The sequence below is a fragment of the Chiloscyllium plagiosum genome, chromosome 16 (genome assembly GCF_004010195.1).
Source record: "Chiloscyllium plagiosum isolate BGI_BamShark_2017 chromosome 16, ASM401019v2, whole genome shotgun sequence".
Classification (NCBI taxonomy): Eukaryota; Metazoa; Chordata; class Chondrichthyes; order Orectolobiformes; family Hemiscylliidae; genus Chiloscyllium; species Chiloscyllium plagiosum.
This window is the reverse complement of record NC_057725.1, coordinates 50,804,280-50,931,172: the sequence shown is the minus strand read 5'-3', so window position 1 is coordinate 50,931,172 and position 126,893 is coordinate 50,804,280. Positions and strand designations below refer to the sequence as shown.

Sequence of the window (126,893 nt, the reverse complement as noted above, 5' to 3'; positions counted from 1 at the left end):
GGGGGGGTGGGCGGGCGTGGACCTGACGAGGGAGTTGCGGAGGGAATGTTGTATACATCGCATCATCCTTCGCCACTTCCACCATCTCCAAACTGACCTCACCACCAGCGTTCCGGAGAGACCATTCTCTCTGCAAAACCCTTGTCAGGTCCAACCCCACCCACCAGCCCACACCCACTCCTGGCACCTTTCCCTGCCACTGCAGGAAGTGCAAAACCACGTCAACACCACTCCCCTCACCTCCATCCAAGGCCCCAAGTGATCCTTCCACATCCAACAGAAATTTACCTGTACCTCTACCAATATTATCTACTGCACCCATTGCACCCGATGTCGTCTCCTCTACATTGAGGAGACAGGATGTCTTCTTGCGGATCGTTTCAGAGAACATCTCTGGGACTCCCACACCCACCAACCCCACCACGCCGTGCCTGAACACTTCAACTCCCGCTCCCACTCCATCAAGGACATACAGGTCCTGGGTCTCCTCCACCCCAAACCATTACCACTCGTTGCCTCGAGGAAGAACGCCTCATATTCTGCCTTGTGACCCTGCAACCACATGGGATAAATGTGGATTTCAATGGCTTCCTCATTTCCCCTCCCCCCACATTATCCCAGTTCCAAGCTTCCAACTTGGTACTGCCCTGCTGACCTGTCCATCACTCTCCCCTCTGACCTATCACCTTCTCCCTCACCTTCATCTACCTATCGCTTTCTCAGCTACCTTCCCACCAACTTCATTCCCCCCTCCCATTTATCTCTCAGTCCTCGGCCCACAAGCCTCATTCCTGATGAAGGGCTTATGCCCGAAACGTCGATTCTCCTGCTCCTCGGTTGCTGCCTGACCTGCTGTGCTTTTCCAGCACCAAACTCTCGACTCTGATCTCCAGCATCTGCAGTCCTCACTTTCTCTTATCATTTAAAAGGCATCTGGATGGTTATATGAATAGGAAGGGTTTGGAGGGATAGGGGCCAAATGCTGGCAAATTGGACTAGATTCATTTACTCAGCATGGATGACTTGGACCAAACGTTCTGATTCTATGCTTTACATACCAAAGACACTATAACCTGAGCTTCTTTGTCAGAAAATAATTGAAATTTTCCCATAGAGCCAAATTTCACAAAATTTTAGACATGCCCATGGCACAAATACCAATATGTAAACAAAAATTCAACCAACTAAAGAGTTGAGGGTGAAGCGTCTAAAGGGAAGATGGTGCCACAGTAGACTAGTAAAACAACTGAAGGCTAATGTTCTGTGGACACTGGTTTAAATCCCACCATGGCAGATGATTAAGTAATTCAAATTCAGTTAGTGATTAGGGACAACAGGGTGTGATTGTAAGTGAGGCAGATAGGGGGATCCTGAATTCAAGAATGCAGGAGCCTTAGCTTTTGACCTTAACTAACAAGTTGTATGGATGAGGAAAAGGGCTGCAGGGAGGATTAACAATGGTACCATGGTGCAGAAGGCCATTCAGGAGGGGGGAACACAAAGCCAAGTGGGTAGTTATAGCTGGATTCTATAATTAAGGGATAGATAGTACCATTTGCAAGCCGGATCAGGAGTCCTGCATGGTGTATTGCCTGCCTGGTGCCAAGGTGCAGGATATCTCTAACTGGCTTGAAAGGATATTGGAGCGGTTGGAGAAGGATATCATTGTTGTGGTCCACATTGGGACAAACAACATAGGCAAGGCTAGGATGGGGACTATCAAGCACTAGGAATGAAATTAAGGGACAGTTCTTCAAGAGTTATAAAATCTCCGGATTACTGCCCGACAAATTGGGTTTGGGATAAGAAAATAAGAAAACATGTGCCTCAGGGACTGGTATTGGAGGGGAGGGGGGAGGCGGGTTCCATTTCATGGGGCATTGGCATCAGTTTTGGAACTGGGGGGAATCTGTACCAATGGGATGGTCTCCACCTGAACCGATTTGGAACCAGTGTTCTAGCGAAAAGGATAAATAGGCTGATCACTAGGACTTTAAACTAGTGATTTGAGGATAAGGGAGAGGGAAAACAACAGGAAGTACGATGGTAAATAAAAAGGTAAGCATGTGTGCAGCAGGGTTTAAGTTCAAGGCAGACTATGACAGAAGTAAAAAGGAAGAATAACTCAGGAGATATTATTAGAGATGTTGGAAATCATGTGTAAGAAAGTTAGCTGAATGCTTGTAGCATTTGTAACAAGGTCGATAAGTTAACGGCACAAATTATTGCGAATGAATATGATTTAGCAGCCATTACGAAGACATGGTTACAGGATGGTCATGACTGGGAGTTACATGTCCAGGGGTATCAGACTATTCAGAAGGACAGACTGGAAGGTAAGGGAGGTGGTGTAGCTCTGATATTCAAGGATGACATCAGGGTAGTGCTAAGAAATGATATCGGTTCTGTGGAGAATAAGCTTGAATCCGTCTGGGTGGAAATTAGAAATTCTAAGAAGAAAATGTCACTGATAGGCATAGTCTATAGGCCACCAAATAAAATTGGGGTGAGCAATAAACAAAGAAATAACTAATTCCTGTAAAAATGGTATGGCAATTATCATGGGGGATTTTAATCCACGTGTCGATTGGTTGAACCAGCTTGGTCAGGGTAGCCTTGAGGAGGTGTTCGTTGAGTGTATCCACGATAGTTTTCTTGAACAGTATGTAATAGAACTGATGAGGGAGCATGCTATCCTAGATCTGGTCCTGTGTAATGAGACTCAAATAATTAATAACCTCATAGTCAGGGATCCTCTTGGAAGGAGCGATCACAGTTTGGTTGAATTTAGAATACAAATAGAGAGTGTGAAGATAAAATCTAATTCCAGGGTCCAGTGCTTAAACAAGAGAGACCAAAATAGAATGGTTGAGGACTTGGCTAAAGCACACTGGAAACAAAGATTTTATGATGGGACAATTGATGAGGACTTTCAAAGCCATTTTTCAAAGTACTCAGCAAAATTATATTCCAGTGAAAAGAAAGGACTGTAGGAAAAGGAGTAATCTGCCATGCGTGTCTAAGGAAATAAGGGAGGCTATCAAATTGAAAGAGAAGGCATACAAAGTGGCCAAAAACAGCATGAAACTAGAAGATTGGGAAAACCTCAAAGGTCAACACAAAGCCACAAAAAGAACTATAAAGAAAAGTAAGATAGAACATGAGAAAAAAACAAGCACAGAATATAAAGACAGATAGCAAAAGTTTCTATAAATATATAAAATGAAAAAGAGTGGCTAAAGTAAACATTGGTCCTTTCAAGGATGAGAAAGGGCATTTATGGGATATGATGAAATGGCCGAGGCATTGAACAGGTGTTTTGTGTTGGTCTTCACAGTGGAGGACACTAATAACATGCCAGTAATTGTCCAAAGAGACAAAGGTAGGTGAGGACCTGGAAACAATCATTATTATGGAAGAGGTAGTGTTGGGCAAACTAATGGAACTAAGGATAGACAAGTCTCCTGGCCCTGATGGAATGCATCCTAGGGTACTAAAAGAGATGGCAGGAGAAGTAGCAAGTGCACTGGTGATAATTTTCCAAAATTCGCTGGACTCTGGGGCAGTCCCAACAGATTTGAAAACAGCAAATGTGACGCCACTGTTTAAAAAGTGAGGTAGACAAACGAAGGGGAATTATAGACAGGTTAGCTTAATCTCTGTAGTGGGGAAATACTTGAGTTTATTATCATGAAAGAAATAGCAAGGCATCCCGATAGATATTGTCCCATTGGGCAGACGCGTCATGGGTTCATGAAGGACAGGTCATGCTTAACAAATCTTTTGGAATTCCACGAAGACATTATGAGCAAGGTGGACAACAGGGACCCATTGGATGTGGTGTACCTAGATTTCCAAAAGGCCTTTGACAAGGTGCTGCACGAGAGGCTGCTACATAAGATAAGGATGCATGGCGTTACGGACAAAGTATTAGCATGGATAGAAGATTGGTTGACTAACAGGAAGCAAAGAGTGGGGATAAATGAGTGCTATTCTGGCTGGTAATTGTGGACTAGTTGAAAGTGAGGACTGCAGACGCTGGAGATTAGAGTCGAGAGTGTGATGCTGGAAAAGCACTGCAAATCAGGCCGCATCCGAGGAGCAGGAGAATTGACATTTTGGGCAAAAACCCGATTCTTGATGAAGGGCTTTTGCCTGAAATGTCAATCAGTGACTAGTGGTGTGCCTCAGGATTGGTGTTGGGACCGCAATTATTCCCAATTTATATAGATGATTTGGAGTTGGGGACCATGAATTGTGTGTCAAAGTTTGCAGATGACACTAAGATGAGTGGCAGAGCAAAGTGTGCCAGAGGACTGTGAAACTTTGCAGAGGAACATAGACACTTGAGTGAGTGGGCAAAAGGTCTGACAGATGGAATACAATGTTAATAAATGTGAAGTCATCCATATTGGTAGGAGTAACAGTAAAAAGGATTATTACTTGAATGGTAAAGAAATTGCAGCATTCTGCTATGCAGAGGGACCTGGATGTCCTTGTGCATGAATCACAGAGGGTTGGTCTGCAGGTACAACAGGTAATTAAGAAGGCAAATGGAATTTTGTCCTTCATTGCTAAAGGGATTGAGTTTAAAAGCAGGGAGGTTATGTTGCAGCTGTACAGGATGCTGGTGAGGCCACAACTGGAATACTGCGTGTAGTTTTGGTCTCCTTATTTGAAAAGGAGGTGGGGGGGGGGGTTCAAAGGAGTTTGACTAGGTTGATTCCAGAATTGAGGGGGTTGGCTTATGAAGAGAGACTGAGATTATATTCATTGGAATTCAGCAGAATGAGGGAGGATCTTATAGAAACATATAAAATTATGAAGCGAATAGATAAGATAGACGTTGAGAGGATGTTTCCACTGGCAGGTGAAACCAGGGCAAGAGGGCATAGCCTCAAAATTAGAGGGAGCAGATTTAGGACTGAATTGAGGAGGAACTTCTTCACCCAGAGGGTTGTAATTCTATGGAATTCCTTACCCAGTGAAGTAGTTGACGCTACTTCAGTAAAAGTTTTAAAAGCTAAGGTAGATTTTTTTTGAACAATAATGGAATTAAAGGATATGCTGAGAGTGCGTGTAAGTGGATCTGAGACAATGAAAAGATCAGCCATGATCTTATTGATTGGCGGAGCAGGCTCAAAGAGTCAGTCGGCCTACTCCTGCTCCTAGTTCTTATGGTGTAATCTGAAATCAGTTAAAAAAAAACTAGCCTAATGATAACCATGTCATAAAATCTCATCTGGTTCACTTAAAGGAGGGAAATCTGCTATCCTTACCTGGTCTGATTAAGATGTGACTGCAGACCCACAGTAAAGTGGTCAATTTTAATTGGCCTCTGGCACTCTCACCTATGACACCCACATCACACAAACGAATTAAAAAAGAAACCTCCCCATTAAAGAAGCTTCCAGCACTTACCCCACATTAGTGTGGCTTTTATCACCAAATCATATTTTTCTACATTCTTCTGACACCCTTCCTCTCAGAATCTTGTTCTATTCATTTTGCCTTTCACCTACAACCCTAATTGCCTACTATAAATGTACCATGCTAACTTTCTTAGCGAGAGATCTCTGTGCTTTTCTCAGCTTCTGCTTGTGTAACTGGCTTTTCATACTTGGTTAACGTCAACCTCCATCTTAACTTATCACACTCTTTACACTTTTGAGTTCACTACGTTCCTCAATCCTTTGTGTGCGACGTATTGTCACATCGGTGAAACGCCTTTAGACATTTTACTGTGTTAAAAGCATTTTGTAAATGCAGGTTGCTGTTGAGTAAGTGGTGAAGTGCATTGGCAAAAAGTGAAAAGTTTGGAACGCTACTGATGATTTGATCCGCGGTAAAAACAATGACTGCAGATGCTGGAAACCAGATTCTGGATTAATGGTGCTGGAAGAGCACAGCAGTTCAGGCAGCATCTGAGGAGCAGTAAAATCGACATTTCGGGCAAAAGCCCTGCCTTTCTTCCTGATGAAGGGCTTTTGCCCAAAACGTCGATTTTCCTCAGATGCTGCCTGAACTGCTGTGCTCTTCCAGCACCACTAATCCAGATGATGATTTGATCCGTTTCAAAGTATATCTGAAGAAAAGCATGTCCATAAGATATCCAACTTCATTAATTTTCTATCAGGAACTCATCTGCCTAGTACTTAGCAAGTTATATCTGTTCGAGAATTACGCAGATGAATGTGAATGGGTTGCGACACCACACTTCTCATTCACAATTCAATTAGACGTGCATCCAGCATAAGGGTGAGCATCTGTAATGGTTTCCAGGAAGGTTCATCATGACCACGCGATAACATATACATTCACTTTCCCCCAAGAATCCTCGACTGTGACCACTTGCTCGCTTGATAGTACGTGCATGCAGACACGATCCAATATCTTGTCAATCATTGTCTGGTCTGACCCGCCTTCGCAGCATCATATGTAGATGAGCACGTGACGCATTATGACGCAGCCTATAAATAGAGGCTGTCAGGCGTAGGCGTGGCCTACTGCAGATCTTGGTCAGAGGAGACATTAACGAAGTGGTAAGTTGTAGCGAGACATGTAGCAATTTAGAATTACAGCCACTGAGCAATAATATTTGATCAACCACTATGTTTGCGACATAGTAAATTTTGCATCCCTATTTAATACAAAACGTTATACTTGCATCACATTTAATGTTATACATTAAGTGCTGTATCACGTCATGTATAAAATTGAATGTAAGTGTGTATTGGTATCGTGATACAAAGGGATACATTTTACTCTGTTGCATTACTGCTAAAGTGATTGTGTCACTCTTTTAGCAGCATTCTAAGTCTTATCCAATTGCATTTATCTATCGGTAGTGCAGCTTTTTAAAATGCTAAATTGATGTAATTATTGTGTAGTGTGTTGTTCTTGGTGAGATGGCGGAGCCGGGGCTGTCCTTTCCTGTAAATCGAAACAGCGCTGATAATCTCCACCACAATTTGGAAGTCGCGTTGGGAGGAAGGGTTCAGAAACAGATGCGATTGAGTCCTCTCCGTGATCTTGCTGCTGACAGGCGATGGTCGCGTTTTTCTCTCGCCTCGGGTCCTGCCTTTCTTGCGCCTGGCACCATCTGCGGAATGCGAACGCTGCCCTCTGCTGTGTAGCGCGGTACACGTGCATGTTGTAAGATGCTGCGGCAAATGCAGCGGAGGTGGCTTTCTTGCCTGGGTTGGATACCCACCTACCTACTGTAGTCCGAAATCATACAGTTGATGGTAAATTCCCATGTTTGAGCTCTGACGAAGAGTCATGTAGACTCGAAACATTAGGCTGCTGTCTCTCCATGCTTGTTGCCTGACCCGCTGTGATGTAGATTCATACAGCACGAAAATAGATCCTTCTGTCCAACCAGTCCATGCAGAGCATAAATCTCAAACTGAACTAGTCCCACCTGCCTGCTTCTGGCCCATATCTCTCCAAGCTTTTCCTATTCATGTACTTATCAAATGTTACTTGTCCAAATGTTTTTTAAACATTATATTTGTATCAACATCCACCACTTCCTTAGGAAGTTCATTCCACGTGCAAACCACCCTGTTTTAAAAAAAACCCCTCATGTCTTTTTAAAATTTTTTGCCTCTTGCCTTTAAAAATATGCCCTCTTGTCTCAAAATCTCCCATCAGGGGAAAAAACATCTACCATTAACTCTACGTATACCCCTTGTTACTTTATAAACTTCTATAAGGTCTCCTCTCAACCTCCTACGCTTCAGTGGAAAAAAAGTCCTAGTCTTTCTTTAAAACTCAAGTCTTCTGAGCCCAATGACATCCTTTTTGTTTTCAGTGCAGATTCTAGCATCTGCAGTAGTTTGCTCTTCCAGTGCTCGAATTTGTTTCAAAAACTGTGAATTAGCAAGTTTTGAGAAGATTTGTAGCTCAAGTTGAGGTTCTGTATGTAGGTTTTGCTCACTGAGCTGGAAGGTTTGTTTTCAAATGTTTCGTCACCATACTAGGTAGCATCATCAGTAAGCCTTTGGATGAAGCACTGGTTTTATGGCTTGCTTTCTATTTGTGTTTAGGTTTCCTTGGGTTGGTGACATCATTTCCTGTTTTCTCTGAGGGGATGGGAAATGGGATCCAAGTCAATGTGTGTGTTGACCTGATCAATGCCCAAAGAGCCCCACTCCTAATGAATTACGCTGGCACTCATTTTGTAAGATTCCACAAACACAAGTGAGATGAATAATCAGCTGTGCTTTATTTGGTGACACAAAACAAAATCAACAAACACATTGACTTGGATCCCATTTGCCACCCCCTAAGAAAAAACAGGAAATGACACCACCAACTCAAGGAAACCTAAACACATAAATAGAAAGCAGGCCATACCACCAGTGCTTCATCCGGAGGCACCCTGCTGATGTTACCTAGTATGGTGACGAAATGTCTGAAAATGAACCGTCCAGCTCAGTGAGCAAACCTACATCCAGAACTCTGTGAAGTAATTTGATATTATCCCAGGAGAGACAATGAAATGAGGAAAATGGTTTTGTGCAGTTTTGACCATTTTGAGGCAACTAACGAGGACTACAGAGATCTGTCTAGATTGAATATGAGTGACTAAACATTATTTTTTTAAAAGCTAAGCATAACTAGCATTTACTGCTGTATCCTTATTTTCATCAGGAATTCAAGATAACTGAACTGATAGAAATCAGAAGTGTATTACTTTGAGGAATTTAGTAGAATTTTTTGGTTTTTAACTTCCAAGGCATTCGCCTTGGTGGTGATCAAGGCAACAATTAACACAGATAGTAAATTTTTATTTCTACACAATAGTGATGGTGGATTTATATTTCTGAAAACTCCGGATTAATGCAAAGTTTCCCTCAAGTGAAATGATTATGGAATGGATTTTTGAGACAAAAGCTTGAAGCAAAAAGTGAACTTAGTTAACTACTATTATGGCTTCTTTATGAATGCAAACACTGCTGTCTATTGGATATTTTTTTAACTGCCCTGTGAATTACTGACTATTGAAAATTTTCCATTGTCAAATCTTGGGATTCTTCCTGCTTCTGCTTGCTGTCTCACTGGGCCTGGTTTTCAAAGTAAAAGTTTGAATCGACAATTTTATTGTATGTTTGTACTCCTAATTAGATAGAGCCAAGGTTTCTGTGATTTTCTTTTGAATAAATGAAAGCCTGCTGAGTCAAGATCTTTGGTTAGAGTTGCCCAATGGGGTCAGGTAACTCTTATGGCAAGAAAATTATATCACAGAAAGGAACTGGTTGGCCCACTGAAGGTATTCATGCTGTAAATCTTAGTTGCTTTCATTTGCATGAATTCTTTTTATGTAGGCTTTGTCTTCAAATATTCATGCAATCGCATTATTAAAAAAAAATTAAAAATACAATAGATGTCCAGAAGAAATTTAATCCAGCATTTTTAAATTACATTTTCTTTTTCAATCTCATTCATTTGTCATGCTGCATGGAGCATTCTACAAAAGCAGGGTATACAAGAAAATTTAAAATATGATCAAAATTGCCTCCCTGTTTAGTAACATCAAACTGCCCTTTTTAAGTCTTGTTGTACACTTAAGTAAGCAAAATGTTGCAGAATCTGGAAACCTGCAATAAGTCAGTGCTGGTAATACACAATGGATCTGCCTGCATCTGTGGGACAAGAAACAATTATTTCCAGTTGTGTATATCCAGTTTTTAAAACCCTTCTGTCACCTGTTAGTTTAGTGAAGCTGTTAATTACAGCAGGATGCAAGGCTGCATTTTGAGCCCTAATCATTTGCTGACAAAATAAAATTCAGGATTCTGTTGATGTGCAATTCACCCTTTTAAAGTTAAGATTAGTGATAATATCAATGTAAAACTATCACAAGATTTATTACAAGGTGTTGATGAGTCACCTTCCACTGTTCTTTACAGCTTTCCCTGCCAATGTGCCAATGACAATGGCAGAATGTTAATTATTTTAAGTATAACAGTTAGATTTTAACTGGCAGTTAGTGTTACAGTGCTTAACTTCATGTATTGCTGTCTTGGGAACAGGAAAATCGCAGAATGGACATTTAAATGAAATCTTTGATTATTCCTGGACATCTGGTTCACTGCTTATTTCAGAAGACTGTAGGTGACACCTCAGCCAATTTATCTGTTAACTGTGTTTGCAAAAGCAATTTAGTTGAGCGAAATGGTGTTTACGCAATAATGACTGTGCTTTTTCTGGTCTTGTGTAACTGCCTGTTGAAATTTCTTCTTCCTTTCTCATTGGACTGATGTCAACTGTGCAATGTTACCAAATTATGTAGATTCCATAACCACCACCCTCCAGAAATGATTCAGTTTAGCTTGCTTACATTTTTTTCTCACATTTCCTTCCTATTTTATCTCTCCACTCCCTCCCTTCCCTGCCATGCAAGTACAACTAACCTGGAGTTAGACATGCATAATTAAAATTTGCACTTTGCTACTGCTTATCCCATAGTTATTTTTTGTGAAGATAATAAAGGAGTTTTCATGAAAGTTATTGTTCATTGTATTTTTTATCTTACGGTATTTCCAACAGTTTAATGGAGGTGGGCATTAACTACAGAGTCACTGTTTCTTATTGAATAATTTATATAAATCATGAGATTCCAGAGTTTCTGAACAGCCACAACTTGTCTCCGTGTTGCAAAGTGGTTGGTTAGTTTAGTTGAATGGATGGCTGATTGACAACGTAGGGAAAAGATGAGAAGAACTAGACACCAGGTCTGGGTTGGAAGATCCGTGTGCTTGTAAAATGGTGATTGGGTGGTTTCTTGGAGACCTAACAGTGAAGGATATGTAGGGTAGGCTGAAGATTTTTAAAACCGAGTGGAGGGTTACACGATCCAAAATGGATGATGGATAAAAGGAACTAAAGTGCCAGTTATATAATTTAAACATTAGCATTTATCAATGAAACATTAGGGAAGTTGTACCTGGAAATGGTTAAGGCATAATCATGGGGTATGGGATTCCCAGGGATAGAGATGAGAGATGGAATTGGACAGTCTTGGAAATCTGTTAATTCTTAAATTTGAAATCCAATTTGGAACAAAATACCATTTCCACTGAGTATTGCTAAGCAGTTGGGAAGAACAATGTCACTATGGTTGGGGTGTGGAAATGTTGGAGTGGGGAAGTAGTTTGAAGTGGTTGGCATAGTGGAAAATAATTTGACTATTGAGCTGGAGAAAGCTTTGCATCAATGAATTGATATTATTTAACGTTGCAAACCACTGAATTCAGTGTGGTGATAGAAGTACAGCTGAATATCGGCTGACATATGAAACCTGATTTTCATCCAGTGGATGGTATGTGCAAAAGCAGCATAAAGAGGAGGACTGTTTTGAATTGGACTAAATATTGTAGGGCAACCAAGCTGTAGTTGTATGCTGGTTATGTTGGGTTATGAGAATAGAATTGTTACAGTGAGGGGTTGGTGCATAAATGACAAGGCTCGAGTGGTCTCCCTAACAGATCCTTCAGGCATCTGGAATGTTCTATTCCAAGCTGCACTTTCCCCACTGTAACCTTCATACGTTCTCCGGTTCTGGAGTCTGTGGCAATTGAACAGTAATTAGAGCACAGATTTAAGATCATTGACAAAAATTTGGAGAGGAGCTAAGGAAAGAAAATGTAACTATTGCTCCCAAATAAATACAATCTACCCCATGAAGTCTCAGACACCTGGAAATGATGAATTGTGATCAGCCTTCAATTCGCTAAATCCATACATAACATAAAACACTGGAGATGTAAGCACGTGCAGGGTGGCTGCCAGGAACATAAAGCATTCTACCCATAATAACAGGTTTAGGCTTTGGATAGGCTGAGGTGAATGTCTGGAGTTTCAGAATGTGATGTGAGAAGCCAAAAATAAAATGGATCTAAATAGATTGGGAAAATAGTTGCAAATAATAATCAATGTGGACAAATGCAATTTAATGAGATGAGGTAAGTGGAATGAGCAGTATGATATAAATTACATTACCCTAACCTGCAGAATATCAGGGATTGAATGCTGTTGACGGAAAGCTTATTGAAACCAGCAGTACTGTGTGGCAGTAGCAGTGAAGGTGAGTCAGATTTTGGAATGCATTACCAGCCTGAGATAAAATGAATTTTAAGTGGCCAGTCTATAGGAAAAAAAAGCTTGTACTGCCACACCTGAACTCTGCAAATAATTTTGGTCAGTGATTGTAAAAATATCCAGGTACTGAATAAATATCTGATTTAAGAGATCAGAGTTAAAGTATAGATAAGCTAAGAGTTATTTACTGTGAAGAAGGTTCAGAAAATATTATTCAAGAAGTGAACAGATGGCTGGAACGCTAGTGCTTGTAGAAGCGATTGAAACCCTCCTCATAGAAATTCAAGGACAACCACCTTTGCCAAACTTTGTTCATTTTGGGAGCCCCTTTTCCTATTTTGGGAGCAAATAGCTTTTGACATACTTTCAGCAAGGCTTTGAAATTATTATCGTTGAGGAATGCTGGAAAGATGAAGTGCAATTTGAGCTTGGTATTCTTTCTAAAAGCAATTTCTAAGGCAACCATATCATGATATATACAAATCAAATGGAGTAAATTAATTAATTGGATCATTCAGACTGTGATGTTTCATCAAGCCAATCTGGACAGACGTACCAAAGAATGTATCTTTTAAATTGAAGTTTGCAGCTTGTTACAAACTTGTTTTATCTAATTTGTTGTATAATTAAATAAAATAATGATGTATTCATACACATTGCAGAGATCGTTGGACTTCAATATTTAACAATTCTACTTCCTGATTTGTAATAGTGTGCTTCTTGGAATGTTTATAAGGTGTATGTTAGACTGATGTGAATATCTTTTCTCCTTTAGCAGCAAAAATGGCATCCCTCAAGGAGAAGCTGATTGGGCATTTGGCGACAACACAGTCCAGTCAGTCACACAACAAAATAACAATAGTTGGTGTGGGTGCAGTAGGAATGGCATGTGCTATAAGCATCTTGTTAAAGGTAAGATGGAATTTGGATGTGGTAGATCATTTGGAGTTGCTAGTTTTTCATATTTAGATGGATTTCTGCAGTTCTGAGATCCTCCAAGGATGGATGATCTTGTGTGCCATGGAGTGTTATCACATAGTCATAGGCAGGACCTTGGTGTAACATCTCCTATACAAGAATGAATCTCTAACAGTGAAATACTGAGGTAGAATATGGGCCCAGACCTCTGTACTCCATTCTGTACAATAAAACTTAAATCTGCAATCTTCTGAGTTTGAGACATGGGTGTAACCTGACAGACAGCTTAAACCCCAACTTTCTACAAGAGTACTAGTTGGCTAGGATTCACCTACTTGAGATCTAATCTGCCATTTGTTTCAAGAATATTAAACTTTGCAGTTTATGGAATTAGGTATTGCCTTCATGATAGCTGTAACCAATATTGTTGTTTGCTTCAGGACCTAGCAGATGAGGTGGCTCTGGTGGATGTAATGGAGGACAAATTAAAGGGTGAGATGATGGATTTGCAACATGGTAGCCTCTTCCTTCGCACCCACAAGATTGTGTCTGGCAAGGGTGAGTACAAGATCAGTGGGAAGACAAAGCACATAATTATTGAGTGCACACGGAAGTAATGTGTTAACATGTAATCAGGCTTTGAGTTGTGCCAACAACAAATAGCAGTGCATGCACAAACATCCGGGGTGGGAAGGTGGAGAAATGGGTTAGAGGAAGGAGTAATGATGCTCATTTGAAGAGCGTGTGCAGGCATGAAGGGCTGAGTGGCTACCTCTTGAGTCTTCACAATTATGATTGAGTGGTAGAAGACTCCAAATGTGAAGCATAGACTGGTCTGTTTCTGTTCTGTGGTTTGTGTAAAGGCTTTGAAGTCTGTCAGCCTTCTAATGATGAAATAGAAACTTTGTTTATGGGCCTAAGGCCTGGGGTTTAGGGCCAGAATGTTAATGCATGTGCAAATATTGTGTAATAGGGAACTAAAATATGGGGCTGTTGTTTACCTTGATAGTTTGCAACAATGAGGTGTGTAACACCACTAAATGTTAATGTAACTGTTATTAATTTGGCAGATTACAGCGTGTCCGCTGGATCCAAGCTGGTTGTGGTCACAGCTGGTGCTCGGCAGCAGGAGGGTGAGAGCCGCTTGAATCTTGTTCAACGTAATGTGAATATCTTCAAACATATAATTCCTGACATCGTCAAGAACAGCCCAGATTGCATCATACTGGTTGTATCCAATCCAGGTGAGCATTTTGTAACAGTACACAAAGTTTGACCATAATTGTGCTTGCTCAGAGTTGGAGAAAATGCAATCCTTTTTCTATCTTGTTGGGGTTGGATAATTGTTTAAGTTCTACTTTGCTGTGATATAATTTCCTTTCTGAAGTTGTCTCCTACATCTTAAGGACAAATTACTTTTATGATCTACTATGAAATAGTTTGCATAAAATTGAATTATTAAAGTTAATAACTAGAGGGCATTAACAGCTTCAGTTGGAGCCATCCTTGACCCAGTAATCCTCACTATTCCACATTTAATCTCTTTGGTTTGTTAATATTTCACTGCCAGTTAATTTCACGTTTACTTTCATTGGTTTTAAAATCCTTGAGTCAGCTTTGGCTTGGTTTACATCATTGACATACTTTGTGACAAAACTACACCACTGTCTTTATTTGTCTTCCTTTATTTGTTATGACAGCCCAACTCTACTTTGACATGCCTCTAGTAGTTTTTGGTTTAAGTTTCACTCCTCCATGTTTTAATGGCTTTTTCTTGCATGGTAACTCAAAGCTTCACCCTATTAGTAATGGCATCAATTAGTAAAGTTATTATTTTTCAAGCCCAATCTAATTGGCCATCTCTACACCCTTGCCATTGTTACATATGCTACTATTTGTTCTGATATGTAAAAAGTCCTGCCTGTCCACAATTTTGCAAGTTAGTATCGACAGACAAAGCTACCTTCGTCAAAACACAAGTGTTCTATCTTCCCTTCCCTGACTACTTTGTTAGATTGAATCAGATGATTTTTGGACACTGCCTGAGTTTGAAGAGTTTCATTTCTGTCTGTAGTGTACTTGATTCAAGATTTTGTCTATAGGTGCTGCCTTGCATGTACACCTTCAGGTCTACTTGCTACAGGTGCTGCTTCAATTTTGGCCTTTCAATTTTACTTACACTTTGACTTCAGTAGCAGTCTCTTCAGCCTGCACTATGTATTATAGCCCAACATGGACAGTACAGGGATGTCAAGCTGCTGGTTGGCAATTTGGAGACTAAGTAAATAGGGTGGCTCAATCTGGATGTGGGTATTTACTTTCATTTTTAAATGGGCTCTCACTGAGGAATCTGAATGAAGAGATTGTGAGTAAAAATGAGCTGGTGAGGTACAGGAGAAGACTGAAAAATAACTTCCCTGATGGAATGTGCAGAGCCAGCTTTTCACAGTAAAGAGCACTACCACTGGAAACTGCAAACTATTCATGGTAAAGCTGCCTCCACAACAAAAACTACTCCAGGTTCAGCTTACTGTTCAGTCATGTGCTAAAATGAGATTAAAGGGATAAATCTCTAATGGAGGCAAATGAGCCTTTTCAGTAATCCCATGAAATAGTTCAGATGTTAACTGTTTATGTGCTGGAATTAACAGGAAGTTTAGTGGCAGTGAGAAATGGGAGTAGTAGACCATTGGCCTTTTGAGTTGCACCATTATTCAGTCATTCAGAGTGATCGTATCTTGTATTTCTCCTTCAGACAATCGAGGTGAAACGAATGAAAGAATTTATCCCAATGTCATCTGCTAGCATTGTTTAATCAAAGTTATCCATTTTCTAGAGAAATGCAGACTGCTTATTTAGCTACAGACTGAGTACATGTTTCTCTGTATGGTTTGGGTAAGAAGTTGCTTTTGAGGGTTATTCTATGTAATTACATGTTTCTTTCTTTTCCACTAGTGGACATTCTGACCTATGTGGCGTGGAAGCTGAGTGGTCTTCCCATGCATCGTGTTATTGGCAGTGGCTGTAACCTGGACTCAGCTCGGTTCCGATACCTAATGGGAGAGAGATTAGGAATCCACAGCTCCAGCTGTCATGGCTGGGTTATTGGTGAACATGGAGACTCGAGTGGTATGTGTGTAAGAGGCAGTCCAATTTATACTTAAGGTTACAGATGAAATTGAAGTAGGTCAAATGTCATTTGGCTGTTTAACATGGAAACAAATAGCTCTATCACTGATTCACTTAGTTTGTTTCCAAAAATGTCTGCAGCCTGATATTTGGTCACTTTGAATAATACCAGCAAACATTTTTGGCAGCTTTCGCTAATGAGCATAACTTGTGAACAACATTTATTTGGCTGACAAACTACTTGGCTATACTCTCAGGACAAGGGGTTGCTCTGTCCCATCCCATGAACCAGTGGACAATTCTATTGTAAATTTTTTTCAACTGCAATAAGTGGAAAGGTTGAAGCAATATAATCTCGTTGTTTTATCTGGAATTTAAACTAGGATCTCTCAGCCAAGATAAAATTAGAAATCCGGTGGAGGATAATCTTTAGAAGTAGAGGATTGATTGCAGTCAGTTTAAAAAAAACATATATACAAGTTCTACTTTAGAATAATGTTTGTAGTTTCATATTGCTGAGGGTCATCTGTTTTAGACCGCATTGTTAAATTACTTCAGGAGCAGAAGGTTATTTTGCAGAGCTCTGTAAACCATATAACAAAAAGACCAGATCGTCTGTCAAGTCAGTTCTGTTTGGTTATGTTTGTGAAGCATCATGACTCCTAGTGCTTCTCTCCTACCAGTTATGTAATCTCAAAAGTAAATGCTACAAATACTCAGTTGCTCTGGTACCATGTTGAGATAGAAAAACTCAGTTTCAGGTCAATGATGTTTCATCAGACTCCCACAGATCCTACCAATCTGCACTTTTTTTTTGAGGTGGGGGGGGGAGAGGGTGTTTTTCATTGAAAATAAATTAGTATCTAAGCCAATTCAAAAGGATATATTTCTGGGTAATTTCTTGTTGAAAGTGAACCAAATTGAATTTCAGGTAATGATGGGGATCATGAGTATAGTACTCCAACAACTCGTCTGTCCTTTCCATGCAGTAATATTTTTTATATGCCCTTGGGAACCACCTTGAAAAGACTTTGGATAATGATGTAATCCAAGAAGGAGCAGGCATGTTTGGTCATTTTGTCCTTTCCTGTAATCCTTTCAAATGAGTTGCAAAGTGTAAATTCCATTCCATCTCAAAAGAACAGTTTTCCAAACTTCATTTAGACTTGTCAAGAGTACTTTTTGTTGCATAACAGAATATGATGACTGGTGGATTATATTGGTGTTGTTACTTATTCACCTTGTTTTGTTTTATCATAGTGCCTGTGTGGAGTGGTATGAATGTTGCAGGTGTGAACTTGAAGGAACTCCATCCTGAGCTAGGAACTGACAAAGACAAAGAGAATTGGAAGAAAGTGCACAGGGATGTGGTGGACAGGTAAGAGTTGGAGAGATCTGACAAACTTGTATTGTGGCCATTAACTGGAATGTTAATGAAGTCTCCAAATAGCATGGGCACACAACTTCTTAGTGCAACTTTTTGACAGGTTCCACTTCTGCCCTGTACAGGACATTGTTGGAGAGGTTATCTGGGTAAAAAGGGGGTTTAGGGTACACTCCAGGGAAAGAGTGAGAGGGGGCAGAGAGAGCCCGGGAGGTCAGTCATTTGGAGATGGTACCTGGGCTCCATCAGTCCAGGACTGTTCTTGGCAGCGTTTCAGGAAGTAGAGTTCACTTTTAATCACTAAACAAAAGATGCGATCAGTGTTGGAAACACATCATTGATGTAATGTTTCTATCGGGACCGCGAGACCACCTTCGGATAATCTATATTCCTCACCAATATCACAAACAAAGCTCACATCCTAAGAGAGGGTGAGAGGAGGATGATCTTCCAAAAGTGAATTAGTTGGAATACAATTGAACTGAACTGCAATATTGCTCAATGATTGGAAATTTACATCTCAGCAGGAAACTGCACAAACAAGCTTCATCTTTGATAGTGTACAAATAAAAACAGTCCATTTTTCATGTACTTCAGCTTGATAAATACACTTTACAAAGGGTATTCCTCCATCTTGGCAAATGGCAAGTCATCTTAGTTAAAGCATCCAGCTCTGAGATTATTGATTATACACAGTATATGCATATTTAAATATACAATGTTAGTTGGGTCTGAAGCAGTACCTGTTGGATACAGGAGGAAGGGGTGGGGTGTGGGAAGAAAACTCTCTCCTGTTACTTCCAGCTATTAATGAAAACCACTGAACTGTTGATTGGGGAGTTCACTTTTTATTGCTTTTTCCACAGTGCTTATGAGGTGATAAAATTGAAAGGATACACTTCCTGGGCTATTGGGATGTCTGTGGCAGACATGGTAGGGACTATTATGAAAAATCTGAATAAAGTGCACCCTGTATCCACAATGGTTAAGGTAAGAAGCATGTTTTGAATTTGGTAAGCAATATGACTATCAACTGAACTGTTTGTGTCATTGTGCCTGCCTTTGTAGGAAGGCATGAGATCCTGGAAGAGGAAAGTTGAAATAACTGAGTAGCAGCAATATTCTGATCATCCTATTCTTTCTCTAGGATTTACATGGTATTAAAAACGAAGTTTTCCTGAGCCTTCCATGTATTCTGGGTAACCATGGAATTTCTAATATTGTGAAGATGGTGCTGAAACCAGATGAAGAAGCACAGCTGCAAAAGAGTGCTACAACCTTGTGGGATATTCAGAAAGATCTGAAATTCTGAACCTCTCCCCTCTAGCCTTCCTCGACAGCAGTAACGAAAGCAAACTTGCTGCATGTAGCCCCTTGTAGGAAATGGGCAGTATCCTTGTTTACTGTCTTTTTTGTGATCACTTCTGACCATGAATTGCCAGACTTGCAGAGAACCTTTCATGTAATGACTGTCTTCCTCACTTCACTGCTGTTAATGTCTTAAGTATTTATGTAGAGCAGGCAGCTATGTATTGAATAAAACCATCAGATTAAAAAAAAGTTTGATCAACTATCTGTGTCATGTGTTTAAGTTTGCAGTATTAAACTCAAGTTCTAGTTTGAAGGGAACAGGGAGGATTATTATGTAGGTGACAAGAATTTTATAGATGTATGGAAGACTTTGACAATAGTTAGGTGTATATAAAGGCTGGTGCAGAGTGTAAGTAGTTCTGAATTGTTCTTTAACTCAAGATTGTGCTATGAAACACTGTGGATCCAAGATTTAGAGTAACTAGGAAAGTGGACATATGAAATTATTTTGCTTAAAATGCAACTGGAAGACATTTCAACTTTTCTACAACAATGGGGCCTGCCTCTGTGACTGTAGATCATACAGAAAATCTAGAGGGATGTTGCCAATGCAGGACATAGCAACGTGAAATTGAAGTTCAAGCATGTATCTTGTCCTGGAACTGTAGAAAACCAGAAGGTCCCTTCAGGTTTTTATTGTCTTGGATAAGCAGTTTAGTTTAAAAAAATGTTATTGAATCAGTTAAGTAAAGTCGACCACCATTTCTCCAACCCATCTGTCAATAAGTTTGGAATTTAAAGCTTTATTCCAATTTAAGGTTACAGGTAAATACAAACTAAATAATTTAGTGGAATATGTTCTATGAAACTGGTTAATTGCAGACAAACTAAGTTGTTAGATCTGATGAGTCAAAGAAAGAATTACTTAGTACAAGTCACTAAGACCTGCTGTTTTCCTTGCTTTCTGCATCAATGCTCGAAGCTGGAACTGTTTACGAGACAACAGTCTTACATGCTGCAGAGAGAGAACAAAACATTAACTTTTGCAGTGACCACAAAATACAAATTTACAAGTAGTACTGTTTCAAAAGCAGGGTTTTTGATTTTTAAAATTCCCAGAATAGTAACAACTCAAATGACACTTGTACCTGAGATGAACATTTATCCTAGTTGCAATGAAGGATCTTAATCTTGAGTAACAAAGCATAGCCTCCAAACACTGGCAGTGAAATATTAATAAGAATTCGCAATAGACTACTATAGGCCACTCCTTCACAACATTCCCTCTTAAGACAACCCCTGAAATCAATCTAGTTACCTTCTCTAAATGGTTTTCAATGCAAGCATATCCCTACTGAAGGCAGCAAAACAGCATACAGTATTGTGGTGCACTCACATCAATGCCCTATATGGTTTACCAATTCCCAACAGTACATATCATTTGCTTTACAATAAAGACAAACAAACATTCTCTGCCTTCCTTGCATCAGACCTGGAAAAATTACAGAGGGAGTTTGAGTTAGGTACAAAAGGAAAATGGCAAAGAGAAGATTGTCCCCATTTTGCTTAGTGCTGTCATCTTCTGTTACAAAGAAACAAAAGAATGGTCATCACCAACATCTGCTGTACAACAGTATAACTCAATGTGGAGACTAGAAGTTTGTAAAGTAACCAATGAAAAATGAGATGTGGCTCCTCAAGCTAATATTGGGTTTCATTGATGGAAACCAAAGAGAGATCAGAGGGGGAACAGCAGAGAATTAGAACAGGTAGCCTGAGCTCTGGGTCATGCTTGCAGAATGAATGGATATGTTTAACAAAACGATCATCCAATCCAATTTTGACTTCCTCCATATGTCCACCTCTCTCTCTTCTGTGCTTGCTTAAGTTACAGCTCTAACTTGATTTCAAGTTCTGACATGTCAGCATTTTCTGTTTCATATTTCTGACTTGTTTTGGTTGCATATAAATGATGAGAGTATGTAAGAAGCTCCAATTTCAACCTCCCCCTGAGAACCAGAGAAGCAGCATACAATTAAGCAATCCCACAACCAACACACCAGAGTTCTGCAGTCCTGCCACACAGCTGAGATTGGTGAAGGTCAGTTTAACAACTAACCAGAGGTGAAAAATCACCATCGTCCCAGAGGACTATAAGGCTCCACTCTCATTAGTGAGGGTCACCATGCTTCAGATAGGGGTAAGAGTTTGGACCTTCATGGTAACTTCATCTTGTGTGGAAATTGAACGTGCATTGCTGGCATTGCTCCATAATCAAACCAGCCAATTAAGCTAATTGACCTTCAAAGCAGCTCCTCAAATGATGGGGGAACCCAACATATCAGTGCAAGGACAAGACTGGAGCATTGGTAACTATCCTTAGCCAGAGTGTCAAGTTAACTATCCACCTTGACCCCTCTGAGGTACCCATCACTACAGGACAGTCTTCAGCCAATCTGGTTCACTTCATGTGATATCAAGAAATGTCTGAAGACATTGCATATTGCAAAAGGTTTGGACCCTGACAACAGTAGTACTGAAGACCTCTGTTCCAGAAGCCTCTGTGCACCTAACTAAACTGTTCCACTGCATCTGGCATCTTTGTAACAATGTGGAAAGTTGCTCAAAAATGTCCTGAATTTTTTAAAAAGGACAAATTCACTCCGGCTAGTAACAGCCCCAGGCTACTCTCAAATCATCAGCAAAGCAATGGAAAGTATAGTTGACAGTACCATTAAACAACATTTACACAGCAATAAACTACTCACTGATGCTCAGCGAAGGTTCCACTGGGTATTTCAACTCCAAACCTCAACAATCTTGGACCAAGAAAGGTTAAACTTTAAAACAGAGGTGAGAATGATTGCCTTTGACATCAAGACAGCATTTAGCTAAATGTGGCATCAGGCCACTCTGGCAAAGCTGAAACCAATGGGAATCAGGAGAGGAGGAGCAGCTCCTTGCTGTTTGGAGTCATGATAACCACATTTGGTGTTGTAACGTGATGTTTGTGGTGGTTGGAGGTCAATCAAGCCAGACCCAGGACATTCCTCCGAGGAGCTTCTGCAGCAATGTCCTCAGCCAAAGCAACTTCACCAGTTCAATGGCTCTCCTTCACTCAAGATTAGAAGTGGGAACATTTGCAAATGATTTCACACTGTTTCGTGCCTTCAGCAGCTCCTCAGATATGAACATACTCTACATCCATATGCAGAAAGATTGTACAAAATTTTTGGAGGAAGAGGGTGTTGATGAGTGGCAAATAACACGTACATTGCACAAGTGCCAGACAATGACCATCTCAAACAAGACAGAATCAAGCTATTGTTCCTTGATGTTCAATGGCATTATTATTCCTGACTTCCCTACCAACATCCTCGGGGCTTATCATTGACCAGAAGTTGAATTGGGCCAGCTGTTTCATCAGTTGCTGACACTCTTAATTCAAAACAGAATTTAATTATTTCAATAGGAAAATTGCAAAGATGTGGAGAAAGAGCAAAGTGTAGGACAAATTGAATAATTCAACTAAACTGTCAATGCAGACACAATAGGCCAAATGTTACCTGCGATGAGTCGATTCAGCCAATATCATTTGCCATTCCATTTGCTTTGGAACAAATATAACTTAATAACAACTTCAATCAAATGTAGTTATATAGTTTCCCCTAATGTAATTTAAAGAAAACCTACAAAAGCTTGGTTAAAAATACAGCCAGACAGGCAGAGGTATTTTGGGATGGAATTATAAAGCTTAGACAAGAGCAGGTAAAGGTACAGCAACCAGTGGTGATCCCAAATGGGTGCTCATAGGGACAATATTAGATTTGTTGAATTAAAAGAGGTTGCAGTAATGGGGAGTGACCAGGCTATGAAGTGATTTGAAAACAAAAATAGGTATTTTAACAATTGCGTGGCATTGCTTAACCAAAATCTAAATATAGATCAGTAATGTCAGGTAAGTCATCCGTCAATTTGAAAAGTAAAAGGACAAGAGAGGTGTTGGTGAGGTAAAGCTCGATGCCAGAGTGCATGCAGAAACGGATATCATATTTAGCAGGTACTGTTGTGAGGCAGTATGCACCTGCTCTGTAATTTCAGATTCAAGCTAAATTTATTGAGAACAACAACAACCACATCATTTTAACAATCATTGTCAGGACTCCTCTGCATAATTTTCTTATGTTAAACACGGTCAGATGCAGTAGTTAAAGAAAGAAATAATTCCCAAGTCAGTTTGGTTTTAATTACCTTCAAAAAGACCTCCAGATCAATGACATCACGTCGCAGTGCTTCACCTAGGTAGAAAATGGTGTCCTCAATGGCATTCTCCTCAGCATAAAGATTAAGGATCTGTTTGTAGAGGGGAGCTGTTGGTATCACCACCTCATCAATGTCGTTATTTTCAGACTGGCTTTCCATTTTCTCCAGTGCAATGCTCAGCTCATCATCCTTTTTCCTCAGTACTTCAATATTCTTCTCTACATCAGCCTAGGAACGTGACAGTTTTGAGTCACTGAAACCTCAAACGGTATAAACAGTTACAGCAATCAGACTTTTATAAAATATTGCAGAGTTGACATGATAAAAACCAGGAATATAACTGAATCCAGGTGGCAATTTACAAGACTGATTTCAAAAATATGTGAATATAAGTCAGAACTGCGCTTGGACACTGTTCATGTTAGTCCAACTGAAAAAAAAACTTAAGACCATGTATGTCGAATGAAGAAAAGGTCATCAGACTGCCTTACACCTCTGGAAAAGGAATGAAAAGGGAAAGAAATTTGCTGGTCTCTGTCGCCAAGATATTTTGCTGGTGCCAGCATCAGCAAATATGTATGCAAATTAGCTGAGATAATTGATATATGCTAAATTGTAGGTCATATTGCAGCCATTAAGTATTGTACATGCTAAATCCAAGATCTATGTGGCGTCTCTGTTCAAAGGAGAAGGTTCATCATTCACATTCACTGATAAAACCCAAATATTGAACTGGGCTATGTTTTACTGTGCTAGTGTGAGACCTACCATGTTAAATTACTGGTTTGGAAAAACAGTAATCCTCTTCTGGACTCACCATTTCTTGGTCCAAGTTACTGACCATCATCTCCAGCTTCTGATGGCCTTTTTTCAAGTCTTCTTCTGTTCGTTTAAGTGCATCAAGTTCAGCCTGAGCACGATCCATTTCTTCTTTCATCCTCCAGCGCAGTTTATCACTAACTGCAGAGATCAATGATGCACGAATCATGTCTTCAGTGATGGTTCCATCTCTGGCAGGACCTGTAACAACGACATGTGGTTCCAAATACCATAGTTCCTTGAATAATTTTCAGATGCTATCTATAAAAACAGACATTACTGCAAACTTAAGGATTCTGGGTAATCTTAGATGGAGGATGGGAAAATGTTGTGGCTGTAGAAGCTATTCCTTTTTTGAGGTATTATCAGTGTTGGAGCTGATTTCCTCATATTCTAGAATCCCAAATTACGGTTTTATAAGCCATTGCATTATTTTGGAACTTTGGGGGAAAAAGGATCAAAACAACAGCACTTGAAAAAGGAGAGACACAAAGGCAGTGATCACATGGGAAGTGAATCAAACAGAAATAAACCTGCACTACTGTCTGACCCAGCAAAGAATTTGCACAGCTGACTGTTCTGTTTGATTTCAAGTATCTCTGGACATCAGAGCTTGTTCTAAGAAAAATTAACAAACAGACACATTCACAGCTGACCTCGGAAAAACCTATGTGGGAGAACTGACAACACGGGGCAACTAAGTGGCTTTTTAAAGTGCAATCTTATTGTTTTTATAAATCTACAATCGTGAGTAGAGTGGGTTTTATTGAGATCTGTCTCTTGATTAAACTTCAAAACCATATAAAATAGGTACTAAGTTAGCCTGGAGCAGTTTTTTTTTAAAAGAGCATAGTCATAGAAATGTACAGCATGGAAACAGACCCTTCGGGTCCAACCCATCCATGCCAACCAGATATCCCAACCCAATCTAGTCCCACCTGCCAGCACCCAGCCCATATCCCTCCAAACCCTTCCTATTCATATACCCATCCAAATGCCTCTTAAATGTTGCAATTGTACCAGCCTCCACCACTTCCTCTGGCAGCTCACTCTATACACTTACCACCCTCTGCTTGAAAAAGTTGCCCCTTAGGTCTCTTTTATATCTTTCCCTCTCACCCTAAGCCTATGCCCTCTAGTTCTGGATTCCTCAACCCAGGGAAAAGACTTTGCCTATTTACCCTATCCATGCCCCTCAATTTTGTAAACCTCTATAAGGTCACCCCTCAGCCTCTGACACTCTAGGGAACAGCACCAGCCTGTTCAGCCTCACTCTATAGCTCAAATCCTCTAACCCTAGCATCATCCTTGTAAATCTTTTCTGAACCCTTTCAAGTTTCACAACATCTTTCCGATAGGAAGGAGACCAGAACTGCTGCAATATTCCAACAGTGGCCTAACCAATGTCCTGTACAGTTGCAACATGACCTCCCAACTCCTGTACTCAATACTCTGACCAATAAAGGAAAGCATACCAAACACCTTCCTCACTATCCTATCTATCTGCGACTCCACTTTCAAGGAGCTATGAACCTGGACTCCAAGGTCTCTTTGTTCAGCAACACTTCCTAGGACTTGTCATTAAGTTTATAAGTCCTGCTAAGATTTGCTTTCCCAAAATGCAGCACCTTGCATTTATCTGAATTAAACCCCATCTCGTCAAGATCCTGTTGTAATTGGAGGAAACCCTCTTTGCTGTCCACTACACATCCAATTTTGGTGTCATCTGCAAACTTACTAACTGTACCTCTTATGCTCATATTCAAATCATTTATGTAAATGACAAAAAGTAGAGGACCCAGTGCCGATCCTTGTGACACTCCACTTGTCACAGGTCTCCAGTTTGAAAAACAACCCTCCACCACCACCCTCTGTCTTCTACCTTTGAGCCAGTTCTGTATCCAAATGGCTAGTTCTCCCTGTGTTCCGTGAGATCTAACCTTGCTAATCAGTGTCCCATGGGGAACCTTGTCGAATGCCTTACTGAAGTCCATATAGATCACATCTACCACGCTGCCTTCATCAATCCTCTTTGTTACTTGTTCAAAAAACTCAATCAAGTTTGAGAGACATGATTTCCCATGCATAAAGCCATGTTGACTATCCCTAATCAGTCCTTGCCTTTGCAAAGAGAGAAAGTGAGGGCTGCAGATGCTGGAGATCAGAGCTGAAAATGTGTTGCTGGACAAGCGCAGCAGGTCAGGCAGCATCCAAGGAACAGGAGAATCGACGTTTCGGGCATAAGCCCTTCTTGCAAAAACATGTACATCCAGTCCCTCAGGATTCCCTCCAACAACTTGCCCACCATCGACATCAGGCTCACTGGTCTTTAGTTCCCTGGCTTGTCCTTACCGCCCTTCTTAAACAGTGGCATCACGTTTGCAAACCTCCAGTCTTCCAGCACCTCACCTGTGACTATCGATGATACAAATATCTCAGCAAGAGCAGTAAGACAGTGTTATTTTCTGGATCCGCGGAATGTTAAGGAGCAAAGATGGCCTTGAGTAGAGCGATGTGCTCTTCTTGTAGGATGTGGGAGGTAGGGAGTTTCCATGTTACTGACTATTTCTGCAGGAAGTGCATTTGGTTATGAATCCTATCGGATCGCATGGATCAGTTGGAGTGGCAATTAGAGGCAATGAGTAATTTACAGGAGCTGGGAGTGCAATGGATAGTAGTTGCAGAAAGGGAGATAAACTTAAGATACAGTTTCAGGTAGATGGGTTACCTCCAGGAAAGGTAGGAGGGTGAGGCAGGTCGTGCAAAATCTCTTGCGGCTATCCTCATCTCAAACAATATACTACTTTGGGAAATGTAGGGAGTGATGGTTTCTCAGGGGAATGTAGCCATGGTTTCTGGTACCGAAACTAGCTCTAAATGTAATGAAGGGTCTGTCAGGTTCCAAGCGATGGATTGGGATAGGGGACTCTCTTGTCGGAGGCAGAGACAGACAGACATTTCTGCAGCCAACGAGACATAAGAAAAGTGTGTGTTCTCCCTGGTGCCAGGATCAAGGTTATCTCTGAGAGGGTGTAGAATATTCTCAAAGGGGAATGGGTCCAGGAGGACATTATACACATTGAAACTATTGACATAGGACAAGGAAACGATGAGATTCTGCAGAGAGAATATAGGGAGTTGGACAGGAATTTAAAACCGAGATCCTCGAGGGTAGTCATATCAGGAGGAGGAGGTGGTGTAGGAGGTGGAGGATGAGGTGGTGTGTGCGCGCGCACGCAAGAGAGGAGGGTAGTGGCATGTTTGGTTAGGAATAACATTATGACTACTTAGGGAGAATATTCCTGAGGATAGTCAGGGAAATTTGGTGGAACCGAGATATAGACAAAAGATTATCACCTTATTGGGATTGTACTATAGACCCATGCCAATAGTCAGTGGGAAATTGAGAAACAAATTTGTAAGGAGATGTCAGTCATCTGTAAGAATAATAGGGTGGTTATAGCAGAAGATTTTAACTTTACAAACACAGACTGGGACTGCCAGTATTAAGGGCTTAGATGGAGAGGGATTTGTAAAGTGCGTACAAGAAAATTTTCTGATTCAATATGTGGATGTACCTACTAGAGAAGGTGCAAAACCTGACCTGCGCTTGGGAAATAAGGCAGGGTAGGTAACTGAGGTGTTAATGGGGGCACACTTTAAGGCCAGTGACCGTAATTCTAATAGTTTTAAAATAATGATGGAAAAGGATAGACCGGGTTTAAAATTTAAAGTTATAAATTGGAGTAAGGCCAACTTTATAAATGGTTTTAGACAAAAACTTTCAAATGTTGATTGGAGCAGATGTTTGCAGGAAAAGGGACAGCTGGAAAATGGGAAGTCTTCAAACATGAAATAACGAGAGTCCAGAGACAGTATGCTCTTGTTTGGATGAAGGGCAAGGCTGATAAGGGTAGGGAATGCTGGATGACTGGAGAGTTGGGTTTTGGTCAAGAAAAAGGAGGAAGCGTATGTCAGATAGAGAGAGCAGAGATCGAGTGAAACCCTAGAACAGTATAAAGGCAGTAGGCATATACTTAAAGAGGAAATTCAGAAGGGCAAAAAGGGAACATGAGATAACTTTGGCAAATTGGGTTAAAGAGAATCCAAAGGAATTCTACAAATACATTAAGGACACAAGACAGAATAGGGCCCCTTAAAGATCAACAAGACTGCCTGTGTGTGGAACCACAGGAGATGGGGAGAGATACTAAATGAATATTTTGCATCAGTGTTTACTGTGGAGAAGGACATGGAAGATATAGAAGATGGGAAAATAAATAGCGACATCTTGAAAAATGTCCATATTAGAGGTGGTGGTGCTGGACAGCTTAAGATGCACAAAGATGGATAAATCCCCAGAACTTGATCAAGCGTACCCTGAATTCTGTGGGAAACTAGGGAAGAGACTGCTGGGCCCCTTGCTGAGATATCTGTATCAATGATAGCCACAGGTGAGGGGCCAGAAGATTGACTAAGGAAAAGCCAGGGAGCGAAAGATCAGTGAGCCTGACATTGGTGGTGGGCAAGTTATTGGAGGGAATCCTGAGAGACAGGATTGACATGTAGTTGGAAAGACAAGGACTGATTAGGGATAGTCAACATGACTATGTACTTGGGAAATCGTGTCTCATTAACGTGATTAAATTTTTTTTTTGAAGTAACAGAGGATTGATGAGGGCAGATGGACCTCAGTAAGTCATTCAAAAGGTTCCTCGTGGTAGACTTGTCAGCAAGATTAGATCAGCTGGAATACAGGGAGAACCAGTGATTTGGATACAAAACTGGCTTGAAGGTAGAAAACAGAGGGTGGTTGTTCAGACTAGAGGCCAGTGACCAGTGTGCCACAAAGCTTGATGCTCGGTCCAGTGCTTTTTATCATTTATATAAATATTTTGGATGTGAACATAAAGTGGTATGGTTAATAAGTTTGCAGATGACACGAGAATTGGAGGTATAGTGGACAGCGAGGGAAGTTGCATCAGAGTACAACAGGATCTTGATCAGATGGGCCCATGGGCCGAGGAGTGGCAGATGGAGTTCGATTTAGATAAACATGAGGTGCTGCATTTTGGAAAGGCAAATTAGGGCAGGAATTATATACTTAATGGTAAGAACCTCAGGAGCGTTGCTCAACAAAGAGACCTTGGAGTGTAGGTTCATGCTTCTTGAAAGTAGAATCGCAGGTAGATAGGATAGTGAAGGTTGTGTTTGGTGTGCTTGCCTTTATTGGTCAATGCATTGAGTATAGGAGTTGAGAGATCATGTTGCAGCTGTACAGGACATTTGTTAGGTGACTTTTGGAATACCGCAAGCAATTTTGGTCTCCCTGATATCAGAAGGACGTTGTGAAGCTTGAAAGGGTTCAGAAAAGATTTACAAGCATGTTGCCAAGCTTGAAGGGTTTGAGCTACAGGGAAAGGCTAAATAGGCTGGGGCTATTTTCTCTGGAGAATTAGAGGCTGAGGGGTGACCTTATAAAAACCATGAGGGGCATGGATAGGATAAATAGATATTTTCCCTGAGGTGGGGAGAGACAATAGTCCAGAACTAGACGGCATAGGTTTAAGGTGAGAGGGGAAAGGTTTAAAAAGGACCTCAGGGTCAACTTTTCCATGCAGAGGGTGGTGTGTACAATTGCAACATTTAAAAGGCACCTGGATGGGTATATGAATAGGAAGGGTTTAGAGGGATACGGGCCAAATACTGGCAAATGGGACTTGATTTAGAGTCAGAGATGTACAGCATGGAAACAGACCCTTCGGTCCAACTTATCCATGCTGACCAGATACCCCAACCAATCTAGTCCCACCTGCCAGCACCTGGCCCATATCCCTCCAAACCCTTCCTATTAATTTATTTAGAATATCTGGTTGGCATGGATGAGGGTCTGTTTTCATGCTGTACATATCAACGATTCTGTGACTCTATTGTCTGTTAGAATCTGCTCCAATTCTCAAATGATCATTTGGACACCTTTTCCCTGGTCATTTCAAGAGTGAAGAGACAGGTAGATATAAAGCTCATTATTTATTCCAAATTACATTCATTTTCAATAACCACTTCATAGAAGCAAAGAATCAAACATTTTAAGGCAGGGACTCTACAAAAAGCAATGCAGTCACTTTGAAAGACCACCTGCTGTTAAAAACAGCACAGCGCAGGAACTTACAACTTGGACAAATATCAATACACAGGAAAATACACATTGACCAGGTTCAAGTTACAGGATAAAAATTAAAATTAAATTTAATAATAAAATTCACACTTCTCACCTTATGACTGAGGCAAGGTCATTGATAAAGCAGCTGAAGGTGGTTTGGCTGAGGACACTACCCCAAAGGAACATGTGCAGAAACGTCCTGGAGCTGAAATGACTGACCTCTAACCACCAAAATCAATTTTTCCTAGTCAGGTATGACTGCAATCAGTGGAGAGCTCCTCTGCCGCTCAGATTTTCATTGACCCCAGTTTGGCTGGGCTCATTGATGCCACTCTGTCAAATGCAGCTTTGCACACCAAGGGCTGTTATTCACACCACACCTCCTGAATTCAGTTCTTTTGTCTATTTTTGAACGGAGGCTGTAATGAGGTCTAGAGCTGAGTGGCCATGGCAGAACCCAAACTGGCCATCAATAAGCAGGCTAATGCTAAGCAAATGCTGGTAAATAGCATTGTTAATAACCCCTTCTACCACTTAGAGTCATAGCCATAGAGATGTAAAGCACAGAAACAGACCCTTTGGTCCAACTTGTCCATGCCAACCAGATATCCCAACCTAATCTAGTCTTATTTGCCAGCACTTGGCCCAGATTCCTCTAAACCCTTCCTATTCATATACCCATCCAGATGTCTTTTAAATAATGTAATTTACCAGCCTCCACCATATTCTCTGCCAGCTCATTCCATACACACACCACCCTCTGCATGAAAACATTGCCCCTTAGGTGTCTTTTATATCTTTCCCCTCTCACCTAAATCTACGCCCTCTAGCTCTGGACTCCCCCACCTCAAGGAAAAGAGCTTGTCTATTTGTCCTATCCAAGCCCCTCATGATTTTATAAACCTTTATAAGGTCACCTCCCCTCAGCCTCTGACACTCCAGGGAAAACAGCCCCAGCCTGAAGCCATGGGCGGCACTGTCTTGTCCTCCAAGTAGACCCAGTTGTGATCTATTACTATAAATTTACATTGTAAGATGTATTGGTGGAACTTTCTGACTCCAAATTTGACTGCTAAACCTTCCTAGTGTATCTGGGCATATTTACACTCCACATTAGCCAATGTCCTGAACGCATACACTACTGGGTATTTCTCTCTATTGGGCCTCCTATGAACCAATTCTACCCAGATGCCATATGGGGAGGCATCGCATGTCAATACGTGATCTCGCTTGGGATCATAGTGTGCCAACACCTTAGAACACGATAGCTGTTTCTTCACTTTTCTGAAAGCTACGGCTTGGCTATGAAAGCATTTCCAAGGCTGACCACTTTTTAAAAAAAAATTGATGCAAAAGGTGCCAGGATGGAGGCCAGGGCACCTTCGACTGCCCTTGCTTTATCTCCCAATGAGTGTAACCTGGTCTTGTCAGTTCTGTAGCCCAAGCAGGTCATTTGAGGTGCCTGGAACAAACGTTTTTCCCTATAGGTGTACACTGTCTGAGAGAAACATCTATGTCCAAATTCTCTAAGCGCTCCTTATTGGTCTTCCCTGTTATTAGTACATCATTGAGATAAATGACAACCTAGGATAGACAGTGTACAATGTTCTCAGTCATCACCTGAAAATTCGCAAACAACAGTCTCGTATACCACTACAAACCCTTATGGGTATTAATTATAGCGTACTTCTGGGAATCCTCACCTAATTGCAATCGTATGGCTCATGTCCAGCTTTCTGAAGGACAGCCTCCCAGCCAGCTTTGTGTATAAATCCTCATTGAGAGGGATTGAATATTTATCCAGCTGCAAAAGCAGTTTGTTTAAAATCCCTACAAAGGTGAACTGACTTATTGAGAATCCCAATAGGTACAACTGGTGCTGCCCATTCCATAAACTGGACTAGTTTGATGATTCCTTTGCTTTCCAACGTTCTAATTTCTGCCTCTACTTTTGCCCATAAGGCAAGTGGTAATGGGTGGGCCTTGCACTATTGTGGAATTGCTTCCTGGTCAACATGCAAAGTGACTGTGGCTGCTTTGATAGTCCCTAGACCTTCCTGAAAAACATCTGGTTATTTAATTTGGACTTCACTCAGACAGCCATTTTCTAAGTGAAAAATGTTGAGCTAATCTAGATTAAACTTTCTCAACTAATTTCACCCCATCAAGCTTGGGCCCATACCTTTTACTAAATTCAGTGGGAACTGAACCAGTTGCTTCTCGTAAGAGACCAGAAACAAAGTTGTACCCTTAATGTGTAACGGTTCCCTGGGACAGGTTTTAGGTCTAGCCAAGATCTTGTGCAAACTTAAGGGTTGGAGTACAGAGTGAATTTTGTTAAAGACTGGTTCTGTGATTACTGAAACAGCTACGCCAGTATTGAACTCAATCAGAACCAGGTGACCACTTCACCAGATGTTTATTTTGATTGGTTGTGATTTGGACATTGCTAAGCAATTTAATGTTCCAAACCAGCTGTAGGTCGACTTCCTAAGGTTTGCACTGTCCTGGATACAACTCTAGGAGTTCTCTTACTCAATTTAGGTCTGGTGGGATTGCTGACTCGAGACCACATACCAGCAGCAACTAAAATGGCTTGCCAGCTCAGATCCTCAAGAAAACATAACCCATTCAGCTGAGGCTTGACTTTGTTTTGGGGCTTTGCTGTGGACTGACCTAGAGTCAGTCTGTTCAGGACATGCCCTGAGTGACACTATGCAATTGCCTTTCCCCAAGCTCAACTGGACTGCTGAGGGTGTCCACTTCCATTGGAATACACTGCAACTCATTTGCTCCACTCACCGATGATCAAGAGTAGACTGACAGAACAGTAATTGGATGGGTTGGATTTATCCTGGTTACTGTGTATATAACATACTTGGGTAATTTTCTAAATTGTTGGGTCAATGTCAGTGTTGTGGCTGTACTGGAATAGCTTGGCTAGGTGTGCAGCAAATTCTAGAGCATGTCTTCAGTACTAGTGCCAGAATGTTGTCAGGGCTCATAGCCTTTGCAGAATCAAATACCTCCAGCTGTTTCATGATATGACATGGGAGTGAATTGAGTTGGATGAAGACTGCTGCAAATGCATCAGCCTCATCCCTTGCACTAGTGCTGGGCTCCCCAATCATTGAGGATGGGGTTATTTGTGAAGCCTCCTTTTCCAATGAGTTGTTTAACTGCTCTCCATCATTCATGACTGGATGCGGCAGGACGAGGTTTGATCCAGTGGTTGTGGGATCACTTAGCTCTATCACTTGTGGCTTGTGCTATTTAGCATGCGAGTAGCCCTGCCTTGTAAATCCATCATGCTTACAGCTCATTTTTAAGTATGCCTGGTGCTGCTCCTAACATGCTCTCTTGCACTCCTCATTGACTGAGGGTTGATCCTTGGGCTTAGAGGCAATGATAGAGTGGGGAAATATGGTGGGCCATGTGGTTGCAGATTATGGAGTACAATTCGGCTACTGATGGCCCACAGTGTCTCAGATGCCCAATATCAAGTGGCTAGATCTGATTTAAAGTCTTTCCCATATAGTAGGGTGATAGTGTCACATAACACAAGGGAGAGTATCCTCAATGTGAAGATGGGACTCCATCACTTCAAGAAAGTATGGTGTTCAGTTTCACCTATCCTATCATGGATGATGCATTTGGAGGCAGCAGATTGGCGAGGATGAGGACAAGTATGTTTTCCCCATATTTATTGTTTATTCCCCAATTTCCACAGACCCAGTCGAGCAGCTATGTTCTTTAGGACCCAACTAGCTTGGTCATTGGTGGTGCTGTGCCACTGTTGGTGATGGATATTAAAGTCACCCACCCAGAGTATATTCTGTGCCTTTGAAATAATCACTATTTCATCCACTTGGTGATCAAAGCAGAGGAATACTGATTCAGCAGCTGAGAGAGGACAGTACATGGTAATCAGCAGGTGGTTTCCTTGCCCATGTTTGATCTGATGCAGTGAGACTTTATGGGATCCAGATTCAAAATTGAGAAATCCCAGAACACTTCCCTCCTGAATGTCTACCAGCATGCCGCCACCTCAGATGGGTCTGTCCTACCTGTGAGACAGAATGTTCCTGGAAATGACAACCGAGTTTGGAACACTGTCTGCAAGAAATTATTTCAGGGGTATGAATGGGTTAGGCTGTGACTGTTTTTAAAAAAATCCATCACAAGATGTGGGCATCATTGGCTAGGCTTGACTAGTCCGAGACATCTCTCCATATTTTTGCATTAATTCCCAGATATTGATAAAGACGACATTGCAGGACTGACAGTTGTTTGTGCTGTTGTGTTTACCGGAGTTTTGATGCTTGTGGTCTGTTTGGTTTAACATATTTTTTTGCAGTTGATATGATTAACTGGTTCAATAGAGTGCTTCAGATGACAGTTAACAGTCAATCACATTGCTTGGGTTTGAAGTCACACGTACACAAGAACAGGTAAGGATGGCAATTTTTTGTTTCCTAAAGAACCAGCTGGATGTTTATAACGACCAACAATAGTTTCACTTGGCTTTTAATTTCAGATACCTTTGAATTCAAATTACACATCACCCCAGAGCAAGGATGGCAAAAGGAGGGTAGGAATAAGAACGTATTTCTAAAATTAGTTTTTAATATAAAAAGATCTTTCCATTACTATTTTCTATTTGAAAAAAAAACTCATACTAACAAATACACACACAATAAAAAGTAATTTAGACATGCTGGTTTTATAACCCAAGAAATCTCAATTTCTTAATACTAGAATGAGAGACAGGTTTTTCAATGCAGAACTGTTGCTGGTGGCTGACTGAAGTATCAAGTTGTTTTTAAAGAGTCAGCAAATTTAGAAGATTCCTCACTGTTAAACTTAATAAGGCTTGTCGTGCAAATCTGTTAGATGCCAGAGGTCAGCTAAGGTTTCTGTTCCTGATATAGCAGAGTGACATTAAGAAGTGCTCTCAATAGTCTCATGTTCAAATGCTGCACCATATAAATCAGTACATGTGGACTCGATCCCTAGTCTGTACCGAGATGGATGAGTTTCAGTCAGTGTACTAATTAGAATATTACAATAAGTCTTTGCACCTTGCACTCAGACGGTGATGAAGTTGTATCAAACAGGGTTCTTGCTCTTGATGACTTATGTTTATTGGAAAATACATACAAGGCCATCAAGCAGTGCACAGGAACACATTTTGCTGTGGTGCCTCAGTTTGGGCTCATGAATGTAAAATGCCCACTTGCCAAGATACTCAAAGATATTGTGCCAATGGACTCTCAATGAACGTGTTCAAGTGAGAAAGTTGGTGGAAAAACTGACACCTGACAACACGACTGTCTTGACTGCGTTCAGTGCCGGCACTTACCAAGGCAGAATGCAGACCCTTTCCTCTGCACAATGATCAACAGTACCAAGCCAACCTTTGCATGAGCATCTTTTTAAAAGAACTAAACCACGAACCAAAAACTAAGATTTAATCACATTTTTTGCTTAGTTATTACAATTATTTTCAAGTAACTAAAATGCAAAATGAATGGCTCCCTTACCGACAGCTGCAGCAGGTGACTGGCTGGGATATGGAGTATGTTGTGCAGTGCCTGTAGTTGGAGGATATGAGGTTGAATGCGGATAAGGATACACAGGAAAACCACTGGAAACAGGAAGGAGAAAGGAAAGTATGAAGTTATCATTGCACCATATAAAACTGACAAAAGACGACGACAGTACCAGTAAAGTGCACAAGCAACACACTGACTATCAAAAAAAATCCAAGATTTTGTTAGAAATTAGGAAACATAATAATAAAACATAGACTGTTTTTATTGCAGCTTCCAACTATATAATCAGAATGAGTATTTAGTAACCAGAAAATAACAGGCCCAGATTTCAGCTATTATAAATAAATTTATTTGATAAGCTGGTAATACCCACAAGTAATACCCACAAGTAATACCCACAGCACAAGTAATACCCACATCTCAAACTATTAATTTAATTGCAGCAGCTACAGAACCTGCCCGCAAAAAGCATCTGTGTACCATCAAAATTAAAATGCATCAATGCATTACAGTTGCAAATTCAGTCAAACTGCAAACTTGCCCTCCTCTCAAGTCTCAACTGTGGACATAATGCTTACATCTTGGTTCAGATGGTTTCCAACCAACCTGTTCAGAGGTGTTATTACATACTTCTGGAGCAGGTGGGTTTTGAACCAGGCCTCCTGACTCTGAGGTAGAGACACTAGAGCCCTCTGAGAGTTTCACAAAAGGGCCAGCAGGAAATAATTCCTCACTAAACCAAAACAATGATCGTCATAACCATGAGCAGCATATCTTGAAATTTGTTGCATTTTCATATATCTTTTAGAAACTACTCAATTAAACTTCTATACTTCAAGAAACATGTGTCACTTTTCAAGGGCATTGCTTCAGGTGAATGCAATTCTTGCCGGGCCAATCCTCATGCTTTTCAATTGTTTATTTTCATACTGTTTATTGACACCAACGATCCACTGATAATTTCTTAGTACACATACTCATCGCTAATTTATTGTGCAATAAAAAGCTGACTTTTAATAACTAAAACTATTTTAAAGCTTTTTAAAAATGTACTAAAAATAATTTTATTCAATTCTTTACATGTATTTGCTAGCTTTTAATCACTTTTAGAAATATGATTGACCCATTTTGCCTTTGAAGTAATTTTTATCTCTCCTTCCAGGCTATCATGGATAAAAAATGGACTGCTCTTTCCCCTCTTCCACCTCTGGACTTGGTGAGATTTCATATCTTTATCTTTCCAGTTCTATCAAAAAGGACGCTGACCTGAAACAGTAACTGTTTCCCTCTCCACAGATACTACCAAAGTTCAGTATACCAACTGTTTTCAGATTTAATTGGGCCTGAAGCTAAGCCTAAATGAGTTGTAATCATAACTTTTCCAGAGTCTGATTTACATAGTTCCCAATGTTACCTTATACAGCTATTCTATCAATCAACCTTCTGAAAAAATTACAAAAGTTCAGAACATTTAAGTGATACAAGTCTTAAGCAATAACCATTTTTAAAAATAATGACTAAGTACTTTCCTATGACATTACCAAATTCCCACCTTGATTAGAAATACAACTAGGTCAGCCATAGAAGCTGCTCGACTACAACAGCAGCTCGGTGGGTATTCTGCAACTCACCTCTGACGCCCCAAAGAGTCATTCTCACATACAAGACACACCAAAACTACATTAGAATATTCCCAGCTTACCTTGGTTAGGCATGGTTTACACACTAAATGATTAAGAAAAATACAGTAAAAATATTATTCAGGACAATACAATCAACATGACTGACATCTCATCTGCTAGCTGAAACATTTACTCCTTGCACAACCAGTGTCCCACAGCTTCACTGTATATCTTCACCAAGATGCATGACAGAAAATCATAAAGCCTTAGTCTGCACCTCTCAACAACATCATCTTGAAGGACAAGAGTTGCAACTATATGGAAGCTGCTTTACTCCAAGTTTCCCAATGTTGCACACACCAACTTTACTTTGATGTACATCTGTTTCTTTGTTCTCTCTGGGTCAAAATCGTGCAGCAGTCAACGTTAGTCTTGTTAAAGCACCTTCAGCACAGAAGATGCACAGGTAGTGGCAAGGATTAGGAGGAGTGATCACCATCAAGTTGGTGTGGAGCTGAAGCTCCGTCTTCATATAGGTTGTGGTAGTAACACCGTGCTCAAATGGTAACGATTTAGTGACTTGGAAACTGAGCATCCATGATGCACTGTGGGTCATCACAAGAGCAGAACTGTATTCAACCCTGTAACCTCATGACCATTACCATCAAGTTGAGAGATCAGCCCAGCTCAAGGGCATACCAGGAGACACACCCAGCATAGCTAAAAGTGAGGTATCAACATGGTGAAGCCACAACTTGGGACTACTTCCACGTTAAACAGCAGAAGCAGCATGCAATAGACAGTGTTTAAAAAAATCCCACCACTAACAAATCAAATCTAAGCTCTGCAAGTCCTACCATTTCAAGCTGTGGATTTTGGTGAAAGCAAGACAATTAATAGAAGGTAGGAAGTCTCACAAATATGGAGAAAGTGAGGACTGCAGATGCTGGAGATCAGAGTCAAGTGTGTGGTGCTGGAAAAACACAGCAGGTCAGGCAGCATCCAAGGAGCAGGAGAATCGATGTTTCGGGCATAAGCCCTTCATCAGGAGTGAGGCTCATGGGCTGTGGGCTGAGAGATAAATGGAGAGGGGGGATAGCTGAAAATATGATAGATAGATGAAGGTGAGGGAGAATGTGATAGGTCAGAGAGGAGGGTGAAGCGGATAAATGGGAAAGGTGATGGACAGGTCATGGAGGTGGTGCCGAGTTGGAGGCTTGTGACTGGGATAATGTAGGAGGAGGAGAAATGAGGAAACTTTTGAAATCCATTTGAATCTCATGTGGTTGCAGGGTCCCAAGACGGAATAAGAAGCATTCTTCCTCCAAGTGTCGGGTGGCAGGGTTTGGCAATGGAGGCGGCCCAGGACCTGCATGTCCTTGACGGAGTGGGAGGGGGAGTTGAAGCGTACAGCTACAGGGCGGTGGGGTTGGTTGATGCTGGTGTCCCAAAGATGTCCTCTGAAACGATCCACAAATAGGCATCCTGTCTCCCCAATGTAGAGGAGACAACATCGGGTGCAACGGATATAGATGACATTAATGGAGATACAGTTAAATTTCTGTACCACAAATGTCCCCATTTTCAATAATAGGGAAATTCAGATGTAAAAAACAAAGCTGAGGTATTTACATCCATCTTCTCCTGGAACTGTTACATAGGTGATTAACTTCAGGCTCCAACATCCTCAGCATCACAGATGCCAGTCTTCAACCAGTGTGATTCATTTCGTGTGATGCCAAGAAATGGCTGAGAGCACTGAATACTGTAAAGCCTATGGGATCTGACAGCATTCTGGCAAAAATGCTGAAGACCTGCGCTCCAGACCGCTGAACCCCTAGCGACTGCTATTCCAGAACACTTAAAACATCTACCCAACAATGTGGAAATTACCCAGGTGTATCTTGTACACAAAGTAGTAAAACAAACCTGATCAGCAAGTGTTGAAAAGGGGTCGTCAACAGTGCTATCAAGCAGCACTCCCAAACAAATACTGACTCAGTTTAGATTCTGCCACGGCAGTCTACTCCTGATCTCATTATAGCCCTGGTACATACATGGAAAAAACAGCTGAATTCCATGATGAGATGAGTGTGATTGACCTTCATATCAAGGCATTATTCAACTGAATATGATATCAAGATGCCCTACCAATGACAATGATAGGGATACTCCCCACTGGTGTGATTCACACACAAAAAAAATGAGGATATGGTTGTTGTTGGTCAATCATCCAATGACCTTCTCTCCATCATGGGATCAGAAGTAGGGATGTTCACCAATAATTGCACAATTTTCAGCGCAATTGATGACTCCTCAGATACTGAAGCAGTTTATGCTCAAATATAAGATCTGGACAATATCCAAGCTTGGGCTGAAAAAAATGGCAAGTAACATTCACACCACACAATTTGAGGCCTCGATCTATCTCCAATAAATGTCAATCTAACCACCAAGCCGTGACATTCAATGAATGATTTTTATTATCATGTGTATTTTATAGTGAGAAAAACAGTAAAATACAGTGAAAAGCTCTTCAAGCAGAAACTGTTTCCATAGAATCCCTGCAGTGTGGAAACAGTCCCTTCAGCCCACTAGTCCACAATGACCCTCCAAACAATAACCCACCCAGACCCATTCCCCTATTAACTCTACACTTACCCCTGACTAATGCACCTAACCTCCACATCCCTGGACACAATGGGCAATTTAACATGGCCAATTCACCTAGCCTGCATATGTTTGGACTGTGGGAGAAAACCAGAGCACCCAGAAACCCACGCAGACACAGGGAGAATGTCCAAACTCCACACAGTCACCCAAGGCTGGAACTGAACTCTGGTCCCTGGAGCTGTGAGTCAGCAGTGATAACCACTGAACCACCGTGCCACCCTTCCATTGTTACCACAAACCAGTACCATTTTGAATAGTGTTAAGAATAAGATAAAATAGAAAGAGATAGCTTTGAAAGAGTCCATCTGTCCTGAACCAGCTCATCAATTATCATCTCACCATCTACACTGGACTCAACCAAAGCCACCACACTTTAGGTGCCATTTTTCACTGCTGGGTCAATTCTCCACTGCCACCTGCATGGACCTGCCAATATTAGAGTCGCATTTCTTACCAACGGGCCCACCTCGATGGTGCTGTGATGCCCGTCTGTGAATGGAGCAGCCACCAATTCAGTTGCCAGGTCCCGTGCTCACCCTGCAAAAGTAGGGGCTCGTGCTGGGCCCACTCACCACGAGTTTATGCTGGGCTTATGGTGCTACCAGCACTAACTCCCACACTAATAACATCCTGGAGGTTACCAGTGACCAGAAACACAACTACATTATCCACATAGGCAGTGGCTACAACAGTATGCTAGGAATTCCAGAGCAAATACCAAATCTCCTGACTCCCCAGAGCTTGTCCATCATCTACAATACAAGTCTGAAGTTTGATGGAATACTCCCCACTTGCATGGATGGGTTCAGCTCTAATAGCACAAGCAGCTGACATCGAGGACAAGTTAGCCTGCTTGATTGGGACCACATTCACAAGCATCCACTCCCTCCACCACCCACGCTCAAAAAGAGCAGTGTGCACTATCGAGAAGATGCATTGCAGAAATTTACCAAAGATCTTTAGACCGCACCTGACAAACCCACATCCATATTCAATTAAAAGGACAAGGACACAGATATGTGGGAACACTACCAACAGCAATTTCCCCATCAAGCTGCTCAGCAGCCTGACTTGGAAATACGTCACACTACTTCAGTGTCACTAGGTCAAAATCCTGAAATTCCTTCCCTCAAAGCATTGTGAGTTAACCTACAGCACGTTAACTTCAGCAGCTCACCACTACCTTGTACTAACTCTTCTAGTGACGGACCACAAATCCTGGCATGCCAGCGAAGCCCATGTTCCAAGAGTGAATTAAAGGAAAAAATGTCACCATTCATGCTTGATAGTAGCAACATATATCATTGACGAGATGCACTCCAGTATCTCACCAAGACTCCTCCAAATGAACGTTTCAAATTCCCCCTTCAAGGGCAAGGACAGCAAATGAATGTAAACACTAGAATCTGCCAGAGTTGCCCTTGAAACCACAGACTATCCTAACTTGGAACTACATCACCGTTGCTAGAATTTCTTTGTAGCAGCATTGAGGGTGTCCCTATGCAGCCTATGGACTGCAAAGGTTCGTGAATGCAACTCATCACTACCATGTCCAGAAAAATTAGTGTTGAATATTAACTGCTGGTCTAGCCAGCAATGCCACGTCAAATAAAAAATTGAGTAGTAGCAGCAACCATGCAACTCCATCTTGGTGTTGGTCAGAGGATATAATATTTTAAATTTGTTTTCATTTATCCTGATTTCAAAACACAACATGCTGTTAAAATTTGCTCATATAATCAGGTTGAATTATTTGAGACACAAATACTGTTTGGGTTTTACACTGGTTTATTAATCATCTTGCCCAAAGCTTGGTGGACCAAGCATTCATTGGAGGATAGACTGCTTAATCCTTGATCCATCAGTGCGATGAATCTTTCATACCCACTCAATCAGGTAGAAGGGACTTCAGTTTACCAACTAACAATGTCATCGTCTGGAGTATGCTGCTGAAGAGTATCAGCCAGAATTAAGCGACCAAATATAGCATACAAATAAATATCTAAATAGCTTTTGAATGCAAATCTCTTTTGAAGCTCTTGCAAATATAAATCATACCCAGCATTGGTGTGGCCAGATGGATATGGTGTAACTCCAGCTGGCATTCCAGGCATATAAGAAGCTGAAACAAAGAAAAAGAAAAATCAGAACACATTAATACAGAACCTTTCAGAACACAGTCATGCTAAAACAGCACATAATAGTTTGCATATCTATGTCTTTCCAATGGTTACTTTGTAAAAATGGCACGTGCTTTACATTAAACATTTACCCAGTGTGTATAATTCACACCATGAAATTACGTCAAATTTGACCCAGTTATATAATCTACCCCATCTAATTACTAACATAGAATGGCTACAGTGCAGATGCTCTTTCAGCTTATGGCTATACCAGTTCACTGCAAGAGCTCCTCAGCTAATCCTACATCTCTGCCTTTTCCCAACAGCCTTGTAACAAATCTGATTCGAATGATTGGACAATAATTTATTTATTTTGGACCAGCATGAAATTCAATTTGAAACAACTTCCTTTCTTATATCCTTTTGCAGGTTTCCTTCACATTACATATTTCATTACAGGTCTCCATCAGAAAAAAATAATTCCTCAGGTACACTGTTTCATTCCTACTTACGTATAGGAAATGCTTAGTTTCTGCAAATATTTCTTTCTATGGATACTGAGCTACAAACATGCACATTACTCCATAGCACACAACATTACAAACACTTGTCTAGGTGCTATCAGAAATACAGGCAACTTATTTATCTTCAAATTAAATGCCTTTAAGCATTTCTGAGTACTGTTAAAGAACCAAAAACCTGTTCCAACCAAAAAAAACAATGTAACCATGGCTTACAGAAATCAATAAAAGCAGGTTCAACTGGACTATTATATTGATGCTGTGATTCCGTATTTAATTTTTGGGCGGCACAGTGGTTAGCACTGCTGCCTCACAGCGCCGGAGACCCGGGTTCAATTCCCGCCTCAGGCGACTGACTGTGTGGAGTTTGCACGTTCTCCCCGTGTCTGTGTGGGTTTCCTCCGGGTGCTCCGGTTTCCTCCCACAGTCCAAAGATGTGCAGGTCAGGTGAATTGGCCATGCTAAATTGCCCGTAGTGTTAGGTAAGGGGTAAATGTAGGGGTATGGGTGGGCTGCGCTTCGGCAGGTCGGTGTGGACTTGTTGTGCAGAAGGGCCTGTTTCCACACTATAATGTAATGTAATGTAATCTAATCTTAATTGTACTATTTCTTAATTTTAAAAGGCTCTCAGAAATATTAAAACTAAACTGAGAACTTTTCATGGATTAAGTATGTTGCCTCGAGTACAAATTACTATAGAAACTAAAACTAAAGAGCAGCTAATGAATTAATATTTTGATTGTGACAAACTACATCCACTTAGACTAATGGAGATAAATATATACTTCAAATTCAAACAATTACCAAATGAAAACCCACTTGGTTGCAGTTGGTTTCTCTACAATTTAAAAAAAATCTGAGTGGGACTAAGTGACTTTAATGAGACTAACTGTACTATCCTTTTATTCACACTGAAGTCACCAGAATTCAATGCACCAAAGATGCTGCTGATTGACAATCCTCACAGAACACTGCAGACAGCCATTTTGGAATTCTTTTCCTTTGCAATTGGTCAATGTAGTGGAAATTGGGCAGGCATTGCTTCTGGCTTGCACACCGAATTACAATCTCACTCTTAAGAAATCAGAGAACTGCACGTTGATACAAATGGACAAATATAATAAAACAAAACATTTTAATCTTCACCTAGCTGCGCCAGATCCAGAACCAAGAAGATATCCAAGGAAGGGACACTTATGAAACTAAATCATGCAAAGAGTAACTAGTATGGATTAAATATTTGTGAGGAGCAGCATTTGTTTAATACACTTGTTCGGATTTGTTTTTAATTAATTTATCAGGTTAAATGCCAGTTACATGGCAAGGACAGATTTATTACCTAGCCCTAATTTCTCTTGAAAAAAACTGATAATGAACTGTCTTCTTGAACTGCTACAGTCTACTTGCTGTAGCTACCACCACAGCACTTTCAGGTAAGGCGTTCCAGGATTTTGAGCCAGAGAAAATGAAGGGTTCAAGTCAGAATTGTGCGTAAGATCGTAAGGAACAGAAGTAGACCAAATGACCCCTTGAGACTATTCTGCCATTTAAATACAATCATGGATAACTTGCTGCCTCAATTTCACTTATCCACCTGCATCAAAGCATTTCTAATGTTGCCTTGAACATACATCCACAAGCCAAATATTTCCAAACATTTTTTGAAGAAACTTCTCAATTCAGTCTTAAATACTCAACCTCCGTGTCTTGATTCCAGACTTGCCCCCTCAGCGCACAGTAAGTCAAACCCTTCAGCACTTAAGTTTCAATTACACCTCTTCACATTCTTCTGATCAGACAGTATAGACCCAAATTACTCAGCTGCTCGTCACAGGGCACATGATGCAAGATGTGAGATTAACTTTTTTTTTAAATCAATTATTTTATTGGTCAGAATTTTGAATTTGAACTGGTGACATACAAGTTTTCTGTCTGTCTGAAGGAATGTAATGGTTAACTTGTATTTCTGTACCCATGGTGATTTACTTTAAAATGGAGTGAGAAAGAGCTCCCAGAGTGCAATGGGTTTTTGTTTACAATGGGAGAATTTTATGAACACATCAGGGAAACAGTTGCGCATTAGGCTCTAGTTTAGAATGGTAGGGATTGATTCTTTTCCACTGTTTAAGGGAAGATACCCATAGCTCGAAAAAGCAATTGCTCCTGAGAAAGGGAGAAGATAATTTAGAATTGTTAAAAATGATTTAGCTCAGTGCAAGAAGTTTAGTATAAGTTCAGACCAGAAGGATTTGGTTAAAACCCTGAAAGGGTTATTTGAGACTGAGAAAATTTAAGCTTAGTTATATGAAAAGTCCAAGAAGATGCTGGGATCTGAAGGTAAAGTTAAATTCAGACATATTGGAGTGATAGAGAAGAGAATTCTCTCTGGTGACTACTGAAAAGTGGTTATTTTTTTGGTTGATGGGATTATATTTTCAATTGCATATTTAGAAGCATTTATTTCAAAATCTTTAAACATGTACGTTGGAGTCAGTTGTGCCATACGAAAGCAGACCCTTCTGTCCAACTCGTCCATGCCAACCAGAGATCAGAAATTGATCTAGCCCCATACACCTGCATTTGACCCATATCCCTCTAAACCTTTCCTATTCATGTACCTATCCAGATGTTTTTTAAATGTTGAAATTGTACCAGCCTCCACTACTTCCTCTGGCAACTTATTACATACACGCCCACCATCCTCTCTGCAAAAAAGTTGCCCCTCAGGTCCCTTTAGTATTTTTCCCCTTACACCTTAAACATAGGTCCTCTAGTTTTGGGCTCACCTGCGACAAAAAGACCTGGCTATTCACCCTACACATGCCCTTTGATTATAAAAACTAAGGTCATCCCTCTGCCTTCAACACACCAGGGAAAACAATTCGTTTGGTTTATTATATTTTATCGCATTTTAATTTGTGTAATAAACTTGCTTTTATGTTAAATTCAAATCTGCAACATTGTGTACTTACATTTCAGTAAGAGATCATGAGGTAAAACCAAAAAAAAGTCAGATTTCAATCTGAAGTCCAATAATGTCAGCTGGTATCATAACAGACATTGCTGTCATTCGAAGAACAAATGTAGTGAAATTTCTACTTTCCACCTCCAAAGCAAGTATATCCTTCTTTCATTGTGAAGGCCAAAAACTGTGCACAGAACCCAAAGGTTCCAAAAAAAGTCCAAATAATTATAGCAAGACTCCCTTAGTCTATAGTCCAGTCCCCTTGTAATAACGATCAACATTCAATTACCCTTCTGAAATTTCAATCCCAAACGCCGCAGCCTAGTTATGGAACTGTAGTCTAGCTGTAAACTCACAATAAATATTGAGGAGAAAGGTCAGTAAAATGACTAAATAATCAAGGAATTGTTATCAATAGCCTACACAATTAACTGAATGTGTCTTTACTGATAATTCATTATCTATTACTCTGAATTATGCAATTTTCAAACATAATTATAAACATGCTGTAAAGAAATAAGCAACCTTTGCCCAGCCTTGATTTATCTTGTTATTCCTGTCCTGTTATGAAATGAATCTCATTCTTTCAATGAATTACTCTTTTAAACAAAACATATAAAAGGTGCCTATTTTGGACATGAGCCAGATCATATTACAGGAAAAGGCAAACAGAAAAATCGAGGGTACTGCTAATATGGCCAATGTGTTATCCAATCCAAAGTGTACTTTGATCTGAGGCCAGTTAAGAATTGACAGCAAGAGTCTACAGTTTATGTAACAGGCAGATTTCCTTCCCTAAAGCTCATTACAAAGCCAGATGGGAAATATAGAGCTGCAGAGCACAATGGGGACATCAAACAAAGAAGCTGACAGCAGAATCAGAGTGCAGGAGTTGCCTCATTTGAATATTACCCAGACTTAGGGAAATCAAATGCAGGTTCATAAGACCCATGCTGCCATTAACTGAACAATGCATCCAGATTTGGGGATCAAACATGCAATCCCCAAACTCAGTCAACTAGGACCTTCAACATTTAGCAACCATATAATTTGTGGCAAGCATGTTGTATAAACAGAAATGGTAAACCAAGAACTACAGTAAAACAGCAGCATCAAACAAATATTGCCTCGACAGGTTGGAACGCAGGCATAACTTTGGCCAAAACAACCAGGATGTGCGTAATCTTGACAACATGACGGAAGTCACAATCTCAACTTTCACTGAAGTAGGCAGTCGACACAGTCACTTTCACAGAAACAATCCCATCAGATTTTAACCAAAGTAGATCTTGCCACGAAGTGAGTACATTACGCAAACCCAAAGCAAAATCAAAAAAGGTTAAAAAAAATTTATTCCTGTCTTTTCACCTCATCTCACCTCAAAGGCAACATTATGTTGACTGAAGACTTGTTTAAAGAAAAAAATACATCTGCCACAGTTTCAAATCATGTGGGCCTGCTCTCTGAAATAATATGACCAACATACAATACTTGTATTCAGAAGTGTCCTCAAAGAAAACATCCTGAAGTCTTGAAAATGGAGCCAGCACTCAGACCAAATGTTACGAATGAACATACAGGTTAGGAATAGGCTACTCATTCTCTTCAGCCTGCTTCAGCTTTCAAGATGACCATGGCTGATCTGATTACTTCACTTACCTACCTACCCTAGGTAACCTTTTCATCCCTTGCTTAGCAACAATCTACCAACCTGAAAATATTTGAAGATTCCACTTTCACTGGCCTTCAAAGAGAATGCTTTGAAATTATTTACATATTTCCATAAATATGGAGAGCAATACTGTACACAGTTCTCTAGATGTGGTCTCAACAGTGTTCTGTATAACAAACGCATAACCTCTCTACTTGCATGTTCAATTTCCCTCAATAATTGATAAAAAATCTATTAGCTTTCCTAACTACTTGCTTTACCTTCATATAAACCCTTTACATTACTAGGTCACCCAGATTCCTGTGCAACTCGGAGCTTTGTAAACTCTCATCATTTTTATAACATGCTTGATTTTTATTCTTCCTGCCAAATTGAACAATTTCACATTTCTCCACATTATACTCCACATGCCAGATTTTTGCTCACTCAACTTATATCCCTTTGTAGCCTCTATGTCTTCTTCACAACTTACTTTCTGACCAATTTCTGTATCATTAGCAAATTTGGCAACCGTACCTTTTGCACCGAGAATACTGTATGCAGTTCTGGTCTCATCTAAGCAAAGATATTCTTGCCATAATAGGTAGTGCAACAAAGGTTCACCAGACTTGCTCTGGGATGGTGGACCGTACTATGAAGAAAGGTTGCGCAAACTGGGTCTGTAATCTCCAGAGCTTCAAGAAATGAACAGCAATCTCATTGAACTTAAAATTCTTAAAAGGGATAGATAGGGTAGATGGAGATAAGATGCTTCATCTGGCTGGGTAGACTAGAGCTCGGTGTTCAAGAACATTTCTGATGAAGGGCTTATGCCCAAAACATTGACTCTCCCGCTCCTTGGATACTGCCTGACCTGCTGAGCTTTTCTCTTGCCACACTCTGACTACAACTGGGGAGGGGGGGGGGGGAAGCACTATTTAAACCGAAGTAGGATGCCACTCAGATCCAAGATGGGGAGAAGGTTTTCAGAGGATTATGGACTTTAGCAATTCTCCACCACAGAGGGCTGCAGAAGTGCGGTCTTTGAGACAGAGATTGATAGAAAGGGACAGAATGTTTGAATGTTTCACACTGGAGCAAGGAATCTAAAATTGTGGGGAAATTTGATCATAAAACAAAATTTAAGGATTTGTATCTTAATGCACAAAATATTTGGAAAATAGATGAACTAATGGCACAATTCAAATTTAATGGATATGATCTTATAGCCATTATGGAAACACAGTCACAAGGGGGTCAAAATTGGGAACTCAACACTTGGACATTTGACCTTTTCTGAAAGACAGGAGAAATGGCAAAATTGGTGGAGTAGCACTGACAGTAAGAGATAAAATGAAGACATTTGAGGCTGAGATAATGTAGTCCGATTGGAGAGAGGTAAAAAAGAAACAGCAAGGGAAAGAAGATACCAGTAGCATACCAGAAGTTCAAGAGTGTCATCGGGTGGAGAGGTAAGTGTAATGGCCACCTTTAAGGAAAAGGTGCTGGAGCAGCTGAGAGGTGTGAAGATGGATAAATCACATGGATCAGATGGACTACACCCAAAGTTCTGAAGGAGCTAGCTGAGAAGATTGTAGAGGCATTGGTGATGATCTTTCAGGAATCACTTAATTCAAGGAGGGTGCCAGAGGACTGGAAAATGGCTAATTTAATGCCCTTGTTGAAGAAGGAAGGCAGGCAGAAGACATGACATGACACCTAAATCGTGGATAAGATTTTAGACTCAAAGTGTGATGCTGGAAAAGCACAGCAAACAGGCAGCATCTGAGGAGCGGGAGAATCGATGTTTTGAGCATAAGCTCTCCATCAGGAATTATTTTAGAGGCCATTATTAAGGTTGAGATTGCAAAGTATTTGGAAGTGCATGGTTAAATTGCTGAGACAGCACGGCTTTGTAAATGGGTGGTCATACCTGACAAGTCTGTTACAATTCTTTGAGGAGGTAATGAGCAAATTAAACAAAGGAGAACCAGTCGAAATGATCTATTTGGATTTCCATAAGGCCTTTGACAAGTGCTGCACAGGAGGCTGCTAAATAAGATAAGAGCTCATGTTACTGGGACAAAGTACTTTGGGATTGACTGACTGGCAAAAAGCAGAGTGGGGATAAAAGGGTCTTTTTCAGGAAGGCAGTGCAGTAACTAGTGGAGTTCGAGGTCATCCATGTTGGGACCACAACTATTCACATTATACATTCATGATATGGACGAAGGAACTGAGGGCGTTGTTGCTAAATTTGCAGATTACAAAATAAAAACCAAAAGAACTGCAGATGCTGTAAATCAGAAACAAAAACAGAAGTTTCAATGGGCGGCACGGTGGCTCAGTGGTTAGCACTGCTGCCTCACAGCACCAGGGTCCCAGGTTCAATTCCAGCCTTGGGCGACTGTGTGTGGAGTTTGCACAACCTCCCTGTGTCTGCGTGGGTTTCCTCTGGGTGCTCCGGTTTCCTCCCATAGTCCAAAGATGTGCAGGTCAGGTGAACTGGCCATGCTAAATTGCTCATAGTGTTAGGTGCATTAGTCAGAGAAAGATGAGTCTGGGTGGGTTGCTCTTTGGAGGGTCGGTATGGACTGGTTGGGCCGAAGGGCCTGTTTCCACACTGTAGGGAATCTAACATAATCTAATGTTGCTGTGGGTCGAGTGCCACACAGGGCTGATCATGTTAGGATAGCAAATCTCTTTTCCTATTTGGGACTTCAGACCCACAGAATTGCCCATAGAGTAAGGTGTCATAGAGTCAGAGTGAAATGGGTCTGGGTGGGCTACTCTTCGGAGGGTCGGTGTGGACTGGTTGGGCCGAAGGCCTACTTCCACACTGTAGGGGATCTAATCTAAAAAAAAGCTGCTGCAAAAGCTCAGCACATCTGGCAGCATCTGTGAAGAGAATCAAAGTTAAAAGTTTTAGGTCAGGTCACCCTTCCTCACACCCTTCTGAATGGATAAAGAAGTTGCAAAAGGATTAGAACATGGGAAAGTGTAAAGTTATGCACTTTGGTCGGAAGAAAAGAGGAAAAACTATTTTCTCAAGAGGAAAAGGTTTTGGAAATCGGAAGTACAAAGGGATTTGGACTCTTAAATGTTAAGATGCAGATTCAGTTGGCAGTTAGGAAGGCAAATACAACCTTAGCATCCATTTCAAGATGGATGGAGTACAAGAGCAGAGACGTACTATTGAGGTTGCTTAGGACTCTTGTCAGAACGCATTTGGAATACTGGGTGCAGTTTTGGGCCCTGTATCTAAGGAAAGATGTGCTTGCCTTGGAGAGGATCCACAGGAGGTTCACAGAATGATCCCTAGAATGAAGGACTTGTTATACGAGGAACAGTTGATGACTCCTGGTCTATATTCAAATGGAGTTGAGAAGGATGATGGGAGATCTCATTGAAACATACAGACAGAGGGGGGCCTGAAGAGTGTGGATGTGGAGGTGATGTTTCCATTAATAGGCCTCAAAGTGAAGGGATAACCCTTTAGAACTGAGAGGAGAAGGAATTTCTTCAGCCAGACTGTGGTGAACCTGTGAATGCATTGCCACAACTGGCTAGGGAGGCCATGTCATTGAGTGTATTTAAGACTTTAAGAACTTTAATAGGTTCTTGATTAGTAAAGGGATCAAGGATTACGGGAAGACAGCAAGAAAATAGAATTGACAAACATATTAGCCATGATTTAATGAGAACAGACTTGATGGGCTGAATGGCCTAACTCTGCTCCATATCTTAGGGAAAACTATACATCAACAAGTAATAAGAGCATGTAAACAGAATAGGGAAACATTGTGAATGACCTTGATCGTCATGGTGATAGGGTCAATCAAATTTGAATGGTAGCTACGACACTTCGTCTGGGATAGTTTCCTAGAACAATATGCCATAGAGCTAACCAGGAAGCAGGCTATCTTAGATCTGGTAATAGGTAATGAGGCTGATTTAAATGACTTCAGTTTAAAAGATTTCTTAGGAAGTAGTGATCAGAATATACCAGAATTTAATATTCAGTGTGAGAGAGAGAAACTATTTAACTTAAATAAAGGGAATTACAATGAGATGAGGATACAGTTAGCTAAAGTGAACTGGCTAGACAGTTTAGCAGGAATGACAGTAAGTAAACAATGGCAGACATTTATATTCCTCAGTAGTTTACCTTCAGAGTTTATTTTCACTGCCTTTAATTTTTTTTAGTCCTCCTTTGCTGAATTCTGATCTTTCCCAGTCTTCAGGACTTTTGTCTCTTTTATATGCTTATTCTTTGAACTTGATACTCTCCGTAACATCCTTGGTTAGCTATAGTTTCTCTCCCTCGTTGAATCTTTCCTCTTCATTGAGATATGTACCAAGGATGTTACGGAGAGTATCAAGTTCAAAGAATAAGCATATAAAAGAGACAAAAGTCCTGAAGACTGGGAAAGATCAGAATTCAGCAAAGGAGGACTAAAAAAAATTAAAGGCAGTGAAAATAAACTCTGAAGGTAAACTACTGAGGAATATAAAAAACTGACAGCAAGAGCTTCTTTAAATACATAAAAAGGAAAAGAGAGGTCAAAGTGAACAAATGCCCCTTTGAAGGTAAATAAGACACGGTCATGGGAAAGGAGGAAATGGCAGAGGTGTTAAACAGAGATCTTGCAACAGTTTTTACGGTGAAAGATACTCTGAACATCCCATCAATACTAAAGAGTACAGGAAGGAATTAAGTACTTCTCCAGTGTTGGTGATGGTATTATTAGGTAAACTAACGGGGCTAAATGCAGATACATTGCCTGGCCCTGACTGTTGCATCTTAGGATCCAAAAAGAGGTAGCTGCAGAGGTAGTGGATGCATTGGTAGTAATTTTTTAAAAATGCATGGATTCTGGAGAAGTACCAGGGGACTGGAAAGTTGCCAATGTGACAGCTCTATTCAAAAAGGAAGAGAGACAAACAAGAGTAACTATAGGCCAATTAGCCTAACATCAATTGTTGAAAAAATATTGGAATAAATTATTAAGGAAGCAATAGAAGAATATTTGAAATCCATAATCTAATCAAGTAGAGAAAACATAGCTTCATGAAAGGGAAATAGTGTCTAATTTATTAGTTTTGAAGAAGTATCAACCAGATTGGATAGAGAGAAACCAGTAGATATATTTGGGCTTTCAGAAGGCATTCGATAATATACCTCACAAAAAGTTACATCATACAAGAGCCCACGGTGTCGGAGGTAGTGTTTTGCATGGCTAGAGAACTGACTCATTGGAAGGAAACAGCAAGTGGGGATAAGGGGTTCTTTTTCTGGTTCGTGACCTGTGGTTCCACAGGGATCATGTTGGGACTGCAACAGTTTAAAATATATAAATTAGTGACTGAGAGGAAGGAAGTGAATGCAGTGTGGCCACATTTGCAGACGACAAAAACTGCTGGAAAGGCAGGTTGCAAGAGGGATATAAACAGTTTTCAGAGATATCGTTAGGTTAAGTGTGCAAAAAGTTGGTAAATAGAGCATAATGTGAGAAGACGTGAAGTTGTGCATTTTGGAAGGTAGAACAATTGAACACAGCATTGTTTAAATTGAGAAAAACTGCAGAAAGTTGCAGGGAAAAAGGGCCTTGGGGATTAATAGTAATGTGTTCATGAAAAATTATGCAGTAAAAAATTACTTTCTCAAACAAACATATTGTAAGTGAGAATTACATTGATCTAAACTTTATAGATAATCAAACAGTGAACTAACTGACACTTGGTGGAAACTGACTGCAGCTTAGACACAAGATTTTCCTTTCTCTTTTCTTGCCATTAGAAACCCAGACATTACACCTCTTGGCCTCTACCTCATCCTGGTAATGTGCTGCTGGCTAGTGGCAACACAGTAACACAGATGCAGAAAAAGTGGATCGAGTATCGGACCAGAAGTCCAGTATTACCACCATCTGGGGTCATAACACAGTAAGATTGAGGCATTTATTTCTTATGTTCACTGGCCATAACACTAAGCAAGCAGATTTTAAAATTTTTTCAGAATGTGGGAGAAGTCCAAACACATACCAACAGGAAACATAGCACAAAGTTGTGTAGAAGTAAAGTTTAATCATGAGCAATTTCACAAGGATTATCCAAAGTTAGGAAGAAATCTTGAGGAGTCAATGCAAACGGATATTGAACATACAAGGAAATTCCACCCCCTAATTCAGACTTACTAAAACTTCACTCATCTGCCTCCATGCATTCAGTTGATAATAAAAGATACATTGCAAATTGTTAGTCATCAGCAGATGGCAGCTCTGTAATAAAACAGAACTGAAGCGCTTAAAGGGCACTACATGTAATCTAAGACATTCAAATAGAGATAGTCTAATTGAACTATATAAAAAATGAGAGCTAGGTTTATTACATCCATAAAGTCAGATAAAGCTATGGCTATGTCCCTTTAATCAGGTTTCTGCCCGACACTGCACTAAACCCATTCTTATCAAAGCCATGAATGCCATCTGTGTAATTGTGACAAAAGCAAACTATCCTTCAGCAATCCTGACTGATCTGAAGCTTTTCAGACAGTTGACCAAATTATAGATTTCCTCCACCTCCCAAATCTGTTAATCAGCTGGGTGGGGTTGTACTCACCTGGTTCCATTGTATTTTAAATTCACTTGTGAAACGTGGGTGACAAAGGTTGGCCAGCATTTATTGTCCTTCTCTAGTTGCCCTTGAGAAGATGGTGGTGGTTAGATTGTCTCTCACCGGAGATAATCATTGCCTGGCATTTGAGTGGCACTTGACAGCCCAAGCTTGGATATTGAGATTTTGAACATGAATGGCTTCAGTATCTGCAAATGGCGCTGAACATTGTGCAATCATCAACAAACATCCCCACTGCTGACATTATGATGGAAAGGTTATTGGTGAAGCAAATGAAGATGGTTGTGCCTAAGACATCACCCTGAGGAACTTCTGCAGAGATGTTCTGGAGCTGAGATGACTGACCTTGAACAACCCCACAACAATCATCTTATTTGCCAGATATAACTCCAAACAATGGAGAATTTGCACCGTAATACCGATTGATTCGAGTTTTTCCAAGACTCCTTGATGCTACATTCAGTTGAATGCAGCCTTGTTGCCAAGGGTTGTAACCTCATCTCTGGAATTCAGCTCTTTTGCCCATGCTTGAAGCAAGGCTGTGGTGAGGTCAGGAGCTGAGTAGCCCTGGTGGAACCCAAAATGGGCAGTGAGCAAGTTATTGCTGACCATGTGCTGCTTGATAACACCGCAGATGACACCTTCCATCACTTTACTGATGATCGGGAATAGACTGATGAGGTGGCAATTGACTGGGTTGGATTTGCCCTGCATTTTATGTACAGGACACATTTGGGCAATTTTCTACATTGTTGAGTAGATGCCAGTGCTGTAACCATATAGGAAGAGGTTGGCTGAGGAGTGGCAAGTCTAGAGCATAAGCCTTCAGTACTACTGCCAGAATGCTGCTACTGCTCATGGCTTTTTAACATTATCCAATGCCTCTAACCATTTCTTGATATCATGTGGAATGAACTGAATTTACTGAAGACTGGAATGTGATGCTGGGGACCCTTGGAGGAGACTGATTATCCTCTGGGCAATTCTGGCTGAAGATTGTCATAAATGCATCAGTCTTATCTCTTGCACTGATACATTGGGCCCTTCCATCATTGAGATTGGGGATATTTGTGGAGCTACCTTATCAATGGGCTGTTTAACTGCCCACTACTGTTCAGTGTGGCAGGAGTGCAGAGTTTAGATCTGATTATTCATTGATGGGCTCGCTTAGCTCTATCACTGCCGTTACCAAGACACTATTTTTAGGTATACCTGCTGCTGCTCCTGGCATGCCCATTGAACCAAGGTTGGATCTTAATTCTAACCAAAGTTGGATCTTAATTCTAACCAAAGTATCAACTGCAAATGGCTTCCCTTCCCACTTCTGCACCATTAATGTTTGTGTCCTCCAAAGAAATATTCTTGGCTCCCTTGTAAATCTCATTTGCATGTTGCCTCTCAGCAACATTATTTGGAAACAGTTTTCACATACAGATTGGTGTCTTCAGCATTGTTCTCCCTCTCTGGATTCCTACACTGTTAAATTATCAAACTGGATCAGTAGAAATTTGCTCTAATTAAATATTGGGAAGATGTCCTTGAATCTAGTTACAAACTCTATTCCATAACCATCTCACCCCTCTCCCTTGCAACTTTGTCACAGACTACCTCAAGACGAGTTTCCAATCACATAAGACCATAAGTCATAGGAGTAGAAATTAGGCCATTCAGCCCATTGAATGGCAGAACAGACTCGAATATGGCTGATAGATTTTTCAACCCCATTTTCCCACTTTCTCCCTGTAATTTTTGATCCACTTGGCAATCAAGACCTTATCCATCTCTGTTTTAAATATACTCAATGAACTGGCCTCTCAGACTTCTGTGGCAATGAATTCCACAGATTCACCATACTCCGGGGAAAGAAGTTTCTCCTTATCTCTGTTCTAAAAGGTCTTTCCTTTACTCTAAGGTTTGTCTCTCTTGCCAATGGAAACATCTTCCCAATATCCACTTTGTCCAGGCTGTTCAGTATTCTGACAGTTTCAATCCCCCCCCCCACCATTTTCACTTTGCACGTAGTCACCTAAAGGTGTAGGTTTTTCTAAAACACACCACCATTTCCTTTCCTTACCATCCTGCTCGACAAAGCTCCCACTCTCAGATCTTCTCACTAGCTTCCACTCACCACCCCTCACCTGAACCCTCACTCACATCAAGTAAAGATCCAGAGCAAGAATTGGTGAGTAGGACACTCGATGAGTAGGGAGGGTCTAAAAGTGAAGCAGACAGTCAGAAGACAAGTGAGTTGTGACTGATAGCGAGTTAAGAAGGTAGGGGGAGGAAGTGGAGAGTCAGAGTTGTGGGAATTGTTGATTTAAATACAGAAAGCAACAGACAGGTAAAAGGTGAAAGTTAGTAGGAGTTAATAAGAGCATTTGGGCCAGTCTGTTCAAGGCAAAGGGTGGAGAGAGTTAAAAGTCAGAAACATAACACATCTGCTTTTCACATTTCTTATGGGAAACTGATTTTCATTTGGAATATTTTCATTTAGCATGCTATTTTTAAGAACACACAAGGGGATAGCTGTATTGTAATGCATTCCCATCCAGATTCCATATTGTACTCTCCTCAAATTTGAGATCATTCAAAACTCTGCTGCCTATCTCTTTACTTGCACCAAATCCTATACAGTCATTACCCCTCTGGTCACCGACCTACCCTGACTTCTGGTTAAACACTGTCTTAACTTAAAATTTTCACTCTTGTTTTCAGATCCCTCCTTGATCTTGTGCCTTTCTGATGTTTGTACTATCCTTCAGTCACACATCCCTCCAAGACCTCTGCACTGCTTTAATTCTCACCTCTTGAGAGTCCCTGATTTTAATTGTGCTGTGATTAGTGGCATAATTCCTAGCATCCTAGTTCAGATATTTTCTCTCTAAATTTCTTTCTCTTTTAATTTAAGAGATTCTTTCAAGCCCACCTCTTGAGGTTTTACTCATCTGTCTTAATATCTGCTTCCTGTAAAGTGCCTCGGGGGAATATCTTATTAGCTTATAGGCACTTTTCAGGTTCTTGTTCTTGTTGATGTAGCACGGAGTCATTATTGCAAGAGAGAGAACAATCAATCAAGGTTTCTCCTGTCCATAGATTCCACTGACTATGTTGCAAGTGGCATATTGAAGTCAGCTAAAGATGAATTAGATTTAGTTACAAATATCCCTGTGAAAGTCCCTGCTGTCAAATAGTCTAATATTTACTGTCTAGGCAATACAACAAGATTTTGACAGGGTTTTGAAAGATAACTGTAGAATAACAACCGATTATTTTTTGTGGGGGGGGGGGGGAAGAGGAAGCGAGGACTGTAGATGCTGGAGATCAGAGCTGAAAAATGTGTTGCTGGAAAAGCGCAGGTCAGGCAGCATCGAAGGTTTTTGAGGTCAGCAGATGCTGCAGATCAGTTTTTTGAGGACTGCAGATGCTGGAGATCATTCCTGAAGAAGGGCTTATGCCCAAAACGTCGATTCTCCTGCTCCTTGGATGCTACCTGACCTGCTGTGCTTTTCCAGCAACACATTTTTCAGCTATCAAGAGACAGTCTTAAGTACTCATGGCTTCAACTGAATAAAAGTTAAGGTCCCTGGTTTAATCACATTTTACTCAGTAAACAACTTACTGGTCGGAGGTCCTGTGGCTTGGTATTGTGAATACTGTGGAGTTGCAGCTGGTCTCGAAAAGACTGGAGGCTCCTCTCCAAACATGACTATCATCACCTGAATCAGCCCATACAGGTCAGAATGTGGCTAGAGGAAGGAAGAAAATGCACTGAAATAGTTTCATTAAGTTTCCATTTAAACATTTCACATTTCCACAATGGTACACAGTGTGAGCTATATTTCCATATCATTTGATTTATTATTGTCACGTACCTAGTTAGAGTGAAAAGGTTTGCTTCGCATGCAGTACAGGCAGATCATACCATATAAAATGCAACAAAGAGTAATTGAACAGAGCAAAGAATACAACGTTCCAGCTGCAGAGAAGAGCTCAACACCAAATTTAAAATTTGAGAGGTCCATTCAGAAGTCTAATAACAGTGGGAAATAAACTGTTCTTGAAACTGTCAGTAAGAGTGTTTCAGTTTTTACATCTTCTGCCTGGTGGAAGAAGTTGGAAGAGATTATAATTATGTTGGATGCCTTTCAGAGGCAGTGAGAAGTGTAGATGGAGTCATGGAAGGAAGGTTGGCCAATTTGCCTGATGGATTGAGGTGTGTTCACAACTCTCTCGTAAAAGGACCAGAGAATTGCACCCTGGATTTAGGTCAATTGTGACAGTTGAAAGGAATGCTAATAATAAGAACTGCTCATCAAGTGTAGAACATACCATAAAAGCAATGAAATTCAATTAGCAATTCAAAGGAGTTGAAAATAATCATGTTCAATGTCTTATATTGGTTTTAACCAATGAATAAATGCTTAAATATATAGTCACTACAGGGAGAAAAAGTTACCTGGCATTATTCTGGGACTGGGCACCACAATATTCAAGGTATCATATTGTAGCATGGAGATCAGAACCATATATTGAAACAAAAAGCATCATTTTCATAACTGATACAGACATAGCTTCCACACTTGCTCTTAAACAAGTCATAAGATTGCCAATAAAAATGCTAATTGGTTCCTCAAATGAGAATCAGGCAAAATTTCTGAGATCTTTTCTCCTTGATCCTCAGAATCCTGTGTTCTCAGCTGAAATGCAGCTCTGATTTCAGCCATATCACCAGGCCAGGTTCCTCTATTTCCAGATGTGAGAGCCAGCTACTTCTGCTTTGTAAACCATCGTAATCTCAGAGACTGACAATCTGATCTTTGGAGCCTGAGCATTTTAGAGGGCCTTCATATACTATGGATGCATTGAAATACAGCTGCACTATGGCAGAGCTGATACAGTATAGAGGTATGATTTAGTGAGTCATAAACAGGTCAGGTGGCACCTGCTTTCTCACTCTCTGGAAACATTGCCTTGGCTGTATTCAGCAGGCCATCCTGGTCTTGCTACTATCCAACATACTCACTCCATCCCAAAGCACATGACCTATCAGTATCTGCATATGAGCATTGACTGCCAATGCAATCTCTTCCCAACTTTACAGGTGCCAGTATTTGCATGGAACAAGGAAGAACATACCAGTGTCTTCTTTAAAACAGCACAATACTTACATGTTTCCACTCATGCAGGTAGGGGAGATAGATCTTCCCATTAGCATCAACATGTTTTCCTGTTTTAATCATCATGGTGCTTGTGGGTTTTACAAAGCAGATAGGAGGGTTGTAAGGATAACTGTCCAATAACCAGAGGCACACAGGAATGTTATACATATTGCCTGCAAAGACATGAAAGAAAAGATTGAAACAAAAGCAGAGTTATAAAATCACTTAAACAAATTTGTGGGGAAAGGGAATCAATCATTCCAAATACTCCCACATTTTGTAGTGAAAACCAATTAAATTAAAATCAAATCAAATTTCTTACCAATTTCAAGAACTGGCATGCTGCTGGGTCAGAACGGTGACAATAAGCCCATGGTCAGTGAAGACAGAGACCCTGAGCTTATTTATCTCCTTCGTTCACCTCCAACCCTCACCTCTAGGATGCATGCAGCTTTCCCCTTCAGTAATAAAGTTAGAGCCCATGAGTTTATTGGTGTTATCAAATTATATTTTGAAAGGAACTTTAATTTGTTAGACATGCTGCAGTTACCCAATCTCTCAGTCTTTTGATTGCTTTCTTTTCCCCAGACATTCCGAAACCCTCCCTTAAGAACACCTCTAACATAAAGCTTGCCCCTTTCATTACACATGCATCACTCACATATGCCCATCCACTTATCACCCCCAGAAGACCTTTTGCACTGCCAATCCTCTTCCAGAAGGACTCATATGATGCAAAATCCAACAAACTACTCTTTACACCCAATTTGACACTTGTTTTGTAGTCATTCAGTTCTTACCTCTGTAGCTGACCGGGATAGTCCCAGTGAGACTCATCAGCTCTTGAGATGAACCATTGTTAAACACTGAAATCAGACAGGGAAAACCAATCAGCAATTTAGGCACATTGAAAAAGATCAATGGAAAACTACGAATGATTCTGAAAGGGTTAAACTTCACCAACACCTTGTAGGTTAAATACGTCACCTAGTGTAGCATCTTAGAATATCATAGGATGTAATGAAAACTCAACAAATAGTTCAACACTCGGAGTAATGTAGAATTGTAGTTGGGTAAGGAGGTAGTGGTTATTTCAGAGCATTGAATAAATTCTTACTCTGTTAACACATCATGTAAGCACTGGGAGCTGCACTGCTATCCCTCTGGTCCAACAGTCACGAAAGCTCAATGCATGGATGCACTAATGTCAAAAGGTAATTTTGGAAGAGGAAGAAGATATCCTCAAGTAGCATAATTCCATTTCTCAGTCATAGCCTGCCACTTAAAGCATCTCTTATAAGCCCAGATGGAAGCCAAGCACAGGCAGTGGAAGGTGAAAACATCAGCATTCAGAGCTCTGTGCCTCTTCCAACAGCACCTGCAGCAGACTGCACAGATTGAGCACTAGACTATTTAGCCACCTCAAGACCCACAATTCCAGAGCAGAATAAAGTCTGCTTTGGTCTTATCAATCTTTTGACCCTCAGCAATTGACTCTTATTCTTTAAGTGGAGAAGTACAGCGGCACGGTGGCACAGTGGTTAGCACTGCTACCTCACAGCGCCGGAGACCCGGGTTCACTTCCCGCCTCAGGCGACTGACTGTGTGGAGTTTGCACGTTCTCCCCGTGTCTGCGTGGGTTTCCTCCGGGTGCTCCGGTTTCCTCCCACAGTCCAAAGATGTGCAGGGTCAGGTGAATTGGCCATGCTAAATTGCCCGTAGTGTTAGGTAAGGGGTAAATGTAGGGGTATGATTGGGTTTCGCTTCGGCGGGTCGGTGTGGACTTGTTGGGCCGAAGGGCCTGTTTCTACACTGTAATGTAATCTAATCTAATAATCAAGTATCTAGTTACTTGGCGAGTGACTAGTATTTATTATATTTCTAAGGTTCAATATATCATAATAACTGGTGGCAAGGGTAAGAAAATACTACCAGTTTTGGTCAGAGTCAGGAACAGAAGTGAGACTGCTAATGAGGCAGTAAGGGGACCCAGAAGTCAACAGCCTCAGCATTTGCAACAGTCCAGCAGGTTTGAGGTTCTTTCAGCTTGTCGAAATGAGGTGAGAGCTGCAGGATTTGTCAGTTAACTAACCATTGCACCTTGAAAAAGGAAATCGTTCAATAGAGGAGGACAGGCTGATCTGGTGGCAGTACGGGATAATGCCAGAGTGATTGACATTGTTCTTTTCAGCAAAGAGTAAGTGTCTAGTTGGCTATTCTGCCGAGACTCAGAACATCTGCTAGGGTTGAAGAGAACCTGCAATGGGAGGGTGAGGATCTAATCATTGTTATCCATTTAGTTAGCCAACAACATATGGAGGTCAAAGGAGGAGGTTCTGCACAGTCAGTTTAAGCAGCTCAGCACTTAATGCAGAACATCAAAACATCTGCATTATAAGCTGAGCCACGTGCACCCGGCACAGAAAAATCAGACGAGAGAGATGAATGCATGGCTCAGACTGGTGGGGGGTGGGTAGTACGGCTCTGGTCCTTCCGCCATTGAACAAGTCTGGGGAAAGTGGGATCTTAGTATTAGGATGATCTCCACCTGAAATGTGCGCTCATGTTTTTGTGGACCACATAGCTAGTGAAATAGGGAGGATTTTACATCAAATAGTGAGGAAAAGGGATTAAATTCAACAAGATTTGTAAATAAAGAGTAAAGTCAAGGCCAAAAAGAAAGGTATTTGTGCAGAAAATGATAAATGTATTGCGTCAGGAAGTGATAGCGGACAAATCCAAGAACCACCAACACAAGATTAGAAATTACAACAAGAGTAAAATAACAAATTAAAGGCTCTGTATCTGAATGTATGCAGCATTCCAAAAAAAAAGATGAACTGAGTGCGCAAACAGAAATAATTAAGTACAATCTGGTAGCAATTATAGAGATATGGCTGAAGAGGAACATAAATTGGGACCTGAACTTTGAAGGACACTTAGGAAAGGTGGGAAACTAGCAAATGCTGGAGAAGTGGCTCTGCTAATTAATGATGATATTAGCAACAAAAAGAGGCGGAAGTGACAAGTTCAGGAAATCAAATACTAAAGCAGTTTGGATAGAAATGATAAAGAGCCTGTACTCCAACAGCTTTCTTAATAAGAACCACACAGTAGGTGGAAGGAAGAAATAAGAGCTTTTCAGAAAGGCACAATTATATGGAAGATCTTAATCTACATGCAGACTGGAAAAGTCAGACGGACAAAAAGTAGTCTAAACATGCTCATTAAATGTTTTGCAGATAGATTGTCAGAACAACAGGGTATGGAGCTGACCAGAAAGCAGGCTGTCCTAGACCTGGTATTAGTCAGAGATGTAACAGACCCTTCGGTCCAACTCGTCCATGTTGACCAACTATCTTAAATTAACATAGTCTCATTTGTCAGCACTTATACAGACATTGAGATATGCAACACGGAAACAGACCCTTCGGTCCAACCCGTCCATGCCGACCAGATATCCCAACCCAATCTAGTCCCACCTGCCAGCACTGGGCCCATATCCCTCCAAACCCTTTGTATTCATATACCCATCCAGATGCCTTTTACATGTTGCAATTGTACCAGCCTCCACCACATCCTCTGGCAGCTCATTTCATACATGCACCACCCTCTGAGTGAAATTGTTGCTTCTTAGGTCTCATATCTTTTCCCTCTCACCCTAAACCTATGCCCTCTAGTTCTGGACTCTCCCACCCCAGGGAAAAGATTGTCTATTTATCCTATCCATGCCCCTCATGACTTTATAAACCTCCGACGCTCCAGGGAAAACAGCCCCAGCCTATTCAACCTCTCCCTCTAGCTCCAATCCTCCAACCCTGGCAACATCCTTAAAATTCTTTTCTGAAACCTTTCAAGTTTCACAACATCTTTCCAATAGGAATTGCACACAATATTCCAACAGTGGCCTAACTAATGTCCTGTACAGCCGCAACATGACCTCCCAATTCCGGTACTCAATACTCTGACCAATAAAGGAACGCATACCAAACGCCTTCTTCACTATCCTATCTACCTGCGACTCCACTTTCAAGGAGCTATGAACCTGCACGCCAAGGTCTCTTTGTTGTTACGACCTTACCATTAAGTGTTTAAGTCTTGCTCAGATTTGCTTTCCCAAAATACAACACCTCACATTGATCTAAATTAAACTCCATCTGCTACTTCTCAGCCCATTGACCCATCTGATCAAGATCCTGTTGTAATCTGAGGTAACCTTCTTCGCTGTCCACCACATCTCCAATTTTGGTATCATCTGCAAACTTACTAACTATACCTCCTATGTTCACATCCAAATCATTTGTATAAATGACGAAAAGCAGTGGACCTTGTACAGATCGTTGTGGCACTCAATTGGTCACAAGCTTCCAGTCTGAAAAGCAACCCTCTACAGCCACCCTCTGTCTTATACCTTTAAGCCAGTTCTGTATCCAAATGGATAGTTCTCCCTGTATTCCATGAGATCTAACCTTGCTAACCAGTCTCCCATGGGGAACCTTGTCAAACACATTACTTAAGTCCATATGGATCACGTCTACTGCTCTGCCCTCAGCAGTCCTCTTTGTTACTTCTTCAAAAATCTCAATCAAGTTGTGAGACATGATTTCCCACGTATGAAGCCATGCTGACTATCCCCAATCAGTCCTTGCCTTTCCAAATACATGTACATCTGTCTCTCAGGATTCCCTCCAACAACTTGCCCACCACTGACATCAGGCTCACTGGTCTATAGTTCCCTGGCTTGTACTTCCCACTTTTCTTAAACAGTGGCACCACGTTAGCCAACCTCCACTCTTCCAGCACCTCACTTGTGACTATCAATGATACAAATATCTCAGCAAGAGGCCCAGCAATCACTTCCCTAGCTTCCCACAGAATTCTAGGGTACACTTGATGAGGTCCTGGGGATTTATCTACTTTTATGTGTTTCACGACATCCAGCACTTCCTCCTCTGTAATATGGACATTTTTCAAGATGTCACCATCTATTTCCCTACATTCTATATCTCCCATATCCTTTTCCACAGTAAATACTGATGCAAAATACTTGTTTAGTATCTCCCCCATCTCCTACAGCTCCACACAAAGGCCGCCTTGCTGATCTTTGAGGGGTGCAATTCTCTCCCTAATTACCCTTTTGGCCTTAATGTATTTGTAAAACCCCTTTTTATTCTCCTTAATTCTATTTGCCAAAAGGTATCTCATGCACCCTTTTTTCCCCTCCTGATTTCCCTCTTATGTATACTCCTACCGCCTTTATGACAGACTAAGGATTCACTTAATCTGTCCTGTCTATACCTGACATATGCTTCCTTCTTTTTCTTAACCAAACCATCAATTTCTTTAGTCATCCAACATTCCCTATACCTACCTGCCTTTCCTTTCACCCTAACAGGAATATACTATCACTGGACTCTCGTTATCTAATTTCTGAAGGCTTCCCATTTTCCAACCTTCCCTTTACCTGCAAACATCTGCTCTCAATCAGCTTTTGAGAGTTCTTGCTTAATATCATCAAAATTAGCCTTTCTCCAATTTAGAACTTCAACTTTTAGATCTGGCATATCCTTTTCTATTACTATTTTAAAACTAATAGAATAATGGTCGCCAGCCCCAAAGTGAGACCTCAGTCATCTGCCCTGCCTTATTTCCTAAGAGTAGTTCCCTAGCTTCCCACAGAGTTCCAGGGTACACCTGAACAAGTCCTGCCGAATTATCCATTTTTATGCATTTTAAGACATACAGTACCATCTCCTCTGCAATATGGAGATTTTTCAAGAAGTCACCATCTATTTCCCCACATTCATATCTTCCATGTCTTTCTCCACAGTAAACAGATGATTGCAATCAATAGGATTTACTATTAATCTCATCATGATGGTACCCCTAGGTAGAAGGCACCATAACAAGACAGAATTTTACACAATAGGGAATGGGTCTGAGACGATGGTTAAAAATTTAACAAAGAGGAATTATACAGGACATGAAAACACAGCTGACTAAATTGATTTGACAAATTGGATTGAAGGATAAGTTATTAAAAGTACTGGGCAGACATTTAATGGGATATTTCAGAATACCTAAATGAGATACATTTCAACAAGTAAGAAAAATTCCAACAAACAGACTCACTGTTTGTGGTTAACTATGGCTATTAAAGGCAGCATCAAACCGCAGGGAAAAAAAACACATAATTGGGCAAAGATAGATGACATGTCAGAAGATAAGGAAAAATATTAGTATGAGTGAAAGCTAACCAGAAATGTTAAGCTAATTAGAGTTTCTCCGAATATTTAACAAACGAAAGTTAACACAGTGATTACTGGCCCTATAAAAAATGAGACTGAAGAATTAATAATCAAAAATAAGGAAATGACATATGAACTGAAAAGCTATTTTGCCTTCGTCTTCACTACGACCGATATTCCCCTCCAAACCATTAGCATAAATGACGAAAAGCAGTGGAACCAGCACCGACTCTTGTGGCACAATGCTCCTTACAGGTCTCCAGTCTGAAAAGCAACCCCCCACCACCACCCTCTGTCTTCTACCTTTGAGCCAGTTCTGTATCCAAATGGCGAGTTCTCCCTGTATTCCACATGAGGATACAGAAACAGCAACAAATGAAGTAGTACTGACTAAATTTTCAGAGCCGTAGGCTGTCTAGGTCCTGATGGACATTATCCTAGACTCTTTAAACAATTGGCTCGTGAGATAGTGATGCACTAGTTTTAATTTTCAAAATTTAAATAAAACTAAAATTTCCAAATGTCTATTCGGGGACAATCCTATTGGACTGGAGGTTAGCAAACCCAACACATATGCTCAAAAAGATGACAGACCAATATAGGGAAAATGTTAGAAACAATTATTAAAGAAATTATACAGGGCACTGGTTAGACTGTAACTGTAATGTACAGAGTTTCTGGTCACCTTATTTAAGGAAGCATGTAAACACATTGGAGGCAGTTTGGAGAATATTTAGACTAATATTTGGATTGAGGGAGTTGACTTATGAGAAAAGACAAGCTAGGTTTGCATGTGAAGTTTAGAAAAGCAGAGATGATCAGTGAAACATATAACATGCTGAGGGGTTTTGAGAGGATGCAAAAATCTAAAACAGGGAATCACTGTTTAAAAATTAACCATTACCTATTTCAAGTGGAGATTAAGTGAATATTTTCTCCAAAAACCATAAATCTTTTAAACACTTTTCCTAAAAAGATTGGATGAAGTAGAGTCCTTGAATATTTTTAAAGCAGACTGGGAGAGATTCTCATCAAGCAAGGGGTTAAAAGTTTATCGGGGTAAATCAGGGAATGCGGATTTGAGGTTACTAGCAAATCAGCCATGATTTTACTAAGTGATGCAGCAAGTTGATGGGCTGAATGGCCTACTTCTGCCCTCATTCACGTTTGCATGCAGAATTTCGTTAGATTGATGCCCAGGAACACCAGTTTTGCTTTTGGTCCCCGTTACTCTGACCAGCAAAGGAAGCTACACTGGAAGCAGAACAATTTTCAAAAACATTGGATAATGCAATGACAGACACACAATGTACATATGATCAGTCACCTTGGTCAGCTGCTACACCAAAACATTTTAGCACTAGCTTGGGAGGATCTTTCAATAATTGGCACCTCTATGGACTGGTAAATAATGCTTGTTTATGGAATATGGGTATCACTGGCAAGGCCAGTATTTATTGCCCATCCTTAATTATCTTTTACTCAATGGTTTGCTGGGCCTTTCAGAGGACAGTTAAGAATCAGACCACTGTTGTTTATGGTCCTTACTGGGTAAAGATGGCAAATTACTCACCATTGAGACATCTGTGAAGCAGATAGAGTTTTACAACCAATTAGTAGTTTTACAGTCACCAATTCTGATACCAGCTTTCTATTCTTGATGTATTTATCAATACACCCTCGTTGCCATGGTGCAATTTGAATCCATCTCTGGACCAGTATTTCAGGCCTCCGGGTTTCTAACTCAGTAAGATAAGCACTGAAGTATATCCCCGAAATATAAGCAGTAGCACTGACACTAAACAGAATACTGACAGAGAGCAAACATGCACATGGGGCGAATATCAACGCAACATTAACAATATATCCCAGCGCATCACTAACACAATTGGTGAATTGTATAAAACCAGGCCATTCGAGCCGGCTGTTATCTAATATGTGGATGTATTGTTCTGAAATTTGAATAGGTCCAACTAGGAAAAGTGTTTCTTCCCTCTGAGCACTGATTTACTTTTTAAAAAGACCTATTGGCTGAAATTTTCCAAGCATCCATGGCACCAAGAGACCTCACACAAAGCAGACTGTTTATCAGAAAGTTACCCTTTAGCCAATGAAATGGTATGGGAGAGATTACTCTATTCGGTTATTTGACAAAGTAACAAAGAAGATTGATGCAGCTAGTGTTGGTCCTGTTATATATATGAACATTCAAAAGGTGCTTTACAAAGTACCACATAATAGGCTTGGCAGTTTTAACAGAAGCCTTTGGATTAAATGGACAATGGTTCCAGAAACACTCAAGGACAGAAAGCAGATAGTAGTAACTGTGATGATACAATGACTGTAAGGTATATTTTGTTCTTTTTCTTAAACGAAGACAGGTTGAGACAGAGCAACCAAGCAGTCTGTTCCAAGCCAATAAAGTAAACAGCTTATGAGGCCTTGGGTTTTTTTATAAAAGAACAAAAATGTTGGAATAGAAGCAGTATGAATGTGTGCAGTAGGGTTCCCACAGGATCAGAGATTTTGTTTAGATTTCAGTAGTTATTGGGGCTTGAAGTCGGGTGTGGAAATGTTACATCTCTCTTGACGAAAGCAGAAAGCTGGAGCTCTTTCTGCTGCCAGAATCACATGGGAGATGGAAATGTGTTGCCCGAAACGTCGATTCTCCTGTTCCCTAGATGCTGCCTGACCTGCTGCGCTTTTCCAGCAACACATTTCCATCTCTGATCTCCAGCATCTGCAGACCTCACTTTCTCCTCAAAGAATCACATGGGAGACAATCTATTTTATTGAATGTGTCTACGCCAAGGGTGTGTTCATAGAATGTTACTAGATTGTAACAGCTGCTGTTTAGTAGTTAAATAAACTATTATCCTGTTAAGTTTTTCAAGAGAGTTAGATCAATTCTTCTCTTTTGTTTATGAACTGGGTTTAAGAACAAGTGTGTTTTGCGACCAATTGAATTACAAATCACATCCTATTTGCACAAACAGTCCTCTCAGCACTGAACAAGTACCCAATTCCCCAAATTTCACGTTCTCAAACTTGTATTTAAATCATCTTCTCTATAACTGCATTGCATACTGCAAAAGCTATACACGTTCCAAATCCCACATCACCTTCGGCAGTCTTCATTCCTGACCCTGCTCTATTGCATATTCACCTAAGCTCACCCTATTATTGGTAGCTGTCAATTCAGCTATCTGGGCCCCACAATAAGAATTCCTTCTGTAAATCACTCCCTAAGTATATCTAATCAAGACTGTAGTTACCTCTCATAAGCTCTCTTGACATTTTTATCAATTACAGCTCTGCCTAGCATATTGGAGCGCCTTGGGACATTTTTCAATGCAAGGTCTGCATAAGGATTGGTAGCTCGGTTGGCAGTTGCTGTAGTTGTGAGTTAATTCATCAAACTGGGAATTGTAGACGTTTCAAGATGTCTAGATGACATCTTCAGTGCTATGGAGCCTCCTGTGAAGTGTTGCTCAACTGTGTCTTCTCGAATTTATTCAGTTCTGTTCCTGCTGGTTCCAGTTGGTCGGCATATTGGGTCGAGGTCTATGCGCTTGTTGATGGAGTCCGTGGATGAGTGCCATGCTTCTAGAAATTCTCTGGCTGTCCTGTTTAGCTTGTCCTATGATTGTTGTGTTGATCCAGTAGAATTTGTGATCTTTGTCATCTGTGTGTATGGCTACTATGGACAGCTGGTCGCAATATTTCGTGGCTAGTTGGTGTTCATGGATGCGGATTGCTAATTGTCTGGCTGTTTGTCCTACAGAGTGTTTTGAATAGTCTTTGCATGGCATCGTGTAAATTACCTTGGTCTTGCACATGATGAGTATAGGTCTTTTGTTCTGGCTGAGCGTGGCTGCTGGCTGAGCGTGGCTGTCAGTTTATGGCTGTCATGAATCCGAGTGGTCAGAGAAGTCTAGTTGTTAGTTTCGAGATGGCGTTCATCCATGGACTTAGACCTAGACCCAATATACTGAGCACTACAACGAACAACTGGAAGCAGCAGGAACGGAGCTAAATAAATTCCATAAGCCAGTATAGCAGCGCTTCACAGGAGGCACCAAAGCACCGAGGTTTCATCTGGACAGGGGATGAAACATCTGTAATTCAACTTTCCAGCTCAGCGAACATATCCACAATTATGACATTTCTCTGTCTTGAGAGAACATAAATGCTGCTACTTCACATTGCAGAACCTCTCTTTCCCAATCACACTTCATTGGCTAAAGAGATTGAGACATCTTGAGGCACTATAAAAACACAAGATTAAAGTGGTGCTGGAAAAGCATAGCAGGTCAGGCAGCATCCGAGGAGCAGGAAACTACAAGTCTGAGGGATTTTGGAGTACATTGTAGTGTGTCTACCACGGAGATCGGAGGCACAGGTTCAAATTCCACCTGCTTTAGAAGTGGGTCATAACATCCCTGAACAGGTTGGTTAGAAAATATTGAAGCGTACAAATCTTTGCTTACAACCACGAATCTGAGGCAACATTCTTCTGCAGCTGAAGAGCTCCATACCATAGGGGCACAGCATGCCAAGGGGACAGATGGATGATTAACCACAACTCAAGCCTTTGTAATGAATACACCTGAAAGTGTAGCAAATTTATGCTAGCATCTTACTAGGTTGGTGAAGAAGGCATTGTCACTTATGTAGTGACCAACTTTTATTGATTTCCATATTTCATCATTTAAAGTGCTGACACCTGGTTTGGGCTACAATTCCCCAGGCTCTAGCTGCTCCTGGTACCCTTGCCTAAGTATCAGCTCATACTGGCTATTTGATAATGTGGCATCAGTATTAAACACAACTGAGCCAAAACACAGTGGTTGGCCTCCAAGTACAAGATTTCTGTTGCTAACCCAGGGTAAAGGCTAGATGGATTTTAAAAATATCACAATACCAAACCTGGCTTCTTCCTCTTATTCATTGATTACTGCCATAATCAAGCAATTCATCACAGGAGTCAAAATGCCTGTTCAAGGTAACTATACACATTGGTTGTTGCATTGACTACAGTCAGACTAGTCTGAAAACATGTTCTGGAAACCAAGCAGACTTTGGCTACATGAATTGGAGGCTGCCTGAGAATACCAGGTGTAAAACACTTTTGAAGGGCTCATGTGGCATAATGGATGTGCCCTGACTTTTTGGCCAGCAGCCCAGATTCAAGTCCTGCTTGCTTCAGAGGTGTGTTTATATCTCTCGATAGGCAGATTCAAAACATGTACTGGCTATTTGTATAAATTTAAATATCACTCACCAAATGCATCCAATGCAGGCTTGAGGTCTTTGTAGGTAGAGGTAACATTCAGAATTTCCCTCACTGTCAGATCCCTGTATTTATACTTTAAAGAAAAGCAGTTTAATCCTAAGCAGTTTCCACAAAATCACACTGCCCCCTCAAAACGCTCACTTCCCAACACATTCTGACTGATTCAATCTCTCTCCACCCAATTACCCTCTTCCCTTTCACATCTCTCATTCCCCAATTCTCCCTCCCACGTTTCCTCTCTTCCCATTCCTTGTACTAGCGCAATTTCACATCACATATTGCTGTCAAACATACACTCATTTTTGCTCCCATCTCCTGTTTCCTCCCTCACCATCATCCATGCAACAGTTACCCTATTCCATTGCTGAGTTCCCTCACCCACCTTCCCTGCGCCACCACCTCACACGACCAGTCTCATGGCCCCATCATGTGCCATTCTCTATTGCCCTGTGTAAGGTTCACTTTCAATCCCTGTGCCAGGTTCTTATCAAGCCATACCCACCTCAATCCCCTCCCACACGCTTCCCCATCTGAATCCCTCTCTCACTCACTCTCCCTCAATTCACTACCCCTATAACCTTACATACCTCTCTCCCTCCCATCCACCCAACTCATACCCCTCCCATTCCCACCCTCTCCCAACTCCCAATCCTCCCTGTAATTATCTCTTCTCTACCTTTGATACCATTTTCTTCAGCATTCCTTCAGGTACCGCCATTGTTTCAGCCTCTCCCCTCCCTTGCTCACTGTTTACTCTTCTCTGCTTCTAATCGACATCAACTTCCCCCTTCCGCCTGGCCTCAGCTGGACCGGAAACCATTCAGCATCAGTCTGGGCATGCGCACACCGCTCAATTGGTTCCGGAAACCAGGATCAGTGGGCGGGGCCTTGCCCGTGAGCGGGGCGGTGCCATGGGAGGGGCCTTGGCTGTGGTCGGTGCAATGTGTCGGAGACACCAGAGATGAGCTCATTGCAGCGGACGGGCTGAGATGATGGATGAGGGGTCAATTGTTAGGTCATAGTAGTGGACGGAGCTGTGACTATGGGCGGGGTTATGGTTGCGGGCGGGGCCAATGCATCAGGCGGGACTATGGTAGTGAGCGGCCCTGATTCTCCCTCTCACTGAAACACTAATTTGGAGATGCTGGTGTTGGACTGGGATGAACAAAGTTAAAAATCACGCAACACCAGCTTATAGTCCAACAGGTTTATTTGGAAGCACTAGCTTTATAACACTGCACCATGTTGTATTCTCCACCTCCTTCACAGCTTATAAACATATCAGTGCGCAACCTGTTGGCTGGAGGATTCAAAACTGAGCCCTTCCTTTTCGGATCTACACCTTTCGAAATGAGTCAATTTGGTCCTGAAATTAATGTTGGGGGTGTCTATCTCAACCAGTCTCCATGCAAAACTTGCCCTGCTCCAACGACCTTCTGAACACATTTATATTAAACCGCAGACCGTTTCAGGTCGAAGGAAAAATCGAACTAACGGTGAAAGGCTAACCCCACCTTAGCGAGATGATTCCAACGAGTTTCTGGATTCATGTCGTGGGTGCTTGTCCCAGCTTTCAAAAACTCCCCACCGATCCTCGCGGGGAGTGGACGTCATTGATTGGCCAGTATTTGTTGCCGAACCCTAGTTGCCCTTGACTTTGAAATTGCAACATGATCTGTTCCGTCATATATCGAATTATAATGACAAGCGCAATTAATGAATTAGTAATCTATAGCTGTAAATTCATAATCCCACAAAGCATCAGGGTGATTTTAAATTCAGAGAACCAAGTCAATCTGAAATATTTTTTTAAATCGGTAGTAGTGCCTATCAAATTATTAGTCATAGAAATCCCTCTGATTCACATATTATATCGATATAGTCTGTATATAGTTATCATTAGCATATTTACGCTATATCGGGCACTTTAACATTTCTATTTTTGTCTGGCGATACCAGAGAGGTTTAATAGGTTCATCTATTTTCACTTTACCTGACTGGCAGTGTCTGTTCAACCAATTTTTATGTTACATTAATTCCCTAGATTCCCTACAGTGCGGAAACAGGTCCTTCGGCCCAACACGTCCAGAAGAGTAACCCACCCAGACCTACTTCCTTCTGACTAACGCAATGGGCAATTTACCATGGTCAATTCCCCGAACCTGCACTTCTTTGGACTGTGGGAGGAAACCGGAGCCTTCAGAGGAAACCCACGCAGACACGGGGAGAATGTGCAAACTCCGCACAGTCGCCCCGAGGCTGGAATCAAACCTGAGTCCACTGGTGCTGTGAGGCTGCAGTGCTCACCACTGAGCCACCATGCTGCCCATTGGTTCACTGAATTTAAAATCACCCTGATTCTTTGTGGGATTATGAATTTACAGCTATAGATTACTAATTCGTTAACTGCACTTGTCATTATGCACCGCATTGATTTTCAGTATTTACACAGTCCAGCCTCGGCGAAGCCAGGGTAGGAATTCTACACCATCTTGATATCATAGAGTCACAGAATTGTATCAGCTTCACATCCACAGTAATAATTATCATTAAAGATACTGTATTTGCTATGCAATTAGTTCATGCATGACCTATGTTTTCTGACTCCCTCAAATATTCTCTTTTGTTGAGAAAATAATTGCTGATGTGGATGGTGGTCACAGTATGTAGTGAAGTCTTCAACTATCAGTCAATTAATCTCTTCCTGGTGTATAACTAAACTGTATATTTTACGGAATCTGAAAATATTTCTCCACCTTTTGTGATTAAATGTAATACTTTAATTTAAAAATGCAAGTAAATGTAACACGTCAGAAACAAGTAGATATTTTCATTTTATAAATAATAACATTGCAAGATAATACATTTATTTCAAACATTGTTTGAATATCATCACAGTCTGAGAAATTAATATTTCCTACAACTATATTATTAAAACAAAATGCATTATGAAGTATTATAAATCTTGGTTATAAAATTATACTGTTGTTTTCACTTATTACGGTTCTTGGAAGTCACTGTGGCTGAGAGAGGTGGGTGGTTCTACTCTGTTCTCTTCTATAGCTTCAGCTGTGGCATTACATATCAGTGACTTGCAATTTGAAACTGCAGAGATCTATCTGGATCACTCCGCTACACTTTGAGAGCCAGCAATATACATGACATACAACTGTGGGATGGAAATTTTCATGCATTTACACTTCATCTTCATTATAAAATTAGTGAATGACTGTGTTAATTGATAATTGCATTGGTCTGGATATTTTTGATTCATGAAGATACCACAAAGAGCCACGGTTTGCACATACCAGTTATTCCGTGTAGTGTGATAGCACTGTTCGTAATGAATGGTGATCAGAATGCTCTGAGAACTTCTTTCCATAGAACTTCCTTTTTTTAAAATTTAACATACACCTGAACAGGCAGTGCTACTACAAAGCCAAGCTAATACATTTATGTTGAGCTAGTTGGAAGACAGCAGTGGTTATATACAGAACATGACTACATATAAATCAAGGTGTGCAGCTGCCAGTGACAGGACTTGGGTGTTCTGGATAGAAATAGGGTAATGTTAAATGCTGGAAGTTGATTGCAGGTTCCTCAGCTTTGCCAGCTGTCACTTACAATTGTTCCAATCAGCAGCTTAAATTTTTAGCTGCTGAAGTAAGCTTTGAAGGGTTGCTGCACTGCTCCGCAGCTTTGCTTCCTCATCCTCAGATAGCATTGGTGTAGTTACATTCACCACTCCAGCCATGGTCAGTATGCATGGTAAGCTGAGGAATACTTCAGCACTGATTTCATACCTGTCCTGTAGGAAAAACATAAATTGGGTTAGTTCTCACAGAATCAGAGCACAGCTAGGCTAAACGATGATAGAAAGGAAACTATCTTTTTCTCTTCTATTCACGTATTCTTACTCAATACTCCTACATTTTAAAACTAGGTCAGCCTGAAACCATTCACCAGTCTCGAGGAGATATTGGTTTCAAACAACTTCAACTACAGAAGCAGAATACATTAAGTTAGCTGTTGCACCATTGACTCGTTTGTTCTGCAGGATAAATTTGCTTACATTGAAACCTGGAATGAGATTCACCCGATTGATGTTCTCATACATTAGCTCACTTAGTCCAGGATTTGACTGCTTCTTGAATATCTTTGACTTTACCATATTATTTGGTGCAATGTTCCAAGCATCAAATGAAAACATACTTTCTAATAATGAAACATGGGAACAGCCATTTAACACCTCCAGACTATTCCACCAGTGAACATTTAGATTAAGTCAGGATAGATATATTTATCTATCTCGATTCCATAACACTTATTACCCTTGGGTAACAAAATATCTATCAATCCCAAATGAATTTAATTTTTAAATTTGGCTGAATTAAGGGAATAGCTCCAAATTTACATACCAATGACAAAGTTTTTCCTGTTATCAACATTCAACAGCCTAACATTAATTTTAAGTTGCAGCTCCTTGTTTTGGATTTATCCATTCTACAGGAAACAGTATAATTCTATTTATCTAGTATCACACCATTCTCTTCCATACTCAACCAGTCTAGGCAAACCATCCACATCATTCAACTTACTTAGCCTTGAAACTATTCAGATGAATCTGTATTTAGCCCCTAGCAAGGACAACATACCCTTGTTAGGAGAGTGAGGGCAATGAGCTTCCTGAAGTGTCTGCAGCTTTAGTGTTCTTGAGCCAAAATTCAGTTTATTCTTCTAATGAACAAGAATTGGCTTCAACCCTAATTTTGGATGACCCCCATCTCAAGCCTGTTGCTAAACAAAATTTCTAGATTATATAGCTAGACATGTTATAATTATTCCTTATACCTCATTCCTTTCACATTGTCACTGGTTCTCCGAACCCCTTCCAACAAATTTGGGGCATGTATATTTCATGTGACTTGATGAGCAACAAGCCTTCGTATTGTTACCACTCCATTGTCCTTGTTTTATTTGCCAACATTCAATAATTTTAATTATTTCTCAACATGGTTCACTATTTTCAATGAGTAGACAATCATTAATTCAAGTTCTTTCTATCTGTTCTGGGTATTTTTCACTTGGCATGTTACACTTTACATTTCTAAACATTATGATTAAGCAGAAGTTTTGCAGATCTAGTCAGAGGAAAGGATTTAACTTCAGTGATAGTGCACATCATCAACACTCATAGGTTCATTGATTCATTGATGAAAAAGCCACCCAAGGGCACCTAAACTATAACAAAACACCGACACATAATCAATCTATTAAGAAGATAAAATTACATTCAAACATTTTCTTTTCATAATAAATGCAACCAATGTTCAAAACAGTCCATCAGCCAGCTCAAGCATTACTTTTGCACATTGCTTGGTTGCTCTCCTAGCCTCCTGGATGTGCACATAGACCACAGCAGGAAGTCAGAACCATCTTGACTAAGGAAATGCTGCAGTCATCCAGACACATTGTCATTTCACTGTGGGCCTGGAAATTAATGGAAACTCACCTTCATTAGGGTGGAGACGGAATGTGAACGTCCCAGATTTCTCAGGATCGTCTCAGTTATATCAGCCACAGATAGACCAACTGACCATGACCTCTGACCTTTCTCCTTTAACCCTTTAAAAACCCTGAAATAATAAACAAAAACGAATCTGAATCTACAAACACAGGTGAATTGCTTTTGACAGTCTTCTTCCAAACTGTTCAAAAGGCTAATTTCCAGACTAGTCTAAGTACCACAAAACCTCACAGGACATTTATGCTGGTAAAACTGAACTATGCAAACTAGAAGGTTCAAGTCTTAGATGGTTAGTTTTTGCTGAGCTCTCTGATTCAGCCAATGCTGCAGTCCAAGCACAAGTCTGCTTCAGTTTTCTCAATTACAACAATGATTACACTTTAAAGCCACAGTATGACTGTGAAGTGCTGAGACATCTTAAAAGGCATAAAAGACACCTTATAAAGGGAAGACCATTTTCATTTCTCAGTTTATGGAGGAAAAGGTTACTTGAACTCCCATTCATAATCATGATAACTACTGGAAGATCATCAGTGAAATTATCACAAGGTCTAGATCAGACTCAGCTGCATTTTGTTTCCATTGCAATTCCCAATGGCTAGACTAATAAATGGAGAATAAACACATTACGTATTCAATTAATATCCCATGGAAACTTTTTATTCTTTTGTGAGATATGGGTATCACTGACTAGCCAGCATTTATTATTCATCCCAAATTCCCCTTGAGAAAATGGTAGTGAATTGCTTTCTCCAACCACTACAGTCCATGTGCTGTGGGTTGAACCACAGTGCCCTTAGGGAGGAAATTCCAGAATTTTGACCTGGTGATACTGAAGGAACGGCGATTTATTTCCAAGTCAGGATGCTGGATGTTTTGGAGGGGAACATGCATGTAGTGGTTGTCCTATGGATCTGTTGCCCTTGTCCTTCTAAATTGAAGTGGCCATGGAGTCATATAGCTCAGAAACCGATCTTTCAGTCCAACCAGTCCAAGCTGACAATAATCCCAAAATAAATTCGTCCCATCTTATCCCTCCAAACATTTCTTATTCATGGATTTATCTAAATATCTTTTACAAATTGTAACTGTACCCACATCCATCAATTCCTCTGGAAGTTCATTCCACATACAAACCACTCTGAAAAAGTAAATTGCCCTCATGATATTTTTGCATCTTTCTCCTCTCACCTTAAAAATGTGACCCCCTGTCTTGAACTCCCCCACCCTAGGGAAAGGACAGCTACCATTCACCTTATCTATAACCCATCATCCTCCTGGATTGTAACTCTCCTAGGACAGAGTTTCAGAGGCTCTGTGTTTTTATCTCCATCAGGGAGATGTGGACTGAAGGAGGGATAGTGCTTCTCAGTGAATGTCCCACTGAAAGTGTAGATTTGTGTCTTGTTCTCTGACTTATAAAAGGACACCTCCAACCCTCATAGTCCAGACAGATTCGACCTTTCCTCTGATTCACCCTCAGCTCTAAGTGTTTTGATGATTTCTCAGGAGCCCAGTATGTATTCCCCTTTCTCAGATTTGCAGAGATTTTTCCCTGCCTGTCAATGGACTCCTCAGCCATATACACACATACACACACATCTTGTTTCCTACCTCCACCTCCTAGGAATGTTTCCTAGATTTGAATCCCGCTGAGCCCAGGATACAGGGACAGCGATCAAATCTCTCTGGATTGTCGGGAAGTTGCTGCCATTCCTCAGTGTTCCTCACAGTGCTCAGGTCCTCTGACAGAAGGGCAGGATGGGGTGTGTTGGTACAAGCTGACTGGAGCTTCACATCCACAAATTCTCTTTCACTCTGATACAATAAGAGGTCCTGGGTTTTAAAGGTGCTGCCTTTGGTGAATAATCCAGTGCATCTTGTAGATCGTACAAACTGGTGCTACTGAACATCAGTGGTGGAAGGAGTGGTTATGGTGCCAATCAAGTGGCCTGTTTTGTCCTGTATGGTGTCAAAGCATCTAGAGTGTTGTTGGAGCTGCATTCATCCAAGCAAGGGAGTGTTTCTTGTACCTTGTAGTTGGTGGACAGGCTTTACAGAGTCAGGAAGCGAGTTACTCAATACAGTATTCCTAGCCTGTGACTTGCTCTTGTAGCTACTATATTTAAATGGCAAGTGCCATTGAATGTCTGGTCAATGGTAACCCCAGTATGTTCATAGTGGGGGCTTTCCATGATAGTAATATCATTGAATGTCATGGGGCAGTGTTAGATTAACTGTGGTGATGGTCATAGCCAGGCATTTGTGTGGCACAAATGTTATTTTCCACATGTCCACCCAAGCCTGGATATTGCTGCATTTGAACATGGACTGCCTCAGTACCTGAGTAATTGCAAAAGGTGCTGAACATGGTGCAATCATTGGTGAACATCTCCACTTCTGACCTTATGGAACAAAGAACAATACAGCACAGGATCAGGCCCTTTGGCCTCCAAGAATGCACGGACACATTTTGCCCTTCCATACCAAAACTGTCTTCACTTAAAGGATCTGTATTCCCCTATTCCCTTCCTATACATGTATTTGTCCAGGTGTTTCATGAATGCTACTATTGCGTCTGCTTTCACAATCTCCTCTAACAGTGTTTCCAGTTACTCAGCACCCTTGGCATGAAAACTTTGCCTTGCACATCTCTTAAACCTCCCCCATTGCACCTTGAACCTGTGTCCCCTAGTAATTGACCTCTCCACCCTGGGAAAAAGTCTCAATTTCCACTCTATCCATGCCATTCACAAACTTCTATCAGGTCACCCCTCAACCTCCTGCGTTCCAGTGAAAACAAACCCAGTCTATTCAGCTTTGAAACATCAGCTCTCTTCTCTCCTTACAGATGCTGCCAGACCTGCTGAGATTTTCCAGCATTTTATCTTTTGGTTTCAGATTCCAGCATGCGCAGTAATTTGCTTTTATCCAGTGTTTAACCCACTGCCACCTCTCTTCCAGGAATGCCTACCCTGAAGAAGTACTGCTCTTCTCTCCGACAGGAATTTTGTTTGTCTCTCTCCCCCTGTCCACCTTCACTGCTTTCCTTTTCTCTCAGTGTTAGACAAAGTACTCACTAAGACTTGCTTCCACAGCCATATTTCCTTCCTCAGTGACTGTCTTCGCCTCCGACTTACTCCACGTGGATTTCAACTCAAATTCCACCCTGTATGCAGCCTCCAGGATTACAGGTACTTGCACGATATACAACACTTTTCCAACTGCTGTTCTCGCCGCATTCTAAAAGCCACTCTCAAGGCCATACGCCACCACACGAAAGCACTCGACACCTCTCTCCAGACCTACTCTCTCTCAAAGCTGTCCTGGTCCACAGTTTCATTTCATCCTTCATATTATTCGACGCCTTAACTCCAAACCTTTCCTGTTTCTCTCAGATGTTAAGGAATGCAAGCTTAAACTTCTCATCCACACCCCTGCTCACCCTCCACCTTCCAACAGTCCCAATCCCTCGAACCCCATCTCTTCCAACCCCAGCCCTTGCCATGTGTTCACCATACCCTCTGACCTTCCCCTCTCTGAGGCTGAGCGTGCTGTTCTCAGCAAAGGACTCAGCCTTGTATCCTTACATCCCCACCTCAATGAATTCCGGGCCCAACATGATGCTGAGCTCTTCTTCCATTGCCTTCGCCTTCGTGCTCACTTCTTTGCGCAAGAGTCCTCCTCCCGCTCCACAGATCCTTTTGCATCCAACATTCCACCTCTAATTGGACACCCCCGCCAGGACAATTTCCTGCCCTTGATCTTTCTTTGGGCAAGAGTCCTCCTCCCGCTCCACAGATCCTTTTGCATCCCTCCAACATTCCACCTCTAATTGGACACCCCTGCCAGGACAATTTCCTGCCCTTGATCTTTTCATTGACAATTGTCGACGGGACATTGGTCACCTTAATTTCTCTGCCTCTCTTATCCATTCCAACCTCTCCCCATCCGAACTTTCTGCCCTTCGCTCCCTTAGGTCCAACCCCAACCTTGTTATCAAAACTGCTGACAAAGGGGGTGCTGTTGTCGTCTGGCGTACTGACCTCTACCTCGCAGAGGCTGAGCGCCAAATCTCAGATTCCTCCTCCTACCTCCCCCTGGAGCATGGGCACACCACTGAGCATCAAGCCATTGTCTCCAACACCGTGACTGACCTCATTTCCTCTGGATGCCTCCCCCCACAGCTCCCAACCTCAGTCGCCCAACCTCGGACAGCCCGTTTCTACCTCCTCCCCAAAATCCACAAGAAGGACTGTCCCGGCAGGTCCATTGTGTCAGCATGCTCCTGCCTCACTATTTCCTCCTACCTTGACTCCATCCTTACTTCTTTGGTTCACTCCCTCAACACCTACATCCGGGATTCCTCTGATGCCCTGCAACACATTGACAGCTTTCAATTCGCAGGCCCTAACCACCTTCTATTCACCATGGATGTGCAATCTCTTTACACCTCCATCCCACACCAAGACGGCTTGAAAGCTCTTCGCTTCTTTCTCGAAAAGAGGCCCGAACAATTTCCATCCAACACCACTCTCCTCCGCCTGGCTGAACTTGTTCTCTCTCTCTCAACAACTTATCCTTCAACTCATCGCAGCTTTGACAAAGGGTCAGTTAGACTCGGAACGTCAGCTCTTTTCTCTCCTTACAGATGCTGCCAGACCTGCTGAGATTTTCCAGCATTTTCTCTTTTGGTTTCAGTCTTTTCAACCTTTCTTCATAGGTCATGTTGCAGTTGTACAGGACATTGGTTTGGTGACTTTTGAAATATTGCGTGCAATTCTAGCCTCCATCCCTTATAAACCAATGCCATTTCTAGAGTTCTGGACTCCCCACCCCAGGGAAAAGACTTTCTATTTATCCTATCCATGCCCCTCAAGATTTTATAAACCTCTATAAAGTCACCCCTCAGCCTCCTACACCGCAGGGAAAACAGCCTCAGCCTATTCAACCTCTTCCTATAGCTCAAATCCACCAACCCTGGCAACATCCTTGTAAATCTTTTCTGAACCCTTTCAAGATTCACAACATCCTTCCGATAAGAAGGACTCCAGAACTGCACACAATATTCCAAAAGTGGCCTAACCAAAGTCCTGTATAGCCGCAACATGACCACCCAATTCCTATACTCAATACTCCAACCAATAAAGGAAAGCATACGAAATGCCTTCTTCACTGTCCTATTTACCTGCGACTCCACTTTCAAGGAGCTATGAACCTGGACTCCAATGTTTCTTTGTTCAGCAATACTCCAGAGGACCTTATCACTAAGTGTATAACATGGAGGAGTACTGATTCATCAGCAGGAGGGAGGAGTGAGAGGAGGGAATAAAATTGAAAGGAGGAGTTAAAGGAGACTGAAATATTTCCCTGAAATAGTTTGAATTTCTACAAAGCTTCTGAATTACTTAGTCTTCCTACCTGCATGCCAACTGCTTATGGCTGTCATGGTCTATGATTATGTCTGGGCTCCTATTTCGCCCACCACCCATTGCAGGGCCCTGCCACACGGCCACTGAAAAACAAATTTAAAAATCCAAAGCGTTAGCACAGTGTTGAGGATTTTTAAAAATTCGCTAACAGGATGTGGGACTCACTGAGTAGATTAGCAACTATTATCCATCTTAATTGCTCTTCTCCAATTAGCTATAAGATTAGGTCACTTCTGGATCTGTTATTGAATATTCTATTATTTTGCATCATAACATCAAATCAAACATTTCAATGTATAATAAAAGCCCAGCAGGTCTGGCAGCATTCCACAGATGCTACAAGATCGGATGAGTTTCTCCAGTATTCTCAGTTGAAATATGGGACACATGCTCAAGTGGGCCTAAAAATCAAAGTAACTGCTGTCCCTTTAATTTTCACACAGATGGTTCAACACTTTTGACAGAGGGAGAGAAAGGCAGCATCTGGAACTGAATTCTCAAGGAACATCAGAGCAAAAAATTCACTGGAAGCACGAGTGATATTTTGCGTCAATAACTTATCATTAGTATCAACGATTGTGATAAGATCACTTGCCATTCTGTTTAAGACATATAAATTCATCTGGGTATACAATATCAATCTGGGTTAATTCTAATCCAGATTTCAAAAGGAGACTGGACAGTGCCAAAACCAAGATAAAAGTCCAACTTTCATATTTCTACAGCTGCCCCAACAGGTGCAGTCATAGTTTGGCTTACTTATGAACAGTAACATTTTATTCTACTTCAGTCATAAAACTACATGGATTGTAGCAATACTTATTTTGTCTCTTCATGAAAGTACTACTAGGCACAGTCTTTCTTAGATATTCTGAACAAGTAATTAGCAGCTCGAGCACCTCTTCTCTATTAATAACACACTATCAAGCAGTAAGTTCACCCACATTACTTAAAGCATCAACCATACAATTTTTTGGATTGTACATTTGGAGGAACCAGTCTGCTATTTTTATCAGATTCTGATCAGAACTTACTTGTTCTTTCATTCCACGTCATTGATAGCAATTCATTGCACTGCAGAGAATGCAAAGCAACAGCAGAAGGATTGGACGCAGTGATCAAAAGTAGCATTTTACTTTATCTTGCTACATCAGATCAAGGTGTACAGAGAGAATTAAATTGGTTTGCAACATAATACCTTCATTGTCTCCATGTTCACCAATGATCCAGGCCTCCTTCTCAACAGATGATTTCAAGTATTTTCCCAGGATGGACTGGAAGCGTTGAGTATTCAAGTTACAGCCAGTACCAATCACGCGGTGTGAAGGAAACCCGCTTAGCTTCCAGCCTATGTACGTCATCACATCAACTACCAGATCAGAGAGCAAACATTACACACTGAGGCATACTAACATACTGTAACAAAATGATCTATAGTCACGGAGTGTTCATAACCAGCAAACAGCAGGTAATTTGAAAAATTTTGCCTTCTATTGGGCACTTTCGATTTGTACTCCCAATGCTGTTAAATTTTCCAAGCAACGACCACTCTTTGGAACTAATAAACAGCTTATATCTCATTCTCTATTAGAGACCTTCTTCAAGACCCAGGAAAATACTAGAGGCTTTTAAACCTTTGTGACCAGCATCCTTTCTCTAACAATCTCCTTAAATCTATACCTCTATATGAAAGCTTAACTAGCACTCCTGAAGTATATCCTACACTGAAGAACATTCCTACTGCTAATAAACCCATGTTGTATTTCCCAGTGAATAATCTATTACATTAATGGGCTGCGTACCTGGCTGGGAAGCAATGATGAGTACACAGTTGGGACTGTATTGCACTGTATTGGGAATGATCTTCCTGAACAGATCCACGTTGCTTTGTAATGCTTTCAAATAGGACTCCTCACCACCCCAGGTATTTGCCGTAACAATTACCACATTTGAACCTGCTGAATTTGAAAAATCTAGAATAAAAGAGAAGATAAAATGCAGACAGGTCAGAGAACAGTTATTTATTCAAAGGTTTGCAAAAGGGCAAAAGCCAAAAATAACAAACAATGACTTTCTAATCTACAACCCAAGCATATTTTTGATCTAAATCATGCTGTTGGGCTGGTGTGAGGACTCTGATACTATTGCTTTTGTTATTGAGGCCCTAAAAATAAGAATCAAAGATCATCAATTAATGCTGCCAGTTATGTCCAGCCAGACCCCACCTATGCTGCCTTTAGAATATTACATAATGCAAATGAACCCTCAAAAATAATGAATGTTCATAAAGCTCATTGCTGTTCTTTTCATCTTTCATGGGATGTTGGCATCGTGAGCCAGGCCTTGGGCTCTGCCTTATTAGTTCAATGACATTGCCATGAAGCTAGAGCCTCTCCTATTGCCATTGGCAACCTGTTTATTCACAGAAGGTTGAGTTTAGATACATGAGATTTTGTTTCAACTTCTTCCTTGAAGTAGAGATAAACCTCTGGTTGTCAGTCATGTTTAGACAAATGCATTGTTTATATGTGATTTTTTTTTGTAAAGAGTTGAAGTTTATGTGCTGTATTTATTCAGTCAGATGACACAAACCACTGCTGATTTCGACTCTAGGCAGACTGAAAATCTCCATGTCCAGCGATCCACCTTTCATAGCATTTTCTGAGGTTGAAATGAGTGCCAATTTTTCTGCAGCTTCCTAGAGATAAATAAAAATACACATTATTTTATCTAATATTCTTTTTTCCCCCAAATTCTTGCCTCTTCTAAATACAACTATTGAGTCTGATAACCCTATAGAATTGTTCAAGTTGATGGTTAAGTTTAGATACGGAGTTTAAGCTAACCATTTGGCTTCCATGTTGGCGGAGACTGACATTTTACAGCCTTAACCCAGTAGCCAGTTAAGGTGAAACTGAGTTTATTTAATCCACTTCAAAATCAAAGTTACAATACAATTGTAACAACTGAATAAGACTTAAAATCATGAAGGGTTTTGATAGATATAAAGGCTCCCAATTCTGGGGAATCCATAACAGTCCTGAAGATGGGTTACACTTGAAATGTCGACTTCTCCACCTCCTGACGTTGCCTGGCTTGCTGTGTTCTTCCAGCCTCCTGTCTGTCTATTCTCGAATCCAGCATCTGTAGTTTTTTTTGTCTCAAATCCAAAACTAAAGCCCATAAGAATAAAATAGTCACCAATAAATGAAAAATTTAATTCAGGAGGAACTTGTTTACCCAAAGAGTGGGTTAAAATGTGTCATTTGCAAACATATGGTGTAATTGAGGAAAATAGCATAAAACACAGTTAATAGGAAACTGAGGGAGAAAGGAACAAAAGACAACACGAAGTATCTGATGAAGCTAAATGACAAAAAAAAAATAGATTCTTCACTATTAAGGGTACGAGGGATTTATGAAGATGGAGTTCAGACAATAAATCAGATAAGCCATGAAATTACTGAAAAGTAGAGCAGGCTTAAGAATTAGATTACATTACATTACGGTGTGGAAACAGGCCCTTCGGCCCAACAAGTCCACACCGACCCGCCGAAGCGCAACCCACCCATACCCCTGCATTTACCCCTTACCTAACACTACGGGCAATTTAGCATGGCCAATTCACCTGACCTGCACATCTTTGGACTGTGGGAGGAAACCGGAGCACCCGGAGGAAACCCACACAGACACGGGGAGAACATGCAAACTCCACACAGTCAGTCGCCTGAGGCGGGAATTGAACCCAGGTCTCAGGCGCTGTGAGGCAGCAAGGCTAACAACTGTGCCACCGCGTATGCTCACAGAAGTAAGGTAGGGGGATGTTCATGGGGAACATAAATCCTAGATGACTCTACACTTGTAGGTAACTTTATTTCACGACTTTATAACTGCCTTAAGACATTTGTGACAAAAATGTTCAAAGAATGGCATTTACCAATTTTTCACCGGAGAGATTTTTGAAATTAATGCCAATTTGGACAGTACTAAATCAGCCAATAAGGGAATTGCTAACCTTTTCTTAACATAATTAGGTACTTCATGGTATTGCCACCAGCATTTTAACAGGTTACCTTCTCAACGGATGTTTCAGACTTGGTCTTGGTTATGTTTGTTGAGCTAGGGCTTGGTCTCATTCCTCCTGCTGTCTGCAGGCTTCCCCTAGTCTCACTCACTCTTATCACACATTGATTTCAGTCATGACCTTATTAATTTCAGAACTTTAAGGTTGATTTTCAAAAATGATGGACAAAACCACATTTTGTTTGTTTTTGTGTTGATACAAAAGTTAATCATGATTTTAATAAACTGAAGAGGAAGGTGGATGCATCAAATAGAAACAACACAGCTCAGTTAGTCTAACTAATTTAGTTATTTGGTGACTTAAAGGCAAGTTATCTTGGCATTTCCCATCTCTGAAATCTCCTGCAAACATTCAATGTCTGTTGTGCTTTAGTTCTGGCACATTGCACATATCTGACTTTAATCACTCCACCACTGGTAGCAGTATTTCCAGCTGTTGGTCCCATGCGCTGGAATGCCCCCTTAAACCCCTACGTTTTTCTATCATACTTTAAAATTTTTCAAAAACCTACTTTTCTACCAAATTTTTATAAGAACTTAAGAACTAGGAGCAGGAGTAGGCCATCTGGCCCTTCAAACCATCTCTGCCATTCAATAAGATCATGGCTGATCTTTTCATGGCCTCAGCTCCACTTAGCCACCTTCTCACTATAACCCTCATCTCCTTTACTGTTCAAAAAATTATCTTAGCTTTGAAAGCATTTACTGAGGAAACCTCAACCCCTACACTGGGCAGGGAATTCCACAAATTCACAACCCTCTATGTGAAGAAGTTCCTCCTCAATTCAGATCTAAATCTGCTCCCCGTAATTTTGAGGCTATGCCTTCTTGTCCTAGCTTCATCTGCCAGTGGAAACATCCTCTCTACTTCTATCTTATCTATTCCCTTCATAATTTTATATGTTGCTATAAGATCCCCCCTCATTCTTCTAAATTCCAATGAATACAATCCTAGTCTACTCAGTCTCTCCTCATACGCCAAAACCCTCAACTCTGGCATCAACCTAGTGAATCTTCTCTGCACCCCTTCTAGTGTCAGTACATCCTTTCTCCAGTAAGGAGACCTACATTGCACTCAATCATTCAGGTGTGGCGTCACCAGCACCCTGTACAGCTTAAACATAACCTCCTTGCTTTTAAACTCAATCCCTTTAGCAATGCAGGACAAAATTCCATTTGCCTTCTTAATTACCTGTTGCACCTGCAGACCAACTTTCTGTGATTCATGCACTAGGACACAGAGATCTCACTGCACAGCAGCATTCTGCAAGTTTTTAACCATTAAAATAATAGTCCTTTTTACTGTTATTCCAACAAAATGGATGACTCCACATTGTACTCCATCTGCCAGACCTTTGCCCACTCACTTAAACAAGCTATGCCCCTTTGCAAAGTTTCACAGTCCTCTGCACACTTTGCTGTACCAGACATCTTAGTGTCATTCACAAACTTGGTCCTCAACACCAACTCATCGATGTAAATTGTGAATAATTGCGGTCCCAACACTGATCCCTGAGGCACAGCACTAGCTACTGATTGCCAACCAGAAAAAGAGCTGATTTTTTTCCCACTCTTTGCTTCCTATTAGTTAACCAATCCTCTATCCATGTTAATACATTTACTCATCTGTCCGAATGTCTCTTTCAGTGGCTTGGCATCAAATTTGCACTGTTAATACCCATGTAGCAACTACTAACTGATTTGCATAATTGTACTTCCAAATTCCTCTGCTTCTCTATTGCACTTGGACACTAATTCCTGAGAAGTGCATGGCATCCTTGTTCTTAATCAAAAAAACGTAATCGCTTTACATTTATCCAGATTGAGGTCAGAAATTTGCAAATCACATTGCCATACTGCAAGTCTATTAACATGTCCCTATATTTTGTTGCACTCTCCTTCTGTATTAACTACGAAGTACACTTCACTCCATTTGTTGTTGTCTGCATAGTTTTAAATTGTACTTCCAGTTCCCAAGTCCAAACTGTTTACGTAAATGCTGATTAGAACGAACCCTAATGGAAAGCCATTTTCCAATTTCTGACAGACTGAGTAAACAGCTTTAATTTCTAACCCCCCCTGTTTTCTGCTTTATGGTCAGCTTGCTATCCCATCTGATACTTATTGTCTGATACTACAAGTGCAGTTATGAGTTTACTATGCAGTACCTGATCAAAGGCCTTTTGGAAATTTTCATTTTTCAGTATTTATTTTCCATTTCTTCAGAGAATTCAATAAAATTGATCTTTCTTCTTAAATTCATGCTGACCATTCCATTATATGTTAAGTTCTAGATTTCTAAGATTATATCTTTAAGTGAAGTTTCTATTATCTTTCCCAGGACTAAATTCAAGGTAATTGGACTTGTTCTATCCTCCTTTTTAAGCATAAGGAATAAACTCACAAGCTATCAGTCCTCTGGCAGTATTACACAAATTCATATGAAAAGTAGAGTTATGAGATATTGTTTCAATTTATTTTCTAACCTTACTTTATTAGGAATAACTGTAATTCTTCTGGATCTTCTCTAAGTTGGTTAGTTCATCAATTCTCTGCTCTCCTGCCATCTTTCTACCATTAGTACCTTTTTAACATTTTCGATTTCTTCTCTCGTCCCATTTTCACATTGTTTTGACATGAACCTGGAGGGTTACAAAGTAGTTATAATATTTTTTTCAAACTTTCTTCATTAGTGCCTCCAATTTAGCCTTCAGTGGCCCTATCGCTACTCTCTTTTTTAAAAAATAATATTTCACTGTTTACTTTTATGGGCCCTTTATTGTTTCTCTTTGCCTTCCTTATCACTTTATCAAAATTCATTCCTACAACATTTTATATTCAGACCATAAATGTTTCAATGCTGTTAGTATTATACAGTAAGAAAGACAGCTTAAATTCAATCTTGGGCAAACAATGTCGAGACATGGATATATTAGGTTAACTGCTTTACCTTTGCTAAGATGCTCATAGCACATGCCATTCCCAAATCACCATCACCAAGCACAGTAACTTTGCTGAAATGTTGCTCTCCAGCCTCCAGCTTTGACCGAAGACTGATGTCAGACAGACCTGTACATGAAGATTAAAACCACATCACAGTCTCATTCTCACATTATGGTTTCTTAAAAACAGCAATTTTAAACATTTGCTCATTTTCTCTATTTAATCCCTTCTTTGTTGAAAATACTGAATTCCACTGAGATAAAAGTTTCGCAACTACTAGTAACTTTTTGAAAACTTAACCAAGTAACCATTTCTCATGTCAAAGCAGATGATACTGAAGTAGATCTGATGAGCCATGTTGGCCAGCCTGGAGCTTCGCTGTTGGTTAGGGATTACACCTGTATCGGTAAATCAAAACTATGATTCAGAAGTCCTATTTCCATACTTGTGACCTGGACCTTTGTCATACAAAATCACCACCTGTGTTTTATTTAATACTGGGAGCTCAAAGATGGTCTGGTCCTTCATAGCGTTATATTCTATGCTCATATCATGGATTGTTATATTCATTCCTGAATTTAAAAAAAGGAGGATGGAACAAGTTCAGGGAACTATAGACCAATTGTGGTAAAGCTGGTAACATCTTCATACTACTCCAGCCAGTCTGCTTATTGATCCCATATATTCTCTTTAATCAATCATCCACACTGCAAAATTTTCACTTGCAAGGTCCTTATCACCTTTGGCCTCAGCTCTCTGGTTGTCTTCTTGTAGTCCTTACGCAGTCTCTTTATTCAGTGATTCTTTATCTTTAGTGACTTCAACAACATTGAACCATTTCCCTATGCCATTAACTTTTCCAAACCATATCCTTACACAGCCTCTTAACAAATAAACTTTCTTATATTTGTTACCTTGCATCTTTATTTCATTATCCCACTTTTAAAGTCAGGATTTCTTATAGGGTACTTTTTGACTAGATCATCTTTACCATTCATAGCTCCTTATGAACTTCTACACATTTATTCCTAAAATAAAGTACCATCCGGCCCCTCAATAAAAAGGTTTGTAAATCTCAAAATCCTTGCCTTTGGTCCATTATAGAGACTTTAACGCCATGAAAGTTTCTCCAGATATTTCTGACTGGCCAGTTATCTGTCTTTGGGGACAGCCTCAGTTCTTCTATTGAGCCACATCCATGACTTGCATGTCTTGTTAATCAGAAATGGACACAAAGGCATGTGGTCCAAACTAAACTTTGTATGCTTGGGATTGTCCCAATTTGTAGTCACTGACTCAGCATTCTATTAGCTTTATAAACTGCAGTTTTACACCAAATGGGCATTATAATTCCATAAATTGCATTCAGTTAAACCTCAGTAGTTCAGGGAACATTCATATCAGCAACTTGTTTTCCCTTTGTTCAGTAATTCACACTTGTCTAAGTTAAATTTCATCTGCTCGCATAATTTCATATCTTGAAGCCTGCATTGTCTGACAGCATCTCCATTTTGTTTCTAAATACAAATTAGAAACAGTAAAGGGTAATTCCACATAGTTCTGCTAAGAAGCACGTGTCACCTCCTACTTTTCTTAACCAATGTTGAGGGCCAAAGGGTCTGTACTGTGCTGTACTATTCTATGTCTATTCTCAGTTTTTCACTGAATTGCCTCAGCTTTAAGTTTTAATTGTTTTTCATCCTTTACTGTATCAATTTTTCCTATACATCAGGATGCAACACATCATTTTTTGTTCATAGTCCCCTTAGCAAGGCACTTCCTCAAAAAAAAAATCAAGGATGTTGGATACTGGAGTTCACATTGACTATTGCTTATTGGGTTATCATTCAGATAATCCTGAAAAGGACACAGGTAAACCTTACGCGGTGTATCTTGATGTGCAGAAAACTAAAACTCTTTCATCCTCTACTTTGTAAAATTAAGGTTAAAGCTGTGAGAACTCAGGTTAAACAACAGGAATAGATAAAAAATTGACTCAAGAATATTAAGTAGAAGGATTAATGAAGTGACAAGTAATACCCCATGATTAGCTCTGTATTTGGACCCATACAGTTTAGGGAAGGCATCTGGCTCATATCCTTCCTAGTGAACGCTTGTCAGGAAGCAAATTAGCTATCTTACAATGATCTTCATTTTCAACTGAATTCAAACCTTTTAGACTTTGCCACTCCTCTCTGGCTGTCTTCTTACTGTTAGAATAATGAAAGAAATTCTACTGGTTATAACTCTGGTGCGTGTAGGTGAAAGTAGGAACTAGATCCAGTCTTTACTTGGAGTGAAAGATACCTCCTAACTTGGCTCACATCCTAGGTCATTAAATGTCTCTTTATGTTTGCTCAGGTAACCAATGTCCTTCTATAAAAATGCAACATCAATTAATAGATAACACCACTGTTAGCTCTGTTCTTTTCCAAATCTCTTTGTCGCTCTGAACATTTAAAAAGATGCCTGGAAGATAACAGAATGAAAGTATCCACAAATTTGAAAGGAGACTGCATAAATTTATTTTTGAAAGAAATGACTGAACATTGTAAGTGTTGTGACTGGGCCAATGATATACATGGTTATATCATTTGGCTCTAAATACTTTAATGCCAGAGTAAAATAAAATTCACACACCTGAAGAAATATCAGCCAAGTAGGTATTGAGCTCTGTCAGGGACATTCCGTCAGTAGAAGGCTTTGCATATAAAGGTGGCACTTCCTCGAACTTTGTGATCATTTCATGTAACAAACCAACTACATTTGTTTTTGGCTATAGAGTTTTACAAAAAAAAAATCAATAAAAACATATTTTTAGAGAAAAGTTGCCGAACTTATGTCTCTTCTTCACATTATATCATCTATTTAATACAGTGGAAGCAACTGATAAACACCCTGGTCACAGAGAAAACAGGACCAATCTGTTTGCTACCAACTAATTTTCAGTCTGACGTTGGTAGGTGGGAGCTATGATAGGGTTGCATGATTTACCATCTCATGTTCTACCTTAATGGGTAAAATCTTGAACAGGACAGTTAGGTTCAGGTTCTTCTCACTGTGAAGCTACAGTATCAAACAGGACCTTGCCTAATCCAAGGCACTGCTTAGGTTCTCCTCAGAGGGCAAGCCTTCAGAATGAGTGCATAAGTACAACTGCTGATGATTAGCTTGTACAAATTTCCCAGAGCCTACAATCAACACCAAATGCCATTAGTGCAGTCCTGCACCTGTCTCTCAAACCAAATGTCTCACAAATCAAATGTACTCCTGCATCATGGGTCTCTGTATGTTCAACTGTTCCCCACACAGCCCTTTGACTGACACTGTTCATGTGCCAAAGTTTCCCAGTTTTACTTCATTATAATGCTCCCACTGTCTCAGATTTCTTACATGACTCCAGTGTTGTAGGTATGGTAAATAAATGCGTCCTTGCAAATCTACATGTTTGCCCTCACGAATAATCATGTTTGAGGTTGGTCGCAGGAAGCACAAAGGTGGACCAAAAGGATGAGAGTCAAGAATCCATATTCGAATAGGAATATTATAGGATGATCCTGGATAATATTGCAAAGAAAAACACATTTTAAATTACTTCAGTACATAAAGTGTCCATAGATTTAAAAAGTTTGTTTGTATTTGTTCAAAGGATTTTCTTAACAGTCAAAACAATGCTGAGGAATGGAAACCAAACTAGAAATCAATAAAGCTAGATTCTGCCATTTCTAATACAGACAAACATCACAACTACAGGAAGCTGTAACACGTTGAGACACAGAATCTGTCAGTAATCCAAAGTCAATAAATAACATTTATAGATCATTCTACTTCAAAAGCACATGAAGAAAGGTTGCAGCTGAATCATGCAGTTTAACAGAAAGATCTACCAATTCAGGTCAGAATCTAATAACTACTTTTTTAAAAAAAAATGAGGAGTCAGATTTTATTCAACTTCCAGAGATCAACATTTGGCCACTTTTGTGGGTCTGAAGATGGGGAATGGAAGTTTTCCATCTGGAAATCCTCCTGGCCTAGTTCCCTTCTCTACAATTTTTAAGAGAGGAGAAAGTTTTAAAAAGAACATGAAGGGCAACATTTTTTTTGGTAACACAGAGTGTGATTTATGTGTGGAATGATCTGCCAGAAGTGGTAGATGCAGGTACATTTTAAAAGACATTTAGATAAGTACATGAATAGGAAAGGTTTGGAGGGATATGGACTAAAAGCAGGCAGTTGGGACTAGTTTAGTTTGGGAATATGGTTGGCGTGGACTAGTTGGATTGAAGGGTCTGTTTCTATGCTGTATAAATGTCAAATTGTTTGTAGATCCTGTACAATCCAGAGTATAGGCTGGACTGCTGATGATGTTACTCACTAACCCCTAGTAACTGAACTAAACCAGTCAGATTCATGTCTACAAGACTAATAGCATGTCTTTTGTTAACAAAGTCCTGCAATCAAACAGGTGGCCTCCTTTAATTTACTTGAGAAGATCATCTACATAATCAGTTCCACATAAGACGATAATTGTCATCATGTGAAATTATGTTGTACCTAAATGCCTACAACAGAGGGCATGATTTGGAGATGCCAGTGTTGGACTGGGGTGTACAAAGTTAAAAATCACACAACACCAGGTTATAGTCCAACAAGTTTAATTGGAAGCACTAGCTTTTTGAGCACTGCTCCTTCATCACCTGAAGGAGCAACCTTCAGGTTGAACCACCTGATGAAGGACTGGCGCTCCGACAGCTAGTGCTTCCAATTAAACCTGTTGGACTATAACCTGGTGTTGTGTGATTTTTAACTTTGTACAACAGAAGGGTTGACATTCAGATACAAAGCAAAGCAAAAAAGCAGACTTATGAGATGACAGAGGAATGTTGGGAAGAAAGAAATAACTGGTGTTCTTATTTCAAGGCTAGGCTGTTGCTGCATGTACCTTTTCTGAACATATGAACATACAAATTAAAAGCAGGGATAGACCATTCAGTACCTCAAGGGTGTTGCACCATTCAATAAGATCGTGGCTGTATATCACTCAAAATTCATGTCTGTTCCTGATAATCTTTCATCAGCTCACTTATCAAGGATCTATCCACTCCTTGCTTTTAAAAAGATCAAGGGAGGTAGACAAAAGGTGGGGAATTATAGACCATTTAGCTTAACTTCTGTAGTGGGGAAGATGCTTGAGTTTATGATCAAGGAAGAAATAGCAAGGAATCTAGATAGAAACTGTCCAACTGGGCAGACGCAGCATGGGTTCATGAATGGCATTTGGAATTCAATGAAGATGTTACGAACACAGTGGACCACGGGCACCCAGTCAATGTGGTGTATCTAGATTTCCAACAGGCATTCAACAAGGTGCCACACAAAAGGCTGCTGCATTACAGAAAGATGCAAGGCATTGCAGGCAATGTATTAGCATGCACAGAGGATTGGTTAACCAACAGCAAGCAATGAATGGGAATAAATGAGTGTTATTCTGGTTGGCAATCAGTGACTAGTGGTGTACCTCAGGGATCACTGCTGGGACCGCAATTATTCACAATTTACATTGATGATTTGGAGTTGGGAATCATGTGTAGCGTATCAAAGTTTGCTGATAACACCAAGATGAGTGGTAAAGCAAAGTGTGCAGAGAACTGTGAAACTTTGCAAAGGGGCATAAATAGTTTAAGTGAGTGGACAAAGGTCAGGCAGATGGAGTACAATTTTAATAAATGTGAATGCTCCAGTACTCCAAGCCTAATCATCTCCAACCACTTAAATTAGATTAGATTAGATTATTTAGTGTGGAAACAGGCCCTTCGGCCCAACAAGTCCACACCGAACCGCCGAAGCGCAACCCACCCAGACCCATTCCCCTACGTTTACCCCTGCCCCTAAAACTATGGGCAATTTAGCAATTCACCTAACCTGCACATTTTTGGACTGTGGGAGGAAACCGGAGCACCCGGAGGGTGCCCATGCAGACACGGGGAGAATATGCAAACTCCACACAGTCAGTCAGTCTCCTGAGGCGGGAATTGAACCCGGGTCTCTGGCACTGTGAGGCAGCAGTGCTAACCACTGTGCCGCCCACAATGACGTTTCCTCCAACTTAAGACCAGAAGCAAAGATGTTTGTGGTTGACTGTACAACATTCAGGACCAAATTACGTCTCCTAAGATATGTTTATAACCCAACAAATCTGGACGACATCCAGACGTGGGCTAATAAGTGTCAAGTAATAATTATTCCATTCTAAGTACCAGTTAATGACCATTTCCGTATAATAATCAACATCTCTTGACCATAGATGCTATTGCCATCACTAAATATTCCATTATCAATATCCTGGGGAGCTTATCATTGATCAGAAACTGAACCAGAACTGCTGTGCAAAAAACGCCAGGGGATGGCACTAGGTAAATTGCTCATTCAAAGACACAGCACTGGCACAATTGGTAAAGTGGCCTCCTTTTCTGCTGTAACCATTCTGTGAACTCCAGCCAAGTAAATTTCAGATGATTGTGTGTCTATATAATGTAGACATGGCATCACAAGCAATCAGCATTTCTGCACAAAATATGTGGCATAATCCAAATTCTCACTGACTGGAAAAAGACTTCTCACAGTGAACTTGACTAAGGAAGTGAACCCTTAAGTAAAATTCTGAAAAAAAGATGTGATACATTACATAGTCATCTCTCACATTGTAATAGTGAAACATTTTATGGTAGGTGGATGTACTGGCAAGGTTGGCATTTATCACCCATTCCTAACTACACTGAGTGGCTTGCTAAGTTGCTTCAGACTGCAATTAAGAGTGACTGTGGTGGGTGACTTACTGGTGCTGGTTAATAAATAGAGAAAATACCACAGGTGATTTGGTGATGGAAAAAAAAATGTCCAGTTGTGTATAACAGCACTTCCTAACATACAAAAAAAACTTGAAAAGTGACTGTGGGTCTGAAATAAGTCATTCACCAGATCCAGTAAGGATGGCAGATTTTCTCCCTTAAAAGTCATTGGTAAACCAAAGGGGCCTTTATATCAATATTACACAAACAAAAAGGACACAGACCCACTTTAGGCTGCAGGGTAAATCCAAATCACACAACAATGCTTTGGCTTTGTGATAAAATGGTTACAATCTCAATTCAAAATATTGTCATTAAATATTTGTTCTTCACGAACATGTGATGTACCTCTCCCTTTTGAAATTTCTTCTGAATGTAATTTTTGCGAGGTATGGTTCATGGGATCAGCAGTCTCTCTAACACTGCTACCATCAACTCACTCTCACAGCACATTGCCCATGTGGTTACTGCGTGAGGAGTTCAATAATACTACGACAGCAATGTGAAATGTTCATTCTGAATCTATACATGGAAGATCAGCTAGTAGTAAATATTATCTTAATCCAAACTTGGGCTTTGAAGAGAACATTTTAAGCAGTAGAATACTGGATCAATCCAAGTTTGTCACCAAAGATCGGAGAAATATAATGAATGGAATTAGAATGTTAAAAATCATTGCTAATGAACCGCTTAAAGTATATCTGTTTGAAGTACATTCTTATTTTTCAGCACATAGCACTATACATCTAGTAACAATACTGGATTCTTCAACTGATAGGATAAGGCTTACCTTCATAGCAAAAAGAATTATCCTGCACTGACAGACTGAGGCTTACTTTGATATCTAATGGGAATTGTTTTCACTTCTAACACGAGGAGAAGAGTTTACCTTGATATCTAACAGGAATGGTACCAATTAAGTTCAGCAGATCTTTCTGGGAGCCATCGCTGAAAGCTGTAATTAAATAGAAAACGTTTTTAGTCTATTCAGCTGATGGAATCTGATGGGATTGGTGTATTGAGTGAAGAGTTGTTTGCACTTCTATGGCTACTTGTTCACAAACTATATTAAAGAGACTCAATGACTTGACCACAGCCTTCTGTGGAAATGAGTTCCACAGATTTACCACCTTCTGGCTGAAGAAAATCCTCATCTCAGTTCTAAAGGGTCACTCCTTCACTCATGCCCCCAGGTCAGAGTCTGTAATACTAATGGAAGCATCTTCCCTACATCCACTCTATCCAGACCTCTCAGCATTCTATAAGTTTTAGTGAGGTACTCCCTATCCTTCTAAACTCCATTGAATACAAACCCAGAGTTCTCAACCACTCCTGGTATGACAAGCTCTCATCCCTGGGATAATTCTTGTAAACCTTGTCTGCACCCTCTCCCACACCAGCACATCTTTCCTTAGATATAGGGCTTAAAACTGTTCACAATATTCCAAACGTAGTCTGACCACATCATTATACAGCCTCAGAAATACATCTCTGCTCTTGTATTCTACCCCTCTTGAAATGAATGCCAACATTGCATATGCTTTTCTAACTGCCAAATGAACCTGCATGTTAACCATAAGAGAATCCTGAACTAGGACTCTCAAGTCCCTTCTGCTTCAGATTTCCAAAGCCTTTCCCCATTTATATAATAGTGTCCGCCTCTATTCTTTCTACCTACTGTTCCTATACTTTCACACATTGTAACCCATCTGCTACTTCTTTGCTCACTCTATTAGCCTGTCCAGGTCCTTTTGCAGCCTTCCCATTTGCTCAATTCTACCTGTCCCTCCACTTATCTTTGTTGCTAAGTTTGCAGATCAGACCATGCCCTCAGTTCCTTCATTCAGATGGGTAATGTATAACATGAATAGCTGTGGTCCCAACACTGATCCCTGCAGAATTCCACCAGTCATCGGTTGCCAACCTGAAAAGACACCTTTATCCTTATTCTCTGCCAGTCAGCCAATTCTCTATCCATGCCAGTTTCTTCTCCTAATGCTATGAGCTCTTATCTTACTTTGCAGCTTCCTTTTCAAATGCCTTCCAGAAATCCAAATAGATCACGTCCATTGGCTCTCGTTTGTCTAATTTGCTCATTTCCATCTCAAAAACCTCTAATAGATTTGTCAGACATAACTGCCCCTTGATGAAGGTGTACAGACTCAACCCTATTTTACCATGCACTTCCAAGTGTTCCTCAATCTCACCCTGAATAACGGACTCTAGAATCTAACCAAAGACCGGTGTCAGGCTAACCAACCTATAATTTCCTGTCTTTTGTCTCCCTTCCTTCTTATAAAGGGGTGTTACAGGAGGCATTTTTCAGTTCCCATGGACCCTCCCCGACTCGTGATTCCTGAAAGATCACTACCAATGCCTCCAAAATCTCCTCAGACATCTCCTTCAGAACTGTGGGGTTTAGTTCATCTGGTCTGGGTGACTTAGCCACCTTCAGACTTTTTAGTCTCCCCTTCTCTGGATGTTCTCCTTAGTGATGGCCACTACACTCATCTCTGTCCCCTGACTTTCTTCTGATGTGCCACTGGTGTCTTCTACCGTGAAGTCTGATACAATGGGGAAGATGATGGCCTAGTGGTATTATTGTTAGAATATTAATCCAGAGACATGGATAATTCCCAAGGATCCAGGTTTGAACTCCTGAGCTTTTCCACACTCTCTGCCCTATAACCTGTTCAGGAAACCTTAATAATCTCTGCTGAGCCCTCCCGGCAGCCTTTGACTTTTTCCACGTAATTGAACTCACCCCTACTATTTAGTTTAAAGCCCTATCCACAGTTAAGCCTTTTGCCAAGGCTCTGGTCTCAGCATGATTTAGGCAGATCCCATCCCATCATAACAGTTCCCTCCTTCCTCAGAATTGATGCTAATGTCCCATGAATTTGAACCTGTTTTTCCCACACCAATCTTTGAGCCACACATTTACCTCTTTAAATCTTGTTCACCCTGAGCCAATTAGCTCGTGGCTCAGGCACTAATCCAAAGATTATTACTTTTTAATGACTTATTACAGTCGCCTGAGGCGGGAATTGAACCCAGGTCTCAGGCGCTGTGAGGCAGCAGTGCTAACCACTGTGCCGCCCATTAGCTCGTGGCTCAGGCACTAATCCAAAGATTATTACTTTTTAATGACTTATTACATCTGTCTTTTAATTGAGCCCCTAACTGCTCATATTCTCTCAGCAGAATCCCTCACCCCAAACCTTGAATGCCTCCCTCTAGTATGATGCTATGGTCAGTTTGCTCATCCTTCCTACAACCCTGCTCTCATCTACACAGGGAGCAAAAATCTCAAAGCTGTCAGATAGCTCAAGGGCCGAGGCTCCTTCAGCACTACCTCCTGGATCTCTCTACCTGCCTTGCTGGTAGTCACACCCCTCCTGTCCCTGACCACTGACTGAATTTGAGGCCATTTAAGGGGTGTGATTGCCTCCTGAAACACAGGTACAGGTAACTCTCCCCTTTCTGATGTGTCGCAGTGTTCAAAGCTTAGACTCATCTGAGCTCGAGTTCCTTAAGCAATCAACACTTACCACAGATGGGGTCACTACAAATCACAATGGGGTTCACCAGCTTCCACATCATGTCGATACAACACATCGCCTACTGTGGCATCTTCTTCCCCACATCTCACCTAGATTCTATAATTCAGAATAACTTGAGCTGCCAGTCCTGTCTCTGCTTCAATCACATCTCCATATCAGCAATGATGTCACACCCCATGACTTAATCAACAGACTCAACTCTTATGCCTTATTCAGAAAACCTCTTATATTAAAATAAATACCATCCAACCTTGCCATGCCCGTGCCTTAACTGATTACATTCACACTGCCTTCCAGATTGACTCAATTCTTCTTCTATATTCATTTGTGCATCATCATTTGTGTACCTCCACTTCATATCTCATTCCACTGCCAAATTAGTTAAAACCCCCACACACCCACAGTTGAGAAAACACCAAAGTGAAATGCAAGTCTTATTCTTACTGGACACCCACACACATGCATTTTTTCCAGCAGAGATCAGGAGAAAAGAACCTAATCTAATTTTTTCTCTTTTACCAGTGGCATGGGCCTCAGCATTTACCAGCTAACTCCGCATAAACTGATCCACAGGCATAAAATATAATTTGCTTCCATTTCATTCTCCTAATTCTCATCCACATTGTCCCTCAGCAACACTACCTGAAAGTACAGATTTAATTTTCACATGGACACTATTGACACACATCTCCACCTCACCTCCATTGTTGCCAAATTATCTAACATGCGCTACTGAAATTTCTTCCAATTACATATTGCACAGACTGGAGACATTGCTTTGGGTCCCTTCTCAAAACTCCATTCCCCAAATATTGATTCCATCTATCTTCCCAGGCAACTTGGTCAACTTGGGTTTGTTCATAAACTTGATGTCACATTTGATCTCAGGAGGAGCTTCCAAAATCATTTGTGCCATCATTAAGACTGCTTATCTCCACCTCCATAGCATCACCCAACTTTGTCCATCCATGAAATCACTTGCTGCTGAAATCCTCATTCATGAGTTTGGTAACTTGACTATTCCAATGCATTACTGGTTGGTCTCCTATCTTCTGTAAATTTTACATTGTTCAAACCTCTGGTGCAGTTTTAGCTCAACTATCCTGTTCCCTCTGTACAACTGTGATTGCTGACTCACAATGGATCCCAAACAAATAACATACTGACTTTAAAAATTCTTGTCTTTTCTTACAAATTGCTTCATAACTTTGCTCCTCCTGATCTCTAACCTCCTCCAGACCGTAATCCTCAAAGAGAGCCTGGGAGGGTAGCAGAAATAGGCAACTTCTTTAAAAATTTTAAAAGTGTATGTGGATGAGCATTTGAAATATCATAGTATTCAAAGTTATGGGTCAAGTGCTGGAAAGTAGGGTCAGTGTAGGTAAGTTGTTGCAGACTTGATAAGCCAAAGGACCTCTTCTATGTTAAACAAAAACTGAAAGAACTGCGGATGCTGGAAATCAGAAATAAAAGACATTTCTGGCAAAAGCTCCAGTTCTGGCAGCATCTGTGGAGAAAAATCAGAGTTAATGTTTCGGGCCCAGTAATCCTTCCGCAGAACAACTGACCCAAAACATTAACTTTGATTTGTCTCTACAGATGCTGCTGGACCTGCTGAGCTTTTCCAGCAAATTCTATTTTGTTTCTGACCTCTTCAGTGCTGTATGATTCTATAACTCTCAGCTAGCTAGACGGCTGGTTTGCAGTGCTGAGTAACATCAACAACATGTTTAATTTGCACACTGGCTGGGGTTGCCATGAAAGAATCTCCTTCTCAAATTCCCCCCTCTCCTGAGTTGTGGTAACCCTCACATTAAACCACACCTTTTGTCTCTCTCTAATGAAAGAAGAGTCCGATCGTCCAGCAGGACAATAGCAATGCTTTAAAAAATGACAATACCTGTTCTCAGATTCTAGCTATTTGGAATCCCTTATTTAAATTACTGCACAACTGGTGTCTATGCCCAAAGCTCTGGAAATCCTCCCACTTCATCCCACCCCCATGTTGGATTTATTCTTTAGACCACTTAAAATTGACCTCTTTACAGAGTCATAGAGATGTACAGCACAGAAACAGACCCTTCAGTCCAACTTGTCCATGCTGACCAGATATCCCAACCCAATTGAGTCACACCTGCCAGCACCCAGTCCATATCCCTCCAAACCCTTCCTATTCATATACCGATCCAGATGCCTTTTAAATGTTGCAATTGTACTAGCCTCCACCACTTACTCCGGCAGCTCATTCCATACATGCACCACACTTTGACCAAGCTAATGATCTGATCTAACATCTAATCTGTGGCTGTCAATTTGTGTCACACGTTTCAGTGTCACACTCCTGTGAAGTGTTGGGTATTAAAACCATTATATGGCTTCTGGTTTGTTACTCTCTAACCTACTGCTTGGAGTTAATGTTGGGCTGCCCTGCTAATATTACCTCCCAATCACTGATCACATCCTTCAAATTCGTCACACAGGCCCAATACTGTCAGTCATGTTTAATTATAGATAGCTCTGCAATCCACCTTTTTTGAAGAATTTGATTTGAAAAGCTTACTGTATGTGTCCATTGACGATTTAAGTTCAGGAAATATTTTATGCACATTCTTCAGATCTTCTACGGTTAGGTCCCGAAATTTATACTGAAAAGAAAACACAAGATGAAACCAGTAAAGATGAAATTTAATCTACCCAATATTCCTCCCCCCCCCCATCGTATTTCAATTTCTTTAATAGATATCTCCTGTTTTCCTTCGCCCCTCAAAAGTTATCACCTCTCCCCACTTCACCCCCCCCAAACATCTCACCTTGCTTAGCTGTTTTATCAGGGCTTTTTCATTAAACTCCATTTCTTAACAGAGTATTTCAATCTTTCGCTTCCACTGTTACCACTTCCGCTTCCAACTCCTCAAACAAATAATGTGAGCGGGGACTGGAATCTTGCGCGAGGCGTGCCTGGTGGAGATGGGCGGCTCTATCAGTGTCAGAGTGAAACGAAATGTTTCCTTAAGCTCGTGCTTGAACTGTGTGATTGTGAGTCAGCAGCACTGTCCCGTTACGGGTCCTGTAGCAGAAAGCAGGGTGAACATTATAAAGTGAATATTGTCAATAACATTGACCGACTTTAGTAAACATCATAATATTTTTACCTGCGCGACCTTCGTACTGAGACGGTTAGTGTCACTAACACCCTGTAAATAAGTGAATATAAAAAAGGCGTTATCTCTTCATTCTTGTGAATGAAGCTGAGCAGTGTGATTTAATCACTAAACAATTCCGCTCTCCTGTTCGTAGGGATGGATGCAAGCAGCAGGAAAAGATTGGGCCAAGGGCACGCATTCCCTAATAACAATTTCCAGGGCATGTGATGACGTTCCGCCAGCAAATGTTTTCCTTAGTGTCAGTTTCAACTCCATTATTTGGAGAATACCCTTTTGACCGCCAATTAAGTTCAATTTTGGTGGAACGTTTTGGTTTCCAACTTGGTCAAATGCTGCTTTAATGTCATGCAGTAGTTAACTTTAGAGGGTGGGACTGAGCTAGCCCCGCCCCCTCAGGCGCAGAGACCTACTGCGAATAGACCCCTATTTTCTAATTAGAAATAGGGGTGAATAAGAACAAACAATGCAAACTTTCCAGGACAGTTTTAATTGTCTCTTCTGTTAAGATTTGCTAACTCAGCACCGGCAGGGGAATTAAAGCTGGTACATTCGAGCCCATGGAGGTCAGTTACACGGGCGACCTCGTATCCGCAGAATTGTTTTCCGCGGTATCAGTTACCCGCGGTCCAAACATATTATAGGGAACATCCCAGGAGGTTGCATGGAAGGTACATTTTCCATTGAAATGAATGGGTTCGCTCCAATCAGCGGTTTTAGGCTTCTGCTTCAGGTCCTGGAACGTATTCCCCGTGGGATGAGATAACAAACAGTCTCATACTTTCTGTGGATGTGGTCATCACTGCTAATGCCAGCATTCATTGCTCATCCATAAATGCCCTTTGAAATATGGCGACAAGTTGCCTTCCCACCCCTCCAATCCATTAAGTCAAATTACTCTCTCACTGCTCTTAGGGTATTCCAAGAATTTCAAGGATTCAGGTCAATGAAGGAACAGTGGTAGGATGGGGCGGGGAGACAACAGGTATGCAACTCGCAGGCAAAGTTGATTAGATTAGATTACATTACAGTGTGGAAACAGGCCCTTCGGCCCAACAAGTCCACACCGACCCGCCGAAGCGCAACCCACCCATACCCCTACATTTACCCCTTACCTAAGACTAGGGGCAATTTAGCATGGCCAATTCACCTGACCTGCACATCTTTGGACTGTGGGAGGAAACCGGAGCACCTGGAGGAAACCCACACAGACACGAGGAGAACGTGCAAACTCCACACAGTCAGTCGCCTGAGGCGGGAATTGAACCCGGGTCTCAGGCGCCGTGAGGCAGCAGTGCTAACCACTGTGCCACCGTGCCGCCCACTCTGTGGGTTGTGGGAAGGGGGGAGAAATAAGTTGGAAGTGATGAAGTTCCTATGACATTGACTAAGAAAAAATAATTAAAAGGCAAAATATTTTTATTTTTCATTTTTACAAATTGGAAAGAGCAATGCAATGACTCAACATAAAATATTTAATAGACATGTATACCGTAAGTACATATACTTCAAACAAATATATTAGACACTTCAACATACACTGAATCACCACACAAAGATAAAATGGTCAGACATGTCTTCGTAAACAACTTAAATGTTTTATATAAGACTGTAAATATTTTGTTTTTCCAAAATTCATTTTATGCACCTGAGACAGTAATATAATAAAATAACATAACCATAAAAACTTATAATGCAGAATCAGATGAAAAAGACTTTGTTCAATCAAAACAACTTTTTCACATTTGCAATTGATGTAGAAGCTTGAAGACGACCTTCCATTCGGGAAGATGGAGTCAATGAGCGAAACAGCATTGATGGTTGACCTGTCAGCTTGTTAGTGCCTTCCTATTGGGATTAGAACAAAAATAAATGTACAGCATACAGTTATATAGTCACATTGTGTTTTAGTTTATCGGATGCAACAAAAAGAATATTAAAGTAAATATCTCCTAAAAATATATGTTTAATCTAGACTGATACTTAAGTGCTGAGGCATCTGGTCCTTCATAGCCATCCTTTGGGTGAGATGTTAAATCAAGGCCTGATCTGACTGTTCAGATGTGTTTAAAGTTCCCATAGTAATAAATAAATTTGAACATGGAATTCTCCTAGGAGCTTAGTCAACATCAACTGACACCGGAAAAACAAATCAACCGGTTATTTGAAGAAAGTCATCAACCTGAAACACTAACTCTGTTTTTCTCTTTCCACCAACAGTGTGTTCTGACACAATGATGAACCCCTCTGTTAATTAAACCAAACACCCAGAAAAACTCTCCTCGCCTCGTAATCTGTTAAAATATGGGTGACAGAGATCTGCCAAATTCTGCTATTTAAAGAAAATAATATCAATTTATTCCTTAACTCTAAAAGTGAACATTAAACAACAGCTATTCACAACTCTAAGCTCCCTTTCTCTTAAGTTCTTATTATCTGCCTCCAACTGTATAACAATATACTGTTACAATAAAAACACACTAAAATTACATCAACCTAATTTCAAAACCATACAATGACTGTCGTCGTCAGTGCCTCTCTTTTGGCTGAGGATCTCCTTGGGTCTTCTTTCTTTTACTGCAAATATTTTTATATCAAAAAGGTACCTTTGATAGAGAGTGTTTTTGAATGGCAGTCTTACTTGAAGGCAGTTAATTTTTCTAACTTCAAACTGCCTGTTTTTAATACCTCCAGCATTGGATCATCTCATTGGTTTGATGTTGGCAAAATAATAAATTTAAACTCAATTGGGTTTTAGTATCCTGGGGCATAGTTTAAACTGATTGGCTAAATTTGACTTGTTCTCAGAACAGCAACCAAATCTGGTATCTATTTCACAGCCAAATGTTACATATTTTCAATTTTCCAGTTCATTCTGAGACTGCGAGTTAGTCATATGACAAAAGCTTATAAGCTCACAATGTAAAATAGCATTCAGTCTCTCTTAAACGTACAGTACACAACTTCAACTTCATAACACCTCCCCCCTAAGAAAAAATGAACCATCAAAATGAAAATATAGCTTTATGTGTTTTTCCCAATTCTTAATCCCATTACAATGAAATAAATAGGAGATCTAAGTTCTTATTAATTTCTGTACACATGTTTATAACATTGGCACCTATTCAATCTTATCTATACTTTATCCTTTAAATCTGTGATAATGCATTTGCTATCACATTTTTATGACCTGCAACACCTTCCACCCCGACCTCAAATTCACCTGGACCGTCTCACACTCCTCCATCCCCTTCCTAGACCTTTCCATTTCTATCTCGGGCTACCGAATCAACACGGACATTTACTATAAACCGACCGATCCCACAGCTACCAAGACTACACCTCCTCCCACCCTGCACCCTGTAAAAACGCCATCCCACATTCCCAATTCCTTTGTCTCCGCCGCATCTGCTCCCTGGAGGATATCTCTTCCTTTTCTGGCAGGTAATATTCATCAGGCGTGATTCACTGATAAATTTCTGAGTGGCATTACAGGTTAACATAAAAGTCATTTGACTTCCAGACTACTCAGACCCCTTGGCATCATGGTAGCCCACAAACCTATCAACACACTTAAATAGCGATTAATGAACCTAAAGGATCCATTAGATACCACCAGCAAAACTAACGTCATTTACAACATACCATGTAAGAACTGTTAAGAACGCTACGTTGGACAAACTAGCAGGAAACTTGCCACCAGGAAGCATGAACACCAATTGGCCACCAAAGGACACGACCTACTATCACTAGTTTCTATACCTACAAAGAAGGACACCATTTTGACTGGGACAACACACATCCTTGGACAGGCGAAACAAATACATGCACGAAAATCCTTAGAAACATGACATTCTAACCAGAACTCCATCAATAAGTACATCAATTTAGACCCTATCTACCTTCCCTTGAAAAAAAACCGGAAATGACATCACCCACCTTAAGAAACCAAGACCTATAAATAAAGAGGTGGAACATACCACTGTTTCACCAGAGACTGTCACTGATGATGTTACCTGGTGTGGTGACGAAACGTCTGAAAACAAACTTTCAAGCTCAGTGAGCTAACTTACATACTTAGTATTTTGATATGTTCTTCCTATTGTACTAGTCAATATTTATCCCTCGCCCAACTTCACTAAGAAAGATTATCTGGTCTTTATCACCTTGCCGCTGTGGGGTTTGCTGGGTACAAATTGATGATCATGAAGCCTAAGCTAAAGTAGTGTTTTGAAATGTTTGAGATCCTGAATAATGCCAGAAAAATGTAAAGTTGTTTCTTATTGCAACAAAACAACACTTTTCCAGAGTTTTGAAATAATCTCATTATTTCCAGCAATATTATGATTTGGGATAGTCAGCATAGCTTTGTGCATGGAAAATTGTATATCACAAACTTGATCAAGTTTTTTGAGGATGTGACCAAGACGTTGGATGAGGGCAGAGCCATCAAAGTTGCCTATGTGAAATTTAGCAAGGCCTTCGACAAGGTTCTGCATGGTAGACTAGTTGGTAAAGTTAGATCACTTGGGATCCAGGAAGAGCTAGCCAATTGGATACAAAATTGGAGCAGGCCTCTTACTCCTAATAAATCCAAACCAAGATGTAGCTAGATACATGATATAGAAATTGAAGGTTATTTTGATGATTAGAAGATTCAGTATGCATCTATTCCTTTTCTTGCAGGTAACATACATTATGCATAATGCCACTGATAAATCTCTCATTATAATTGATGAATTGGGTAGAGGAACCAGTACAGAAGAAGGCATTGGGATTTGTCATGCTGTCTGTGAGTTTCTGCTCAGTTTCAAGGTAAAGGGTTTGTTTATGCAAGTGTGAACAAAGTTTGGGATTTATAAGAACAGTATCAAAACTGTGTCATTTTCCATATATATTAGGAAAGATTGAAAAAACTGGGACTTTTCATCTCTATAATAGAGAAGACTGAGGAATAGCCTGACAGAGGTCCAATATTATAAAGGTGGTTTCATAGGACTGAACTTAATGGTCCCATGTATCTTGGGTGGTCCTGTAAAACCCCATGTATTGCCTCTCTACTAACCACACATTCACAATTTTACAGATGTGAAGACCAGAGCTGAAAATGTGTTGCTGGAAAAGCGCAGCAGGTCAGGCAGCATCCAAGGAACAGGAGAATCGATGTTTCGGGCATAAGCCCTTCTTATGCCCGAAAAGTCGATTCTCCTGTTCCTTGGATGCTGCCTGACCTGCTGCCCTTTTCCAGCAACACATTTTCTGCGCTAATCTCTGGCCAAACTTCATATACTTGCTAAGTCCCATATCTCTTAATATCTTTGTTTAACAGAAAATTATCTATCTTACATTTAAAACTAACAACTGATTTAGCATCAATCGCCATTTGTGGAAGATAGTTCCTTACCTCTCCCACCCTTTAATTGGTTCCTAAATCTCTACCGGATGGTCTGGCCCTAAATTTTAGACTATGCCCCCTAATTCTATCATCAGCAGAAACAGTTTACTGTTATCTACCCTGTCTTTTCCAGTTAATACCTTGAGGTCTTTGATCAGATTACCCCTTAATCTTTTAAATTCTAGAGAAAACAGGCCTTATATATAAAATATCTCCTCATAACTTAATCCCTGAAGTCCAGGTATCATTCTTGTAAACCTGCATTGCACTCCTTCCTAAGGTATGGTGCACAGAGCTGCTCTCAGTTCAGGCATTCCATACACTTAATTTTTTAACTTCTCTGACTCTGTCTCTCATAGTAATATTAAGGGAGATAATATTAAGGTCCACGTGTCCAGCATGACTCATAATGTAAAGTTGCTGTTAGGTTGATAATAATAAAGCCTAGAACTGGGATTTTCACTTCTCACCTTGGCCAACCCGTGATTTTCTTGTCCATTGAAACCAATGGAAGGAAGATTATGGATTGTAATGCCAAGTCAAGACAAGTAAAGCTAAACTGTACTTCACAAAAAAATTTTAGATTTGCATTTGACACTGTACCATATTGTAGAGTTCCACTTGACTGGGACTGTAGGTTTCTAAACGACTTCCCTTTATCCCTGAAACGCAATTAAAGAAATAACAATTAAAATACCGTCAATCCCTTAAGAACATGCTTCCATCTAGATACGTGTAGTTACCAGAACACTTCAAAACAAAACTGCACTAAAGTTATTACTCTAAATTTAAATACTGCTGAAAAGTTGAAAATGTCCACATTTGGAATATTGTGTTCAATTTTGGGCAGTTTCTTTATGGAAAGATGTTAAAGTCTGAGATAGAGTGCAAAGAAAATTTATGTGAATGATACCAGATTTGAAGGGTTATAGATACAAGGGAAGATTAGAGAAATTGGGTTTATTCTCCTTGGAGGAGAGAAAATTAAGAGGTGACCTGATAAAGATGTTCAAAATTATGAACAATTTTGACAGGGTAAAGAAGGATATTCTGTTCCCACTAGTTAGTCAGTAGCTTGGGGCCACAATTTCAAGACTGTCAGCAAGAGAGTTCAGAGTGAGTCAAGGAGAAACCTTTTTACTCAGAGCTTGTAGTATTTGAAATGCACTGTCTGGTGGAGGCAGATTCCATAGGAGGTTTCAAAAGAGAGGTGGACATTTCTTTGAAAGTGATGAATTTGAAGGCCTACAGAGATAGGGCTAGAGAATAGGACTAGCTGGTAGCTCCTTCAGAAATTGGTACCGACATGATGAGCAGAATACTCTCCTTCTTTACTGTAAAATTCTATGATTCTGCTTTGTCAAAGCTATTCATCTTTCATCAATCAGGGCAAATGTGAAAATACCAAATTTCAAATGATCATGTCAATTTATAAGGAATGGAGAATAACCGGCTCTCTAATCTCCCAGCTGACTCATTAAAGAACAAAGGCTCAAACATATTTCTTTTCTTTCAGAGAAAAAGTCCATATATATGAATATAAGTCACGTCTAGCAAGTGTATATGAACCAAGCTACGAGTTTAACTAAAACTAAAAAGGCCTCAAGGAACTTAGCAAATCTGGCAGCATTTGTAGAGAGAGAAACAGTTAATGTTTCAAGTCCAATAGCATGACTTAGAGGCATAGAGATTTATAGCACAGAAACAAACCCTACGGTCCAATTCGTCCATGCCGACAAGATATACTAACCTAATTTAGTCCCATTTGTCAGCACTTGGCCCATATTCCCTCTAAACCCTTCCTATTCATATCCCCATCCAGATGCCTTTTAAATGTTGTAATTGTACCAACCTCCACCACATGCTCTGGCAGCTCATTCCATACACGCACCACCCTCTGCGTGAAAAAGTTGACCCTTTAGGTCCTTTTTATATCTTTCCCTTCTCAGTCTGAACCTATGCCTTCTAGTTCTGGACTCACCCACTCCAGGGAAAAGAACTTGTGTATTTACCCTATCCATGCTCCTCATGATTTTATAAACCTCTATAAGGTCACCCCTCAGCCTACGACACTCCAGGGAAAATGGCCCCAGCCTATTCAGCCTCTCCCTATAGATTAAACCCTTCAACTCTGGCAACATCCTTGTAAATCTTTTCTGAACCCTTTCAAGTTTCATAACAACCTTACGATAGGAAGGAGACCAGAACTGCACACAATATTCCATGTGACCATTACATGAACCAATGCACTGTACAGCCGCAACATGACCTCCCAGCTCCTGTACTCAATACTCTGACCAATAAAGGAACGCATAGCAAACGCCTTCTTCACTATCCTATCTATCTGCAACTCTACTTTCAAGGAACTATAAACCTGCACTCCAAGGTCTCTTTGTTCAGCAACACTCCCGAGGACCTTACCATTAAGTTAAAAGTCCTGCTAAGATTTGCTTTCCTAAAATGCAGCACCTCTCATTTAGCTGAATTAAACTCCATCTGCCACTTTCGGCCGATTGGCCCATCTGATCAAGATCCTGTTATCATCTGAGGTAACCCTCTTCGCTGTCCACTATACCTTCAATTTTGGTGTCATCTGCAAACTGACTAACTACACCTCCTATGTTCATATCCAAATCATTTATGTAAATGACAAAAAATAGTGGACCCAGCGTCGATCCTTGTGGCACATCACTGGTCACAGGCCTCCAATCTGAAGAGCAACCCTCCATCACCACCCTCCGTCTTCTACCTTCGAATCAATTCTGTATCAAAGTAGCTAGTTCTCCCAGTATTCCATGAGATCTAACCTTGCTAACCAGTCTCCCATGAGGAACCTTGTTGAACGCCTTACTGAAGTCCATATAGATCACGTCTCCCGCTCTGCCCTCATCAATTTTCTTTGTTACTTCTTCAAAAAACTCAATCAAGTTCTCTTCAGAACTTGACTGATTATCTTAAATTATTTGCTAGTATAACTGTTTGCCTATTCAGAATTGGAAACAAAGTTGCTGTCTCCATGGCAATTCCTCAGCTCATAAGAGGCAAATTACTAACCAATCAGCACTATTTTTTCCTGCAGTATAAATTATGATAATCTGAAATTTGACACTGAGTGCAAGACAAATAGCTTCACAACATGCCTCTCTTTTCAACAGTATTCAATTTCTGTACCACTCAATGAGTACTTTAAGCTTTCAATATTAAGACACATTAATGATAATCCAAATAAACATCAGCATATTCCAGTTGAATAATCAGAACATTAGCACAGTGGTAATGTTACTGAACAAAGAATACAGAAATCTAGAACATAAATACAAATTCCACTATGGCAGAGAAATATATGGAAGTTTTAAAAAACGCTGGCATCACTAATGATGACCATGAAGACATGGGATTGTGAATATGGATATGAATGATTTTATTGTCATGAATATTTTACACTGAGAACATCAGTAAAATACAGAAAAAGATTTCCATTATCACCATTTTGAATGGTTTAAGAATAAGAAATAAATAGAAAGATATAGCTTAGGGAGAGTCCATCAGTCCTGAGTCAGCTCATCATCAATGACACTGCACTGTCATCCCTCCTCTACTGCCTCACCACCATCAATACTGACATTGAAATCGCCACCCTTCAGGTGCCATCTTTCATTGCTGGGCCAATTCTCCTCCACCACCACCTTGCCACTGCCTGCACTATACCTTCCAACATCAGAGTCACATCTCTCACCACTGGACCCACCTTGATGTCACCGTGATGCCCTTCTGCGACTGTGTCACCACTGCTAGCACCGGAACCAACTGACAAAGTCACCTATCCTCAGGTGCCATCTTTAGCCCCTGGGCCAACATTGCCTCTACTGATAGAGCAGCTGCTGATTACAATACCATGTCCTGTGCTTGTCCCGGAGAAATTATTAAGGGCTCATTCGAATCTGCTCTAGGCTCACTCGCTGTTGCCACCACAAGGTCCGCAGTGGGATCCCTCACCACCGTCGATAGCATCAAGCTCAGGACAAGAGGCAAGTAAAGCAAAGGAGAAGAAAAAGAATAGGAGGAAATAAAAAGAAAAGAAAGTGGTTGGAGTGGATGAGCCCTGGCAGGAGCCCTTGTCTGCTGCCAGCTTAATTGTTATTAAAACCCAACTGTTTCACTAATTTTCTTTAGGGAATAACTTTGCTGTCTTTATTTGGTTTGACCCAAACAAGACTCCAAACCCATAGCAATATGCTCTACTCCTAAATTCTCACTGAAACCAGTGAAACTGATCAAGTCACTTACCAAATCTAACTTATATAAAAAAGTAGAATAATAGTAAAACTGCAAGGATCATCTAAGTCCAAGATGCTGCAAAAGGCTTAACAAGTTCACTCAACCCAACAGTCATCCAGACTAATATCTTGAGACTTGTGCCAAAAATATTAGTGTAGTCCAACAGACCAGTCAAGTAACAGACTGATGTAGTTATACTCATTGAATAAAACCTTTCAGTAAAGTCCTAAGTGCCTCCAACGCCAGCTCTGGTTATGTCCTGCACCACCATCATCATCCCTGGATATGTCCTGTAAATGTCCCGACCAGTGGTATAATCATTGAACTGATATTGTTCTGGGAGGCGGTAATGTTCAGTAGTGGCACTTGAATTCAATAAAAATCTGGAATTAAAAATCAAGTTGTTGGAACAAAATCCCATCTGGTTCACTAATCTCCTTTAGAGAAGGAAACTGCCATCTTTACCTGGTCTGGCTGACATGTGACTCCAGACCAACAGCAATGTATTGACTTTTACCTACCCTCTGAAATGGCCGAGCTAACCATCCAGTTGTATCAACTGTGAAAAAGGAACAAGGAATGAAACTGGACAAACACCATTTGGCATCAACTAAGGCACCAATGACAATGGCAAAACCCTGGTGACCTGCAAACTCTTCCTTACTAATTTTTAGTGGCTGGTGCCAAAACGGGTAAGAGCTGTCTCAAGAGATTAGCCAAGCAACAGCCTGATATATTCATACTCATCTTACACAAGCTTCCAGAGAGTGGCATCACTATACCTGGGACCTCCTGCACCACCAGTAGGACAGACACTGCAGAGATAGCAGCACAGCTAAGGATACAGTAAGTTCTGCTATAACATGTGTTTTCTCGATGCAAATTGGCATTAACGTGATTGAAGAATTTAGATCTTGAAGAATTGTAGAATGTCAACTTTCCTAACCTTTATTGGCTTTAATGCGATACCGGCCCCTTTATTTTAAACGGCATGGCCATTGTGTGATTTTCTTATAACATGAGATCGCATGAGAACGGAACTATCATGTTATATCAGAACCAACTGTCCTGTCAGGAGGGAGCTACACTATGAGTCCTCAAAATTAGCTCTAGACCCTGTGAATTCTCATGGCATCAGGTTAATAATGGGAAATAAAACATTCTGCTGATTACCCTGCACTTCCCCCTTTAGTTGATGATCAATTTTCATCCATGTTGACCAGCACTTGGAAGATTACTGAGCATGGCGAAAGTAAAGTATGTTGGGAACTTCAATTACAAAGAGCGTTTAGCAGCAGCACGACTGATCAAGCTGGTTGAGTCTTAAACGACGTAGCAACTGGGTTTGTGACAGGTGGTGAGAGAACCAACAAGAAGGAAAAACTTGTTCTCATTCTTGCCAATCCACCTGCCACAGATGCATGGTAGAAGAATCGGTAGAAGAGACTGTTGCAGAGTCCTCCTGGAGAGAAAGTCCCATCCTCACGTGAAGAATATTTTTCATTGTCTTGTGTGGCACCATGCTAAGTGGGATACACTTAAAACAGATCCAGCAACTCAAGATTGGGCACCTGTGAAGCGCTGACGGCCATAAGCAGCAACCAAATTGTACTTTAACACAATCTATAATCACATGGCATGGCACATTCCCCATTCTATCATTGCCATCAAGCCAAGGTATCAACCCTAGTTCAATGAAAAGTTGTGGGAAGGCATATCAGGAGCAGCTGTAGTTAAAAATGAAAGTGGGAAAACAGTAGACATTATAATATTCCTGAAGAAGGGCTTATGCCCGAAATGTCGATTCTCCTGTTCCTTTGATGCTGCCTGGCCTGCTGCACTTTTCCAGCAACACATTTTTAAGCTCTGATCTCCAGCATCTGCAGTCCTCACTTTCTCCCATTATAATATTTGTGTTGTAATTATTTGTACAAAATGTGGGTGTTTGTAAGCCACTAGAGTTAGTTTTACACTTCACAGTGATAAGACTGACTCCCCCTCTATATGCAAGAAATTGACCAGATTGACCAGATTTCTGGAAGTTCTTATCAATTTGTCCAATAACACTGAACAAAATAGAAAAGTTAATTAAGGAAGACACAAAAGCATTTATCAGGAATATACTGAGGTGAAGTTGAAGAACGGGAAGACCCAATGAAGATGGGGCTACCTGTACTATGAGGAACACTAGCACTCATGCAGAGGAAAAATACATCTGTCACAGCACAACTCAAGTGACCATCGAGCAGGTCTGACAGCGATTGATCATACGATTCAGATGCCTAGATAGATCTTGTGGAACAATACAATATGTTCAAATAAATACTTCCAAATTATTGTAATGTGCTGTGCTCTAGTCAGCCAGTCAATCCATAATGGACAGTAACTGAACAATGAAGATATTGGCTCTTCTGCTGATAGGAAAATTGATGGTAAGGCAAAAGAAGTTGCAGAGCATCAGGACAACAGGCTATATGCTCAAAGATGTGCACATTCATAAACAAACAGTTATAAAATGACTGATCCTTGCATTCAAGATTCAGCACTCGCCAGCTTTCATGGCCTCCCTTTTATTAACTTGACCACTTAACTGGTTACAGTAAGAATGGCTACATTAACTTGGGAGATGTGTTGACCTCAAGGATTGTGGTCCCACTTATTAAACTGGAGAATGCAAAGTGAATTCCTGGTTTGCCATATCAGAAATTTAGTGGCATTACAAATAATCCCAACTGACTTTATGATTGCAAAAAAAGTAATCTCTGGGCACCTGCATACTGTGTTGTTCTCAAATCCATTGTATGTACCCGACACCTTCAGCTGAGGTGAAGGTAGGTGGTTGATCTTTCAACCCCTCCCACCCTCCCCTCAACACTCACTCTCTTGGCTTGGGATGACCTTGGCCATGATGCACAAGTAGAGGGGTTTCCTTGGTTGTTGCAATTGATTGAAGTGCTGATGTGTTTCTGTGTGCTTCAGGCAGCTGCCTTTCCACCTTTTCAGGCAGACTGATACTTTCCACCTATCTCAAGTGTCCAAGAAGAGGTGACACTTTAAAAAAGCTGTTGTTTTGTGAATCTGACAGAGGTGAGTTATGATGTGTAGCTCCACACGTATATTTAATATTCACATAATGATCTGCACAAATAGTTGTCCACACAACAAGAAACAGAAAGTCATTACTGAGTGTACTGCCTAGGCCACCATGCAGTGTGAAAGATATGGGGGATCAAATATGTTGTTAAGTTGCAGAAAGAAGAAGAACTATACAATGGATATAGTGGGGACATTTAATTATGCTAATATAAACTGAGAAGAATGTAAAAGGGGCAGAGAGGAGGAAAAGTTTATCATTCAGAAGAATTTTCTTGATCAGTATGTTTCTAAGCCATCAAGGAAGGAGGCGCTACTGACCTTAGAGCATGAGATGGACAAGTAGAACAACTGTCAGTTGGGGAATATATAGGGAAGGTTATTATAGCATCTTAATGTTTCGACTAGAGATGGAAAATGAACAAGTTGAGAAACAGAGTAAAAATAATTGTTTGGGGGACAGCAACTTGAGTGTGGTGAGAACAAATCTGGCAAGTTGGAATCAAAGCTTTCGCAGGCATAACTTTTGGAGCAGTTGTATTCAAATAAGCGACTGTTTGGGCGGCACAGTAGCAAGCACTGCTGCCTCACAGCGCCAGAGACCCGGGTTCAATTCCTGCCTCAGGCGAGTGACTGTGTGGAGTTTGCACATTCTCCCTGTGTCTGCGTGGGTTTCCTCCCACAGTCCAAAAATGTGCAGGTGAGGTGAATTGGCTGTGCAAAATTGCCCGTAGTATTAGGTGAAGGGGTAAATGTAGGGGAATGGGTCTGGGTGGGTGGCGGGTCGGTGTGGACTTGTTGGGCCGAAGGGCCTGTTTCCACACTGTAAGTAATCTAATCTACATTTGACTTGATAAGAGGATTAACAGGGCATTAATCACGGGCGGCACGGTGGTGCAGTGGTTAGCACTGCTGCCTCACAGCACCAGAGACCTGGGTTCAATTCCCGCCTTGGGCAACTGTCTGTGTGGAGTTTGCACATTCTCCCCGTGTCTGCGTGGGTTTCCTCCGGGTGCTCCGGTTTCCTCCCACAATCCAAAGATGTGCAGGTTAGGTGAACTGGCCATGCTAAATTGCCCGTAGTGTTAGGTGAAGGGATAAATGTAGGGGAATGGGTCTGGGTGGGTTGCTCTTTGGAGGGTCGGTGTGGACTTGTTGGGCCAAAGGGCCTGTTTCCACACTGTAAGTAATCTAATCTAAGTAGAGTACATCCTTACAGGAGGAAAGATAGGACAAACAAATCCAGAGCTCCCGAGATGATGAAAATAGTAAGCTTAATATGAAGCATAGGAACGATACCTATCCTTCATGGGAAATGATTGTCGTTGGTAAGGCTAGTATTCGTTGTCCATCCCTAATTCGTTGTCCATCCCTAAAAAGATGGCACTGAGTTGCCTTCAATAAGCACAGTATATTTAGAGTAGGTAGTGTTGTTAGCTAGGTAATTCCAGGATTGGATAAAGTGACAGTGAAGGAAGTGGCTTGGAGAGAAACTTGTCGATGGTGTTTGCTACCCACCTGCTACGATTGTACTTCTAGGTAATAGAAGTTGCAGGTTTGGAAAATGTCGAAGGAGCTTAGTGCATTGTTACAATATATTTATTATATGGTACACATTGCAGGCACTTTGTATCAGTGGTGGAGGGACAGAATGTTTAAGGTGGTTAATGGTGAGCTGATCAAATTGTCTTCTTTATCTTGATAATATCTTTCCATATATTTATAGGATATGACCTTCATTACCTGCGTCAGCATTTATTACCCTTCTCTAAATGCCCTGGAGAAGGTGGAAATGAGCTACATTCTTGAAACCTGCAGTCCTTTTGGTACAGACACACAATGCTGTAAAGGGGAGTCCCTTCCACTAAAGGTACAGCAATATGTTTCCATAGCGAGTATCTCAAAGGGAACTTGCAGGTGGTGCTCTTGTCCTTTAGATGGTAATGGGTTTGTGTCTGGAAAGTTCCACCTCAGGAATCTTGATGAATTACTGCAGTATATCTTGTAGATCATACACTGCTACTGTGCACCGGTGGTGAGGGAGTGAATGTTTCTGGATGTGGTACCAATTATGTGAGCTGCTCTGTCCGCGATGCTGTCAAGCTTCTTCAGTATTATTGTAACTCATCCTTGCCTCATCCAGGCAAATGGTGAATTTTGCATCCCACTGCTGATTTGTGTCTTGTTGATAGTGGACAGGTTTGGGAAATCAGGAGGTGAATTACTTGCTGCAGAATTCCTGTCCTCTGACCTGCTCTTGCAGCAACAGTACTTATATGGAAGCCTTGTTCAGTTTCTTGTCAATAGTAACACTCAAGCTGTTGATAGGGGTATATTTTAATGTATTTGTACATCATGGGCAATGGTTAGATTTTCTCTTATTGAAGATGGTTATTGTTTGGTACTTATTTGCATTGATGTTGCTTGTTGTTTGTCAGCCCAAATCTGGATACAATCCTTGTCTTGCTACAACTGGACATGAATTGATTCATATTCAAGGAGTTAAAAATGGTGCTAAATATTGTGCAAGACCAGCAAACATCCATGTGTTTGGTCTTATGTCGGAGAGATAGTCATTGATGATGAAGCTGAAAAGACTGGGCTCTGCGACAGCCCTAAGGATCAGTGGTCTCAATTGTCACAGCCCCCATTTGCTTCTCATGTGTCTGTGTTGTGTTCACTGGACTATGATTCCAGACCTACTTATGAATACCACCTCTAATCTGAGAGTATCTGCCCTGTGAAAGTTGTGTGGGAATGATGCGTGATGTGTTGTCTGTAGTTCCCTGCTCCTCCTCAGAAGTGGATGGCTGACCAACAGTCTGTGCAGCCATCTTCTCACCTTTGACCTGAGTGAGAAAGAAGAGTAATTAGAAGATGGCAAGTGTGTCATCCTGTCCTTCAGTGCATTCCTAGCTTGCAGCTCAACCTGACAGATGGTGGAAATTGAGTATTATCCCTCATACTTGCCAGGGCAGTGGTTAGCTCAGTTGGCTTGAGAGCAGGTTTACAATGCAGAGTAACACCAAAATTACCATGAAGGATTCCCTTCTCAACCTTTCCGCTGACCTGAGGCATGGCCATCAGCAGTCATCTCTCTCTCTCTCTCTCTAATGAGAGCAGCCCTAGTTCAGTTAAGAGTATGGAAAAATGACGACTTTCGAGACCAAAGAGAAGAAGTGGAGATGTAGGACTGGTTGAGCTGCCCTTGAAGAGAGCTGGCATGGACATAATGAGTTGAATGGTTTCCTTTGATGCTGTAACCATGAGCCAAATGGGCCATTGCGTCTGCTCGACCACTTGATCATTCCTGATATGTTTCTCAACTCCATTTTCCTGCCTTTAACCTTTGATCCCCTTAATAATCAAGGACCTTCTGTCTCTGTCTTAAATAGACTTAATGTTTTGGCCTCCGCAGCCTTCTGAGGCAATGAGTTCCACAGATTTACCACCCTCTGACTGAAGAAATTCCTCATCTCAATTCTAAAATGTTGTCTCTTTACTCTAAAGCTTTGCCCTCAGGTCCTAGTCTCTTCTACTAGTAGAAACATTGTCTCCATGGGCACTTTATCTAGGCCTCACAGTACTCTACTTTTTAATTACAGCACCCTCAATTCCAGTGAGCACAGACCAGAGTCCTCAAATGCTCAAATGAAAAGCCCTTCAGTCCTGGAATCATTCTTGTGAACCTTCTATGGACTCCTCCAAGGCCAGCATATCCTTCCTTAATACAGGGCCCAAAACTGCTCACAATATTCCAAATGTGGTCTGACCAGAGCCTTATACAGCCTCATCAGTACATGCCTGCTCATGTATTCTAATCCTCTCAAAATGAATGCCACCATTGCAATTGCCTTCCTAAATGCTAACTAAACCTATATTTAACCTTAAGAGAATCCCGAAAGAGGACTCCTAAATTCCTTTGTGCTTCAGATTTCCAAAGCCTTTCCCCATTTATAAAATAGTCTACACCTCTGTTGTTCTTACCGAAGTGCATAACCTTACACTTCCCACACTAGATTCCATCTGCCACTTCTTTGCCTACTCTCCCAGCCTGGCCAGGTCCTTCTGGAGCCTTCCTATGTGTTCAACACAACCTAACGCTCCACTTATCTTTGTTATCTGCAAGCTTAGCCACAATTCCCTCAGTTCTTTCGTCCAGATCGTTAATGTATAACGTAAATGGCCCCAATACTGATCCCTGCAGACCTCCACTAATGACTGGCTCCCATCCTGAAAAATACTCTTGAACCATTCTCTCTGCCTTCTGCCAGTTAGCCAATCCTCTCTCTAAGCCAGTACCTTACCCCTAAAACCATGGGTTCTTATCCTATTTAGCAGTACCCTGGATAGCACCTTGTCAAAGGCTTTCTGGAAATCCAAATAGATCATGTCCAATGCCTCTTGTTTGTCTAATCATTCTATGATTCTATGATAATTGGAAATAATATGCAACATGGTTTGGTATTTGGCTAGGAGTTAGGGATAAAGGATATTTGCTCTATTTGGCAAGCTGTGACAACTGATATTCATCTGTAAATCTGTACTGGGGCATTAGATTGTCATATATAGATTAATGACTTAGATACATAATTAGATTTGTTTATCCATGTTTGTTGGAAGGTAAATTGTATCATTGGGACCATCGAATTGACTGGACAATATTATGGCAGATGCAGTTGAAGTATGAAACTGTAAAGTCATCCACCGTGGAACCAAGGAAAATGTATTTGAATATTTTCTAAATATTGAAACCTTTACAGAAATAAAGAGCAATGGAGGGAAAGGAATTAAGAATCCATGCATACAGGTACAAAAAGTAATAGTTCAGAGAGATGGATGGGTTCAAAGCTTATCCTATCTTTGGATCAAAATCCAGACTCAGCTGTTTGGTTATTCTCAACTGTGGAGAGAAATGATCATTTAGAATGATTAAGGTTTCTTAGAAAGGACATCAGGATTTATACCAACTGATAGACAGATTTAACTCCGATTACAAGCATTGAATCAGTTGCTTACCAGATTTCCGGGACTGTGGATGCCGAAGACATGGACCACCATTGCATTCTTCTAAATGTTTTATGTTAGGACCAACAATCAGTATTTTATTTATGTTAGATAATCCCAATACCTAAAATATTGTAGAGAACAAAATGTGTTAGTCCCTGCGAAAGAAGGCCTCTTCAGAGAAATTCTGAACTGAAATATACAAACTACAAATAGAGAGAAAAAAATTTGCATTTCTTTCAATTTTGACCAAACATATTTTGAGATTGTATATAGTGAATAGTGATCCAAGATAACTGAATTAGTTACAAAAACAAATTTACTGCTGGTGATTCATTCCTGTTTGTCTACAGGTGGACAGGTTGGTTCACTGAATGAGTTGCAGAAGGTCACTTAAATGTTTCTGTTCATGAGTTTTCCTTGATTCATAAATTCCTGCAATTCTTAGACAGTAACTTATTTTACTAGCAACAATGAAGTTCCAACACACAGAGCAGTGCAGTGGCTTCATGGGGCAGGTTAAAAGATGGGAGAACAATATTTTTAAAGTTGTCAAATTGACTACCGCCAACGCAGGCAGTATGTATATCTTTGATGGGTGAGTAACAAAGAAAATTTGTGTTTGCAGAGAGAGCTTATAGTTAGAGAAAAAGCTCAAGTATTGGAGGTGGCATCAGTCATTCTCATGTCAACGGAAGAAAAGACTTCAGAGTTAATAAAGTGTGGAGGGTGAGCAGACAATTGCTGATGATGAGACAAGTATGATGTATGAGAAAGTGAGTGGCCCTTTGGATGGGCAAAATAGATCCTCTGACGAGCACAAAGTATAATCTAGTACTGGTTATGTACAGGTGCAGATAATAGGTAATCAGAGGGATGTGCCCCTCATCACTCTTTTCTCTTTTGCAGGTTTCCAACATCTGCAGTCCTCATTTTTGCCTAGTTGATTTTAACCTTACTGTGAATCGTCTTGCAAGGAAGCCTTGAAGGGCTTTTGCCTGAAACGTCGATTTTCCTGCTCCTCGGATGGTGCCTGACCTGCTGTACTTTTCCAGCACCACTCTAATTTAGACTGTGAGAGTAACAAAACCATCTTCGCTTTGGGACAAACAGTAAAAATAAATCAGAATAGCATACCACTGTGCAAGAAATAGATGCAAATGAAAACCAAGTGTATTTTTTTCTGACAGATGTCAGCTCCTCAAGATGACTTCTGGTATGCTGATGTTTCTGATAATGGCAAGAACTTGTTTTAAATTAGATACCAGGGTCGGTGGCTCATTCTTTCTGATATTGTAGAGTGGCTTAAGCTTCCCCTTTTCAACACTCTACTGTCCAACTGCAAGGTGCAGGATGTATTTCAATAACAATCAATTACAGCTGCGTGCTACATAGCACTGTAACAGACATGAGTTTGCAGAAATTCTGCATATCATTTCGAATCAACATCATTCCTCACTGAATAGAGAAGTTTGTCTTGTCTTTTTTCAGCAGCAGATAAGTATGATCTACCCTTCTTTGATGACACTCCATCCCAAGAGAACAGCAGATATTTTTTGTAGCTCCACCCCCTTTTTATGTCAGGCTCAATGCAGCAGAATATGAGTGTGTCATACATGAAAGCGTCCAGGCAGAGGAGGCCAGGTTTCACTTACACTTGATCTCTGATCACAGAATCATTGGTTCCCTGGTTGAAGGAGACCATTTGGTCTATCAAGTCCAACTGATTCTCTGAACAGCATTCCACCCAGACCCATCTCCCTACCCTATCCCTGAAACCCTGCATTTCCCATGACTAATCCACCTAGCCTGCACATCCCTGGGTTTAGGCAAATTAGCGTCACCAATACACCTAACCTGCGTATCTTTGTGTCCAGGGGGAGGAAACTCATGCAGACATGGGGAGAATGTAAACTCTCTACAAACAGTCGTCAGAGCCTGCAGTTGACCCTGGGTCCCTGGCGCTGTGAGGCAGCAGTGCTAACCACTGAGGCATAATAGAGTTCTCAAGAAAGAAGCTATTGCCATTGCTGATGATTTGATGGAGGATCTAGTGCTGGATCCAGCCATGCTCTTTGAGCACACTCCAGAAATCAACAATTCTTGGACAGCCTCTGTCCATGCAGTATCTGTTATCTGTTCTGACCAGCATCAGACCTGCACTGACTACACTGATGCAGCTGTGCCTTTGTCTCACAGTTCCACTGAGCATTTCATTGACAAATCTTAGCAGCCACAGTTGGAAGCTTCACTCCTTTCACTTCAAGTGACACTGCAGCTCAATATCCTTCAGCAGCCAGAATGGCCGATGTGGCAGTAATGTTTCCTGATAATGTAGGGGTGCTCACTGTGGATGTCCTTCCCACCATCCTGTCTGCCTGATGCTAGAGTGTAGAGTGGAGTGATCTGGCTTTTCCATTATGTCTTCAAGTCAGTATAGCCAGTACTTTTCTCCAATGAGACACCACTGAATTCTCAAATTCTACAAGTTAGCCTGCAGAACTGTAGTGATTGTTTTTTGAAAACAAAGTACTTATTTTTACCTGAAACTTTCTTTATCTTCAGGGATGTAAGCATATCAGTTTGTTTTAGCGTCTCTTCGTGCAGATGACATGTTACATTGTCATGTTGAGTGTTTGGAATTCTTTGATGGAGCACCTGAAGCGCTTCATTATTCTAATTTACCTTGACGTCCTTTGACTTCGAGCAAGCCTACACCTCAAAATCAGATGCTTCATAATAATGCTCTTAAATTCTCAGTGCTTTTACCTTAACTTTCAACGTGGAGTACAGTACAAGTCTCCTACTTAGATAATACTCCTGTTTAGGAATTCACAGAAGACCCATCTTCTTCAGATTTTTTTAAATAATATATTTAATATATTTTTATTAAGAAAAAATAGATTTTTAAATATTACAACAAATACAAAACAATGCAATTCAAAACAGTACAAAAATAGTACAAAACTAAACCCAAATAATAAAAAAAATTCCCCAACTCACCCTCCTATACGAATGTATAAACATATATAGAGAAGTATAAAATTTTAAAAAAACCTAAACTAGCTATTTAACTAACTAAATAAATACCTAACAACAAACAAATAAATAGTAATAACTCAGCCCAGCCAAACAAAACAGTCATACATTCATACATTCACAGTTCCTCCTCCCTGAATATTGGACTCATGAAACACAATCGTTATGGCTATGTTAGTGTGGCAGATAAATCTGTGTCCAGGTATTTCAAAAAGGGTTGCCATGTCTTGTAAAAATTCTCAGCTTTGTGGTGTATCATATTTGTGAGAAAATCCAGGGGATTATGCTCCATAACAATCTTCTGCCAACCCGACAGGCCCGGGGGGGTTTTGTGATATCCAACCTAGCAAGATATTCTTCCTTGCACAGAATGTACGAATATTGAAAAGTTTTGCCTTATGCGAGTCTGTAGGAAATACAATGGGTAGGCTCAAAAGGAGCGAAATAGGGTCCTTCTCCACGCCAACACCTAAAATCCTCTCCATTGCACCCACCACAGTGCTCCAATATGTTTGAAGCCTGTCACAAGACCAAAGACAATGGGTAAGAGTACCCGTACAGACCTTGCACTTGGGACATGCTGAAGATACCCCTGGTTTAAATTTTGACAAACGGTCTTGGGCTAAGTGGACCCTTTGGAGAATCTTCAACTGTAAAGCATGGGTCCTATTGCAAATTGCTATCTTCCTTGCATTCTCCCAATAATCCTCCCATGCCTCTGAACAAACTTCAACACCCAGCTCTCTTTCCCACATCTTGCAGAGTTGATCAGACTCATCTGAGGTGGCACCCCCCAATTGGTGATATAGAGTATTGACAGAGAGTGTACTCTTAGCCCTTAGTACCCCTCTTTCTATGTCAGATTTGTAGGGATCAGTCAAAAGTGTGGTCTTTTTTTGAATAAAATCCCTAACTTGAAAAAAACGAAAGAGGTCTCCATTAGGTAACTCGTACTTCCGTACTAACTGATCGAAGGACATCGTTACATCTCCCTCAAATAAATCACCCATGCAAGATATACCCCTAGCTGCCCAACATTTAAATCCTGAATCTATCATACCTGGTTGAAAACTCGGCATACCCACTAAAGGTGTAAACAAAGATGTTTTGTCAATATTACCTTCCTTCAGCCGTATTGCCCTCCATGCTTTAACAGTTTTGATGACTATTGGGTTATGGCAAAACTCCCTAAATGTCCTCACCTTGTCCAAAAACAGCAAACTGGTAAGGGGGCACCTTGCCTGGGAGACTTCGATATCTAGCCATATTGAAAGAGGGTCCCCACAAACCCAATCACTTACGTAGGTCAAGAGCGAGCTTAATTCGTAATTTTTAATGTCCGGAAGGTCTACTCCCCCCAATCTGTGAGGCAACTGCAGTTTGGCTAATTTAATGAGAGGCCGTTTACGGTGCCAGATAAAGGAGCTGAACCAACTGTTCAGTCTCCTGAGTGTTTGTTTATTGAAAATCAGGGGGAGTATAGGGTATAGCAAACGAGGGAGAATATTCATCTTAATAAGCGCTATCCGACCCAACCATGAGACTGGAAGTGCCTCCCATCTTTGGAGATATTGTTTAATTTTTTCAAATAATTGAGTAAAATTGGCTTTGAACAGCCAATCCAGAACTGGAGTAATGAATATGCCCAAATACACAAACCCCCCCACCCTGTGGCCACCTAAATGGAAATCTATAGTCACTCTCAAGAGCCAACTCTTTTGTAAGACCACCCATAGGCATAGCCTCTGATTTAGCAAAATTAATCTTATCCCTGAAAAAGCACCAAACACGTGAATGCGTTGTATCAGGCAAGGCACTGAGACTGCTGGATTTGTCAAGAAAATTAGAACATCATCTGCATACAGTGAGCTCTTATTTAATTTTGACCCCACTTCTGGAGCTGATATATTGAGATCCCCACAAATGGCCTCTGCCAATGGTTCAATCACCAACGTAAAAAGTAATGGTGAAATATTAAAATTGCTTGATCGTACCCCGTTGGTAATGACCGCAGCGAGAGGTACACTGTAGAGAACCTTTACCCATCTTATGAAAACTTCGCCCAGACCAAACCGGTCTAGAGTATAGAAAAGGTACGGCCACTCAACTCGGTCAAATGCCTTCTCTGCATCTAAAGAAATCACCAATCCCTGTACTGACTGCTGTTGGCATGCTTGAATTACGTTAAGCAGCCTCCTTACGTTATTGGAGGATCTGCGACCCTTTATGAAGCCCGTCTGATCCTCTTTAATAATAGAGGGTAACAAAGTCTCCACCCTTATGCAAGAGCCTTAGAGAGGATCTTAAAATCCACATTTAAGAGCGAGATGGGCCTGTATGAAGCACAGTCTTCCGGATCCTTCCCTTTTTTAAGGATAAGTGAAATATTGGCCTCTCTCAGAGATGGTGGGAGACAAACATGACTGTATGAATCATTAAACATACTCAGCATCGGGCCTGACAGTATACTTCTAAATTCCTTATCGAATTAACTGGGTAGTCCATCAGGACCGGGTGCCTTTCCACTCTGAAGCTGCCTCACAGCTTCCTGCACTTCTTGCTCTGATAATGGGGCATTGAGAAAGGACAGTTGTTCAGGAGTCACTATAACCTTTGCTTTGCAAAAGCCAGCTCCTTCTTTGCCGTCTGCGTGAGCACGGAATTTAGTGTAGACTGCAGTGCCGTAATCCTCTGTAGTTTGACCAACGAGGGTCTGTCAAAATAGGCCTTCTCGGCTGTCTTCAACCGTCCTTCAAGGAGACGTTGCTGCTCACCTTCTGCTGCTTCCTATATGAATATGAAATAACTAACCCTCTGGCATAAGCTTTGGCAGTTTCCCAGAGAACAAATGAGCTATCAACCGAGCCTATGTTGATGTCTAGGAATGCCCGAAATTCCCGAGAGAAATACTCCACAAACTTGCTGTCCATGAGAATAAAGGGTTCCATTCGCCAGTACCTTGAATCCACTGTAACATCCTTAATTTTAACTATGAGGTACACTGGAGCATGATCAAAAATGGCAATATTACCAATCGTACAGGATGCCACCAGATCCAGGGTTACCACAGGGGTCAGAAAAAAATCAATTCTCGTGTGACATCTGTGCAGATTGGAGAAAAACGTGAAATCCCTACCTGTAGGGTGGAGACACCTCCAGACATCCACCAATCCGAATTCCCCACACAAACCCAATAACTGTTTAGTTTGTGCAGAGGATATCGAGGGACCTTTAGGCAACCTGTCTACTGTGGGGTCCATGAGGCAGTTAAAATCTCCCCCTATAATGATGTGCCGAGACTTGAGACTTATCAGTTTAGAAAAAGCATCTACCAAGAATTTAAGAGGATGAGCTGGGGGACAATAAACATTTAAAATGCCATATTCTTCCCCATTTATCAAGGCTTTAAGAATTACATACCTCCCGTATGTGTCTTTAACACATTCCAACAATTTAAATGAGAGATTTTTCCTTACTAATCTAGCCACTCCCCTACTTCTGGTATTAAATGAGGAAAAATAAACTCGGTCAAAGCCATTCTGCTGTAATTTCAGATGCTCCTTGTCATCCAAATGTGTCTCCTGTAACAAAGCAATAGCCACTTTCTCCTTTCTAAGACTCAAGAGTACCTTATTCCTCTTAATTGGTGAGTGACTTCCCTTGATATTTCAGGTACACCACTTAATCAAGTCATTAGCCATAACCTTCAGCAATAACATTAAAATTCCAGAAAAGAGGAACCCGAACCACAAACCACTGAGCCTTAGTGTCACATGATCCACCAAATTTCAAAACTACATAAACTAAAACCACTGTACTTAAACCTACAAAGCTATTAAAAACAAAAAACAAAAAAAAACAAACCAACATTTAAAGCACCAACAGGGCTGAATAGGAGAACTCACCCCCTGCCCATAGGGGGCAACTACCCATCAGTAGGCAACTAACTATCCCAGCCACCTTCACTTCTCCCAGCTAGA

At 40.8% G+C, this 126,893-nt stretch overlaps 4 protein-coding genes across 7 annotated transcripts in view; 1 reads left to right on the top strand and 3 right to left on the bottom strand.

Annotated features, from left to right (window-relative positions):
* The first annotated feature begins 6,437 nt into the window (after positions 1 to 6,437).
* Positions 6,438 to 19,110, top strand: LOC122557897 (L-lactate dehydrogenase A chain). Its single transcript, XM_043706098.1, has 8 exons — positions 6,438 to 6,542; positions 12,884 to 13,020; positions 13,467 to 13,584; positions 14,097 to 14,270; positions 15,982 to 16,155; positions 17,416 to 17,533; positions 18,406 to 18,529; positions 18,687 to 19,110. Exons 2-8 carry the CDS (start codon positions 12,892 to 12,894, stop codon positions 18,849 to 18,851), a joined length of 1,002 nt encoding a protein of 333 aa, XP_043562033.1. The 5' UTR covers positions 6,438 to 6,542; positions 12,884 to 12,891; the 3' UTR covers positions 18,852 to 19,110.
* A 523-nt stretch (positions 19,111 to 19,633) lies between these two features.
* tsg101a (tumor susceptibility 101a) lies at positions 19,634 to 72,109 on the bottom strand. Of its 2 annotated transcripts, none has more exons than XM_043706097.1 (10): positions 72,059 to 72,109; positions 70,533 to 70,617; positions 59,801 to 59,866; positions 59,010 to 59,173; positions 57,461 to 57,587; positions 42,004 to 42,067; positions 35,639 to 35,742; positions 23,931 to 24,133; positions 23,102 to 23,341; positions 19,634 to 19,865 (listed from the first exon to the last, which is right to left on the bottom strand). In XM_043706097.1, exons 1-10 carry the CDS (start codon positions 72,092 to 72,094, stop codon positions 19,776 to 19,778), a joined length of 1,179 nt encoding a protein of 392 aa, XP_043562032.1. In that variant the 5' UTR covers positions 72,095 to 72,109; the 3' UTR covers positions 19,634 to 19,775. The 2 variants fall into 2 exon arrangements, with proteins under 2 accessions (XP_043562032.1, XP_043562031.1); XM_043706096.1 differs by lacking the exon at positions 72,059 to 72,109 and adding an exon at positions 71,221 to 71,360.
* A 1,315-nt stretch (positions 72,110 to 73,424) lies between these two features.
* On the bottom strand, positions 73,425 to 102,456 carry LOC122557895 (ubiquitin-conjugating enzyme E2 variant 3-like). 3 transcript variants are annotated; one of them, XM_043706093.1, is made up of 13 exons: positions 102,093 to 102,448; positions 101,751 to 102,007; positions 101,501 to 101,585; positions 96,267 to 96,332; positions 91,923 to 92,086; positions 91,170 to 91,305; positions 88,537 to 88,655; positions 84,096 to 84,201; positions 83,306 to 83,476; positions 82,702 to 82,872; positions 81,493 to 81,586; positions 76,057 to 76,180; positions 73,425 to 74,352 (listed from the first exon to the last, which is right to left on the bottom strand). In XM_043706093.1, exons 2-13 carry the CDS (start codon positions 101,790 to 101,792, stop codon positions 74,188 to 74,190), a joined length of 1,443 nt encoding a protein of 480 aa, XP_043562028.1. In that variant the 5' UTR covers positions 101,793 to 102,007; positions 102,093 to 102,448; the 3' UTR covers positions 73,425 to 74,187. The 3 variants fall into 3 exon arrangements, with proteins under 3 accessions (XP_043562028.1, XP_043562029.1, XP_043562030.1); XM_043706094.1 differs by lacking the exon at positions 96,267 to 96,332; XM_043706095.1 differs by lacking the exons at positions 73,425 to 74,352; positions 81,493 to 81,586 and having other exon boundaries at positions 76,080 to 76,180; positions 102,093 to 102,456.
* Positions 102,457 to 103,567: 1,111 nt separating this feature from the next.
* Positions 103,568 to 126,893, bottom strand: part of LOC122558097 (sodium/hydrogen exchanger 10-like) — a 373,845-nt gene continuing 350,519 nt past the window's right edge. Inside the window, exons 25-27 of the mRNA XM_043706417.1 lie at positions 119,887 to 119,998; positions 108,100 to 108,158; positions 103,568 to 103,949 (exon numbers count right to left, since the gene is read on the bottom strand). Of these exons, the coding sequence (XP_043562352.1) occupies positions 103,827 to 103,949; positions 108,100 to 108,158; positions 119,887 to 119,998 (294 nt within the window). The 3' untranslated portion in view covers positions 103,568 to 103,826. The remainder of the gene's footprint in view (positions 103,950 to 108,099; positions 108,159 to 119,886; positions 119,999 to 126,893) is intronic.

What these genes read in the sequence shown, in the direction of transcription:
- LOC122557897 (XM_043706098.1), top strand. Translation starts at nt 12,892, where the DNA reads ATGGCATCCCTCAAGGAGAAGCTGATTGGGCATTTGGCGACAACACAG. An exon ending in CTATAAGCATCTTGTTAAAG is followed by an intron (nt 13,021 to 13,466) that starts GTAAGATGGAAT and finishes TGTTTGCTTCAG; the next exon opens with GACCTAGCAGATGAGGTGGC. An exon ending in CACAGGGATGTGGTGGACAG is followed by an intron (nt 17,534 to 18,405) that starts GTAAGAGTTGGA and finishes CTTTTTCCACAG; the next exon opens with TGCTTATGAGGTGATAAAAT.
- tsg101a (XM_043706096.1), bottom strand. Translation starts at nt 71,262, where the DNA reads ATGGCGGTACCTGAAGGAATGCTGAAGAAAATGGTATCAAAG. An exon ending in GCCTGCATTGGATGCATTTG is followed by an intron (nt 59,867 to 70,532) that starts GTGAGTGATATT and finishes GTCTGATTTCAG; the next exon opens with TGTTTAACAATGGTTCATCT. An exon ending in TATCCCGGTCAGCTACAGAG is followed by an intron (nt 59,174 to 59,800) that starts GTAAGAACTGAA and finishes ATGTCTTTGCAG; the next exon opens with GCAATATGTATAACATTCCT.
- LOC122557895 (XM_043706093.1), bottom strand. Translation starts at nt 101,792, where the DNA reads ATGGAGTTTAATGAAAAAGCCCTGATAAAACAGCTAAGCAAG. An exon ending in CTATGAGCATCTTAGCAAAG is followed by an intron (nt 84,202 to 88,536) that starts GTAAAGCAGTTA and finishes ATTTATCTCTAG; the next exon opens with GAAGCTGCAGAAAAATTGGC. An exon ending in CATAAGCAGTTGGCATGCAG is followed by an intron (nt 76,181 to 81,492) that starts GTAGGAAGACTA and finishes TTATTATTTCAG; the next exon opens with GGTTTTTAAAGGGTTAAAGG.